Here is a 144,179-nt window from a genome sequence, read left to right on the forward strand (position 1 = left end):
TTTACCAAAATTCTATACTAATATTATAAATTAATGCGAAAGTATCTCTGTCTGTCTCGCTTTCACGCCAAAACTACCGAACCGAATGTAATAAAATTTTGTTTACAGATAGTCTAAAGCCTGAGAAAGGACATAGGTTACTTTTCTACTGGAAAAAAGCGTTGTAAGGGGGTGAAAATGCGTAAATTTGTTCAAATTAAGTTAGTTTCAAAATGCATAATAGATGGCGCCATGCGTCTCTTACATCGCGCTAACGCTTGCCCAAAAGTCTTTCTATAAGAGGTGGTATTATCTTACATTCAATTTTCGATTTTTTTATTGTTATTTTCTTTTTTACGTTATTTAATAGATCAGTACTTTATCTATGCAGTGAGCCAGTGAAGTGACTTATCCTTAAACCTATCAATGATAAATAGTTTATGGGTAAAGTTGTGTAATTGCGGGGCTAAATAAGCTTAAAAATTTGGCATAAAATATAAAGTTTAATTTAAAAAATTGAAATATTATGTACACATTGCAGCTGTTTTGATTTAAGGGGTACCAGGTTTATTTTTATAAAAGCTTTTGACACCAATTTTGTTGAAATCGCGCGCTATAAACTGAAGTCCACGCGGACGAAGTCGCGGGCAACAGCTAGTTCAATATAAACTGAAGAGCCATCGCATTTTTATGTTTGCATACTAATTTAAGTTAGATAATTTATGAACACAAATATAATATTAAATGTCCAATGACTGGTAGTTTACCTACGGTATATATAGAGCTTTTTTATTATCATTTTATTTTCTTCCACGCAGGGCTTCATAACGTTATCGATTACCTGAATAAATAACGTTATGTACCGTTATTTTCAGAGTAGTCCACGAGAAAATTTTCCAGATTTTTTACGCTTGAAACCCTATATTGACGTTTGTGATTTGACACTTGACACTTGACAGAACACCTTTGACATATAACCTCAATCCTGATGTCCTTAATTAACCATTTTCCGATTTCCAGATAGTTTTCCCTGTAAAATTTAACTATATATTAGTTTATGATTTAACACACAATATTGAAATTATTTAAAATGACGCTCCTTAATTTATATCGAATATCTAATTTGTCGAAATTGGGAAACGTGTTACAAATCAAAGTAAGTATTAATTAAATAACTTGAAATTATTTAATTAATGTCTTCACGTGATTTCTATGTTTATTTAATTACTACATTTCACGCATATAATAGAGGATCGTGAACATTTTGTAAAGTTCGCATAATACTCAGGCAATACAACACCTTTTATGATATACTTACTTACAAAACAATTGTATTACATAAAACTATTTCTTTACAGAATTTTTCCTCACACATAAAATATGCCGAACACAAGAAACTTGAGAAAATCAGAAACATTGGTATTTCTGCCCACATTGATTCCGGTAAAACCACATTGACAGAAAGAATATTATTCTACACAGGGAGAATAGATCAAATGCATGAGGTATGTTTTTATATATAAAATGTAAAACTTAAGGTATGTTTTGTATAAGGAGTCGTAAAGAAAAATCTTAAATCGTCCTTTTTATAGGTAAAAGGTAAAGACAATGTTGGAGCAGTTATGGACTCCATGGAATTGGAAAGACAGAGAGGTATCACAATACAATCAGCTGCAACTTACACTATCTGGAAAGACCACAATATAAACATCATTGATACCCCTGGACACGTAGACTTTACGGTAGAGGTGGAGAGAGCTCTGAGGGTGTTAGACGGAGCTGTTCTAGTGCTATGTGCAGTCGGTGGTGTCCAAAGTCAGACGTTAACTGTTAACCGACAAATGAAGAGATATAATGTACCATGCTTGGCATTTATTAACAAGCTGGACAGACTGTATGCTAATCCCGACAGGTAAATATATTTTCATACCTTTTTAACTTGTCTATCAGTGAATAAAAAATATAATGACCACCAAAAAATGCTCTGATACCCTAAACTTGTTTACCAAAAAAAGATACATAATACCTTGATCGTGGAAAAATCCGACACAACAGCTTATCTATTATTATTGCGGTCGCCAGTGACTGCTTGGGGGTTGAGGCATTAACACCAAAAAAAGAAAGTCTAAAATTGCAATACTACCAGCTATTTTAGTTACTTACTTTAGTTACACTTCAAATTAAAAGTAATCGTACACCAAATTTAATAAATTATCACCAAATGTAGTAAATGATTACCATATCCTTGCAAGCAAATCAATGAAAATATGTTGGTTATAATTTAACATTAAACTGCTAGTATGATGTTGGTGATCCTTTACTACTTTTGGTTTAACAATGATTTATTTGGAGTCATTTTGCATTAAGTAATAGGATAGCGAGATGTGAAATCTTTGCTTATCATTTTACATTAAAATGATGGTCTGTATTTTGGTGATCATTTACTATTTTTGTCTGTGAAATGTTACTATTTCTGGTGATCAATTAATTATATAAGCCAATAAATATGAAAGTTCTGTTAAGCTTTGTTGTAGTACACTGTCATAAGTATATATAATACTATATAAAATATATTTTTTATATTTCAGAGTTTTGAAACAATTGAGATCTAAAATGCACCATAATGCTGCATTTATTCACCTACCAATTGGTCTGGAAAAGGAATGCCAGGGTATACTGGAGCTGATTGAGGAGAGGGCTGTGTATTTTGATGGAGATTATGGTGAAATTGTCAGATATGATGAGATTCCACCAGACAGAAGGACAGAAGTTAAAGAGAGGAGACATGAGCTTATTGAGCATTTATCTAATGTTGATGATAAATTAGGTATTGTGTTTATATTTTAACCAACTTAAAAAAGGAGGTTATAAATTCATCCCCTATGTATGTAATATTTCCAAAACTGCCCAGTTTTTGTATATTATGTTAGTCTATATCAGCGTCAGAACAAATGTGCCATATTATATTGGCACATTTGTTCTGACGCTGTGTATAATATGTATGTGCGTGCGTGCGTATATATATATGTATGTCAGTGTATTGCTTATTTATTTGATTAAATATGTGTTATATTTTATTTACGACAATTGCAGGTGAATTATTCTTGGAAGAGAAAACACCAACAGTTGAGGATATCAGACAAGCAATACGTAGGACAACTCTAAAGCGTGCATTCACGCCTGTATTGCTCGGAACTGCATTAAAAAATAAAGGCGTACAGCCGTTGCTTGATGCTGTATTAGATTACTTACCGAATCCGGGAGAAGTAGAAAATGTTGCTATGCTGGATGAGAAGAAAGGGTCTGAGGGTAAAACAATAGTTTTGGACCCAGCTAGAGATGGCTCAAAACCATTTGTGGGATTGGCTTTTAAGTTGGAACTAAGCAAGTTTGGACAGCTGACATATTTAAGATGTTACCAAGGAGTACTCAAGAAAGGAGATTATATATTTAATGCCAGAACCAGTCGAAAGGTATGGTATTAAGTACATGATAATTAAATAATGAATACAACAGTATTGTATTCATTATTTAATGTCTTTTACAACGCTTTTCTCATTAAATGTCTTTATAAGTAGTTCAACTTTTTCTGAAACCATTAATACTTTATTAATAGTATTTGTTTTTGCACTGACAATGATTTTTTTCTCAATTTTTTACTGCTGTCACTAATGCTTCACCTAATTTCAGGTGAAAGTCTCCCGTTTAGTCCGTATGCACTCGAATAACATGGAGGAAGTCAATGAAGTGTATGCTGGTGACATCTTCGCTCTGTTCGGTGTGGACTGTGCCTCCGGAGACACATTTGTCAATGACAGCAAGCTGCAACTGTCCTTGGAGTCTATACACATACCAGACCCTGTAGTGTCCATGTCAATCAAACCAAAGAACAATAAGGATAGAGATAACTTCTCTAAGGCTGTGGCTAGGTGAGTTTTTGATGTTACATAATTTATATTGTTGTGTTACCATTTTAACATCTATTAAATCTCGTATACCAGCCCCAGTTATAGGCCGTTATAGGCCACGGCCTAGGGAGGGGGGAGGGGCAACATCCATAGATATCACAGCTAACATTGAATTGACATAAGCCAACCAACTAATGTAGGCCCATCAACTGCCTAGAAATAAATTTCCTCGATGGGACATGGGGCGGCGGAATTAAGGTGGCATACTCTCATAAAAAATGTAAATTCGGCACTGTCGTACACACATGAAATATCGAAAAAGGTGGCTATTATTTTCTACGTTGTCAGTAGTGTGAGTGTTGAGTTGAAACTGGCTTACCGTCCAGCTATACTGTCTGGGGCTCGAATTATCTCCATACCAATTTTTGTCAAAATCGGTTCAGCTGTTTAAGCTTGAACAGTTAATAGATAAACACACTTTCGCGTTTATTTGTCGCGTTTCTTAAAATATTATCACTATGAATAACCAAGTGTGTGTGTTTTTTTTTTTTTTTATGAAATAAGGGGGCAAATGACCAAACGGGTCACCTGATGGAAAGCAACTTCCTTCGCCCATGGTCACACGCAACATCAGAAGAGCTGCAGGTGCGTTGCCGGCCTTTTAAGGAGGAATAGGATTACAGGGTAGGGGAGGCAAGGGAGGGAAGAGGGAAGGGAAGGGTAGGGAATTGGGCCTCCAGTAAACTCACTCACTCGGCGAAACACAGCGCAAGCGCTGTTTTACGCCGGTTTTCTGTGAGCCCGTGGCATTTCTCCGGTCGAGCCGGCCCATTCGTGCCGAAGCATGGCTCTACCACGTATAACATATTAACTCTATGTCCACAGATTTACAAAAGAAGACCCGACATTCCAGTTTCGATATGACGGTGACAACAAGGAGACGATCGTGTCGGGCATGGGCGAGCTGCACCTCGAGATCTACGCGCAGCGCATGGAGAGAGAGTACAACTGCCCCGTCGAGCTGGGGAAACCTAAAGTTGCATTCAGGTGGGGATATGGCGCCTTATTTAATGAAACGTTGTATAAAGGAGCCGTATTATTACTCGACTGTTTGTAACACCCTCTAAAATTTTTCTGCATTTGTCTCTACTTTAAAACGTTATTTTAGTAATTTTACAGTAGTAGATTTTCATAAAAATTATTAATATCTTCCATAACAACTTGCAGCCCTGTGTTGCTAAACATCGTAACGTTTTAATAGTGTGGCCTTTCTACTCTGTTCTATAGGAAATGCTAAAGAGTAGAAATACTGATAGACTTTAAAAGCAAAATTACAAAATACGGTGGCCATGCGAATGTGCGTTAGTCACTGGTGCCAATAAAGTCCTTATTGTAATGAAGTTCCTTATCGCGCGTTGCGAAATAGGGCTAGACGGAAAAAATTAAGACCAATGTTGTAACGACACTTTTGCTATAGTTGTAAGCCGTGCGGAGAGCGAGAGAGAGAGAGATAGAGAGAGACAGACAGACAGAGAGACACGCGCAGTTTTTCTCTGTCTGTCTCTCTCAAAGAAAAATAGTTCCATCCGGGTGTCCCTTGACTCCTCTCAAGGTTTTTTTATAATCTCCTTTTGTAATTTCCAGGGAGACCCTAATGTCCCCGTGCGCGTTCGACTACCTTCACAAGAAGCAGTCTGGCGGCGCGGGACAGTACGCCCGCGTCTCCGGCATCATCGAGCCGCTGCCGCCACACCAGAACACCGGTATGTAGATGATGAAACTGTGGGGCCGTACCACGAAACCGTTTTTAGACTCAAACAATCGAACGATAATTTTATTTATTTATTTTTATATATTTATTTAACTTGGGCATCTTGGCCCATATTATAAATACCTTATAAACTAACATACATACAATTATACTTAAAAACTAACACTAACACTAAAACACTAAACACGTATTGTCTGCGACGTGGGGCGCGACGTGTTCGGAAGTCGTCCTCGGAACCTCCTGTAGACGACTCCAGTCGGCCAGAACTCCTCCTCCTCGAAGGTCGGTAGATGGTGCGTCGGGACTCTCACCACAAAGGAGCTAAAATTCACTTTGTGGCGGGACTCCAAGCGCTCGACCCTCAAGACGAAGTAAGTCTTGCTCCTGATGTAGTCCACGACCTGCTCGAGCGTCGTGGACCAGTGCAGCCGCGTCCTAGTTTAACAAACGTGATGTGACGCTGTTAGAGCAGGTCGCGTCGTTCTCGTTTGATTGTTTGAATCTCAAAACGGTTTCGTAGTAGGCCTACTGGAACGAACTATCATCAGCAGTATTACAGGCGACCGCCCAGGGCATCAAAAGGGAAACAAAAAGAGACGACACACTACCAGCACCCTGGAAGCCGAATAAATCTCGCCCAGGGCGCTTGTAGTGCTAAAACCGGCACTGAATATTAGCTCGATGTTTTATAAAATTCCGTTTTCCCAGTATTGGAGTTCAGCGACGAGACGGTGGGCACGAACATCCCGAAACCGTTCGTGCCGGGCGTCGAGCGCGGCTTCCTCGACAGCTGCCAGCGTGGCATGCTCTCCGGACATAAGGTATATCTTATATATAAAATTCTCGTGTCACAATGTTAGTTACCGTACTCCTCCGAAACGGCTTTACTGATTTTTACCAAATTTATATGCATGTTCCGTAGGTCTGAGAATCGGCTACTGGCTACTTTTTATATTGATAAGTGCATTTGTTCAATAAATAATAGTAAATTATTACAACTAGAGTCAGACGGCGACCATTGTTTGTGCGACGGGATAGCCGCGATGGTCGTTGCCATGTGTCACCATGGCAACGACCATAAGACTACTTATGTAGTCACTTCAATAAAATAATATGGGCGAAATACTTTATATAGCAAAACAATGTTTGCCGGGACAGCTAGTAATATTATAAATGCGAAAGTATGTCTGTCACCTCTTTACGCCCAAACCGCTGAACTAATTGGTAATAAATGTAGATACTTTGAGTCCCGGGAAAGGACATATTATGATACTTTTTATCCCGCTACGGTTCCCGCGCGATAAATGAACTCTGGCGCATCGGAGTTGGGGCCGTCGTCTAGTTAAAGGTATATACCGCGCACAACTTTTAAATCCCTCGGTGAAACTGGAGGGGACAATGGCTGGGTGAATTAAACCAATAAATTACTATAGCTACCAATAATGTGACACCGTCTGATTACAATCTACCGAAAGTATATCCCCAAAAGCGTGGAGATAATATGAAACGCATTAAATTATAAAGAAAGAAAATCCTCTGCCGCTCCAAATACCTTACCTATAACGTTTCGAGTTATTTTAATCATTCTTGCATTTCTCAATTTTTACGAACTTGTACTTGTAAAGCAAACTAAAGTAAGAAAAAGGAGACTAATTATAATATTTCATGTTTAAGGTGTCGGGCGTCCGGTTCCGGTTACAAGATGGTGCCCACCACATCGTAGACTCCAGCGAGTTGGCCTTCTTCCTGGCAGCTAAGGGCGCGGTTAAAGACGGTAATATAGCTCTATGTGCACTTACAAATAGAAATCCTAAAACGGGGATTTCTCCAAGCAAAGAAAACAATGACGACCTCTGTGGCTCAGTGGTGAGCGCGTTGGTAGCTCAAGCCGGGGGTCGCGGGTTCGAATCCCGCCGACGGAACAAAAAGTTTTTCAAAGTTCCTGGCTCATGGATGTGTATTAAATATGTGTATCATATAATAAAAATCTTAAATATAGTATAAAAAGTATTAAATATATATCCGTTGTCCGCGGTAAGTACCTGAAGGACCTGTAACACAAGTCCTTCAGGTACTTACCACGGGGCCAGACTGACGTGGTGTGAAGCGTCGATAGATATTATTATTAAAAAAAAAAAAATTAACGTCGATATTAGCCATTTAGAGATAAGTTCTAACTCTGCTCGTTAAAGAATCATGGCCAAATTTGTATAGGAGCTGGACTTGACTTTATTTTTGACTAGATGACGCCCGCAACTCCGTTGCGCCAAAATTCGTATATCGCGCGGGAACCGTGCATTTTTCCGGGATAAAAAGTATCCTATGTCCTTTCTCGGGACTCAAAGTATCTCCATGCCAAATTTCAGCAAAATCGGTTCAGCGGTTCGCGCGTGAAGAGGTAACAGACAGACAGACAGACAGACACACTTTCGCATTTATAATATTAGTATGGATATCCCATAATTAACTATAGTTAGATTTGTTTGTTCTTATGCTCTAAACATAATTCCGTTTGAGAATTATGTCTAAATAGCCACGGTTTTTACAATAATTAATAACGCTTACAATTATTTTGAGGTTAGACTTAAGAGTCCGTATACGAAATTTTGCCGATTTCGCTGATTAACAGACGTGATTCATCAGTTAAAATACAGTATTTCTATAAGTTTTAATGCACAACATGTAAGATCATTTCAATTATAATATTAATGTTGGAGCTAGATTTTTGTTTTTTTTTAAGTATTAAATAATCCAACTCAAACCCGCGACAGTTTTGTGATTTTTGCTGTAAAAGGTTTAGAATATCACCTGTTTATGGATTGTATTGACGTCTTAACGGTATGAAAAAAATACAATGTACTGTTGAGAAAGTCGTCTATACAATGTTGGAATTACTTTTTACCACTTTAATATGAAATAGTTGAGTAAAAAAATATGTAACTCGGCAAAATTTTAGAGAAAATGGGCAAAGAATTGCTGTTAATTTCGGCAACTTGGAGCTGTAATTCATAAAAATAAAACGACAGAAATAATCTATAGATAAAATTCTATCCGATTCGAGAAAAAAGAAAAAAAGGAAAAGCAAATAATTGTTTCAATTTTTCCTAGAGTATTACCCAAAAAATAGAACGAATGTGAATGATCGCCGCCTGTAGAACATAATATGAAAGACAACAACGAAACTAAAATATATAGATATTTTTTTGTGGCTATTTAAAGACACATTTCTAATGTTTTTCGATGTCTTAAAATATTAGGGAATTTTTGCTACCAATGGCATATTGGGACGCCACCGCCCACATTTTATCATCTGGTACGATTTGGCCATTGTTCTTTATCCGCAATTTCGCTTATGCATGCGTGCTAGTACGACTAGTCTATTTATAGTCTGTGTTTGTGTTCCAGTGTTCGAGGAAGGCGCATGGCAGGTTCTGGAACCCATCATGTCTGTAGAAGTGGTATGCGGGGACGAGTCTCACGGCGCGGTGGTCGGCGCGCTCAACAAACGCGGTGGCATCGTCACCGGCACAGAGGGCGCTGAGGGCTGGGCCACTATATACGCTGAAGTGCCGCTGAACAATATGTTCGGATATGCTGGAGAGTTGAGGTGGGTTATTGATGGGAGCTGAACCATATTTTGTGCCTATAGTTAATCAAGGTAAGTTCGGACACAGGGTAAGTTCGGATAATTCAAGTTAACGCAAAATTATTAAACTGCAGTTACGGTACGGTACTACAGTTTGCTGTTGCAGTGCAGTATGGCGTATATGCCCATAGCGCCAGGCAAAAAAAAACACTTGACTAATTTAGTGATAAGTTGAATTATCCGGACTTACCCCGTGTCCGAACTTACCCCGATTAGCCTTATATTCTCCAATAGAGTGGGTTCACCGGTCTCACAGAAAAACCTATAATGCATTTGGATGCTTAGGCCAGCTGTGGAAGATTTTTTAACGTTAAAGTCAAATAAGTGTAGGCATGAATGGACTAGCTTGCCCGACATTACTGAAAGGAGTGAATGCGTGCGCAAACCGAAACGAGATAGCAATTTATGTACGGTAACAAGTAACAAGATTTTAGATTGCTTACGCTTTATCTTATCATTGCACATTCATACCACGTGTAACGTTGGAGAGCTATGCTTACACGACTGAGCTGGTCTGATCTGATCATCATGTTGCAAATGATGGTTTAACGTGTTTTACCAAGTGAGTGACAGATATTACTGAAAATCTTGATGTCGCAAGAAATTCGAAATCTTACAAGTAAATGTGTATATCTTATCGTATAGAAAACAAACCTCAATTATGAACCGCCATGTCAAAAATACAGTGTGTGATGTGTACCATTATCTGATTCTCATAACTCTTTTCAGATCCATGACACAAGGTAAAGGCGAATTCAGTATGGAGTACAGCCGGTACTCGCCGTGCCTGCCCGACGTGCAGGATCAACTCATCCGGAGATACCAGGAGGAGATGGGTGTATTACCCGACCAGAAGAAGAAGAAGAACTAGCCGCCTACTGTAAAGTAATTTATTATACCATAAGTTAGCTAAATAAATGTTTATATAATTTGTTGGCGGTTTTAGTTACGGATAAAGGGAGTCAAGTATTGTGTAGTTGGATCCTTTTTGAAGTAGTATTAAAAGTAGTTTGATGTAGATAGAACTTGCAAATCCACTGCCAAAGACTTTTAAAGAGTATGATATTATGAATACAGTTTATGCCATAAAGTTAATATACCTAGCGGAATAGAGAAACAAAGGCCTGAGCAAGCGAGATATTACTACACTGCGTGATAAAAAGAGACGTGTGATATATGACAGCAGAACCAATTTTTTTATCTGTTTGACGTCCAGTCGGCACTTATCGGCATGTTGACAATTTAATCTCTTAGAAAGATGCTTGTGTAAGTGTATACGTTAACAAATTTTTACACACAGACGTAGATCAAGTTCAGTTTCATCCCAAAAATCGTAACTCCCATACTATTACCGTTTTAAATTTGGTTCCTTTTGATCTGTCATGTAACGTCTAGCCTAGTACCGCACAAGGTCACCTAGATATTGCAAATGTATTGAAATGTGTACCTAAGGTACACTTTTTTGACAAGTATTATGGAGCATAAATTAAATTTAGTAGGCAGTGTGGGAGGAGGGAGGTGCTGTACGCATGCCTATGCGTACACTCACTCATTTACTTAAAGGTGGAAGTTGTTTTCGCGGAATATTGCTAAAAATAATAACAAACTAAATTTAAACTATGGATTTCCGCAAAGTAACGCCTGATTCCATTAACTATTATGGAGCATGTTTTTGACGGAGTTACTTTTCCTTAGTTTTTATTATTTGTAGGTTTATACCTAATAATTATTATCCTCAGGTTTGTTAGTAATAGGGCATAAAGTATTAGTAAAATAATGGTGAATAAAATATGATAACATTTATAAAAATCCATTTATTCATAACACTCCACAAAGATCTCCAAAACTGATACAAATATATAACAAACACTCCCGCTAGTACACTAGTAATTGAATTGAGTCAATATAATATTAGAGACAGCGCACATCGCAGACTTAAACCGTAATAACTGAAAGTAACTAGCTTATAAATTGTTAAAACCTCTTACGGTGCACTCAGAGACATTTGATGATGATTAAACGTCAATGTAATGAAGAGTTTGACAGATAATGTATGTGGCTTATGTCAAAATCTCCATTGAGCCTGCTGTCAGAAATATCAAAGCACGCTAGCCCCGCCTACGCACCCCGCTATCCTCCAATCGTGATATTATAATGATTCCATTAATCGTGCCACCGATTGCACAATGTGCTTTGTGCTGCAGCTAATAGTAAACAATATCGCGTAACAAATGTTCCCGCATTATAGCACGAAAGTAAAGGTCGTAAGTTCCAAAAATGTTTTTGACGATTGCTTAAAAATTAAATACAATTTTTTCCTTTAGCCATTATTTTATAAAGTGTGTGATCGTAGTAGTACAAGTTATTTAATGATAGTAACTCAATAAGTGTAACAGGTATTTGTTGAAAAGCCCAGAAAGATTCATAATTTCGAAAAATATAACTATCGAGTCAAAATAAGTGAATCGTGTTTTCCGTAAGGCAAATATCAGATAATGATTAAATAATCGTCTTCCGGGATCGTAATACTTATTAGAAAACACAGCAAAATTTGGCAGCCCGCTCTTGATTATAGTTAATTAATTATTTGTCTTAGAAAAGGCAGTCCAAAGAACTATAGTTAAAGACTAAAGTTCCTTAGCATTAAAGTTAGGTAACAGTTAACACTAAAACAAACCGAAACGAAGTGTGATTTGACGATGCATCAAATGCTAAATTAATATGTCAAATGCCGTAGAGGCGCTTGCCATTTTATTTTTGTATCGCTACTATGTATAGTCGCGTTTTGTTTATGTAATTAGTGCGAGCAATGCAGCCAAAATATTACCATTATTAAAATTGTAATATTTAGTAACAAATGACGAAATTGGTGTTATGTTTTGTTGCACAAATTATCTACTAAATTTCATAGTAAACAGCTAAGCCTGCAGTGTGCGAGTCCGTTTAGACATCGATAGAAAATAATAACATTAGTTAGGTATAAAAGAACTCGATTCATAGGCTGATGGTAGATTAAAGACAAGGCTTTAAATGAACGTGGGCGGGGGCGCTGCTGGTAAAGGAGAACTTTCAATAAAATCGGCCAAGTGCGAGTCGGACTCGCGCACGAAGGGTTCCGTACCGTTATAGAGCAAAAATAGGCCAAAAATTGTGTTTTTTGAATCGGAGTTCCCTTTAAATTTTTATTTTTATTTTATTATTATTCTTAATTTATATTGAATTAGACATATAATTAAGGCCTTTGTGAAAATGTCAAGTGCCTACATGTTGCTATTATTGATATCGAGCAAAAAAGGCCAAAAAAATCACGTTTGTTGTATGGGAGGCCCCTTTAAATATTAATTTTATTTTGTTTTTAGTATTTGTTGCTATAGCGGCAACCCATATACACAATCTGTGAAAATTTCAGAACTCTAGCTGTAGCGGTTCTTGAGATACAGCCTGGAAACAGACAGACGGACAGAAAACGAGTCTAATGAATAGGGTCCCGTTTTCACCCTTTGGGTACGGAACCCTAGAAATGGCGTTTTGTATGATGGCAGCGTTCCTTTTTTCGCCACGTTCATTTAAAGCCTTGTCGAGCTCTTTTTCATATTTGGTCAGATTGTGTCAATCTCAGACGACAGATCACGTAGGTATAATATTGATTTGACATAGCTCGACCAAATGAGCTATGTCTGCCATCTACCTATAAATCAATTCCTCGATGGTACATTGATACTAGATTTTACTAATTTAGGCATTTTGGAATACGACGAGTTAAATTAACTATATACAACGAGATTGTAACTAGGATTGTCTCTGCCCAGTTTCTGAGGTTTTTGACTGAAGTTTATCTATTCAATAGCGCTTTTAATTGGTAGATACATTAACGCCTCCGTGGTCTAGTGGTTAAGAGCGTGGCTCTTGACTCGGTAACATATTATTGTTATTCTAAGTTTGGTTAGGACAATGCAGGCATGCAATCATTTTACTTGTCAGAAAATCAGGTGATCAGCACCTGATTTTCTGACAAGTAATGATCCATGCGTCGGATGGGCATGTAAAAAGTCGGTCCTGCGCCTGATCTCTCGCCAGTCGTGTCGGTCTTCCGTCCCACTGGGTTATGAGAGTGAAAGGAAGAGAGAATGCTCTTGTGTACTGCACACACACTTGAGCAATTTATAATTACTCCTGCGTAACTGGCCTGGTTTCAATGAAACCGGCCACCGTCACCGAATCCGGTGTGGGAGTTATAATTTTACTAATCAACAACACTGTAAAGCCGGCTCCACACTCGCGGCGCGAAAGCCCGCGAAGGCCGCGAACTGCGAGTGTGTAGGGTTTCACGGCTTCGTATTTGCGCTTCGCGGCTTCGTATTTGTTCGAATCGTGTTCACGGCGCGAATCGCGGCCGCAATACGCGCCGCGAGTGTAGAGCCCGCATAAAGCGTCTCCCAGACAGACGCGGCCTGCGGTGGCGGTAGCGGTGGAGGTCAGTTGGATGCTTTGGCCGCGTGGCCGCGTGTGTCTGTGTCGTTCCTAGAACTCTCAAGTCATCCAACTGACTGCAATTGCCACCGCCACCGCAGGCCGCGTCTGTCTGGGAGACGCTTTATAGATAAATTCCTGCCGAAAAACTTCAGAAATTTGACATTACTAATAATTATGGCTAGAGAGTTACACAATGAGAATACAATAATTAATTTACAAGGTTTTGAGAGTTCTACGAACCATTTCACTAAACTCGGTTGTAAACTAAGTTTAACTTAATACTGAGGTTTGATCATAGATGGCGCTATTAACAAGAGATTCTACATACTCAAGATTTAGCAAGATTTTCTTTTAGCTGTTTTTATGCTTTTAAACTAAACAAAATCATATTAAATATTATACAAGGTGTACCAAACTAAGTGATAATACTTTAGGGTTTGTATGTGCCCCCTGTATAGAGTTCACTGTGAAAGTAGCAGCGCTGTAAGAGCAATTTTGTTGAGTGATTAGTATGGGCAAGTGGCCGAGCCTTATGAATTTTCCCATACGAAAGTAAAAAAGGTTACTCTTTCAGCGCTGCTACTTTTACAGTGAATTCTGTACAGTTTTGTTACACCTTGTATATGGCTTTTTTTATTAAACATAGCCGACGGATTCTAATGTCCTAAAAGTGAAATAAATCATATTTACACTTGCAGGGATAAGATTAAAAAATATTTATTTGAATGATAATAATAGGGTCTATGTACTGAGTATATTTTTTGGGAGTGCTAAAACGACTAGGATTAGGACCAAATTACAATTATTATATTGGAATAAAGCCTTTAAAATTCTCACAATTATAGTCCTATACAAAACACAATTGACCAGAGTGGTGTTCTAAATCTATACGGATATTTATACTAAGGTTGGGATGCACCAGAGGCGTGGTTAAAGTTAAAGTTATGGTTATAGTTAAGGCAAATTTAACTTTAACTTTTACCTTAACTTTGACCGGAAAAATTGACAGATGACAGCTGGTCCAACAAGGTTATAAATGAAAGTAGGTGGGGGGGTAAAAGAGAACTGTCAAAAATGGCGTTGTATGATGACAGCGTTTGTTCCTTTTTTCGCCACGTGCATTTAAAACCTTGTCGAGCTCTATGATTATGGTTAAATATGGCGTCTTGATGGCGTCCATTTTTAACTTTAACCAAAGATTTGACATTTTGCATTGTAGTTAAAGTTATAGTTAAAGTTAGTTGGTGCAACCCAACCTAAACGTATTTAAAAATATACCACATTCAAATCGCGATATGTAAGGTACACAATATTTAAAATATACCAACGATTTTATTATATAGGTATTTTAAATAGTACTTATATATTTAAATATGACTGCTTATAAGATGTATGATCTTTTGGGCTGCTTTTTTGAGTTTTTCTTTTTCTTCTTTTCTCTTTCTTTCTCTTTCTTTACACCGAAGTCTCGGCGGAGGTGCATTTCTTCTTCTCATTTTTCACGCCGTTGCTTGTCCAGGAAGAGCGTCTTAGCAGGTCGGCCTGAAATTTACATGAGACTAAGTGCCTGTTTTACCACTTCCTGATAAAGTGCCTAATAGGCTATTCACAACTTTTTTGACAGATTCTCCATACTTTATCTGTCAATTTAATTGGTGGATAGCCTTATCAGGAAGTGGTGAAACAGGCCCTAAGAAAACACCTACTGTGCTATAGTCGTTGAATTATTCGTTCTAAAAACATCGAACGTCATAGAAAATATGGCATCATGATAAAAAAGCATCTTTCCAATTTTCCAAAGGATCAATTTATACGAGTACCTACTCGAATAAATTTAGTTTATCAATTAATTAATTAAATTTAAATGGATTTTATCTATATTTAGCTTTCTTCTTTCGTTATGCGATTAAAAGCTCTGTTAAAAAGAGAAACTACCTAAAAATCCATTTCAAAAACTTGGTTAAGATGCAGTTAAGAAAAATTCTAATTCTTAAAAAACACAAAATAATAATAAACCATTCTAATAGGGATGATAACAAGGTCAAAGATTAGCGAATTTTGTTAATAAAATAAAGAAATCACGGTGAAAAATAAGTGTTCCCAAAATTACAGCTCGATAGCTTTTTTATTTTTTTTGTTAAGCGCCTTCAAAGTTAGATAATCAATTAAATTTCTTAATAATTTTTTCTCAATTAAATTTCTTAATATTTGTATACCAATCGATAACTTATGCAATTAAAAGCAACTTTTGTTATGAAACCACTTTCATAAACGCAATATTTGATATACCTATCGAACAAAGTTGTCTCCCGATGCGTACAAACTACGAAAGAGTGACGTCAGTCTTTCGTAGCACTTTGTATGGAGCGTTTCGGGCAGGTCTATTTTATGAGATGTTTGAATTGTCATATCTTGGTGAATTTTTAAGCTATCAGAGTCATTCTTTCAGCGATGTTTCTATTTTTTAAGAGTCTTTCAATTACCAATAAGGAAAAAAAAATAGTCATCTAGCCTATTTATGTTACATACAAAAAAATTGAATTACATACCTTCTAGCGGTTTCTTGCTATGAACTAATAAAATATACATTTAATATTATACATTGTTAAAAGGTACTAGAAAATCTACAGTAATCATAAAAATACATTATATTTTACGAATTTATTGAACACGTAAAAATGGAAATCTACATACTAGCGATTGTACTAAGGTATTTTCACACATCCAAAATATATTTTAATATTAACAAACCTCCTCGCAAAAATTCTAAGCTGATAACTTAAATAATATTGCTATCTTTGTCTGATTCGTTAGAAAACTCGCGTGTCAAACAATGATGCCAAATATCTAAAAGTTATCAGTAATTATCCTCCGTTCAAATCTTTTATTAGTAAGGACAAAGTCTATAAGATTTAGCATGCTAACAATAAACCATGCAATAGGAAATGCACAGTGAGTAAGTTTATTTTATTCTACATTTTAACATCTAAAGCACACATCGAGGTATTTATTTCAATAAAATTAATTTCTAATTAAAACTATCGTTGCACGGATTTGGCTGAAATAACTTCTTATTCTCATGTTATAAAAAAATCTCACATTGTAAGCAAATTGTTATCGCAATTCATTATTATTTAAATTTATTATAAATTATTATTGCAGGGAAGGATGAAAATTGAAAAAATCCCAAAGATTTTCTAGTTTTTACAAAGTTTGTGCTATCGCCCATCAGTTGGTTAAAAATATTATAATAAGTTGAATAACTTTTACATTGCTTAAAACCTAAATAGCCTTAAGGTATCAACAATATTATTCAGTTTGCCAATGATATTTACAAAGTTCTAGCGAATTTGACTACTTAGCTCTAATTTAGGTACATAATATAAAAATTAATCTACAGGAATAAAGATGGGTATTTTAGTTGATCTCGCAAAAAAATATCAAAGTAATCTTTTTGATTTGATTCTCTTTGATTTTGTTAGGCATTTTGATTTGATAATAAAGTAATGGACTGAGATATTAAAAACCCTTACAAATAATAATCTTATAAAGGTTTAACCCTTCAATATTTCCGTAGGTAAAAACAAGGCACGGCTGCGTCTAGGTTAGCATTTTTGAAGGGCTTAAAATATTCACCCTACGGCGCGGTGCTGCTGAGTTTGTAATATTTTATGAAGCCTGTTTCTAGGGCAATCAAACTCCAATACCCATCTTCGAAAATTTGTAGACATAGAATAGTGGATTAGGTTTAGTTACAGATTTTCATGTGGTCTTTCTTACGCGATCTTAGGTTTTTTCGTTACGGAATTTCTGATTCGGTCGCCGCGCTCAAAACTAAATAGTATAACTTAAAAATAATTAGCCGTTGAGAGAAAATCGTGGTAAGAAAGACCGTGTCATGCTAGTGCGGAATCGTGCCATGCGGTGTATCGTCGGGGTAAACATTAAAACTTGGTGTCCCTGTGGCCGACCTTCAGCGAGTCCTCCTCCTCCACCTCGTCCATCGTCGACAGACGGCGCTCGATCTCGGATTGTGCGTTCTTTGATATTATTTTCTTGTGTTTTATACTGAAACAAAGGGTTCGCGTAAGGATACTTAGTACTGCTTTGGATAGATCTCGAAACTCGGAAGTATATTTTGTGCAAATCTAGGAAACTTTTGACTCAACATCACAGCTGCAATCCTTTAAGACCTTTCTTGTATCCCCATACAAGAAAGGTCTTAAAGGAAGATTAGAGGTAAGCATATTTTGATACACAAGAAAAATAAATTGCTCGTCAGAACCCTTGCTATTTCATAAGAAAGTTTTCAGGTTATTTTGAATCGTAATGTAATGAAAAGTAAAGCTTTTTCAGAAGTAAGTAGGTAATAACTTGCCGGGTACTCGGGGCGGTGGTGTGGGGACACCGCCGCCCATTGCACCGAGTCCTAGAGAGAGAGCCGTGTTGCGCAAGGTGTTCCTGCGCATCGCGGCCTCCCGTGTAGCGGGGTGGTGTCGGCTCTGTAGATGATCGCTGGCAGAGTTGCGGTAGGTTCTATCGTACCCGCAACTCTGCCTTAAGCGATGAGTGAAGCACCATGGGGTTTTAGTGGGTAGTCTACAGGAGTCCCACATACCCCGGCCGATATCCCCAATTTGCCGGGGATGCGTAAAGCATTTCCCCATATTAAAAAAAAAGGTAGGGAATAACTTACACTTTCTTTGCAGACTTTGGTTTCAAGTCCTTCACGTCAAGCTGGGTTCGCATTTTGTTGCCGTCGTTCACTTGCTTCCATATGCCGGTCTTGTTCATCTCCTCCGATATGTTGATGGACGTCAGCGGAATGTTCATGATGTTCCCGTTGATGAGGGGGATCTGAAGGTTCTCCTGGTAGGCTGGTGGATTGCTTTTGTTCATTTCCTACAAGGGCAGACCCTAAGATTTTATTGACAAACGGAACGGAAACATAGGAGCGATGATTTCCACAGATGGTATGATACATGCTCTGTTGCCTAAATGTTACAATGTATCTACAACATGTAAGAATGCTAGGAACAACGGAAAACTAGCAAAAGTTTAGTAGAATTTGAAATTAATTACAATTTTTGTACACTCATGTCGCGACTAGTCTTCTTCCTTACGGGATTAGGTACATTCGACGTATAATGGGGTACATAAGAATAATAATTGTGATACAAAAATAACTGGTTAAAGATTTCTTTATGGATTATAGAGGTACATTTGAATGATATCTACTTTCCGACTGACACATGACTCATGATAACAAAAACATGATCGCTATTTTCTAATGCAAAGGCCTAAGATTTTCGCAAGCCATCCCACCTCTGCATCACCGAGCTCACAGAGTTCGTCTTGATTTCTCTTCGTCATTTCTGGCATAACGTCGTCCAAAATTTTCAGCTCACGCCTCGTGAACATTAGATCTAAGGACTTCCTTATTCCGATCATTACGACTAACATTAGAGGGAATAGAATTGATGTACTCGAGAATGACTTTATGACCCACAGACATATGAGGCAAGCCAGCTGGATTGCCGTAAACAGATGCACTCTGCGAATCGGAACCTGCGAAAGAAATACATGTTAATCAATAAAAATAGCGCAATTATTAGATATATTAGCTATTCTGTATTAGAAATCCAAATTACCTGACGTAGAAACATGTGATCTGGTTGGTACTTCTGTGGCATAAACATGATCAAAATTCTGTCGAAGAATTGCAATCCTTTGAGTGATGCAACACCCATGTAGAGGAATACGCCAAAAAGCACAGGCATGGGAATGTGGCGCAAGACAGGAGTCAGCAAAACGGAGCATCCGATCGTTATGAATATTAAAATGTGGGTTATCCTTTGCTCTCTTACCCCCAAAAATTGGGGTTTCTCCCCAGGCGCTGCGCATTCTGATTCTACTTTCAGAGAATTGACGTGGTTGATGCTAAGTACGGTTGCAGCCACGAACCACGGCAGACCCATTATTGAACATATCTGTATCAATATGGCAAGGATAAATAGGTCGAGATGATAACCGCATCCTTTCTTCAGCTTGTTCTCTTTCCTGTTCACTATGACTGCTGTTATTTGCTGATCCATGAATATTAGAATTGTACCCAGCAGTGCAGGCAATATTGCCACCAGGGCTGACCAGAATGGGTTTCCATTGAATGGTGTGATCACCCAATTTCTACTGGGTAACGTTGGTTTGAATTCCGAGGGGACTTCTAGTTTTGGCGTCTTCACACCCACCTTGTAATCCAAGAATGACATCGATAAAATCGCAATTATGACGGAGAAGTCGCTTATTATTTGACGAACCTAAAATAATAAATCATATTTAGTCTGGTCCGAATAGTATTAGAAATAAACATCCAATTATATTTCAATTACCTTGGCTGGGAAAAACAAAGAGTTTTTGAAATCTTTGAGAATTACAGATATTATGAAAGTTCCGAGGAAGAGTATGATAGACATAAGAAATACATCTGGTACATACACTTTGGTATCACAACCTTCTCCAGATAAAGTACCATTGTAGACCTGGAAACACGAATCACTAAGTAAAACTATATTTTCTTACATAATTTTAAAGTGGTTCAAGAGTTTACCTGACAGAATTCTCTATTGACGGTCGACCAATTGAAGTGCTCGGGTACTCTGGAGTAATTGCTCGGTAAACAATAGCAGTTGTAATTGAGAACTTCATCTGGGTGTGTCTTCACAGGGTACTTTTTTCCGATAGATATCACATTTTCCACGGCCTAAAATATTAAACGAAAGGAGTTAAAATGTAGAATAATACGAAAAGGTATACGTTTAAAGTAATTTAAATTAATAAAATACCTTGTAAATAAATATAAATGCAATTAGTGTGGCGAAGTTCTCCTCTGTAAATCTTGTTATGTAGCAAACAAGAGCACTGGCGTCGATAGCCACTAGAGTTATCAAAATGATGGTAGTCCATGTGCCTATGCAAAATCTGAAGGACATGTAGTCCCATCCGATTTGCTTACAAAACTCAAAAACTATGGTTTCGAATACTAAAACAGGACCAGTTGATCCCAATATTGTCAATGGTTGGCCGGAAAAGAATCCATACCCCATTCCACAGACAAAACCAGAAACTAACGACTCCATTGCAGCCATGTTCTTTCCAGTCGCTTCGCCCAATAAGCCACCGAATGTTATGATTGGAGATAAACATGCAAAGTAGAGAAATATCCAGGACGCTATGCATTGTAAGGCCAATGCGTCTTTAAAATCGGACCAATACCATGGTGCTTTTCTTTTGAGATCGTTTATTAAGCCACCGAAAAGCCTTCCACTTCTTGCCAAGCCCGATTCTTCTCTCTGTTTTTGTTCCTCCTCTTCTTCGTCGAATTCCTCTTTCTGATTATTATCGTTTGGACGTTTACGGACATCTTGGGACGGGATTGCGGCAGGAGGTTCTATTCTTATGGCGGGATCCCACTCGCCGGGTGGCAAGACAGTCACAGCGTCGAGAAATTCATCGATTCCTGCTAAAAGATGATCTCTCTTTTTGGCTCTGTAGGCGACTTCGTGGAAAATTTCGTCGGACATAAGGGTCGCCATCGCTCGGCCGATTTCGTGAAAGCTCGAGTTACTATTTGGCGGTCCGAGTAGCACAAACATAAAACGGGTCGGTACGGGAACCTCAGTCAAATCTCCCATTATAGTTCCGGTTTTTAACCGGACAAAGGCTGATAACGTTTTTTCTATAAAATCAACTTCGCCCACGAGAATATTAGACGCTTCAGCGCCGGGTGGGATTTTTCGCATGAAATGAGTATTGCATTTGTGGTTTATGTCCCCGTTCATGGGCAAGTCTCCCGAGCTGTGATTTCGGTGCATGGATAAGCTGCTTGGGCTTTTGACCATCATGTCCTCGTGTGCTCCACCTACAAAAATCACAAGTTATAAAGTTTGCAACATAAAGTAAGTTTCACATAGATTTAAGTAGTAACAGTGACAAAAGAAGAGGAAAAAGTATAATGCAAAAAGTGTTAGATAAAAATCTGGCTGGAATAATCGGGCAAAAGAGACTTGAACTTGTATAAAACAAGGCAAGTGCTAAATGAATTTCTGAGTGATGTTCGTAGTTTCCAACGTCTACATAATGAATGTAGATGAAAATTGCATATATCCGCTATGCTGGAAACTGCATGACAATATTTTTCGCAATAACGTGGATACCTCTTATGTTTTCCACCTAACGATTGTGTATTGCAACAACTTTTTACACTATCATAAAAATATAATAAAAAAAAGATGTGTGTACTATTATCGCAGTTTATCTAAAATAAAAAATAATAAAAAATACTTGTATAATTCCTACAAATAATATAATATTATGTAACTTATTATCGACGATATATAACGAAGTAGAATGAAAACAAATATAATACTTAATCAAAAATCTAGGTAATAACATCAAAATCTGTCCGTATACATCACGAGAGTTATCTTAAGCAGAAATAATAACATTCATTAGCCGAAAAGATAAAATAGAAGAGAAAAAGTAATAATTTATAGAACAAAATATTTTAAAGGAAATATAGCAGTAAACATTCACGAAATGTTATAATGACAAGCGGTTACCCGCGCTAGCGAGGCCTAAGAATCGACCGAAATCTCCTTTTCCACTTGTCGTCCCGCCTTCGTCAACTGGAATAGCCAATCGTTCACTAAATTAAGTCAGTAAAAATATTATACACATAGATAATAATAAACAAATTACTTAAATAAGGGGTGATAAAACATTTGGGTGCTACAAACGGTTAGTCACAGGTGTTTAGCTGATAATAAAATTGTAGGTACACAATTGTTAGCTCAAAAGGTGCATCGTGTCAGTCAAAACAGCGTGAATTGTGAGCTTGCGCCATTGATATCCACGCATTGCTGACCTGGTACAGCTAGGTACGAGCCCCTGGAGTCGTGCGCTTGGAGGAGAGAGATGTGTGTCGGGGGACAGTTCCTTGGGGCGGGACGTCGAGGCCCGCCATCCTGGAAATCTAACGCAGGCGTTTTGTCCAACACATCCTATTTTATTTCACTAAATACAAGAATCGTTGGTAAAAATTAAGATCTAGAGTACTCACTTTTACATGAAGAGTGATTTTTCCCTATATCCGCCAGAGACCTTATCAAAGGGAGCCTCGACATGTTGTTGTGGTTTCTTTTCTCGTGTTGATGGCGATGCCTCCTCAGTAGAGCGTCTTTCACTCTCTCTCTTTTGTCGTATGCTAAGCAACCGTCTGTGACCATGCTGTCTAGAACGTTCTCGGCCACTTGCTCCAACGAGCTCGCGTCTAAATCTAGTATGACGGATCCGTTTAAAATGAGACTTCGGAGCTCGAAAAGCGAATGTAGAGATAGGGTTGCTACGTGTGGTTTCGACCATCTGTTGCCGCCTTCCTCGACGTCCTCCTCGAACTTGATCCACCGAGCTGTCTCCTTCCACTCCAGCTCGTCTCCGTCCTTAACCAGCTCCTCCATCTCGGAAAAGAGAGGATGTGATTCCAGGGTCGTGTCGTCTGCATCTTCGCCGAGTATAAATTGTACTCTTTGAGCCGGAGGAGTCACTGAAAACGAATAATAATAAGTTTAGCGTCAATAACACAGTGTGATAAGAAACATGAAAGAATTCAAAGTAAAGGATGAGTAACATGCCTGTAAAAATGTTAAGTCGGAAACCAATCTGAAAAATCATGCGTGGGTAAGACAACACGAGATGATTGTAAATGCGAAGAAAATATAAGACGGAAGGAGATGAGATTACGCGATTTTCTTACGTGTTTCCCCGTCTTCTGTTACGCTCAGTCTTCTCACGCGAGCCATTATTGCTGGGCCTACGAATTTCAATATAGCCAATTTTATCCTAATACGAATAAAATGAATCTGTGTGGAGTGTTCGCTCGCTCCTACGCGAATGTGTAAACAAACTGTCGAGGCGCATTGAAGAGGCTAATGAGCTCGTCATTTGGTTCATAAGCCACACTTATGTTACAAATGAATGTGATTTGTGGAATCATAGTATCAAATATATTGACTCTACTTGTAAGAATTTGCGTCTCGTAAAGAAGTGTTCCAAACCGAAAGTGATTTGCACGAAGGATCATAAAATTGAAGTTAAGGGGGCGACTAACCCTAAAGTGTCGATTTTATAATTCATATTTATACTTGAAAATGAGCCCCGAATTGTTTCATTTTCTAAAATTAGATACTACATTATATTTCCGAGAATTCGATCTGAGCAAAAACACGTATATCTTAAAATTTTCTCGATAGAAAAAATCACAAAGATGCATCTAATTTTCACGAATTTTTCATTTATTGCCATAACCGTGCATTGAACTAAGTTAATATTTTTACACATATAAAATTCTATCATTGAGAGATCGACCTAGCGGATTCTTAAAATGTTGTATATTTATCGAGTTATTGAGAAAAAACTAATTTGGCGATGAATCCGCGTCGTTCTTTTTCACCTGGCATATGAAAGACGGGCGTGAGTGTGAAGAGAGAAGGACGATGTTTGATTTTTGGGGTTAGTCGCCCTCTTAACGTTGGAGTGGCTCGATCCTAACATTGCAAGTCATGAACACCATAGTCAACGGTATGATATTATGCCCAAAAGACCCATTAATAATTAGAATGGGGTGTATGAATATGAAATCCTACCTGGCCTATCCTCCTTGTCCCCATTGCGGTGGTGGTGCTTGTGCTTCCTGTGGGAGTGTCTCCGCGCCGGCACGTGGACGCCCACGAACACCGTGTGCGCTCTGTGACCTGGATTTAATGGAAGTCAGATAACAGGAAGCATCTATATAAACACTAGATACTCCCACGCCCAGTTAGTTTATCTTTACTGTGTGAAATAGGAATAGCGGAAAAATCAGCGTGGTTAAATCAATACCTCTATATTTCAAAGCATTTTTTACAAACTTTTTAAACTTATAACCATTGAGACGAGAAACTCTGTGTTTTTATCCAGTTTTCGTGGTTATTGTGCTACTAGAAATACTCCTATCGGGTTATATCAAGCAATCATATAGAAGCTATAAAATTCAATTGAAAATTCACTGCGGGTAATAATATAAAGAGCTTGAATTTACAATTCTAGGTTTATTGGTTTACTCGCGAAAATATTTTTCATAGAAATCAAATGGAAATTGGTTCAGTATGGAAGTGTATGTATTTTTAATCTGGTATTTTTGTATTGATGAGGGCTTGTTCTTTTTATGTGGTAGAAGAAGCAAGAGCAGGCAGGACGTCCGATGGCAAGCGATAAAGTAAATAGTATTATGTTCCTCCCCTAGATAATCCCTCAACGTTAGATGAGTCACGTTGATTTTCTGGGCGTCGTGGCATGTCTTCAGTCAAGCTAGTACTATCAGAGAAGTTGATTCCTATGCAAATCAGGGACCTAAGTAGTTTGGTTGCGTTACGTCAAACCCAGCTGACAGATCACAATTAACATTCAATTGACATATTCGGCCAAATAACGTTGGTCTGTCAATTGCATAGGAATCAACTTCCTCGATGGTACATTCAAGATTAAGGGCCTGTTTCACCACTTCCTGATAAGTGCCAAATAGGCTATCCATCATTTAACTTGACAGGTAAAGTATGGAGAATCTGTAAAAAAAACTGAATAGCCTATTCGGCACTTTATCAGGAAGTTAACGGGCCCTAATTATATTGCTCCTCTCACCCTTAACACAAAGTGCAAGTGATCTTAAATATAATTTTCATTTGGCACAGATGTTCTTGCTGTAATTTGCATAGAAAACCTGATAGTTGCGATAAGACCAAATCGTCATAAAGCACGGAAGGTGCTGCGTCATGAAGATGAACTCAATAAGGGTTTGGATTTACAGGGTCACCTACAGCGGCAGTTCTTTGCGGTAACGTTTCAATTTCTTTTGGCGTATTTAAGAGGATACACCAGGGGCTAGAGAAATGAAAAAAAAGTACGTGTAATATCTATAGCTGTCTCCCTTACCTCAAGCCTATACCGCAGAAAACGATAGAGACAACTGCAGAAAATCAACGATTCGTTGTCCCCTGATTCCTTCTCCAAAACTTAACCGATTTAAGAACTTTTTTCACTAAAGATTAAAGAAAGGCTTGAGCTGTGTTCCTATGTTTTGCTTTTTTTGTATAATCTAGCCAAATCTGTTTTCTGGACGTTTAAACACAGCGGAACATCTGGCCATTTTTTAGGGGTTTTTGAACGTTCATATCTTATTTAATAATTAAATTATGAAAAAAAAGAAAACATACGGACATTGTATTAGTGGCCATAGATATTCAGGAAAAAAAATATAACTCTACTAGCATTATCCAGGGAGGAAACAGGGGACAGCGTTTGTATGGAAAAAAGGGCGGTGTGAACTCCTCTTAACTACATATATAGCCTCTTTAGAAACCTGGTAATATTTAAGCACGAATGGCGATGCTTGGCCTCGGTTCTACTAATGTAGGGCAAACTAAGCTAGTTCTGAGCGTACAACATCCTGATTATATTGTCGCAGGACACTGCCTTAGCAGACATAAGGAAGAATGCTGTAGCCTCCCCCTTTTCGGCTTTATTGCTACTGGTAGCACTAGCTAAGGGAGCAACAGGAGGCAGCTTACAAGAATTAGAAGCCGCCATTGGTTTTAAAAAGAAAGAGGTAATTTGTATAACATTTAAGGGTGAAGCCAAACGAGCGTAATTTGTGAGTTGTGAGTCGTAGAATTTCAGCTGGCAGAAATTCTGCTGCATAAGTTTCATACAAAAGTCCTGTTTGATTTACACGAGCATAATTTTGTGAGTCATGATTTGTATGAAAAGACATTTTCATACAAATCATGACTCACAGAATTTCTGCGACTCACGACTCACAAAATTACGCTCGTTTGGCTTCACCCTAAGCAAACGAGTAAAGCGTTCGACTTATTAAAAACGTTTATAAACACACTTACAAAAATTTCATGTTACTGCTTAAAGTTGATTTTGTGGTTACTACGATCTGTTTGGTCTTATCCTCAGATCTCACTAACAACTGCTTGGTAATTATAGTAACAGCAATATACCTAAGTAGCAAATTTTAATAGAAGCATTGACAAAATCGCTTTATTTTTCCCGATGAACTACATTATGTTGCTTTTTAAATATTTTTAGATAGACGTACATTTGAAACAAGTATTTCGCGATATGAAGATGAAAAACGCCAGTTTGTGTATAATGAACAAGATGTACCTACAGAAAGGAGTGCAGTTGCTAAAGATATACAGACAGCGAATGCAGAGGCTGTCCCTAACGATACCCCAGCAAGTTGATTTTAATAGGAACAAAGAAACAGCCAATTTGATTAATCGATGGGTACGTCTTGTTCTTTACATTATCTTAGAGCAAATACAACTTAGTACTTACCTATAAATACAAATACTGTTGTTTAAATATTCAGTTCTTGTAAATTATAAATATAGGTGTTCAGAACTTCAGGCTGAATACTCATATGTGTTTGCCTCTCGTCACGCTACCATAAAAAATCGGCCAAGTGCGAGTCGGACTCACGCACGAAGGGTTAATCCGTACCGATACAGAGCAAAAATAGGCTAAAAATTGTGTTTTTTGTATTACATTTTTTATTATTAAAATTTTTATTTTAATTAGACATCGGATTTTATGCACGATCAAAGTGCCGAAATATGCATGCAAGTATGCACGATAAATGGCCGAAATATGCACAAAATATGCACAATCAAAAGTCACTTATTATTAAAATTTATTATTTTTTTGAAGAGTTTTCCGGTGGTGCCGTTAAAAAAAGCTTCAATTTTTATAATTTCATCAAATCCAGGATTTTTCATTTTTTATACAGCACCAATAATAATTTTCTACCAACATTTTCCGATTGCAATCTTAATGCCCATGGAAGTTTAATAAATCGGTAACTACTTTATTCAAATTTATTTACTAATGTTGCCAACTACAAAGAAAAATTTTGTTTCTATGATCTATCGTACCATGATCGTACCTCTGTTTTGTGGCCTCAGTGTGTGTCATGATGATAGCTAGTTTGGAGACTACGAGTACGATACTACCGAAATATGCACTATCAACTAAAAATGCCAAAATATGCACTATCGCCTAAAAAGTGCCATTATATGCATTTGCATATGCAAGTATACAGATGCATATAATCCGATGTCTAATTATTATTTAATATGAAAGTACACATATAACAAAAGAATGTGTGAAAAATTCAAGTGCCTCCCTCTTGCCATTATTGATATAGAGCGAAAAAGGCCGAAAAAATCGCGTTTGTTGTATGAGAGCTTCCCTTAAATATTAATTTTATTTTGTTTTTAGTATTTGTTGTTATAGCGGCAACAGATTTACACAATCTGTGAAAATTTCAGAAGTTTAGCTATAGCGGTTCTTGAGATACAGCCTGGACCTGGAGACAGACAGAGGGACAGAATATGCAGACGGACAAACAGACGGACAGACATCGAAGTCTCAGTACCGTCCCGTCCGGTTTTTACCCTTTGGGTACGGAACCCTAAAAAAAGAAGAGTAAAAAATGTTATCGCGTATCTGTGAAATTTTTATTACAAGTTTCACATACAACATTACATTCATAAGTACATTATTTCGCATAATTCACAAAAAAGTTAACATTTTTAAGGTCGCCGAAAATACGAACGGGAAGATACCCAGCATGTTATCTGAATACGATGTGGGACCATCGGATGTAATTTTTTTAATCAGTACATTAAATTTTGTAGTAAGTACTTGTTTTAGTTTTCAACTAAAGCTTCGCCAAAAACTTTATTAAAGTGGAACTTACAATTTTCCATACTTTTTGCCATACTTAAGCAAAGCAAAAACAAAAATATGATCAGCTACGTCGGAGAAACTAAAAATCTTTATGGTCCAGATACCTACAGTACAGAACGAATATTATTAATCAAACCTTTTTACCGTCTAAACATCATTATAAACATCATTATACATATACCTATTATAGTTATTTCACGCTCATTTTCAATACACAAACGTATTGAAGCTTCGTCGGGTTTGTAACATAATCATGTCGTTTATATTTCCAGGGCCATTGGCAATATCCATTCGAGGAGACAGTGGACAGGTTCAATACGCCTCATGGGGTAAAATCTGTCGCAATGATGAAAAGGAAGGGTGTATACATGTATGCTCAAAGCTCAAATTTAGATGCCGAAGTAGGTTATCCTTATCACTTATAGATGAACTTACAGGTTAAGTTTGTAAATGAATTTGGCTTTCTACGAAATCTGGAATGGCGGAATTAGGTAAAAGTATTTGCAACATTGGTTACTTTCTCGTGGTGTATATGCGTCGCCGCGTGTAAACTTGTAAACTTTTAAAAGTGAGGTCATTTTATCTTAGAAAAAATGATACCTAAGAAAAGGCTAAAAGGTTCGTTAAAGTTACGAATTAACTGTTGCCCGATTGGAAATGATTTATAAAAAAATTGGCACCTCGTAGTTTTCTACGATCCTTTCCTCAGATCATTAGAATACCATACGTGGGTGGCGAAGTACACTTCTACATAGTGCTGCCTCGAGAACGCAACAGTATCTCCCAGCTGTTGGAGCTGGTGAAGGCTGATCCTGAAGTGTTGGACGACCTGAAGAAGACTCGGCCGACAGCTATGACTCTGATCATGCCGATGTTTGAGGTTGTAGCGAAGTTCGACTTGGTACAGTTATTTGAGGAGGTAATTGTTAACAACATCGGGAAGATTCATTTTAAATATATTTTTAAGAGCCTATACTATCTCACTGCTTTGCGAAGGCTTCCCAAGGTCTTCCATTTGTCTCGCTCTAACGCCTGCCAGCCTGACTTGTAGGCATCCAGTTCATCGCCTCGGCATCCTTTTCGAGGCCGTCCACGGCCGCATCTTCCGTCTTCTGGTACCCACTTTGCGGTGACCTTTGCCCAACGGTCAGGGTGCATGCGGCTGGTATGACCCGCCCAGTCTCACTTCGACTTTGCACCTTTCAACTTTTATAATTTACTAGATTGTTATTTATTGGCTATTGCGGATCAGCTGCAGATTTTTCGCGAGAGATAACTAAAGTAGATAGAAGACACTTTCGCATTTATCGCAAATACTTTGGATTACATTATAGACGGTGTCATTATAAGCCTGCATTTTTATGCAGAGAAAGGAATTCTTCAATTTGTTATCTCCTTCTTTTCCAACCTCCAGCGTGGTTGCTTTCGAACATGTGAGGTAATAGGTTATGTAATGCTATGTTCAAGTTACGAGGATTTTGACATTGCTGAAAAGTGAAAAACCAAGAGAGTTTTCAAGGTCTCGGTCTAATAGAAAAGTTTTTAAAATGTTTGTTGTATATAACAACATCTTGTAAATTTCAGCTGGGCATTCAACAAATATTCAGCGAGCGAACAGTCGGTCTGAGCGAGATGGTGACATCGAGCAGGTATCAGCCGACTGATCTTCGTGTGACCGGGGCCATACAGAAGGCGTATATTAACGTGACGGCAAAAGGGACTGTAGCAGGAGCTGCATCTGGTAAGTAAAAGTATCTGCCGCCAATCGCTTGTTGCATTGTTGCTGTCGCATGATATGACCCTGCCATTCTTATAGTCTTTGAGTCTTCAAAATCAGGCTTTGCTGTCTCTATTAGATGCAGTTGCAGAAAATGGTAGTCAGCATACTCGCTTTGCAAAGTTCTAGAAACCATCAGTAAAGACTTACGATCTGTATGTGCCTTAGCCAGAAATCTATTCTAGCTAAGGCACATACTGCGAGTATGTGTAAACAAAAATAATTTAAATTCCACAAAAAGAATCCAAACCCCTAAGAAGCTAAAGCTGACCCTGACCTGGCCTGACACAAAGCGGATTTCAAAACGCAGAACAAAGTTTAGTTGAATAAACTAAAGTGACACGTCGATAATACTTTCAGCTTCGCACTTTTTCTATAGCAGAGATACACCGCCAATGACAGTCAAGGTAGACCGACCGTTCCTGTATTTTATAGTGGCGGCGAAGCAGCAGTTGTTTTCTGGTATCGTCGTTGATCCCACAAGAAAATAATAGAAGTAACAAGCCATTTTAATAAAAATATACAAAATAGATTTTGTTTATGTCTTCGGAAGGACACAACTCGCAGGGGACATGACCCTTCCAAATGTAGGTTCTAAATGTAGGTTCCCTTCCAATTACAATGCATCTTTTATTTCGAAATCTAAGATATTGCCTGTTATTTACCCCCCAAAATTGTGACTTCTTCCAAATTTCGGCCTTAGATCGTTTGCTTTTATAAATACGTTGAAAATCACTAATTTTATGAACTGTTTGGTCACAGAACAATAAAGTTTTTATTGTTCTGTGTGTATGACCGTCATTTGGGGACATACTCACGCCCCCGTCCTTAAGCGACTGTGCCATCTTTTCCTGAACGATTTCACCCGTTTTTATGCCCCATTTCGTTCACATTGATCTAATAAAACAATAAATACACAGTGTTCATCCGAACAATTAAGTATTGTAAAAATCCATACTTCCTACTTCCTACTAATATTATAAAGGCGAAAGTTTGTTTGGATGTATGGATGTTTGTTACTCTTTCACGCAAAAACTACTGAACGGATTTTAATGAAACTTAACAATAATATAGGTTATACATCAGAATAACACATAGGTTACAATTTTAACCGACTTTCAAAATGGGGGTGGTGTTATGTTCGTTTTCTTATGTTCAACGATTACTCCGCCGTTTGTTAACCAATTTTCAAAATTTTTCTTTTGGTATGTAGGGTATCACCCCAATTTGGTATTATATTCACAAAAGTGGTGATCTGATGAAGGATCCATAAGTAATCGAGGGAACTCCTCAAAATTTATGGGGAAACATGTGGTGACTTCGGTTTCGTTAGAAGTATTCTAAGCATATGCTACCAACAAGTAAGATTTTGCACCGAGGTATACCTGGTATACCGTGGTTCGGAAGAAGTGGAAGTGCTGAGAGAACTCCTGATTCTTTATAGATACAAGTTTGGGAGTTTCGGCGTTGTTTTAAGAACGAAAAGCATATGCTACTATGCAAATTACATTCATCATCATCATCATCATCACTACCATAATAATATTATGCATCGTCCCATGATTATGATCCTTTTCATATTCTTTTAGATCGAGACTCGAGTTTGACAAGCGATTATTAAAAAAAATCTATACTTAATATTATAAACCTGAAGAGTATGTTTGCTTGAATGCGCTAATCTCAGGAACTACAGGTCCGATTTAAAAACTTATGTCAGTGTTAGATAGCTCATTTATCGAGTAAGGCTATAGGCTATATAATATTATCACGCTAAGACTAATACGACCGAAGAAACTCAGAAAAATGTGGGAAAAACGGGGAAAATATTAGAAAGGGTTTATCTCACGAACTACTGGAGCAATTTTTATGGCAATATTTGGCACAGATATAGAGTAAACCACGTGAAAGGAGAACTTATAGCTATTTTTATGGGAAAATGTACGGTTTCTGTAAAATTCCTAATTTACGCGGGCGAAGCCGCGCGGGACATCTAGTAATATTATAAATGCGAAAGTGTGTCTGTTTGTCCGTCTGTCTGTTTGTTACCTCTTCACGCCCAAACCGCTGACCCGATTTTACTGAAATTTGGTGTACCTTTGAGACCCCGGGAACTCTCTCTCCCCGGGACCCGGGAAAGGACATAGGCTACTTTTTATCCCGGAAAATGTAGGGTTCTCGCGCAATAAACGAGTTTTGGCGCAACGGAGTTGCGGGCGGCGTCTAGTGTATTCTACTATTCTTATTAGGTAACTTAGGTTTTTCAGGATATTGTGTTAAATCAGAGGTTATTAGCATCTTATACTGTATGCTCATCGAATAGTTTCAGTACTTTAGCATTAAAATGTCACAATGTCACAGCTCACCAACATTTATCAATCTAACAATTTGTCCGCACAAACTTTTACATGGATGAGCATGACATTTGGCATGGGGTTATTTTGGGTTCCGAGAAAGGACATACATGATAGTTCGTAGCCGACTGGGCGATAAGGAGGCCTATTATGCTATCAAATGTACAGTTTCTACACGATAATCCAAATCTGTAAAATGTGTAAAATTTTTAGTCTTACCAACTTAATTAAAAAATCTATACTAGTATCTAACCGGCGTTTACTAGCAGCTACGTGCAAACATTATCAAGAGTCCCAACTCCCAACCACGTAGTATTAAACTGAATAGTTGAGCGAGGGTCTATGTCAGTGGTACTCAACCTTTTTTTATACCACAAACACGTTTTGCTCTTGGAGTCGGGGGCCGCAACCAAAATCTTTCAACGTTAAAAAATAACGTTCTTCATTTGCTATTTAGAAGTGGAATATTTTTCACGGCTCTCAAGACGACTTTGCTCTACTTTGCCGGTGGGCGTGAATTTCAAAATGGTTTAACTTCATGCGGGCCACTGATAAAGTCTCGGCGGGCCGCAGGTTGAGTATAGCTGGTGTACGTGCTAATATCTGAGCTGTTTGCTGTTCATTACTAGCTACATAGGACATACTCTCAAAGGATTAGGATGCGTGCCTTGCTTTTAATAATCTGTTCATAGTTATCTTACCTTGGGGCTTGGAGGAGTATGAGCCGTTAGGCGTCAGAGGCAAAATATATATTTTTTTATTATAAAATTGGGGCCGTCTATAGACTGTTCGCCCATATCCTTTTTTTGTTATTTTATTATTTAGATTTTTCGCACCAAGGATAATTGAATTATAATATTTATAGTATTGGATCCGACCGTAAAATTTTGCAGGAATCGTTTTTTTTTCGATTAAATATATTTTAAAATAATGTTTAGAACGTATAGAATGGATTAATGTTGGGTTGCCTTGTCAAAAATAGCCGCAAGTACCTCTAATTAAGTTGAATGTTCATGAGATAAATGCATAATTTGCATGTATATTTTTTTTCAGTAAAATTTACATCGTTTGAAAGAAAATGACGTGAGAAAATAAGATATAAATGGTTGCCAGCTCTAAGTCGGCCGCAACCTAGGGTTGCCAGCCCGTAAACAGACATAGTTTTTCATCAAAATTGAAGCATCTATTTTTTTAATAATTTTGATACCAAATTAAAGTTTTATGCATTTTGTACATGAATGTCCATGGTTGCCAGTTGCACGATAGCCGTAAACTGGGGTTGCCATCACTTTTGTACATGACAAATGTTCAGACTTTAGGCCTACAATTATTATGCCTGGCATTATTTGAGGACGTCGAGAACTCGCAAGATTGCTGTTTTTATTTAACAAGCGTTTTTATTTTTATGTGTATTGTCCTGTCATTCCTCAATGTCATTCCTTCTTAATTCTCTTACTTTTCTATTGAATACACGCAAGTTTGTACTACGGGCTTTCATTTTGCTCAATTAGAGGTACTTGCGGCTACTTTTAACAAGGCAACCCAACATTAATCCATTCTATACGTTCTAAAGATTATTTTAAAATATATTTGATCGAAAAAAATGAAAAAACGATTCATGCAGAATTTTACGGTCGGATCTTAGGATATTATAATATTATAAATTTTAATTAATTGTAGTCCATCACGCCATGGACTTTTTTTAATTATTTTTTTATATATATGTTACGCTCAAAGACCGAAATCGCTCAATGAGCGAAAAAATGGCTCACAACGCGTTGTGGTCACAGTGAAACAGCCACGACGCGTTCTGGCAATCACAAGAAGACCATAACGCGAAGTTCGTGTCGTGGCAGATATGCTATTCGTTTTTCTTGATTTGTTCTTGATTGATTAATCGTCCATAGGTATGGAAGATTATATTTGAATTACCACGCGTACTACAAAATATTTTTTCTTTTACTAAATCACTGCATAACGTGTTTATCATTATTATTTATAAAATATCCATAGTTCCATACTATCCGTGCTAATATTATTATTGTACGTCTGGCGCAACGTAGTTGCGGGCATCAACTAGTAGTATTATATTTAAATAAAAATAAAACTAAATTTTTATAATTTATTAAGATCAGATTACCTTATATTAAAAAAAAAAACAACAACAACAAACAATAACATGTTGCGACAGACAGTAATAATATTAGCACGGATATTATGGAACTATGGATATTTTCAAATAATAATGAAAAACACGTTATGCAGTGATTTAGTAAAAGAAAAAATATTTTTTAGTACGCGTGGTAATTCAAATATAATCTTCCATACCTATGGATGATTAATCAATCAAGAACAAATCAAGAAAAACGAATAGCATATCAGCCACGACACGAACTTCGCGTTATGGTCTTTTTGTGATTGCCAGAACGCGTCGTGGCTGTTTCACTGTGACCACAACGCGTTGTGAGCCATTTTTTCGCTCATTGAGCGAAATAGAATATATTATAATATGTACATATAATAAATAAATATATATTTATTGTTTTATAAATTACATAATAATAGTTAATATTAATGTTTTGAACGGGGTGGTCCCAGTGTGGCGGCCAGTAGATCCGACATTTTTCGATTTCCTTAGATTTTATGCTGCTCCACCCTTTGCCTTTAGATGTTGTGACGTTGGCTTGGTGGAGAGGGGCCACTCAAGCTGGGTGGAGTTTCTAGGGTGTAAAGAGATATCGTTCTGTGTCGAATCTACCAGATGCCAGCCAGTGGAATCGCGAGGACCGTGTCCTTCCTAACGCTGCAATATGTGAATTCTTGGGAAGGGCGAGGCTCCGTCGGCAAAATAGTTTTGAACGGCTTGTGCACACGTGTCATAGACACGTGTAAACAACTAACAAGACATGCGTGGGAGGTAGTCTACTCTCTTACTTAGAAATTACTCTAAAACACCGAAGTTAGAATAATATTGTGGAGTCTTTAAACATACCTAATATCTATATATCTATATACTTTCCACTGTCGCTCCGCTCGCATCTCAGATATGCAGGTGCGATTCTTACTTATTATGTTTTTTTTTTCAGAATTAAAAGTCGCCTATATCCATAGCGGAAAAAAATGGCGCACAAAAAATAAAATACCTAAGTTAGATTATAGCTAGTACGCAATAAACATAGATTGATCCTTACTACTTATAACTTTCTCAATGATAATAAAATATATTATAGCTATCGATATTTTTATTACGATTTGATTTTAGGGCAATGTTAATTAGTACATAGTCAACATTGTTATTTGTAACCATATAATATTATAAACTTACATATTTTGTGGCCAGTAGGTGTAGGTACTTGAAGTATCAAGTAGGCAGGTTATTATTTTTAAATATACAATCCACTCGGACTGAATACGAAAATAGTTTAGTAAATTTAAATAAGAAGGAAAGCACTTAAGCTTTGCCGGAAATCCATTTTAAAATGCATCGCCATTCGCCGCTACGAATCGAAAACCTCTCTGGAAAACTTTTTAATAGGGCATTAGGGTAAGTATTAAGTAGCACATAAAATAGTAGAAAAACATTTTTCTTATACATATTTTTGAGCGTTAAATGTTAATGAAAAAAATGTGAATAAGTGATTACCTAATATAAGTCGTAGTTTTTCTTATTAGCTACTTTATCATTTAAAATATTGCTACTGGAATTTTGATTTCCTAAAATCAAAAATAAATGTAAAATCTTTATTTGGGAAAGTTAAAAAATACCGTTTGGACATAATATTTTCATCATATTGTTTCAGTTTCAATACTTATTTGCATCGAATCATTTGAAGGCGTTAGCTTAATTATTATGAGAAATAAAGGCTTACTAGTTAATTTGTTAGAGTTTTACTAGCATATTATAAGCTTACATTTAAATCAAAATGAACAAAACCGAGTATTTTTTCTGTAATATTTTTATATTTCTCTAATATCAACTCTACAACTCTACTATCCTTTATTTTCGAGATCTAAGATTTTATCTTGGGAATGAAACTACATGAATAGATTGAATAAAACAAGCGAAAACGTCAGATCGAATAAGATAACATTCAGTAAACACGATCAATATTACCTCGACCATTCAGTTTTACTTTGAATAACAGAAACTGAGGTTTTAACCCGACTGCGAGAAGAAGGGTTATATTTTGCAACCCTCGCAAAAGTAACCCTTTATATTTATAGGGTTCCGTACACAAAGGGTAAAAACGGGACCCTGTTACTAAGACTTCGTTGTCTATCCGTCTGTCTCTCCGTCTGTCTGTCCGTCTGTCTGTCTCAGTGTTGTTGATGGCAGTGTTGCCATCAATAATGGCAACAAGTAGGTACTTGAAATTTTCACACAATCCTTTATTATATGTGTTCTTTAATAATCCATACTAATATTATAAATGCGAAAGTATCTCTGTCTGTCTGTCTGTCTGTCTGTCTGTCTGTCTGTCTGTCTTGCTTTCACGCCAAAACTACTGAACCGATTGCAATGAAATTTTGTATACAGTTATTCTAGAGTCTGAGAAAGGACATAGGCTACATTTTGATGTGGGAAAATATCTTATTTCCATGAAAATTTCGATGAAAATGAATTCGCATTGCGCGTGGCCAGCGCTCATCCCGGGGGTCCTGGGTTCGAGTCCCGCAGGCGGAACAAAAAGTTTTCAATTTTCCTGGGTCTTGGATGTGTATTAAAATAAAATTTCAAAAATCTTAAACATATTTTATGTATAATATTATAAAAAATCCAGAAATATATCGATGGAATGAACATTTTAGTTCTAATACGATTCAACAGATGGCGTTTTATTTTTTACTTTATTGTAACATAAAACTAATCATACTTATTAGTTAGTATGTTTTTGTTTATAGTTTTTAATACGTTAGAATATTATGTTTAATCCATACTAATATTATAAATGCGAAAGTATCTCTGTCTGTCTGTCTTCTGTCTGTCTGTCTGTCTTGCTTTCACGCCAAAACTACTGAACCGATTGCAATGAAATTTTGTATACAGTTATTCTAGAGTCTGAGAAAGGACATAGGCTACATTTTGATGTGGGAAAATATCTTATTTCCATGAAATTTTCGATGAAAATGAATTCGCATTGCGCGTGGCCAGCGCTCATCCCGGGGGTCCTGGGTTCGAGTCCCGCAGGCGGAACAAAAAGTTTTCAATTTTCCTGGGTCTTGGATGTGTATTAAAATAAAATTTCAAAAATCTTAAACATATTTTATGTATAATATTATAAAAAATCCAGAAATATATCGATGGAATGAACATTTTAGTTCTAATACGATTCAACAGATGGCGTTTTATTTTTTACTTTATTGTAACATAGAACTAATCATACTTATTAGTTAGTATGTTTTTGTTTATAGTTTTTAATACGTTAGAATATTATCTATACTAATATTATAAATGCGAAAGTATCTCTGTCTGTCTGTCTGTCTGTCTCGCTTTCACGCCAAAACTACTGAACCGATAGTAATGAAATTTTGTACACAGATAGTCTAAAGCCTGATAAAGGACATAGGCTACTTTTTAACTGGAAAAAGGGGTTGTAAGGGGGTGAAAATGCGTAAATTTGGTCAAATTAACTTAGTTCCAAAAACTTAAAACAGATGGCGCCAAGAGTCCCCTAGATCGCGCTATTGCTTGCTCATCCGTATTTCTATAAGAGGTGGTACCATATTGAGCTAGATTTTTCGATTCTTTCGATTGTTATACACGTTATTAACTAATAACTCACCTACCAACTTAGACATCAAATTCAAAAACAACAGCGCCAAAACTACTGAACCGATTGTAATGAAATTTTGTACACAGATAGTTTAAAGCTTGAGAAAGGACATAGGCTACTTTTTAACTGGAAAAAGGGGTTGTAAGGGGGTGAAAATGCGTAAATTTGGTTAAATTAACTTAGTTCCAAAAAACTCAAAACAGATGGCGCCAAGAGTCCCCTAGATCGCGCTATTGCTTGCTCATGCGTATTTCTATAAGACGTGGTACCATGTTGAGGTAGGTTTCACGATTCTTTCGATTGTTATACACGTTAATATTAACTAACTAGCTGTTGCCCGCGACTTCGTCCGCGTGGTCTTTAGTTTATAGCGCGCGGTGTCAACAAAATTTGTGTCAAATTTAAAAACTTTTTAAAACCCTGGTAAGTGGTACCCCTCTTAGGGCCGCGTTACACCGGAATGGCAGCGCTGAAAGTGCTCGCCTCGCCGCTGCCATTCCGGTGTAGCGCGGCCCTTAATTAATCAAAATACCCAAAAAAGCGGCGAGGCGAACACTTTCAGCACTGCCATTCCGGTGTAGCGCGGCCCTTAATTAATCAAAATACCCAAAAACAGCTGTGCAGTGTGCACATAATCTATACTAATATTATAAATGCGAAAGTATCTTTGTCTGTCTGTCTGTCTGTCAGTCTCGCTTTCACGCCAAACGCCAAAAGTATCTCTGTCTGTCTGTCTGTCTGTCAGTCTCGCTTTCACGCTAAACGCCAAAACTACCGAACCGATGGTAATGAAATTTTGTATACAGATAGTCTAAAGCCTGAGAAAGGACATAGGCTACTTTTTTACTGGAAAAAAGGGTTGTAAGGGGGTGAAAATGCGTAAATTTGTTCAAATTAAGTTAGTTCCAACAATTCATAATAGATGGCGCCGTGCGTCTTCTACATCGCGCTGACGCTTGCTCAAAAGTCTTCCTATAAGACGTGGTATCATCTTACATTTAAGTTTCGATTTTTTTCGATTGTTATATCTATTCTACGGTATTAAATAACTCAGTACTTTATCTGTGCAGTGACGTAACCTTAAATCTATCAATGATAAATAGTTTATGGGTAAAGTTGTGTAATCGGAGGGCTAAATAAGCTTTAAAATTTGGCATAAAATATAAAGTTTAATATAAAAAAATGAAATACTTATTGTGTGCACACTGCACAGCTGTATTGATTTAAGGGGTACCAGGGTTTTTTTATAAAAGCTTTTGACACCAATTTTGTTGACATCGCGCGCTATAAAGTACTATAAACTGAAGTCCACGCGGACGAAGTCGCGGGCAACAGCTAGTTAATAATAAAATTAAAATAATATAAATATTTAAGGGGGGCTCCCATACAAAAACCACAATTTTTGGCCTATTTTTGCTCTACAACGGTACGGGACCATTCGTGCGCGAGTCCGACTCGCACTTGGCCGATCTTTTTTATTTTGCAACTTTTAGAGCCCAAACGGCTTATTATTGAATTAGATCTCGGGAGATATTATTCCGTTTTAGTCATCGATTATTATACTATTGATTGTTTTTACAGCTGTCGATTGATTTACTTTATTTTCGTGAGCGTTGTATTAATTGCTTATCTTCTTTTCCTTTTAGTAAATCAGAATGATGATGACGAACGCAACGAAAATATTTTTTCGGCGGATCATGAAAATATTTGAATATTTCGACTTCTAAACTGCAATCCTGTATTTAAATGTGATTTAAATTTTAAATTAAATTTTGTCGCTCGCAGCTAACATATCGACATATTATATCGATATCGCATGAATAAATGTTACATAATATTTGACATAGGTTAAATAATTTACCACGGCTCATTTAATTCTGATTCACGTACATACACTGCGTTATTTAATTTAATGTACAGCTGAAAGCGTATACTAATTTTTACCGACTTCCAAAAAGGAGGAGGTTATACGTTCGGCTGTATGTATCTTTTTTTTTTTGTATGTTCAACGATAACTCAGCCATTTGTGATTCGATTTTCAAAATTCTTTTTGTATTGTATAGGGTTTAACTCGAATTTGGTACCATGTTCACAAAAGTGGTGATCTGATGATGGGATCCTGGAGGAATCGAGGGGACTCCTTGAAATTTGTATGGAAACATATAGTGATTTTAATTTTTTCTGAAGCATTCGAGGTAAATGCTACCAAAAAGTAAGATTTCGCACCAGGTAATAACCAAAAATTGAAACCGACTTCCAAGGTAAAAACAATAATAATATGAACTTAAAAGTGTTAAATAACTCTTACTCTATAATAGTGCCTTTTTCTGAATTCGTCTAAATCTCAACTATTTGGAAGTCGGTTTCAATTTTTGGTTAAAAATAATATTGACGTACATTCTCATCGCTGATCGCGCGATAAAGAAATGGCACATCAAAATGTTTTCATTTAGAACCGGCCAAGTGCGTGTCGGGCCACGCGCAACCAATGAATGTACATTTGTAACGTGTTTTACACTACTAACAACATTATATCAGTTACGTTAACGAAAAGTTCCTTAAAGCCCGTCACAGACTTAGCTATAATATATATTAATATTTTTATAGCTAGGCATATTACTATACAGGGTGTAACAAAAATAAGTGATAATACTTTAGGGTGTGTACGTGTTCCTTGTAGAGAATTCACTGTGAAAGTAGCAGCGCTGAAAGACCAAAATTTTTTTCACTTTTGTATGGGGAAACTCGTGACGCTCGGGCCCTTGCCCATACAAAAGTGAAAAAAAAAATCGTCTATCAGCGCTGCTACTTTCACAGTGAACTCTCTGCGAGGAACACGTACACACCCTAAAGTATTATCACTTATTTTTGTTACACTCTGTATATTTTCTATACTAATTTTCGCGTGACCGCATACTCAGCTATAATTTATTATATATTTCTGGTTAGCTACTATAATATATATTATAGTACGGTATATTAATATATTATATTATAGCTAAGTCTGTGACGGGCTACATTTTTTAGTGGATCGACTATTACTAAATAACTTATGAAGTCTTCTTAGCCGTGTTAGTTTTCCTTTTAAAATCAGCATATTTCCTACTCCCGTGATTTTTTTGATATTTACAGAAGCAACCGCTTAGCTGGTAGAAGGGGGCGACACTGGACTCTTAACGATTTTTTTCCACTTTAAAACTTCATATTTCACAAATGGATCCCTAAATCGGAAAATGATCGTTGAACACTCATATCTAATATTTTTAAAAAACGACATCACACACGGTGGGATGTACGCGAAAAAAAATCATCCCCGCTTGATGCGTAGGGCGCTTGACCTTAAGGCGACGCCTTGTATAATTTGGCTGTAGCGATATCGATTTTTCTCAGCAATGACTAAAGCTAAGAAATTAAAGTTCATTGTCAGTATTCATCATGTCTTTGTCTTTGAATTACCCATAGCATAACACGAGTGGTCAACTTTTATAACACAGAATAGTCAATCAAAAATACCTTTGTAAAAAAGGGATTCCTATTTTGCCAACAGAGGAGAGTGATTTAAGCTTCCAAAATTTGTACATAGATTGGTTCAAGCATACACTTTAATTTGCCCATAGCTTATATGAAATGTATTTATGGTTTTTAAATTACGCGACAAAAACCATTTTGTCGCTTACGCCCTTTCCATTTTTTGCTGTTCCATCTCTTGTTTTCTATGAGAGGCCAGAAAACAAGCAATCTTAAACATATCCAACACGGTTTTTTTACTTTAACGCGGCGTCATCTTAAAAAAATTAAAGATCTTACATAAGTACCATTTTGTCGGCATCATTAATATGTGCATTCATGCCGAATTACAGCTTTGTAGGTCCTATGGTCTCTGAGCAAAACTGCGGACAGACAGACGGACGGACGGACGGACGGATGGACGAACAGATGGACAGATGGACAGATGGACAGATGGACAGATGGACAGATGGACAGACGGACAGACGGACAGACGGACAGACGGACAGACGGACAGACGGACGGACAGACCGAAACTATAAAGGAATTCCTTATTGACGGAACCCTCGTAAAGGAAAACGTAAGTAGGTATAATAAAGTAATTACGTACCTAATAAAGTCTAAACTCAGTCTTTAGCTAAGTTAGTAGTTAACAGGGACGATTAACGAACTTTGAAGCAATTAACTTTGTAAATTGAGACTACGGGTAATTTACGTTAGAGGTTAAGTTGTCACTAAACCAAGTTGTAGCACTAGGATTCCAATAAGGATTCTAGATTCTAGAATGCCAACCACATGAGTAAGCAAATACGGGGCTCTCAATGAAAATCTGTAATGCACGAACTTGACGTTATTATTCCTATTAGAGAAGACATGCTTAACTTGACATTAAAATTTAAAATTATAATTTTCCTTTTACTCATCCTCATAATTTTATTTCAACATTTATTTATTCCTCATAAGTCATAATCTAAGTAAAACGCGAAAACGTGCTTCGTTTTTTAGGCACTAGGCGTGGCGAAAGTAGCTAAAACAGTAGGCAGTAGGTTAAGTAGACGCCGCTAAAACCCCTTCTACACGTATCGCTGCCTGAGAGGCCTTTAAGACGTAGAGTAGAGCAGTACTATTATATATTCTGTGGTAGAGCCCGGTATAATATATTTGAATACTAGTTTAGTGACATAAAGCTAAGGTATATACAGATTACATTGCTATATTATTATAACGCTATACGATAATTTAAGATTTTAGTAAACATACTGTGGTCTGTGATACAAGGTCGACAATCGCGACGTAGTCGTATAATAATTCTTTTTTATAATAATTTATATAATACTAGCTGTCCCGGCAAACGTTTCTTTGCCATATAAAGTATTTCGCCCGTATTATTTTATTGAAGTGACTAAATATAAATAAGTATGTCACCATGGCAACGTCCATCGCTATCCCGTCGCACAAACAATGGTCGCCGTCAGTCTCGGGTTGTAATAATTTACTATTATTTATTCAACAAATGCACATATCAATATAAAAAGTACCCAGTATCCGATTCTCAGACCTACAGAATATGCATATAAAATTTGGCTAAAATCGGTAAAGCCGTTTCGGAAGAGTACGGTTACTAGCATTATGAGTTGTGACACGAGAATTTTATATACAGTGTGTAACAAAAACAAGTTAAACACACCCTAAAGTATTGATAATACTTTAGGGTGTGTACGTGTTCCTTGTAGAGAGTTCACTGTGAAAGTAGCAGCGCTGAAAGACGAAACATTTTTTTCACTTTTGTATGGGCAAGGGCCCGAGCGTCACGAGTTTCCCCAGCGGGCGACATGCAAAGCAACCGCAGACGACGTGTCGCAACGACACTACTGGTTTGTCGCCCGCTGCCAACCAGCACCTTCATATTATAATTAATAAAATATCAAGGTGCTGGTTGGCAGCATTGACTTGAAGTTAATGCTGCCAACCAAGAAGAGTTTGACAGATAATATAATAATGTGAGCCATAAATCAAAATCTTTATTTAATTACAGATACCTAAGTAATTAATATTCGTCTCTGAGTGAGGCATAGTCGTATGTGCCTTATTTCTTAATACAAGTTACATAAACTCTACCAGCTATACTATCAAATAATAAAACATGAGATAAGTTATTGAACAAATGAAAAACGTATTTATTTAATCAAATTGATTACAGACAACGCTTTATGGATACTTTGCCGTGTTCACTTGATGATATCGAACGATTGTGAGGAATTAGATAGATAAAGATAACTGGCATTACGACCCAATAAGCGAAAATTGACGAAGAATTTTGCACTTTCTATGGAACTATCAAGAGATGGAAAAATACACCGTATAGTAAGGGAGCCCACCTTAAATATTAATATTACATATTTTGTTTTTGGTATTTTTTGTTATAGCGGCAACAGATATATACAAAATCTATAAAATTTTCAGAAGTCTAGTTATAGCGGTTCTTGAGATACAGCCTGGCGACAGACACAGGCAGACAGACAGACGGACATACAACGAAGTCTTAGTAATAGGGTCCCGTTTTTACCCTTTGGGTACGGAACCCTAAAGACGAGACACAGAATTTCATCGCAGACACAATAGGTAGATTTTCAATTCCCAAGCGGCAGCCGGCTGCCGCTTGGGAATTGGTGGATTAATTTATTTTTCAAATTAAAATTGTAGACAGCAAATACTAAAGAAAATAAATCTATATTAAGTTGTTTAAAGACCGACCCCAACTGGTGGTCATCTGGTCGGGACTTGGAAGGTATCCTCAGTAGGTAATAACTTTTTGTCACACCGATTTTCTATGAGGCCGTACACCAAGCATAGCTCATCCGTTTAAGAAGTGAAGGTAAAAATATTAAAACAATATAATAGTGTAATAAACATATTATAAAAGATTAACAGCCTGTAAAAGTTGCATGTCCATTACATAAGAATGATAAGATACATCATAAATTAAGTCTGTTGATTTATTTGTTATTGACCAAAACTTCTAAACAACTTATATATTGACATAAATATCCTGTATTTTTGTTATATCCTGTGGGATGAATCGGTTACAGTATATTTAATCTGAGTAAACATCTACGACGGAAAATAAATATGTTTTCCTTCCTGCGCTCGCGAGCAGGAGCACTTTTCCGGAAGTTTTTTTGTTTAAAAAATTAAGTTTTGCTTTATTTTCTTTACAGATCCTGAAAACGATATTGTAAAATTTAAAAACAGTATATTTAACGTTTTTTTACTGCAAAAAAGCAGAGAATAGTGTGTCATTACCATAGCTGGGCACCGTTAATCAAATAGTTAACTTCGTTAATCGTTAATCCGCTACAAAAAAAAGTTAGCTTCGTTAAACGTTAAAGCCACTTAAAGCGTTACATTTCGAAAGAATTAACGCAAGTTAACGTTAATCGCTAATCCGTTAATTTGTGTAAAATTGCATTTTAAATCGTTGCGTTATTGAACTTATAAAACCTGATGGCTTAGGTTCTCAAAGTTAACAGGTGAGAATAGGGGTTCCCAAAGTGAGCGCCGTGAAAAGGAAAAGGCCGTGACTCGTGAGTCGATCCTCCATCATTATCCGAAACCACAAACATTATAAAATAAAATATAATATGAATTAAACAATATACAGACCACCTTTTGAGCGTAATTACGTTTAGAAAACTTTGTACCCTTTCTTGACAGACTGCACGTCTAAACCTGTTTTTCGCGCCACGCCGCGGTGCTATGCGGTTTTTTTTTTTTTTTTTTTTATTATAAAATTGGGGCCGTCTATAGACTGTTCGTCCATATCCTTTTTTTGTTATTTTATTATTTAGATTTTTCGCACCAAGGATAATTGAAATAATATTATGAATTTTAATTAATTGTGGTCCATCACGCCATGGACACTTTTTTTTTTTTTTTTTTTTTTTAATATATATATATGTGTATATGTATATTTAATAGAATAGAGTATAATATGTTATACATATAATAAATAAATATATACATTTATTGTTTTATAAATTGCATAATAATAATATTAATGTTTTGAACGGTGAGGTCCCAGTCGGTGTGGCGGCCAGTAGATCCGACATTTTCCGATTTCCTTAGATTTTATGCTGCTCCACCCTTTGCCTTTAGATGTTGTGACATTGGCTTGGTGGAGAGGGGTCACTCAAGCTGGGTGGAGTTTCTAGGTTGTTAAAAAGACATCGTTCTGTGTCGAATCTACCCGCCATGTGGCTTAGGACTTTATCGTTCCTGTCTTTTATAGCCATTTTTATATTATAATCTCTTATGTGTTCGGTTGACACCTCCGTGGCTCTTTTTATGAAGCTTGCCACAGCGTCTCCATCAGTGTCAGTGTAATAGACACAGGTGTTAGTGTGCCGGGATATGGCTACAACTGCATGAGGAACGCTGTCATGGATTGCCAGCTTTCGGGACTTGGTCTGTATGATGATCACCGAGGGACTCGTTAATCCCTGAGCTTCATGGATTGTGAGGACGCGAGAGTCCGTTCCCGATCCATAGCCTGTATTAGTGAGGGCTGCTTTCTCCTCTTGTGTGTGGACAAGATACAGGGTATTTAGATTGGTTTTAGGTATTCTCGCTCCTGAATACTTCATTAGCTTTAGGGACCGCACTATTTCCTTCGATGAATAGATGTTATTATAGACCATGCTTAAGGCGTATGCCACATCCATAGGGCTCCTGTGTGTGCAAGACAACTCCTGGGTGATGCTGGTTACCAGGTTTGGACGAGTGTAATTAAGTTTAAAGAGGTTTTCACGCTCTATAAACGGGAGTTGGTTAATATCTCCAATGAGGATAACATCGTTGGCGCCTGTTAACTGATTCGCCATGACGATTGAGCCGAAATGGTTCATGAGGGCCTCGTCAACTATCAACCTTTTGTAGGTTTCTTTTGTCCCATTTACCAGCAAAGAGGCCATGGTACGAACTTTATCTTTAACTTTGTTGCCAGTTCGTAGCGATAGCCTTTGCTTTAGATCCTCGGCTGCTTCGATTGTCGTTGTTATTATAACGTCTGTTTCCTCATTGAAGTTATTAATGATCCAAGTTGTCTTCCCACATCCAGGAACCCCATTGACCCACGAGTAGTTGATAGGTTTCGCGAATATATCCCAGTCCATGCTGGATTCGGGGTCCCCAGATAGGACTTCTGCCATTTCTAGTATCCTGTCTTCCAGCATTATTCTGGTACATTCCGCTATTACCACTATTGGATCCTCAGATTTTGTGATAAATTTGAGAGTTCCCGTGCGTTTTGTCTCATCCTCGTCCAGAACCACGAATCCGCAGTCGGCACTTAACGCCGCCATATACTGCCCTGTCATCGCCCCGGCAATTATTGTGGAGGTGACATTGTCGTATATGGCAGCTTTTGCATCCTCGAGTCTCACTTCTAACAGCTTTTGATTTTTCCGCTGATAGGCCTGCATGATCTTATTGCAGGTCAAGAGCTTTATGGTCTTATTTGCTCTTATTATCGCCTGGAACTCGAGGAAGGCATTTATTATATGATCTTCGGGGCTCTGGGCCAGTCTGAGTTTTGGCGGGAGCACTTGCCCGAGATCGGCCCTATATCTTTTGTTTTTATTTGCCGGTGTTTGTGTAGATGGTTCCCTCAAAAAAGCCTCCATTGCTAAAGCCTGCCGATTTGTTTGTGACGAAGCCTTGATCCGAGAAAGGGTGTTTTTATCCTCGATCATTCTTTCACGATGAAGTACTTTTTTGATGGAGCCCACAAACGCTTTTAATTTGGCCGTTGAGTTTAGAGACTTCTTAATTTCATTTTTATTTCTCTCTTTCTCATCCTCTTTTTTGGTCTCCCGTGATGCTTGGAGTCGTTCACTTGCGGAGGATGAGTTCGCCTTATTGCTGGGTTGGGACGTTGCTGGCTGATCATCACGATTCTTTTTGAGGAAGCTTAGGTCATCCCCTCTGTTCTCGTAGACGATTATCTCATGATGTTCTGAGGCTTTTACTATTCCATAGTAATTTGCAGCCCTGCCTTTGTCCTGTCCCAGTGACATGGCGTCTACGCTGATTATGCGTGGGGTGATACTGTGTCTTATTCCCATTGCTCCCAACTCCTTCAAAGACGAACATGCCCGTTCAAAGGCTGTTTGCGCATCCCATTCGAATACTATCATCGTTTTGGTGTCTGATTTCAGTATTCTGCATGGTTGGCCAGCGAAGGTAGTTGTTGGGAGAGCTAAATATTTGCTCATTTTCATGTTCGTCTTTGATGTACTTCCGTTTAGGATTGCTGCTAGTCCCGGTGAGATGTTGACGTGGTTGGGAGTGCTAAGACGGCTGTATGTTATACCCAATGTTTCGGTTGGATTAGACATAAAGAGAGGGATCGGCCTTAGTTTAATTTTCGGTTCCCCGTTTTGTCCGCGGGCTAGTAATTGTTGGGTTTGCTCTAGGGTCGGCTGTGTTACAATTTCGGTTGAAACTGCCCGTTGTATTTCTGTGTGTGCCTGTGATTGTGTTGGCGCATGTATTTCTCCTGGCCTGTGGGTTGATGTGAAGTGTGTCTGTGTGGACGTTGGGGTTTGTGATCGTGTGCGTTGTGTTTGATTTCGTGTGTGTTGTGTTGATGTGTTTGTTATTACTCGCCTTGGTGTATAGTTTAATTTGTTGTGGCCTGTGTATAACGTTGAGCCATTTGCTGTGGCTGCACTGGAGACAACTTTGCTAATGAATACCATCAACGGTTCTCTGGTGGCTTTTTCCTCCATGATGGTAGGGAGGGTTGCCTGACTTAGCTCCATTTCCAGTTGTATTTCTAAGTCAGACCTGTTACTACCAAACCTTGGGCATTCAATGAGCAGGTGGAATATTGTCTCGTCCTTTACGGGGTCACAAATGCAGGAGGGGCTGTCTTTAAGGTGGAAACGATACAAGTATGCTGCGAATCCTCCATGACCGGTCATGGCTTGCACGTGTGTAGGCGTTATTGTAACGTGCCTTAGTATTTCCCACGCCTTTTTAACAGTGGGGAAAAAAACTTTTGTGACTGATCCGGTTGAGGAGGATTGGTATCTTTCCTGCCACTTAACTGTTGTCCCCTCCCTTATTTTTCTCCGTATATAGGACATTGGCACTCTGTTGTAATCTGAGGCCGTGTTTATGGTAAGTGCAGCCTTTTTTGCCAGTTCATCCGCTGTTTCGTTTCCTGGAGTACCCGCGTGCGCTTTTAGCCAGAATAGCCGCACTTTTCTGCCTTCCTCTGTTATAGCTCTTAGGTCTTTCTTCATTTCGATCGCAAGTGGGTGAGTCACCAAAGGATTTCTCAGCATGTTTAGTGACGATCTGGAGTCACTCATGATGTTAATTAAGCTTTCCTTTGATGTCCTTGCCAATTGGATCGCTATGCGGTTGCTATGCGGTTAATAGTAGGCATTGAATCTACGAATAATAAAAACTAAGGAAAATTAACTCCGTCAAAAAGCACAATACTTGTCACAATACTTGTCAAAAAAGTGTACCTTAGGTACACATTTCAATACATTTGCAATATTTAGGTGACATTGAGCGGTACTAGGCTGACGTTACATGACAGATCAAAAGGAGCCAAATTTAAAACGGTAATAGTATGGGAGTTACGATTCCTTAGTTTTTATTATTCGTAGCATTGAATTAACGATTAACGGACTTCTACATATTAACGGAAGTTAACGTGTCCGTTAAAATTTTCTAAATTTAACTTAAAAGTTAATCCGTTAATCAAAATGTTAACTTCGTTAATTAACGGATTAACGAGTTAATGCCCAGCTGTGGTCATTACTCATTTACATATAAATATAAGGATTTGGTTCCATTGTATCATGTATCAAGGTAACGACTACATAGCTGTGATAGGTTTACTTTAAGTAGGTACGTAGGTAATAAATTAGGCTGGTCACGTCACTCACTCACGCAATGTAGTCACCACTCAGGATAGCATCGCAAATAATTTCAAACTTTTCATTTCCTATTTATTGATAAATAGTATAGGTTAAATTATACTGACAGACATGCTCGCAAAGTGAACAAACCCTGTATAATAAATAAAGAAATTAAAAAAAAATATATATATATACTTACTGAAAGAAATCATCTACTTACATATTAAACTTTTTACTAAGTATAATATAATCTTATATCTAGGAATCATTTTTAGAAAATGTCATTTTATTCGTGTGTTATCGAATACCGAGCTAAGCTCGGTCAAATAGCTAGTCCAACTAGTCTAGTAGGTCAAACAGCATATTTCGCACAAAACAGCATACAAGATACAATGTGTTTGTCGGATACAGTGGAATAGTCATAGTATAAGACGTGATAGAGAAATATAGGAGAAATTGTGTTATCGTTGGACATTTTTATTAGTAAAGAGTATAATAATATTATTATTATAAATAAGATATTCGGCCATTGATCTGTCGCTTGTCTTTCACTGCCTTAGCCATATAGCCATCTCGTTTCCACGGCTATGCGATAGAATATAATATCGCATGTGAGAGAGAAAGAGAAAAACACATTCTACTTATATCACTCCTCAATTACTTATAAAACCTTTTCACACTTTTCCAATTTACATGATAATTCTAAACGGGCCAAGTAGTTCCCTAACTCCTAAGTTCATATCACCGATAGGGAGCGCCCTAAGCCCCCTGACCTATTTACCATTCAATTTATGAAGAGTGGAGAACATTTTCGTTTCGTGCTTTCCATGTTTAGATGGGTTTCAACTTTCTTTGAGGAGTCTTATTTGATGATTTAGAAAAGTAAAAAAAAAGTAAAATCATTTTTCGGGGGCTTCGCATTCTTGTACTTCGCATTTCGATTCGATTCTCAGACTCGTCGATAGTACGTAAATTTAAAAAAAAACTTCTAAGCACTGGCCATTTAGCCGAAACTTTTTCGTTTTCGCTTCGTTATAGAATCGACAATGAAAATGTATGTAATTGATATAATGGCGGCTCTCGACATAGGCGAACGCGTTGGCCAACGCGTCTGCAGACGCGTTGGCCCAATGTGTAGAACGGGCGTTCGCGCGTTGGCCGTAGGTATTTAGACGTTGGCCAACGCGCGAACGCCCGTTCTACACATTGGGCCAACGCGTCTGTAGACGCGTTCGCCTATGTCGAGAGCCGCCATTAGACGAGTCGAACGTCAACGTCATATTAACGAACGCTTATGTCAATTCCATACATTTTCATCGGCGATTCTATAACGAAGGGAAAACGAAAAGATTTTGGCTCACCCCCCTGATCACTTACAGAAAAAACTATAGGTACTTAATTATTAAAGTTACAAATTATTTATGGAAGGGACTAGCATTACACAACGGTTAGGGACAAGAACCATAAATCATAATAGCCTTTGTTGACAGGATAAAGAGAAGCTAATGCGCTTTAAACAATCCCCACCATCCCATATAGCCTATAGGATGCAGTAAGCATATGCACAAACTAAATGACGCCAGCAACTCCGTTGCGCCAAAATTTGTTTATCGCGCGGAAACCCGGGACACAAAGTATCTCAATACCTACCAAATTTTAGCAAAATAGGTTCAGGTGTTGGGGTGCCAAAAAATAACAGAATTACACACTTTCGCATTTATAATATTTAATATGGATACGCACATTGATATTTTGGTTCTAACTTCTAAGATTGGTGCCTAAGAAATACTTGAAGAAATTTTAAATGGACGCTGTTAAGCATTCGTATACTAACTCACAAAAATTACGTATTGAGTTAGTTCTGTAGATTATTAAGAACAAGACTACATTCAGAATTTAGTACACAAATGGTTAACTCATCAATCCCAATTGAAAAGCTATTGTGTCTGCGATTCCCACGATCGAGGTATTACCAACGACCGACTATAGGGCTAGACGGACGAGGGTTCTGTACATACCTTCAAAGTCCTGCTCTGTATAGTCATGATGGACTGGCTTCCTGGCGGCCGGGTCAGGTGGCGCCTCGTCCTCGTCAGCTCGCCCGTCCATGCTCCACGCCCTGCAACATCGTCATCATTAGAACGTTGTTTTTTTTATAAAATAAGGGGGCAAACAGCAAACGGGTCACCTGATGTAAAATCAATCACCGTCGCCCATATGGACACTCACAACATTTGAAAAAAATCTCTTCTTGTAGATCGTATTGGTCCGAAAATTCGGTGACAGTTCTTCCTTCAGGTAATCTTTACATAAGGCTAATCAGGGCAAGTCTGGATATAGAGTAATTTCGGACACAGAGTAAGTCCGGATAAAAGGAACGTTTACAGAGTAAGTCGCCAGTTACAAGGTAAGTCCGAATACAGGGTAAGTACGGAAGTAGGGTAGATCCGGATTCAAGTTTACGCAGAATTAGTGAGTTTTCACATATGCACCGTGGTACTAGGTGAACAATCTTGTATCCAATTAAAAGGGCGACTAACCCAAAAAATCAAACATCGTCCTTCTCTCTTCACACTCACGCGCTCACGTCTTTCATTTGCCAGCTGGAAAAGGACGACGCGGATTCATCGCCAAATTCGTTTTTTCTCAATAACTCGATAAATATACAACATTCTAAAAATCCGCTTGGTCGGTTTCTCAATAATACAATTTTATACAATGTATTAAAATATTAACTTAGTTCAATGCATTATGCACGGTTATGGCAATAAATGAAAAATTTGTGAAAATTAGATGCATCTTTGTGATTTTTTTCTATAGAGAAAATTTTAAGATATCGTGTTTTTAGTAGTAGTATCTAATTTTAGAAAATGAAACAATTCGGGGCTTATTTTCAAGTATAAAAATGAATCATAAAATCGAAAATTTTGGGTTAGTCGCCCCCTTAATATTATTTATATTTAGGATATTTCAGAAGCCAGACAGAAAGGGTGGTATAATGTTATTTTGACCACATACGAGTACGTTTGAATTAGCATTTATACGACGTCTCGTCCCGAAATACTCACGGGATTAGCGCCAGGGCTGGGCAAAACTGGGGTTTGTCGGTTGCATTTGGGTTATTGGTATTACCACAAATTACTAAATACTCGTATTCATGGTAAGTAACAATAGATTATTTGTATTTAATTTTAAGCCGGCCCCTAGACGAACAATTTTATTGTCATCACGCTTCAATTTTATTGAACAGTTTATTTGACAATTACATTGAAGGCGCGCGATGTTTAATATCAACCCTAGACGGTCAGTAATATTACGCAATACGTGATATTGACAATAAAATTATTGCTCGTGTAGGGGCCGGAATTAGGGATTGCAATCCGGAAAACCGGATCCGGAAATTTGCCGGAGCCGGCGTCATTTTACGGGTACCGGATCCGGTCCTAATATACCGGATCCGGTGTTAGCGATTGGTGGCAATAGTTAATAGAATCAAGCGTTACTTTGCGGAAATCCATAGTAGCTTAAAATTTTGTTTATTAATATTTTTGGCAAAATTCCGCGAAATTAACATCAAAGTAAATGAGTGAGTGTATGGCGTGCTGCGCATGCCTATGCGTACCTACACTCTCTCATGTACTTACAAGTTGAGGTTTATTTCGTGGAATATTGCCAAAAATAATAGTATACATTTAATTTGTGGCAAACTGATATGGTTGTTGCATGAATAACTTACTTTAAATGCGTTACCCCTGGATAAGCTTTTTTTCACTTTTTTAGGGTTCTGTAGTGAACAATGAACCGTTATAGTTTCGGTATGTCTGTCCGTCTGTCTGTCTGTCCGTCGGTCTGTCCGCGGTTTTGCTCAGAGACTATTTATATAGGACCTACAAAGCTGTGAATTGACATAAATATACATATTAATGATTCCAACAAAATGGTTACATATAAAATCTTAAAAATATATATTTTTATGGTACCTCCCATACACATGAAGCGAGGATGATTTTTTTTCGCGTCCACCCCACCGTGTGGGGTGTTCGTTGAATAGGTTGTGAAAAATATTACGAGTATTCTTAGATCATTTTCCAATTTAGGGATCCATTTGTGCAATATGAAGTTTTAAAGTGGAAAAAAATCGTTAGAGTCCAGTGTCCCCCCCCCCCCCCCCCCCTTCTACCAGCTAAACGGTTGCTTCTAGAAATGTGAAAAAAATCACGGGAGTAGGAAATGTGCTGAATTTAAAAGGAAAATTATCACGGTTAAGAAGACTTCAAAGTTATTCAGTAATAGTCGATCAACTAAAAAAATGTATTCGACGAAGTATAAAGGAACTTTTCGTTCAAATTCCTTTGAACGTGACTGAGATGATGTTGTTAGTAGTGTAAAATACGTCATAAATGTATATTCATTGATAATGCAAAAAAATATCAAAAACTAGCGGTACTACGGAACCGCAGCAGAGCTGCTGCGGTTCCGTTAGAAGTTATTTGCTAAGTGACGCTTTTAAATGATGAGCAACAAATGGATGTATATTGTATATCGTTAAATATCAACTCGCCATTGACTACAGCTACGTATGGTGGTAGGGAGGTTGCAATTAACCTGCTCATTCTTCTAGGCTAGGCCGACTATGTTGCGATAATGCCCTAATGTGCTTGATACGGACATTTATAATATTATTCCATGCTCTACAGTTTTTTAAAAGTGGTTATCTCGCTTTGAAAATATTGCATTAATCAGCTACAAGTGATGCATATATGCCTTGTTTTTTTAATTAGAAAGCAAAAATAGGATGATTTTCGGTTTTTAGTTCAATTTCATCAATCGGGCCGGATCCGACCGGATCCGGCCGGATTAACGGTAATCCGGTCAAATCCGGTCCGGATTGAAAATGACGCCGGATTGCAATCCCTAGGCCGGATACATCAAAAATGATCGCAAAAACAGTTTTATCGGCAAAAATTTTGAAATCAAAAGAGTTTTGAAGTATCTAAATTCTAAACACTTCTAAAGTTGTAGTTAAGTATATTGAATATAGATTCTGTTTAGTATCCTTTGTTAAAAGAATCTTCTCGAGGCTTAAGGACCTATCGAATTTCATCGAAACTTTTCAACAATGGCTAAAGTTTTGTATATACTCGTATATATCTTAATATATATATTTCTTGTGTGCGTGTGTATGTGACTGAACTCCTCCTAAACGACTGGACCAATTTTGATGAAATTTTTTGTGTGTGTTCGTGGAGATTCGAGAATGGTTTAGATTTACAGTTTGGTCTACTGGAAAATGTTTTTTCAATTAATTTCTTATTTATAAGGAGTTGTTGATTTTGGAATGTTTTACATTAGATCCGGCGGACGGCGCTATCATCGCATTCAATATTATTCTATTTCAATTTTAGTTTGTCCTGACAGATGGTGCTACGATTAATTTGAAAAAAATTTTGTTATTCAGTTCATGTGCTGATTAAAATATTAAATAAATAACACATAGGCTACAATTTTAACCGACTTTCAAAATGGGGGAGGTGTTATGTTCGTTTTCTTATATTCAACGATTACTCCGCCGTTTGTTAACCGATTTTCAAAATTTTTCTTTTGGTATATAGGGTATCATCCCAATTTGGTATTATATTCAGAAAAGTGGTGATCTGATGAAGGATCCATAAGTAATCGAGGGAACTCCTCAAAACTTATAGGGAAACATATGGTGACTTCGGTTTCGTGAGAAGTATTCTAAGCATATGCTACCAACAAGTAAGATTTTGCACCGAGATATACCTGGTATACCGTGGTTCGGAAGGTGCTGAGAGAATTCCTGATTCTTTATAGATACAAGTTTGGGAGTTTCGGCGTTGTTTTAAGAACAGAAAGCATATGCTACTATGCAAATTACATTCTTCATCATCATCATCATCATCACTACCATATTATACCATTTCATAGTCTTTTAGATCGAGACTCGAGTTTGTCAAGCGATAATTTAAAAAAATCTATATCTACCTAATATTATAAACCTGAAGAGTATGTTTGCTTGAACGCGAGTGTTAGATAGATCATTTATCGAGTAAGACTCATCATTTATCGAGAAGGTTATATTATATTATTACTCTAAGACTAATACGACAGAAGAAACTCAGGAAAATGTGGGAAAAACGGGGGAAATATTTTTTATGGGAAAATGTAGCTACGGATTCTGTAAAATTTCTAATTTACGCGGGCGAAGCCGCGCGGGACATCTAGTATATATATATATTTAAACAAGAATTGCTCATTTAAAGATATAAGATTTATATTTTGTTTCATTATCCATTCTTAATGTTATATAAATGTGAAAGTGTGTCTGTCTGTTTGTCTCATGTCTGTCTGATTACCTCTTCACGCCCAAACCGCTGAACCGATTTCGATGAAATTTTATAAAGACATACTTTGAGTCCCGGGAAAGGACATAGGATAATTTTTATCCCCGGAAAATGTACGGTTCGCGATAAACGCGTTTTAGCGCAACGGAGTTGCGGGCGACTTCTAGTACAACAATAACTATTAATAGCAAAGATCTCGTGTTCGCTAAACCGGCTAAAACCTGGATTTTAATTAAAACTTCACGAGCTTTTCATTACCGATATTAATCCGCTTCATTTTGTTTCATTACTTTAAACTATTTTACATAACGAAAGCAACTTCAAACGCAAAATTCGTTTGTCGCGAGGGAAGCCGAGAACCGTACGTTTTCCGGGATAAAACGTATCCTACGTACCCGGGGCTCAAGGGTATCTCCATACGAAATTTGAGCAAAATCGGTTCATCAGTTTGGGGGTGAGGAGGTAGCAGACAGACAAACAGACAGGCAGACAGACACACTTTCAAATTTACAACATTAGAATTGGATAGTGAAACAAAATATAAAATAATATACAATACTATGAAAAGACGAGACCCATTTACGCCCATCCAAGTTAAGGCTAAAATAACATTATATACCTGTTAGACATGCTTAGATGATACAATTTCACAAAATGCAAGGAACGAAGGACATCTTTATCCCAGGGTAAAATTTAGCCCAGACTGGTCGTGGCCTAAGTCTTTGAAAGTCGATTAAAAAGAGGTACCTAAAATATAAACGAAAGAATGGGGTCACCTAAACTGAGGTAGGTCAAATGGTTTCTACTTTATAAGGGAACTTTCGGACCCTCCTCACTCACACATTCCCAATCAGTTCTGTCTGTGTATATAGTAGATTTAAACCAATAAAAGCCTTATAAGGACCCTGAGCCATGTAAGGCCAATCTAACGGGAAAATGCTTGTTATTCGTTTATTAACTAAATAAATTAAGAAAACAAATTATCAAGTAATGCTCTGTTTCATAAGGTATCATATTATAAATCTCTTTTTAACCTAGCTTCAATAGCCATTCAATAAACTTAAGTTTTGCTAAGCTCTTCCAAATGGCCTTGCAAGGAACACAACTCCAAACAATGCCAATGTTATACATCAGTCGCTTAACTTGAAAATAGAGTTACAATTATTTATTTATTTGCTTTTACTAAAACGACATTATAATTTCTTTCAATTAAGCAACACATTAAATGCTCAATATATTTATAATATCTAAAATAACTATAACGAACATTGCTTGAACATCATCTTTTAACTAAGAATATATAAATGGAAATTCTTTAAAAATAGTAGCAATGAGTATCACATTGTCCGCGTGGACTTCAGTTTATAGCGCGCGATGTCAACAAAATTGGTGTCAAAAGCTTTTATAAAAAAACCCTGGTACCCCTTAAATCAATACAGCTGTGCAGTATGCACACAATAAGTACTTCATTTTTTATATTAAACTTTATATTTTATGCCAAATTTTAAAGCATATTTAGCCCCCCAATTACACAACTTTATCCATAAACTATTTATCATTGATAGGTTTAGCCCCAATTTCACCAACGTCTGTTAGTGTTAACAGCTTGTTAAAATTTCCTGTCTTCTCTTTCATTCATATGAAAAACGAAACAGCTAACGTGATACTAATTCAACTTTAACAGTCGTTGGTGAAATTTGGTCTTAAGGTTACGTCAATGCCTGCACAGATAAAGTAATGAGTTATTTAATACCGTAGAATAGATATAACAATAGAAAAAAATCGATACTTAAATGTAAGATGATACCACCTCTTATAGAAAGACTTTTGAGCAAGCGTCAGTGAAGCGATATAGAAGACGCACGGCGCCATCTATTATGAATTTTTTGAACAAATTTACGACCCTTACAACCCTTTTTTCCAGTAAAAAAATAGCCTGGCCTGGCGCTGGCCACGCGCAATGCGAATTAATTTTCATCGATATTTTCATGGCAATAAGATATTTTCCCACATCAAAATGTAGCCTATGTCCTTTCTCAGACTCTAGAATAACTGTGTACAAAATTTCATTGCAATCGGTTCAGTAGTTTTGGCGTGAAAGCGGGACAGACAGACAGACAGACAGACAGACAGAGATACTTTCGCATTTATAATATTAGTACTTATAGATTGCAAATGCGTTTTATAATACAATTAATTTTTTTTTAAATCTAAAATGGCCTCCTTATGGCCCTGTTCTTTATAAGGCCATAATGTTCAATATGCATGTATAAGTTTAATAATCCTAATAAGTAAAGATGTTTTAAAAAACAACATTATTTTAATTGTTACGGTACGGATTTATAACTAAAAATAACTGTTTATATGTTAATGATGTTTAGATTTTCCTTGTAAAGTTTATGTTCCCTAGCAGGGCCAACTATCAAATCTTTGGTTGGGCCTTATAAGGAACCACCGGCCTTCCTAGGAACATTACCAATATTTTAACGTAAATCGAGGCAAAAGTAGATTTTCTTTTATTAGTACCATACATATATCCCTATACGATAATCCCCTGCAATAACATTTGAGATAATCTATAGGTTATGTAACTAAAAACTAAAGTTTTTCAGGGTGCGGAAATTACAATTGTAGCTTCGATAACCAAAGTCTACAAACAGTGAGATCTCACTGCCACAATTGCGGCGCGATCGACTCGCCGCCGCGTTTGTGGCCTTAAGTTTGATGGATCTAAGTGTGTAGTAGAAGGAAAATATCTTTACATGATGATAACTGCGACTTTTTGATAGTTGGCCTTCAAAGGAACATGGCCTTACATGGCTCAGGGTCCTTAAATAGGATTAAAATGTATTTCGTAATCCTTTGGTTCTACCTGAAATAATTCGTTTAGGGAGTTTCGAAGAGTTTGATTGGAAACAAATTGAATTTCAGGTATTTTACCTTGAAAATTGGAAAGAAACAGCTGTAATACACGAAAATAAAAAATAAAAACTTGTAGCACTCGGGGACTGCCGCGGTAAAGCTATTTCAATTTGCATAGCACTTTTTATTAACTTATGCAATTATAATTCGCATACGTCTAGTCGCTGCACACAAACACCGTGGCGATGCACGGCTACGCCGCACTGCTGTCCTAGCCGGACGGCTGGGGTGTTAGGTTTTTTCGTTACGGAATTTCTTGATTCGATCATCGCTCTCAAAGCCCGTGATAAAAGCTATGCATTACCTAATAATAGGCGAAACGGCAAAAAGCAAAGGCTACTTTTTATTCGGTCAAAATGTAAGGTTCCTTACTTTTTGCGAGTACGAAATCGCAGGCGAATATTTCCCCCGTGAATTCGTTGGTAGGTACTGTAACCGAAGTATGAATAATTTGGAATTTGTTTACACATTTCGGCACAAGCTGCTGTCCTTGTCGACTTGACTGGCATTGTTTTTTGGCAAACACGAGAATTAAAAACATTGTCATCAAAACAACATTTTTTGTTTACAAAAGGAAAATGTATTAAAATAAGTAGTACAAAATGTGAGTTGTGACGACTTAGCAAACCAACTTTTGTGTAAGTTTGTAGCCGTACTTTGATTTAATTATTGTCTTTCATTTTCCATGTAACTTCAACATTGCTTTAGCACTCGAAAAACAGGGGTTTCCCTTTAATATTAACGTATTCCCGCAGGTACAATTCATTTTACCCCCCCGTTATTTATGTTTAACAGTACTCAGAAAATCGAAAAGCCGACATTTCTATATTGATGGTGAAATTACAATGTATGGTTATGGTTCCGTACCTTGAAAGGAAAAAACAAACTTTAATACAAATGGTATTAGGGTTTGGTTATTTCTTTTCCTTATTCGTCTGTCCATCGAATCCTAAATTTGAAATTAAAATTACTTATACATAAGCCCAAGGCCCCTGAAGCTGAAAAAACCAAGTTAACGTAAAAAAGATAAGGACGTTTTATGCCCGAAAAATGCAAATTTTAACACAAAAAATAAAAATTCAAAGGGCGGGTATACCTCACGACAATTGCCTAGTTTTATAACAACTATAAAACTAGGCAATTGTCGTGTTTGTTGCCAATCCTTTCCATTTGTTGCTAACATCTATTTTTCATACCAGAAATAATGTAATACGGCAAAACATCGGTTACCGGGTCAACAAGTATATTTAAAAAAATCCCAAAGGTTTGTAAGGGTGGGTTGCACCAATTTACTTTAACTATAACTGCAACTATAACTTTGGTTAAAGTCAAATTTTTGACTTTAATGGACGCCATTTGGACGCCATATTTAACCATAACCTTGAGTTCGACAAGGCTTTGAATGAACGTGGCGAAAAAAAGAACTAACGCTGTCATCATACAAAAACGCCATTTTTGACAGTTCTCCTTTACCAGCAGCGCCCCCGCCCACGTTGAGCTAAAAACCAGTCACAACTAAGTACTCGTACTAAAGCCGTTGCTATAAGGCCTGTATCGACTCTATATTGTCACGTGACGAGGCGATATCGAGCTTTGCAGAATAAATTATAAGTTGTTTACTATATTATATATACAATATTATGTAAATAGGGTTAAGTATGGATTATACTGGCTTGACAAGAGGAGCAAAAGTATAATACGAAGGAAAGTATCAGAGAAAAGCCTTCTTTCGCCACGATAAACAAATATCGTGATCCTTATTTGTTTTCTTTCCGATGAGTCGTTTATCTTAAAAATATATTAGCTAATTGCAGACCAAGAAAGTTTCTTTCTTTAATACTTTCTTTCTACATTTACCTAATGCTTTCTTTCTATACATCAACATTAATCGTCGTGTTCAACCATAATAATCGCCAATTTCGGAATCTTCTTGGTCTTTCTCTCCTTTTGTATAGCAGAGTTTTAAGTTTTGATTAATGACTACGTTTTCGCTGATTTCACGAAATATTGAATATTTTTGGCATTCTTTACGCTTACAACTTCCTTATGATATATCCACATGCTTTTCTTCGTAATCTATCGAAGATAAAATAGCTTGGGAAATATACCTAGGCAAAAAATAATATACCTATTGATACTAGATAACTCGCCGAACTTCGTATCACTTCCCTTCTAATATAAACCTTCCCTGGACTTTCACGAATATCTCAAGAGTAAAATTAGCCAAATTGGGTCAGCCGTTCTCGTTTTAAATATAAATAGAGTAAGTACTAGATGAAATTTCATTAATTTCAATTACATGTGTTTAAACATCCTGTACAATGGGCAGGCGTGAGCCGTGATTAATTAAACATTTATCGACAAACGGCGATAAACCGCCCATGCATACTTCCCGTCCAATTACTCCTTTGTTCGCCCGCTTTGATACACCCTGTATTAAGGATTCAGCTAATAGCTCAAAGTGTAAGCCTGGTCTATTAGGGTAAATATTATGTGAGGCTAAGTAAAGCTTAGTGCTAATGAAGATATTTCTGTTATAATATGACTTTTTATGATAGAATAATGGTAGAAAAATTAATCATGTGGAATATACGCCGCGTAATTTTGGCCTAGTGTGTTTAGACACAATATACATGTACCTACCATCGTAGAAATTGCATCATAGGCAGTTGGCATACCTACGTCATATTAATTTGGTCTGAATATGTAATTCGTGATCTGTCGGCTGGGTTTGACATAAAACGACCGAATTAAATAGGTCTGCCATCTGCCTATGAATCAACTTCTTCGATAGTTTACGTGGGAGAGCCACGCTTCGGCAGGAATGGGCCGGCTCGACCGGAGAACTACCACGTTCTCACAGAAAACCGGCGCAAAACAGCGCTTCCGCTGTGATTCGCCGAGTGAGTGAGTTTACCGGAGGCCTAATCCCCTATCCCATTCTCTTCCCTTCCCTACCCTATTCCCTCTTAAAAGGCCAGCAACGCACTTGCAGCTCTTCTGATGCTGCGAGTGTCCATGGGCGACGGAAGTTGTTTTTTTTTTTATGAAATAAGGGGGCAAACGAGCAAACGGGTCACCTGATGGAAAGCAACTTCCGTCGCCCATGGACACTCGCAGCATCAGAAAGAAGAGCTGCATTTGCGTTGCCGGCCTTTTAAGAGGGAATAGGGTAATAGGGGAGGGTAGGGAAGGGAAGGGAATATGGGAGGGTAAGAAAGGGAATAGGGTAGGGGATTGGGCCTCCGGTAAACTCCCTCACTCGGCGAAACACAGCACAAGCGCTGTTTCACGCCGGTTTTCTGTGAGAACGTGGTATTTATCCGGTCGAGCCGGCCCATTCGTGCCGAAGCATGGCTCTCCCACGTATAAATCATCCATCAGGTGACCCGTTTGCTCGTTTGCCCCCTTATTTCATAAAAAAAAATAGTACCTATTAACAACTCCTCACATACCTTCACAAAATGTTGTGAAACATGAAATAGACAATAAGGAATTCATAATAATTCATTGTGAATTCCTATTTCCTTGTTAATAAAAAGTAGGCGCTCTCGCTCTGACACGGTTCGTGGATGAACGACTTTATATCGTCGTATATTCGATGTGATTCATTAATGAGATTATACCACTAGCGAAGGTAACTGGTCATTCTCATTTGCAAATTACCGGTACATCTTTAATCAATTCTGTCAAATGGTATAGAGTTATAGACTATAGATACTTGTTGACTGTTGTAGGATTTTGCGTTTAATTTCGTCTGACTAATATCCACGAAATTATAATTTTTATACTAATACTAGCTGTCCCGGCAAACGTTGTTTTGCCATATAAATAATTTTTGGTATGAAAAATAGATGTTGGCCGATTCTCAGACCTACTCAATATGCTCACAAAATTTCATGAGAATCGGTCAAGCCGTTTCGAAGGAGTACGGGAACGAACATTGTGACACGAGAATTTTATATATAAGAAAAATACATAGTACAGTCTCTACAGCAGAGGTTCCCAAGCTTATTTTGTCCACTGCCCATTATAAGTACAAATTATATTTTAGCACCCCCATTGTCTCAATTCGAAATGCATCCTGATGAAATATAAATCACCCCCCTAAGTCTCTACACAACGCCCCATTTTTTTCTGGGTCCCACACCTTGAGACCTTCAGCGCCCACAAGGGGGCGTTATCGCCCACTTTGGGAAAGGCTGCTCTAGACCATAGTGTACAGCTAGGATTATAAATGCGAAAGGATTTCTGTCTGTTACGTCGAAAAGTTTAAACCTCTAAACCGATTTTATTCGCTTTTGGCATGGAGTCACTTTGAACCCAGGACACGGGATAGCTTTTACGAAAAATGTACGGTTGCTCGACGTTAAACGAATTCCTGTGCCAACGAACTTGCAGGCAACACCACGAAAGCCTAAAATCCTTAAGTGTGATGCAAATTGAGTTGACTTGCCCTACTTTCAAACAATGCTGAACCTCTTAGCTCACTCACATAATAACGCACGAGTTATGAGAGAGATCTCATTCCTCAACATATTCTTTGTATCACATGAGACCACTTTTATGTTTTAAACATGACTGGAAATGTTTTCCCTAGTTTGTGCGATTGTTTTTATTCGTTTTTATGCCATTTTATGTGGTTGATGTTTTGCATTTTATCGCTGTTATGCTTTTGTCTTTTCTGTCCGTCTGTCTGTCTCCAAGCTGTATCTCAAGAACCGCTATAGCTAGACTTCTGAAATTTTCACAGATTGTGTATATCTGTTGCCGCTATAGCAACAAATACTGAAAACAAAATAAATTAATATTTAAGGGGGGCTCCCATACAAAAAACACAATTTTAGCCTATTTTTGCTCTGTATGATCGGTACGGATCTCTTTGTGCGCAAGTCCGACTCGCACTTGGCCGATTTTTTGCTTTTGCATTACATTCACGTGTAACTTAAATAAAATAAAATTATGCTATAGGAGTAGAGGAAAATTTCCTTTTCCGGGACTCAATTAATATTCTTACTACCTGTCAAAGATCAGTTCAGCGGCCTAAGCGTAAGTGACGTTTGTTGTCGTTTGTTGATTGTTGCCTCGTGTCTTAACACACTAGGCCGAAAAAACGCGGCCGAAGTTCCGCATGATATGTCAGCAATGTCAAACCCATACAATATAACGCGAAGTACTTTCAGCATGGTGTGTCATCGGTAATTCAGGCGTAATCATGCGGAACTTCGGCCTCGTTTTTTCGGCTAGTGTGTTTAGACCATAAAGTTAATGTACCTAGCAGAATAGAGAAACAAAGGGCTGAGCAAGCGAGATGTCACTATCAGTAACACTGCGTGGTAAAAAGAGACGTGTGATACATGACAGCAGCACTCTTTTTTTGACGTCCAGTCAGCACGTGCCGCACGTTGACAATTTAATCTCATAGAAATCATGTTCAATCATGCTTGTGTATGTGTATACGTACACATATTTTTCACACAGATGAAAACCAATTTCGGTTTCGTTTGACAGCTCGAGATTGTTGCTCTATTCCGCTAGGTATATTAACTTTATGGTTTAGACACGAGGCAACAATCAACATAATATAGCGAATTTGTCTTATTAGTATTCCAGATCAAAGAAATCTTACCATTTATAATTATAAACTCGGTCGCCTGTAGATTTTATTAATTTGCCGTGGTACGGCATGGTAATTTCGTAGGTTTTTGTAGAACCTTGCTGGTCACGGCTTTCCCTTTTCATATTGCATGTTATGACTCCATACTAATTTGCTTTCTTATGTTACTGTTTAAAAAAAGAAAAACTTGTAGCGAGCCGTGCCGTTCCACGGAAAACCTTCTGTGTTTCTTCACTCTTTTTTTTTATGAAATAAGGGGGCAAACGAGCAAACGGGTCACCTGATGGAAAGCAACTTCCGTCGCCCATGGATACTCGCAGAATCAGAAGAGCTGCAGGTGCGTTGCCGGCCTTTTAAGAGGGAATCGGGTAATAGGGGAGGGTAGGGATGGGAAGGGAAGGGAAGGGAAGGGAATAGGGGAGGGTAGGGAAGGGACAAGGATAGAGGATTGGGCCTCCGGTAAACTCACTCACTCGGCGAAACACAGCGCAAGCCCTGTTTCACGCCGGTTTTCTGTGAAAACGTGGTATTTCTCCGGTCAAGCCGGCCCATTCGTGCCGAAGCATGGCTCTACTCTTGTTTCTTCTTTCTTCCACGATGACCAGTTAATCCAATCCGCAGCATTTTCTCAGGTATTTGAGTGAACTGACATCAAATCCCTGAGAAAACGCTCGGACGAGATCACTTTTCTTCTCTCTTGATTTTCTTCTTGAAGCTTATTTTATTTCTTAAGGCGAGGATAAACCCCAATTTGTTATTCCGTGACTCCCGGTTTACCTAGTTCCAATATAATAACGAAGTGTTAAAAAATATGAGATATAAAGCACAATATTCAAAATACCTTAAACCATAAATATTTTAATAAAACGTAATACTTTGGCTGTAATTAATTTACAAACTCACCTCCGATAAAAATCTATTTCATCGAAATATAAGTATTAACTAGGATAATTATACATTTTATTTGAATAAATTGTTAGTAAATCTATATGAAAATCTCTTTAACCGAACAATTTTGTTTATTTCCAAAGATATTTAAAAAAAACATGAAAAATAGACAAGATCCGCTTTATGCAATAACAGTTTTATGCTAAGCTAAAATGAATCTTATTGCGATGCGTATACGCTTGGTCTTTGGTTGTGTGCAAGGTTATCGTTTTGGATTGAGATTAATCCCCGCCTTAAAAGTTCTCTATCATACCTACCACAGTCAAAGTATTCGAAGGAACTGACATCAAATCCCTCAGAAAACGCTAGGATGGGGTCATATTGATTTTTTCTTGATTTCCTTATTTCTTGATAGTAGGTAGGTACTCTTACATAATCCAACTCGCAGCATTTTGTCCGGAATTTGAATGAGTTGGACATCTAATCCCGGAGAAAACGCTCGAGTGGGATATAATTTTTTCCGACGCAACGACGTTTTGAAGATATAGTATTCGACAATCGACAGTTATAGCACTATACCTACTATTATACTTATACGTGGGAGAGCCATGCTTCGGCACGAATGGGCCGGCTCGACCGGATAAATACCACGTTCTCACCGGAGTTTACCGGAGGCCCAATCCCCTAACCCCTACCCTATTCCTTTCCCTACCCTCAACTTTTCCCTTCCCTTCCCTTCCCTTCCCTAGAGGCCCTATTACCCTATTCCCTCTTAAAAGGCCGGCAACGCACTTGCAGCTCTTCTGATGCTGCGAGTGTCCATGGGCGACGGAAGTTGCTTTCCATCAGGTGACCCGTTTGCTCGTTTGCCCCCTTATTTCATAGAAAAAAAAAACTATTATTGCATAGTAGTACATAGTCCAGTTTATCATATATTCTATTTTATCGTATGCAGCTATTGTTATATTATATATTATGACATGTAGGTACTAGATTCTAATAAAATTCTTACTTTTATAAAATTAAACATAATTTTCCCCTGAAAATACACGTGCTATAAATTTAAGAGAAAAATAAAATATTTTATAACTTTCAGTATTTATAGTTAGTAGAAATCTGTAGATTCAGGCTCCCTAGCCTAGAGCTGTTTTTGAAAGGGTTGCCCTTCACAGTGAATTAATGAAAAGATTGTCGAAAAGGACCTAATTTATTCTATTTTTAACTCGGTTATACCCGAACCGTAGTTACTATGGAATATTTCGGCTGAACAATTTTATTTGCAATTTGTTTCATGATTGAGACATTCAATAGAATAATTAACAAACATACCTTATGTTTCGTGTCGCGATATTTAAGTGTTAGAAGAAAGTAAGTTTTTGAGAGAAACATTTATATTATGTTGTGTCTATAAAATAGTAGGTATGTATGGCACTTACTTCAGTTTCAGCAACTTTTCGATGAAATTATCACTAGTTAGTTAAACTTCCAGCTAAAATAATGATAATGATGATGATGATCATAATGATAATAATGATAAAGTTGTTAATTATAATGAAGTAACTGTGCACGTGTCCAGGTCGCCGCCTACACGTTTATAAGAAAAATAATTTCAGCGCACCACAATATTCTGCTTCAATTTCGCCCACGCAATATAAAATAAAGGAAAATTCTTTTAGTAACGTTTAACAATAATATTATATTCCACGTGGTAATAATTGTTAAATGTCTCGTAATGTAAAGGTTCGTTAACGATTCGAAACGATTGCAAGCTGGCTTTTACCAAAACGGCGCAGAAATGGCGATGATGATTCGATATCGTCATTAATGTTATAAACAGAAAAATAAACTACTTATTTGAGTTTCTTTTAGTGTGGTGAGTCTTGTATTAGGGCCAGTTCACACCGAAAACTAGGTCACACGACGTCGCCGAGTGATACAAAAATGTTAAAGAGCATCACTTTAGTTTAAATTATGATTTCGTATTGTTTTCCTCACTTCTTCCTTATTTTCTTCGGTTTTTCAGCTTTTAATTCATACTAGCTATTTGACCGAGCTTCTCTCGGTATTCGATGAAAATGACATTTTTTAAAAATGATTCCTAGCTAGATCGATTTATCGCCCCTGAAACCCCTATATACTAAATTTCATGAAAATCGTTGGAGCCGATTCCGAGATTCCAATTATATATATACAAGAATTGCTATAAACAGCTGAATCGATGACGATGTTTTGTCAGTTGACTCTATCACACAAACAAGTGAAGTTGGGGCGGGTTACATGCGCTCAACAAAATTAATTACTTCGGTTCGGTAACTGTTAAGTGCTTGGCTATCAGGTTGCGATCAGATCAGGAGCCGACCGTTTTAATACTTCCGATTAAACCTAATAAGTCTACGAGTCTTCTATGCAAACTTCATATTTCACCGTCTTTCAGGATTTCCGTCCGCTTGAGAGCCATTCCACACGGCGCGTTGTCGTTACATACAAATAACCAAGGTGTTCACACGGCTCGTTGCGTCGTCGCAACGCACACATGACGGTCAGCAGCCCCCGAGACGTAACGGGATGGGGTGTTGACGGACTGCTTCGTAATAACGCTGCGATGACGCAGCGCCGGTGTGGCCGGCTATGCGTCAAACGGCAGCGCTGCGTCGACGCAACGCGCCGTGTGGACTGGCTTTGACTTTGTCCTATGAAGGACAAGATATACAGGGTGTACCAAAAATAAGTGATAATACTTTAGGGTGTGTACGTGTTCCTTGTAGAGAGTTCACTGTGAAAGTAGCCTAAAGTATTATCACCTTTTTTTGTTACACACTGTATACCTATGCGATCACAAATGTGAAAAGGAGCATAATATTCATTTTGAATTGCCTGTGACCGACGAATATTGTAGACAGCTGCGCAGTCGTGGTTACTGGTTATTCATAATGGCCCAACATGAAGAAGTGTCTTTAAATGCCTGTGTTACTATATTCATTCGGGTAAAACAACTGCACAGTACACACAACAGTGTTCACAATATAGAGTTCCTAAATCACCACTCTTCCCTTTGGCTTCGCCGTATCGGTTAATAGGTTTAATTTTGCAACTTTCCAAATTTCAAAGTTACTTTGAAGTCACAATGATTGATCACCTCCGCCTTTCATTGAAATAATAACTACCAATATCTGAAATATCACGTAGTTCAGAGGTTCCCAAACTCCTTTGTTTCGTGGACCGGACCCCCTAAGCGGGGGTGCTTACAATATCTATATAATCCATGAAACTTGCTATTATTTTAAGTAACAGTCATTGTGCTTTTCATCAAATAAGGATAAGGTTCGCCATCCCTGGCCTATACTTTCTTATAAGCGAAATTAAGCTTACACAAAAGTTCTTCACTGCTAACCAAATTAATTTACATGGACCCCCACCTACAATAATTGTGGATCCCCATTTTTTGTCAGGGCCAACGTAGACCCCCGTCTAGTCTCGCGTGAACCCCTGGGGGTCCACCTGGATCACTTTGGAAATCACTGAGTTGTAGTTAAATCGTGTAGGCGGATCGTATAATTATTATTCGTAAGCCGTATCACAGAAGCATGAAACGATAGAAATAATATTTTAATCTTATTACTATATTTTTAAAATTAAGGTTCTATCTCTTCGTCTTATCATGATGAAAATCTAAGAGTTTTGTGGTAAGGACTAACTTTTCCAACGTCTCGCCAATATTTGACTTGTACTTGAAGGGCGGGAGATAACGTTTAAAGGTGACTTTCCAATCTTTGCCGCAAGCGACTTCGGTCTTCGACTGACAAATAATTGGCCAAGTGCAAGTCGGACTCGCGCACGAAGGGTCCCGTACCATTATAGAGCAAAATTAGGCCAAAAATTGTGTTTTTTGTATGGGAGTAACCCTACAAAATCACACACGCGGTTGATAACGACTGCAAAATGTGGTACGTGTGAATAGTCCTATTCACACGTACCACATTTCATCATGCACCATGGTGTGGTTGTCATCGTGGTGTTGTTACGGCACGTGTGAAACAGCCGTTAGGTCAGTTACAGTTGAGGGTCGGACCATAAAGTTAATATACCTAGCGGAATAGAGAAACAAAGGCCTGAGCAAGAGAGATGTCACTATCAGTAACACTGCGTGTTAAAAAGAGACGTGTGAAACATGACAGCAGCATTCTTTTTTTGACGTCCAGTCGGCACGTGCCGCACGTTGACAATTTAATCTCACTAGCTATTTGACCGAGCTTGGCTCGGTATTCGACAAAACACGAATAAAATGACATTTTCTAGAAATGATTCTTAGCTAGATCGATTTATCGCCCCCGATAGGGGGTATCGGGGGCGATATATACTAAAAGATTCCAAGATTCCAATTATATATATATATATATATATATATATATATATATATATATATATATATATATATATATATATATATATATATATATATATATATATATATATATATATATATATATATATATATATATATATATATATATATATATATATATATATATATATATATATATATATATATATATATACTAGATGTCCCGCGCGGCTTCGCCCGCGTAAATTAGGAATTTTACGGAAACCGGATATTTTCCCATAAAAATAGCTCTTATGTCCCTACTCCCTTCACTTGGTTTACTCTATATCTGTGCCAAATATTGCCATAAAAATTGCTCCAGTAGTTCGTAATTTCTAATATTTCCCCCGTTTTTCCCACATTTTCCTGAGTTTCTTCGGTCGTATTAGTTTTAGCGTGATAATAAATAGCCTATAGTCTTATTCGATAAATTAACTATCTTACATACTCTCAGTTCAAGCAAATATACTCTCAAGCAATATTAAGTATCGATTTTTTTAAATTATCGCTTGACAAACTCGAGTCTCGATCTAAAAGACTATGCAAAGTACCAATAACAGGGTCATTATAGGCTCATAAGTCATAACCATGGGACGATGTATGGTATAAAATGGTAGTGATGATGATGATGAATGTAATTTGCGTAGTAGCATATGCTTTCCGTTCTTAAAACAACGCCGAATTTCCCAAACTTGTATCTATAAAGAATCAGGAGTTCTCTCAGCACCTTCCGAACCACGGTATACCAGGTATACCTCGCTGCAAAATCATGCTTAGAATACTTCTCACGAAACCGAAGTCACCACATGTTTCCTATAAATTTTGAGAAGTTCCCTCGATTACTTATGCATCCTTCATCAGATCACCACTTTTGTGAATATAATACCAAATTGGGATGATACCACATATACCAAAAGAAAAATTTTGAAAATCGGTTCACAAACGGCGGAGTAAATCGCATTCAATATTATTCTAAATTGAAATAGAATAATATTTAATGCGATGATAGCGCCATCCGCCGGATCTAATGTAAAACATTCCAAAATCAACAACTCCTTATAAATAAGAAATTAATTGAAAAAACATTTTCCAGTAGACCAAACTGTAAATCTAAACCATTCTCGAATCTCCACGAACACACACAAAAAATTTCATCAAAATTGGTCCAGTCGTTTAGAAGGAGTTCAGTCACATACACACGCACACAAGAAATATATATATTAAGATATATATATATATATATATATATATATATATAATAGTAATCATGTTTTTCGACCATCAACCAATTTCGGTTTCGTTTGACAGCTCGAGATTGTTCTCTATTCCGCTAGGTAACTTTATGGGTCGGACAAAAACTTTATCTGAAATCTGATCGCGAAGAGGCGCGACATAAATTTGTATGGATTTGACAAATTCGCGAGACGCGTCGCGTTGCGGTCTGAATTTGACCCTAAGGGCCTAGACGAATCGGGCGAAACACTTGATGTGAATGCAAAATGAAAGATGAAAATTAACAAAAATCTGGTATTAGATTAGCACTGTATAATATTTTAATTTCCTAATTATACTCATTCAGGCTGTTAATATTTTAATTAAGTCATCAGGGTCGGTATTTGTTATTTTTACGATGAAATTAACTTCTGTTGCGACTTTCATGATCGGCCAACGTAGCGAGTCGTAATATTTCGTCGCCAAGTCGTAAATTTTATGCCTACCAATCAAAAACGTCGGTAAAATGTAACCAAATTGAGTTATTATGGCCATGATAGAACAAAGATTGATTTCTTACGATAGCGCTTAAATTGTTTATAGAAAACCAGGCTTAATAATTGGCAGTTTCTTGAATATCTCCAACGTATTTTCTCAATAAAAACATTTTTTCGCCCTATGCACCGCTTTTCTTAGGGGAAAATTTGTGTTGACCATTTAAATGGCAAATTATTTATAGAAAAACTATAACCAATGCATTCCCAGAAACTTCATCGAAAGGTTAATTTCTGGTGTAAACCCAAATTGGTGTAAAGTGTTTAAGTATTCTACGAAAATAATAATTATATACAGAAAATAAATTAACCTTTATCCAAAAAAAAAAAAAATTATAAATTCAAATGCTTATCGCGGAGTAAAACTTTAGTTGCGAGTGGTTTATCGCCTGAACTGTTTTAGCTGCAGTTGTTGAAACTTTGTATAAACTTGTTTTAAAATCTGTACATATTTGTACGTATTTCTACCAGTTTTCAACCACAGTTCTACACGCGTAAACAACTTTTCCAAGAGAACTCTGTCTATACCTTTTTTTGGATGTATCTAATTTTGTACTGGTTTCGTACTGATTTTTCTTATTCAAAATTAATATTATTCTCACAGACTTTCATATATTAATAGAGTAACACAGACACAGACTTTCATATAATAATTATGAGAGTATGTAACACGAACATGGTGGATAACGGCCATGATTACGAAGCCGTCAGTTATCATCGATGTCGATCTTGACCACTCATATTATACGAGTATTATATTTCCGGGATAAAAAGTACCCTATTTGTTACTGGGACTTAAAGAATCTCCATACCATATTTCAGCAAAATCGTTTAGCGGTGTGGGCGTGAAAAGGTACCGATAGAGAGAACACTTTCGCATTTATAATATTATTACTACATAGCTAATAGTCTGGGAAAATTAAGGAATTCAGACCAAATAATTCCTGTAGTTTTGAAAGTAATTAGTATCTACAGTTATCCCTAAAGGTGTCCAAATGAATCTAATATATATATGTTTAAGGAATTATCTAAGAATCATAAGCATATTATTATTCGTAAGCCTGATGTTAAATCTACTTATAAAGTCCTGTAACATCTTCATCGCTCGCTACGCCTATAGTTGCCGCGAGTCGTGAGGTTATCCGGGAGTACATACTGGAGGTCACCACTGTCTGAGGAATGTGTTGAAATAATACTAAATTCTTCATCCGATAATACAAATTAAATGCAATACGATAGTGGTATAAAACAATGGATAATGTTTTGGAGAACCCATAACTACGATTTTTATAATTTGCCAGTCGATAGGGTAATAGCTTTTCTGTCAGATAAACTGAGCCAATGTGCTAAATATAGCACATTAAATTATAAATAGTTTTAAACCTACCCAATCATTATTGTGTACTAATTTAGAAGATGATATCAACTCAAGAGGTATATAAAAGGAACTTACAGAATGAGACTTATTAAACCGAATAATAAGAAGTGAATTGGGATATATTGCCCTATCGTTTATATCTCTGCAGTGGCAGTGGCCCAACGAAAATGGTTCTGAAAGTTGTTGCTTAGCAAACTGCCACTTTACTTGAACTTGTTAATGCATAGGGTACAAAAAATTAGGTGTAATAAAATATGTAGTATTTATTTTACTAAAAAAGATGAGGTTTTAATCTACGTAGGTATCGCTTACCGGATATTATAAAAACATTATATAATATGTGATTGATTAATATACTGTAGGTTCTTGGTGGAAACTTAAAGGTGAAAACTTTTTATAATAAAAGCTTCTAAACTTTATAGTTTTCAACCGGTGCTTAAACTTCCTTACTATTCACAGGACCATAAGATTTGTCCTGCATTATTATACCTCTGAGAATATTTAAATAAAAGAAAAATGATCGTAAATCGAATTACCCTTTTTATTCGTTTTCTTAAATCATATAATAACAAATAACAATTGTACTCAAACATTAAGTAACTGGATCAAAGACTACTATTAGGTAAAAGTGGTATTGATACTTCAATTTTTGGTCCATATAGCACTCGATATGTAGCTACGACGAAAGCTAATAAACTGGCAGTAAACATAGAGCCAATCAAACAATCTCTAAGGTGGAGTAATAGTTAATGCCTACTTCTATTATATTAGCTAAATTCTATAATAAGGAAATATTTTTCTCCAATCTAGACAGAATAAAATTTCGTAAATATTATAATTTATGTTATAAAAAAGAAATGTATTTATTTTAGTCAGTTACTTCAAAAGTTATCTAAGATCATAATAAGGAGTACTTAAAGAATAGGTACTTATTTGTAATATGAAAGAATATATTTTGTAATATTGAGAATTATTTATTAAGTATTTCCATTTACCAATGATAATATTATAATAATTATCACACATTTTTTGTAATTTAAAACCTTAAATAAAAATACAGAATAATTACTTAAACATTTTATATTTGTTTTACTCTAAACATCATACAACAAGTAAGCATAAATCGCTAAGAATGAAGTCGCGAAATATAATTGTGATCGAACTTCACTTAAGGTAAGTTCGATTGATCTTAAATCTATATATATAAAAGAAAGTCGTGTTAGTTACACCACTTATAACTCAAGAACGGCAGAACAGATTTGGCTGAAAATTGGTAGGGAGGTAGCTTAGAGCCAGGAGACGGACATAGGATACTTTTTATCCCGTTCGACAGCGTTCCTGTGTGACTTGACATGAAACGTCAGTCACTATAAAACGTGGTATAACAAAAAAGAATCAGACTTGGAATAACAAAACGAAAATGACAGCTATGTAATTGACGTAAAATGACAGCTATGTAATGACGTATGGATGACAATTTGATATTTGTAAGAAATCAATATTAAAACTATTTCTATTAAATAAATAATTAACAAGTGGATTGAAGGGAAAATAATTTTATGGCAAAACAACGTTTGCCGGGACAGCTAGTAATATATATTTAGTGATTTGTACATTAATTATCTACATTAAATTTCCTATAAATTACCTCTAAATATTTTTACTGTACGATCATTACCTACTTTAGGAAATACACAAGTATTAAAGGTGATAAAAATAAGAAGCTAAATCGTTTTACAAATTTTAATAAAAAGAAATTAACACATTTTTTGCATGAGTATCACTAATCAATCAAATTGTGTTTCATCTTCGTCATCTTTATCATTAACATCGATGGCGGCTCCATTAGTACAAGCTCCTAGGTAGCCGTTACAGATAGGACTACACTTAATGCCCGCTTTTCGGCAACTGCATTTTTCAGAACAATCACTTTTACATCGGCAAAAAATTGAACTTAACAACGCGTCAGGAGCAGGAGGATCCAAGTTCGTAATTGGTACTAAGTTTCCATCGACTCCTCGCTTCCAACCCCATATTTCAGGATGCAGTTGGATCCCAAGCCAAGCCTTGGTGGAATACTCTGTAAGCGTGATATTTCGTTGATCCTTTGGGAGGGAAGAAAAATCCGGTTTGGGCTTGGTACAAGATTTTAGAAAAACTGGGAATCGATTTCTGTTAATCTCAGACTGAGTAGGTACAGTATACTTCAAGAAACATTAATTTTTCTCCGGCTTCTGCTATAACATCCGAAGTTGATGTTGGGTCATAAAATATAGTTGCTATTTCCTTTAGTTAATGTTAATGGCTTTTGATAAAAAATCTTGATAATTGAAAGGGTCAGCGAAATAGCACGCTTACAGAGTATCCCATCAAGTACAGTCCCTGAGTGGCTTGGCCATGTCTAAAGGCCATTACATGACAAAAAACGATGATTTTTATTCAGGTTTTATTTCATCCAACGTACAATTTGAATTACATTAGTATCAAAGAACACTGGCATAACGGAGCTCGTTAGTGTTATGAATAATAACTCAACAAAGTTTTTATTGTGTCGTAAAGGGCTTCATAAGGCTGCCAATATAAAAACGTTATGAAATTAGTATTCCGTGGCACGAATGAGAGATTCGTGAGGAATTCCTTTCGGAATTCTCTAATCTAAATATCGAAGTCAAAGAATGAGAAACATGCGACTTAAAAAGTAACATAATATTATATACGATCGAATTGAGAAACCTCATTTTTGGAAGTTAAAAAGGTCCAATTAAATAAATTGGATTGTTCCAATTTATTTAATTGGACCTTTTTAACTTCCAAAAAGGAGGTTTCTAGAGAAACAAGGCGAAGCTAGATCGTTCTCTCCCCCAAACTCATGGAAACACTTAGGGCCAGGCCACAACAATCTACGACACCGCAGAATGCATCGTGGTAACTTCCAATGCGACAGCGCATCGCAAAGACTGCTGCATCTTATCGTATAATGCAGTATGATGAAATTTTTGAGTTGCGACATCGCATCAACCCAGTGTTGTGGCCTGGCCCTTGCACTTTGCAGCCGTTTTTGAGTAACCGAATAAATATTAATGCTCAAGATCGCCTCTTTTAAAAATAACCTAATTTGATTTTATCTTTTTATGAATAATAATTCTATTGCTTGCAGCCGATTCCGAGATTCCAATTATATATTTATATATTATAAACAAGAATTGCTCGTTTAAGATATAAGATTAAAAAGTATCAAATAGGCCAAGTTCTTGGTTTCGGAATGATAACGGACAATTTAATGAAAAGGATGGACAAAAAATAAAGGAATATCTCGAAAATAAGGTCACCGAAAGTAAAAGATATTAAGCGACTTTGGAAGTTAAGCGTTAATAATATTTTCAATGTTCTTTTGAAGATTTTCGTCTAAATTAAAATTTTCGTCTCAATTTGCTTACAGATTTTACGAAATCTGTTTGAAATGAATTGTTTATTGAAGTTCTTGTACGAAATAATAATTAGTGGAAGGAAGCACTTCTGTCTTCAAATATGCCGATATTGTTCACAAAATTGTTTCCAAGCAGACCTTTTGACCTTCAAAATAATAAAGAATACCATTTGAGTTCATTGCTAATAAAGACACGATTACAGCGTAACTCTGAAATGAAATGTTGTAACGCTTTCCTCAGTCTTATTTTCATTAGAAATATTTTCCGACAAAGTCTCTAGGAATTATAAACTGCGATGTAGGCAAAACGATTTGGTAGATTCTGTTTTGTTTATAGTAACTACACTAATTTTGTCTTTAGGGTAATCTGCAGTGAGCTAAGCAAAGAATACGGTCTACTTCCAGATCCTTCTTTTATTACAGTTTTGGATAATTTCGTGATTTGAGGTTCGACATTGACTTTCACTGTATATTATCTTTATTTTGAAAGTATCAGCAATGAAAAAAGTAAAAAAAATACTCTTTCAGCGCTAATACTTTTACAGCGAACTCTGTAAAGATATTATCACTTAATTTTGTTAAACCCTGTATACAGGTGACAAAAATCTTACAATCCTACATGTTAATTGTTAACATTTCAGTGATAATTGAAAGCACACCTACTCGTATGCTGATCGTGACTGTATCGCATTACATGTACAGTTGGCGGAAAACACATTACCACACCCCTGATTTTATGGCTTTACAAATGGTTTGTTTGAAGCTCATAATATACATCATTCAGATTTTCAGACACATTGACGACCTTTAAAGTAATTTGGCGATTAAAAAATAATTAGCAAAGAATGACTATCACCGAAACGGGAATATTATGAGAATATAAGAAAGTGCGCCATTTTTATTCTATCGTAAATAGAAAAGATGAAAAGTAGATGGGGAAAACCGGAAAAAAACAAGAAATAAAGGACAACGGAGAAAGAAAACTCATACAGCATAATGCAATATAATATAATTATTATATACTTACTACGGCAGCGCGCCGCTACTTGTCGTGCAAACTATGTACACGACGGAAAATCTTAGTTCCAAATCCACAAAATAATCATGTTTTGTACCATCGAGGAAGTTGATTCCTATGCAATTGACAGACCAACGTTATTTTTTTAAGTCGGGCTTTGGCCCACCATACATTCCCACCACTGTATCTACTGTGTCGCCAGGATCGACAGCGGCATCCAACCACGAAAACCCTTTGATATGATCTCAGGGAGCCCGAGGGACATGCTAAAGCTGTCTTGGGACCCGCAACGAAATTAATCAGAAGAAAATAGGAGGAGTAGGAAGAATTCCAGATTCCCTCCCCAATATAAAGCGGGAGACAGCACAAAGTTGCAGTGACCGAAAGTCAAAGAACTGAAGGGGAGAAGCACCACGGGAATAAACGTTAATAATAATAGTGACTACGCTAGAGCTAAATTAGTCACTAGACCAACGTTATTTGGTCGAATATGTTTGCATAGTCATGTATATATATATATATATATATATATATATATATATATATATATATATATATATATATATATATATATATATATATATATATATATATATATATATATATATATATATATATATATATAAGTTGCGAATTATGCGTAAAAAATATCCCAGGACACAAAGTATCTTTATACCCAGCTAATTGCTTTCAGCGGTTGGGCAGCAAATTGGGCTTGGGTGTGAAGAGGTAGGTGTACCAGAATCTGATTTTTGACCGCAGAATTTCAAAAAATATCCTTGATCATTGGATATATTTTTATATTTGTATTTTTCACACACAGCATAAGCCGCTATAAGGAAAAAAAAGGATCAAAATTTTTAATCCAATTACCCCGGTATTGCTATAGTCAATTTATTTTCTCACTTTTAGCCTTCAGATTCTGGTAGACCTATAATACAACACAATTTCACATTATATTTTAAAGACAGACACAATTTCGCATTTATAATATACTAGTTATATGACGCCCTCAACTTCGTTTTTTTTAATGAATTTTTTATGAATTCTTTTTTTTTAATGAAATAAGGGGGGCAAACGAGCAAACGGGTCACCTGATGGAAAGAAATTTCCGTCGCCCATGGACACTCGCAGCATTAGAAGAGCTGCAAGTGCGTTGCCGGCCTTTTAAGAGGGAATAGGATAATAGGGGAGGGTAGGAAACGGAAGGGAATAGTTGAGGGTAGGGAAGGGAATAGGGTAGGGGTCAGGGGATTGGGCCTCCGGTAAACTCACTCACTCGGCGAAACACAGCGCAAGCGCTGTTTCACGCCAGTTTTATGTGAGAACGTGGTATTTATCCGGTCGAGCCGGCCCATTCGTGCCGAAGCATGGCTCTCCCACGTATAAAGTTGTTGTGCCAAGTATGTTTATCACGCGGGAACCGTACGTTTTTGCAGGATGAAAAGTATCCTATGTCCTTTCCTGGGGCTCAAAGTATCTAAATACCAAATTTCAGCAAAATCGGTTTAGCGGCTTGGGCGTGAAGAGGCACTTACTTTATTATTTTTTTTGTATTTGTTGCTACTTGCTATAGCAGCTATAAAAAATGTAATTTATGAAAATGTCAACTATCTAGCTAGCTAGTCTCACCCTGGAGACGGACAGACAGACAGACTGCAAAGTCTTTGTAATAGGGTCCCATTTTTATTCTTTGGGTAAGGAACCCTAAAAAGGGGAAAATTTTCTATCTTTGTTATCACATTTTGCTGACGGGGACGAAGTCGCGGGCAATAGCTATACCTAGTTTATAATATAAGTATGTATGTGAAAATGTAATTCATACGACTTACGAATAACAATTATCACATTATTCACATGTCACATTATGCTAATGTGACAATGTTATTCGTAGGTCGTTATCACAAGCCAACTTCTCGCGAGAGATTCGGGTAATTTGTTTGGGCTGACACGACTGTAGATAAGTGAGACTCAGTAATTCCCTCGAAATTGTCGCTAGATTTAAATTGTCAGCTCGTTTCGCAGGTATTTTAACTGGTAATTAGGTATGTCTTACATCATTTTACGTAGGGATACATTTTGTGAATTCGAACACATACAGAATTAAAGAGTAAATTTTCTCTACGATCTTCGCTTTCTTATTTTTAAATCCACTTTTCAGATTGAAACTTCTTGAAGACAAATTTGAAAGACATGATATCGATGATAATAAATTTATTATCTGAAAGCAATATAATAATAATTATTATTACTATTATCAATTGGACTTTTACCTGTTTTCATTCTTCTTTCACTTTAAGTGACGGACTTCACTCGTATAAAGCATCTAATATCAGATTGAACTTCACTCACTTTAAACCTACAGACCTAAAGAAGCGTTCACTAATAGACGAGAAATAGGCAGCTTCAGTCGGAAATTGCTACCAATCAATAGTGAGGCACTGGTTTGTGCTCCATAGCGGGGCCTCTCGATGCCCACTATGACTACATAATATTATAAGCCTATGTCATTGTTAGCGTACAACACTTACCGCCCGCGCAGTACTCAGAGACATTTAATTATGTTATTACCTTAAATTTAATGAAGAGTTTGACAGATAATGTATTTTTAAATTAATTACATTTTAATTTTCCACTCTGAGTGCGGCAATTATTGATGATAGCTAGGTCTAATTCACAATGTGTGGATTCTACACACGATAGCTTAAAAACCAATACTTACATTCATGCTAGTATTTTTATATTATGGAAAAAGATAAGCAGCACCGACTTCGTGTTACGAAGTAAAGACGTAAAGCGTCAGGCCGCCCCGTTACGTTGTCGCAACGCAGTTTTGTGAACTCATGAGCCCTTTTTTTTATTTATTAAAATAAGGGGCAAACTAGCAAACGGGTCACCTAATGGAAAGCGTTGTCAAGTCGCCCATGGACACTCGCAACATTAGAAGAGCTGCATGTGAGATGTGTCGCCTTTTAAGTGGGAATACGCTCTCTTCTTGAAGGTTTGTAGATCGTATTGGTCCAGATATGCTGCTGGTGACAGTCCGTTCCAGAATGCCTTGGATGAGTAAGGGGATAGAGGATGACTCTTGTTGACAGGCTAATAATATAAGAACTCACCCACGAATAAAACTGTCGAGCAAAACCACATGTGAGTACTTAGCATTATGCGGTTTTGCTCGATAGTTTTACTCCAAATCGAGTAATAATTACTGTGTGAACCGGTGGTAGGCACCAGTGCAAGCACCAGTGTAGACCCGAAAAAATTTATTCTGAATAAAAGAAATTGAGTTTGAGTTTGTGTGGACCACAAAACTCACAGCTCGAAGGCTCGCATCGAGCCGCCGAATTAAATATATCGATTTAGAATAAAACTATTGAGCAATGCTGAATGTGTGGATGAAATCCCGAGCCGCGAGTTTTGCTCGACGTTATTGCTCGATCGAGCCAAACCGTATGTGAGTACTTAGCATAATATATTGTCCAGGTATATTATAGAATCCCAATGGCAACTCAGTTCGATAACGAATTATATCAGAGTGTGATACAAGGTGGAGTAACGCGCGGGGCTTCGCCACTTCTCAGGCTTCGGCGGCATTGCGCGCACGAGAAGGTCGATGTAGGCGCCTTGAATATATTTCCGTATATCATTCCGATATAAAATCTGGTGAATTTGTTTGGTGAAGGTAGAAGAAGATTGAATTGAAATTTTAAATCGCAAGATTTAATATAATTGAATTAGAGAAGTTGGTTCAGTAGTTGGGCCGCCGCCGTGGCCAGCCTAGAAAAAAATGGTGCGATGAGCTGAAAGCATACCAGCCAGGCTGGCCAGCGGTGGTGCAGGAGCGAGCACAATGGAAGACCTTGGGGGAGGCCTTTGCTTAGCGGTGGCACAGCATAGGCTAAATAAAATAGAGAAGTTGTGCTTTTATAAATGAAAAAGTTTTGGGCGAGGCATTTTGAGGCCCAATGTTTTTTTTTTAATAAAATTAGGGGACAAATGACCAAACTGGTCACCTGATAGAAATCAACTACCGTCGCCCATGGACACTCGCAATATCAGAATAATTGCAGGTCCGTTGTCGGCCTAGTAAAGTGTCCTTACCTAAACCAGTGATACTGACCCACTTTTAGAGTTGTGGCTGCTCAGGCTTGACATTTATCATCTTGACATTTGCGTATCATAGGTATGACATGCTCAATTCTACGCACCTACCTGCACCTACCCTTGACTTTTCATAAAACAAAAAAAAAAAAAAATATGAATGAGAAAAAACGTCACATTTTTCTGTAAATAAGTATTTTGTATGAAAAATTGTCTGCCAAAAGTGCAGATTACAAAATATTTAAAGATAGGACTATCTTTCAATATTCTAATCTGCATCTGGAAACTTAGTTTCCACTTTAGTTCCCAGAAAATTGCAATAAAATTATATAACTAAAATCAAAATAACATTAGACGTTTTAATACTCGTTGCTTAACTTTGCTTAACTTCACGACACTGTCGACGAATTAGTTTCAAATTATTTGTTATTAAGTAGTTACTTTACACTTCAAGTTCGGGTCCGCATAAGTAATCAAGTTACAATTAGTAATTCTAATTTATTTCAGCAGATTAATGAATATTTGAATGTCTGGGAGAGGATCACCAAAACAATTACAACTGTATAAAACAATTAACTATGTTAATTTTTTAGCCCATCGAATTTTTGATGAATGTTATGAAATAATGTGTGGTTATTAAAAGCCTTAAAACAATTGAAAACTAAAAACTCATAGAAAATTGCTTATTTACGTAAATTAAAACAAGGTTTTTGACAACAAGGACTAAATCATTTAGTTTAGTGCAACATAAATATCTGCGAAGGACAATATGAAGCTTTATTTTTTTATATTTTAAAATGTCCCTACAGGCTTACCTAAACTTTGAATCGTCAGTGGAAGCACTCCATGTGCTCCATGTGCTTCTTTTGGGGTATACCAAATCTTAATCTGAAAGATTTGATGACATAAATTCAATATTTGAAAATAACTTTTTTAACCCACCACGTGAGAAATTTGATTTCTATACCATGATAACTAGACACATATCGGAAGATACAAGCTTAATTTGACATGCTCCCTAACTATGACAAATAAACGAAAACTTTTTTTTTATGAAATAAGGGGGCAAGCGAGCAAACGGGTCACCTGATGGAAAGCAACTTCCATCGCCCATGGACACTCGCAGCATCAGAGGAGCTGCAGGTGCGTTGCCGGCCTTTTAAGAGGGAATAGGGTAATAGGGGAGGGTAGGGATAGGAATGGAAGGGAAGGGAATAGGGGAGGGTAGGGAAGGGAATAGGGGAGGGTAGGGAAGGGAATAGGGTAGGGGATTGGGCCTCCGGTAAACTCACTCACTCGGCGAAACACAGCGTAAGCTCTGTTTCACGCCGGTTTTCTGTGAGAACGTGGTATTTCTCTCATAGGCATGGCTCTCCCACGTATAAAACTCCCACTTCTTTACTCATCCTATGTATTTTCACCTATATTCAACCTACTTTGTTAATTCGAACGTAAAAATCAATAAACAAGCTTATTTCTGAGGTGCAGGATCGTTAAGAGGATACACCTAGGGCTAGAGAAATGAAAAACAAGTATTTGTAAAATCTATTGCTGTCTCTCTAACCTCAAGCCTCCCCCCGCAGAGCGCGACAGAGACAACTGCAGCTTGATCTAATAAAAGAACAGAAAATCAACGATTCGTTGTCTTTATATTATATACTGTTAATGTTTTTTTTTTACTTTTTATGGCTAGCATATAGTTATTTTTAAATTTATTATTTTAGTATAAAGTATTTCTATTTTATAATGTTGTGTAAATAAAATTATCTATGGTGCGACCAGTTTAGGCGCGACCTTCGTAGCATACTAAATGTATGCTACGAGAGTCACGCTTTATGTGGTCAGAGTATACCTATACTAATTATTGACATCACATCCATATATTTTTGATTACAAATCATTTTCCAGGTCCTATTTCACCAATTTATGAAAAAAACGAACATTTAAACAATGTTAGTTAGCCACTTCATCCCCTTAGCCCTTACGTCTTCGAGTTCATAATAATTATTGAACGCATAAGTTAATTATTCCATATATTTTTGATCGGTGATCCTATGAAGAAGTGATTAAGAAGAGAAGGCCAATTCAAAATTCGGAAGTATTTACTTCACAATATGTCCTGCCACCTATTCCTATAATAGTTCCTTCACGTTTCCTATAACCAGATTGTGTTGTTAATGTAAAACGTATGTCGTGTGGAATAGATAAGGGTTACAGCTGACTGCACACGCCCTTCACGATATTCAGTGAGTTTGTGAATTCACCTTTAGTCTAACAATATCAAGTCTGAAAATATTTGTAAATAATTTTATAAATAGATTATAGAAAACAGAAATAAAAAGTTTGATGTTCTCAAACATATTTTGTCAACGTATATCCCAACATTTGACGGAAGGAGATAACAATAAACTAATATTATCAGTTTCATATTATTAAATACAATATCAATATTATAGAATACAAAATTCAATATCGTACAAAGCCACAATGAAACAAAACTTGGCGCTATTTGTTACTATAATGTTCGCAGACAGGTCATTGTACCCGCTCCCGTAGTTTTCTGGGATTCATCTGAACGGTTTAACTTGGCAAGCGGTTTGGCAGACCCTCAGGAGTCGATGGCCTGATTATAATACTAATTCCTAATCATTCGAGTGTATCTACTTTGATTTTTCATGGTATTGATACGAAATATTCACAATTTAGTAGCCCACAATAATTCTAAGCGTTTAATTTTAAATCTTTGCTAATACTTATTATAAATATGTGCGTTTATCTCTGTCTATCGGCTACCTCTTAAAACACTTCTCAAGCCTACAATAATCGAATTACATGACATTTATAGTAGGTTTACTTTAAGGGGGCGACTAACCCAAAATTGTCGATTTTATAATTTATTTTTATACTTGAAAACAAGCCCCGAATTGTTTCATTTTCTAAACATAAATACTACATTATATTTCCAAGAACTTAATCTCAGCGAAAACACGATATCTTACAATTTTCTCAATAGAAAAAAATCATAGGAAAGGACGTAGGATAGTTATTATTAAGGAGTGTACTTATAATAATTATTAACTCCGTTGCACCGATATTTGCTTCCTTTCCCTTCCCTTGTCTTTGTATTTCCCCGGGACACAATGTATCTAAATACCAAATTTCAGCAAAATCGGTTCAGCGGTGGCAGACAGACAGACACACTTTCGCATTATAATATTAGTATGCTTAGCCTCTGAACGCGATGCACTATATTTGGGAATCGAATCAATGTGAGTGTATCGTCAATTATCGATTTTCGGTTCAGCGGCGATCAGCACTAAGCCGGAACAAAACCCGCTGACGCTACAAAGCGCACAGAAACTGAGTTGTTCACGATGACGGAACAGCTGGATATTATAGTTTTAAATGAAAAAGAATAAGGGAAATTTTGTAACAATGTATGGTACGATGAAATTGATATAACCATTGAATGTTAGTCGTGATCTGTCGGTTGGGTTCGACATAATGCGACCAAATTACATCTGCCTAATCAACTTCTCTGATAGTAGAAAACGGTTTGTCAATAATATAGATGCCTACGTAATGTTTATGTAGTATCTACTTATATTTAGTAATCAGTGGCTACATGGTTAGCTGCACGCTCTGAAAATTGTACTGCTGACAGAAATAAATTCATAGGCAAATGGCGAACATTGACATTGACTTGACTTGACATAACCTGACCAAATAAAGTGGGCCCAGCATTCGCCTTCGTCTATGAATCACATTACAATTTACAACAGTTTGCTCTTATCTTCACTGGTTATTTGAATGATGAATATATGTGTTAAAAATAATTTAATTCTAGCCTAGAGCCTCCAGTAGTGCTAGCACGGCGACCAGCGGAAATGCGAAAGTATGGACAAACTGTGGAAATAAACCTAAGGTGCCGTTCCGATCTTTTTTCGTTCCGAAAAATTCAATTAAAATGCCACTTTATGACACACTATAGTATATGTCATAATGTAGGATATTATTTGAATTTTTAGAACTATTTTTAGAACTATAGTCTGTCATAAAGTGGCTTTTTAATTGAATTATTCGGAACTAAAAAAGATCGGAACGGCACCTTAAGTTTATCTCTACAGTTTGTGACTATAGTCTGTCATAAAGTGGCATTTTAATTGAATTTTTCGGAACGAAAAAAGATCGGAACGGCACCTTAGGTTTATTTCCACAGTTTGTCCATACTTTCGCATTTCCGCTGGTCGCCGTGCTAGCACTACAGGACCCTATAGTCCCTCCTTAAACCTTATGATCCACACGTTAAATAAATAAATATAGCACACCTTCACATGAAAAAAAAAACTGACAACTAGGCCAAGAAACACCAGACCAAAATATGACCGGTACAAGTAGAGAACAAGAAACATATAATGTTGTTTTTACAAGATAATATTCAAAATATCACAATTCCCAAGATTATAATTGCATCCAGACATACTTGGAACTTTGGTAATTGATGTACATACTTCTATAAATATAAGAATGTTCTTAGTTTCAAGTTTAGTATCAGAAAATTCTGTTTCTCTTACAATTCTCAGTACCTGGATGACCGAGCTTTGCTCGGTATAGCAAACACTCATCGACTTCGTGTTACTTAATAACGCCATCTACTGGTCGTTAAAACAATTAGTTGCTAACAAAATAGTATTATTATTCGCCAATAGATGTCAGGAAGAGTCATATTTTTCAGTTTATCGATTATCGATAAAACACGAATAAAAATACATTTTCTGAAAATGATTAATAGCTAGACCGATTTATCGCCCCCGAAACCCCCTATATACTAAATTTCATGAAAATCGTTGGAGCCGATTCCGAGATTCCAATTATATATATATATATATACAAGAATTGCTCATTTAAAGATATAAGATATGACTTTTTGAAACAAAAACTTCATGAACAGTGGCAGAAAGTTACATTTCGTATAAGCCCGAGCAATTTTAACACTCTTCGTGACATAACTGACAGGGAATGCAGAGGAATACTTCATCTCTACGTACACTATACAGTCCACAAATTGAGTCATCCTTCGTTTGATGCGACTCAGAGGAAAAAGCTGGTGCTTTGGCCCCCCAGATTACGGACTAGAATAGTTATTCCATATGAGAATCAACAGAAGGGAGTGCTTTGTCTGACCAGATATAGGAACTGTATGCTATGTGAGGTCAAACCTGCGCCTTATAGAGCTGCCGTAGGCATTGAAAGGATCTAAATACAACTTTGATTTGTTCAAACACCCAATTTATTAGAGGCTAACATTAGCCCTTCAAAATATCACCAAAACTGTACCTCGCTCGATGTCAAGACCAAGTTTATAAATGTTGGGCAAAGCAGTTATAGGGGTGCTTTCAAAACGAGGACATTGTACGGTTATCGACAACTTTTCAGGGATGAAACATTATTATTATACTTATAGTGGTATGTTATGTACCATCTAAATGTGTATAAATATTAATCTATATACTTTTTCTTTCATAATTTACGAAGATTAAATTTCAAGTAAAACCCGGAGTTGAATCATAATTTACCTACAGATGACAACAGAACTTATGGAGTAGCAAGTGCATTTACACTATAACTTGTTTATCATAAATTCACTCTTTATGACTAAAAAATATAAAAATATCAAAAATAAATCTCGTTAAACCTATATACATTTTGATTTCCCAAATCACAATTTAAACTAACCTAAACACTTTACTCAACAGTAACACTTACCAAGATCAATAGGAGTTATACATCATTCATTAATTAGAAAAGTCCGTGTACATTTCAATTCACTTCATAATAACACTAGGGTCGGTGCGCACCGCGCGCAGGGTGCCTCGACTATGGGGCTGTTTGGCAGAGAACGCGCGTGCGCGAGAAGGGACGCTGTATTTTGTCTGGAGATAAACCGAGCAGGGGAAACATTCAATATCGTCTACATCTGTGGAATTGTGCTTTTTATATTAATTAAGGGTCCCGAATGTATGTAGAGTATATTTGATCAATGTCTGAGAAATGGTGTGTATTAGATGTACTGAGATATGGTTTTTTCATTTTTATTTTTGGGAATAGACAGAATTGGAGTGCTTTGTACCTTTAATAGGTTTTAATATTTGAGTTTATTAAGCACTACAAAAATATCGCAATAAGCCGTTTCTATAAGTTTATATTAATTAGGTTATAGTCACCTGGTAAAGAAACTAATAAAGAATGTATTTTTACTGTTATGTAATTAATTTAATTAACTTTATTTATTACTTGATATTTTATTACTTTCGCAATATTCACTAACAATGAACTCATAAAGCTACCCAGGGCTAAAATAATCTGTGCACTTAGACAACTTGCATTCGATAAATTGGACAGAAATGTTAGTCTAAAATGTATGGGATTCGACATCCAAAGCATCATGTATCTCAGGTATCTTAGTGACTCGTTTTGTCAAACCCAACAAACTTGTAATTTCTAACTTCGCATTAAAAATTATATCGATCCCAAGGTGTCTAAGTATCCAGGATCACCTTTTTACGACGCCATTAATATTTTCATCAAAATAAATCCTCGGGTGGGTTTCAAATTAAATAGCCTCACTGATTAGTGATTACTTAGGTCAGCTTATAAATATTAAAAATATATATTTTTAGATAAATCTCACTACGTAGCGCGTAGTATGTAAACTGTTAGGGTGAAGTTCTATAGATGGATAAAACGCAGCGATTACGACCAGATATTTATCCGCTTGTAGGCAGAATATTAAAAAAACATCATCTGGGTGTGTTATTTAAGATAACTTACAAAAATAACTACTACGTATACATTTCATATACACGTATACAATTTTGTATTGTAAATGCAATTGATTTGTTATCGGTAATATTTACTTGTTACGTTTAAAATATCTCCTATTTTGAAGAGCGCTCTTCTTAATAACGATTGCTAAAATCCGCAAAAGCAGTTTCATTGCACTGCACAAGTGTAACGCTTAGCGGGCCCCTAAACGAGCAATTTTATTGCGCAATCGTTAATATTATTATGATATTATTTCAAAATTATAAAATTATATTAAATTATATTGCGTAATATTGTTGACCGTCTATGTTTGATATTGAATATCGCGCGCCTTCAATCTAATTGTCAAATATACTGTTCAATAAAATTGAAGCGTGATATTGCACAATACAATCATTGATCGTCTAGGGTCCGGCTTAGGTACCTACGTTATTTTAATCGTATCTATGTCACAGTCAACTGGTTACAAAGCCATTCAATCAAACAGCCCCTTTGACTGAACAACGCCATTCAATCACACGTCTAGCTTTTTAATTGGACATTTAAGTCACCCAAAACCTTAGACACTACAGCTGATTCAAAATCCGCCGTTTGATTGAATTACTTGTTTGATTGAACGGCTATTTAAACCAGTTGGCTGCGACATCTACATTCTATGAATCGCAGTGATGCGCGTATTAAGTCAGTATGCACCCTAACACCTGCTTATATTTGCACCAGCAAGCCTTGTGGAGGTTATCCTCGCCCAGCGCTGCGCCGACGTGTCAAGGGCGGCGCATCAACCTTCAATGGTTTTACATTCGCCTTTTTTAATCCGTTAATCTGTTTATTATAATATTAGAGTGAAAACCATAGAATTATTATTATAAACGTGAAAGTGTGGCCGTCTGTTTGTCTACTGAATTTAATAAAAATCTGTATTTATCTATAATAATATGTTACCGCTGTACGCCTTTAACTGCTGAACCGATTTCGATGATATTCGGCATGAATTATGGCCATAGGATAATTTTTATCCCGGAAAAATGTTTGGTTGTTCCATTCAGTAGATTAAGGGTAAACTCACAAACTTCCACCTCGTATGATAACGGAAATGTTTACGTCGATAAACTTAGCACAACAAGGTCTTAAGCTTACATATTGTGGTATATAACCATCTAGGCTATGAATATTTTACGCAAAGTGACAAGAACCGGAAGTTACGCCCGGATAGTCCTCGGGGAGCCCACTTCCGGTGATGAGAGGTTATTGACATTTTTTAAATATATTAATAATTCTACTAATTTGGCGCAATTTAGTAGGCCTCAACTAGTACTTAATATAAAATATTGTGTAATATTATGTCATACATATTTAGCATTATATTATGCAAGGTGGCTTTAGAGCCTAAAGCAGAATAAACATTCACACACAATCCTCCATATACTTCGTCTAGAATCTAGATTTTCGTTTCATATCAGTTTTATTCAAATTCAAGTTCTAAATTTCCCTAGGCGTTGCGGATTGAACCAGCCAAAATTATTTATTCAAATACAATCCCCGACGTCCAAAAATATAACTTATTTATCTTTCACAAGGGTTATGGCAATGTTTTGTTTAATTAGGGTTCCCTCGTAAGGGGTGAAAATCTACAACGCGGTTGTATTATTAAGTTCCGTGTATTGAGTATTTTGTGTTGTATTCATGGGTCTGAACTTATCACGAACTAACAATATAATATTATTTTAGTGCGGCCACGTACATTATTGTTAGAAAAAAAGCTGAAAATTTAGTTTGTTTGAACATGCTAATCTTACGAACTACTGTACTGTACTTTGAAAAATATGTCGCTATTCCTATAATATCTTATTTTAAGTGTTAGATTAGAAAGGTTTATAAAATGACGTATATGCTAATAAATAGGAGCTCAAAGTTTGCACACAGTACTATAAGATAAGTAGGCAGACGGAGGACCTACGTTATTTAGTCGTGCTATCCCAACCCCAACCGATCCCGGTTAGAACAGACTTGATATATTGACCGGACCAAATAATTGAGGTCCGCCAACAGCCTATAAATCAATTGCTCAGCCAATATATCATTTAATATACTACTATATCAGGCTATGACATTATTGATAACACTGTATCACTTTATCATAATAATAATTTATTATTATGGCAATATCTATCAAGAAAACTTTGTAGAAAACATGTATTTCAAACTAAACGAGGGGTCGTATAAAGTTATCCCTTTGTGTTCAAGTGCAGGTGACCCCAACTTACTAATATTTGCCGGAAAACTTTCAACCAGTTCGCACTTCTTGTCATCGCAAACTTGTCAAGTGTTTGTAAATGTGAGTTTGTAATCTCTCTCTATAACTCACACTGAGTTATAGAGAGAGAGAATTAAAGTGATATTTATGTGGTAAACGCTAGTTTTTGCCCGTGGCTTTGTATACTACTATATATAAGAATATGGTACTACTTCAATACTAAAAATATGGTGGTCTCAGTATTGAAGTGAAGAAAGTCACGGGATTAGGGTGACCAGATGTCAGGAATTTTAGACATATGTCAGGAATGCGGCTGGAAAAGGGAAATGTCAGGAATTTTCGGCAAATAATTGAAACATTAAAATTTTATACACTAAACTTTTATTTTTAAACACAATAACAAAAATGGCACACCGCACAAGTACTTTGGAGTTTCATAAATTGTAACTTATAAATAATCGTAATTATCTGTTTATGATATAAACATAAATCAATCAACATTGACAAATTAAAAATTTAAAAAAAATCAACAAATAGCTCGTGTCAGGAATTTTGGCCGAAAATGAGGAACTTTGTCAGGACTTTAGAAATTAGTATCTGGTAACACTACTCAACACTAAAAAAGAATCTGGTATTTGGTACATATGATTTCATATCGAGGTTGACTACTAATAAATAAATGTAGGCATTTTATTTTGATATCACATCTGGAAACTGAGAAATATAAATTCAAACTTTCTGTAACGTGGACGTAAGTTTGATGTTTATGTAGCTGGTATTTCGAAAATAACTTTACAAACAAAACTTACTTTATACGTTAGTTTAATTAATTAACTTTTATTTGACATGCGTGAATGTTAGCAGTCCTAACTTATTTTGTTACATTTTTGGCGAATTTATGCCAAGATCTGGCCATCACGAGAGTCACTCGTACTAAGACACAAAATTGTTAAATTTGGTTCACTGGTTGAGCCCGATTAAATATTTTCGTAAAATACATGAACAAAGATAGTCCTGCATTACAATTTCTCTAGCAAGTTTCCAAATCTTAGTTAGGCAAAAATCAAAGTCAAAATCAAATCTTATTCGTAGGTAGGGCATAAGAAAGCTGATCGAAGATTCATCTTTTACATCAACTTACTCTTAATCATACTAAAAAACAAGCAGGGGAAGCTTTTATTGATGTGACAATGATTTTTCTCAGTCACAACAAATCCGCTGACTTTCGCCAAAAATAAAATTGATGTTGGACTGTGTCCTTAAAAAGGAATGTTATATGTAATTTACTTAATCCGCACTTGGACTTTTTGCCCGAAAATATGGGATCAGTTAGCCATAAACATGGGAACGGCTTTCATGAAGATACGGCTGAAATTTTTTCCAAGATGGGGGCCTGTTATGCTAGCAGATTACTGTTGGAGTCTTATTAGTGAATCTCCAGGATCTTAATACAAGCGTAAAGCCAGCTGCACCAAGAAATCTTCCCCTTTTATATAAAAAAATAAAAAAAACCTAATGGACGAGCTTGATTTTGCTTGAAAATCATATGTTTGAATAATTTCATTTATCTCGGAAGTGAGATGTGATCCAAAAATTTTATTTACACATTTATATTAGGCCAATAACAAGGAATTATAATTACATAGCAGGAACTCAGATAAAAAAAAAAGTTGAAAATTTGTTGAGTAGTGTAACCCTACACGGGATTGTATAAGTATATCTATTAATTCGAAACCTATAAAACAGCAGTATCTGTAATCATCAAAACCTGTATGTGCGTGACGAAGTTAAACAAATTTTAGAAGTAGAAATAATGTTATCTAAAAATCATAAAGTAACAGACATTCAATTTATTTTTATTCGAAAACTGTACAGCATTCAACACCGTTAATATACAAAAAATACTCAAACTTCAAATACATACTTCCATCGTATAAAATATTTAATACCATGAGGATGAGAATGAAAATAAACGAGAAAATATAAAATAGACAAACAACAACTTTTCATTCGATTTTCATTTCAGACAGTCCAGAGAAAATCAATTTTTACGTTATTGCTTAAGTGCCTGGACTAGTCGGGAATACCTTTCCTGACTCTCAGTCTGGGTACCGTCAGCAAAACAGTTATTGCCATAATATTAAAAAATATATTTCTTAATATTATATTATTTAAAATTTTCTTAATAAAATATTATGAAAAGTTTAAATAGTATTACTAGCTGTCCCGGCAAACATTGTTTTGCTATATAAAGTATTTCGCCCGTATTATTTTATTGAAGTGGCTAAATAAGTATGGTACCATGGCAACGTCCAATTCCATCGCAATCCCGTCGTCGCACAAACAATGGTCGCCGTCAAGCTTATACTCTATCCTTTCACTGCAGATAAATATACAGGGTGTAACTAAACTAAATGATAATACTTTAGGGTGTGTATGGTACCCTAAATCGAGTTCGCTGTGAAAGCATCAGTGATGAAAGAGTAACTTTTTTTAAATTTTGTATGGGAAAATTCAGGACGCTCGGACGCTTCCCCATTTAACTCTCCACAAGGCACATACACACCCTAAAGTATAATCACTTATTTTTGTTACACCTTGTATTTATGGCACGCATAACTATAGGTCTACGAGGATCTGATGGCAAATTTTGATGGCGAATTTTCAAAAAATATCCTTGATCATTGGAAAAAAAATTATATTTGCATGTTTCACATACAGAATAAGCCGCTATAAGGAAAAAGAAGGATCAAAATGGGTTATTCCAATTACCCATATATAATATAAGTTAATTGTTATTGTACTCCTATAGATACCAAAGGTCGCTTGGAAGAAATTGCTCAATAGCAATAAAGCCGCCTTTGCGTTCTTGTATCTTTGATGAATGTATTTTATGTTTGTACAATATCTTGAACGCAATAAAGTATATTCTATTCTATTCTATTCTACCCCGGTATTGCTAGAGTCAATTTATTTTCTCACTTTTTGCCATCAGATTCTGGTAGACCTATAGGTTATAAATTTGCTGCTTTTGTCTATCATGTGGATTGCCCCTAACTAATATATTACGTAAGATCTATATTGTTCAGAGTTTAGACATATGTTTTACCTAAACGTGTTTTGTCTCTTCCTTCTTATACAAGTGGTTTCACAAGAAATTTTAACTATAATTCTATAACTGTATACATTTATTTGTATCTAATTTTTTGTAAGGATGTAATAATAATAGGCAGTATCTCTATCTATTATACATCTATTTGAATATTTAAGTCCAACTAATTTTTTTGCAGATATCCAAATTTTTGACCGTATTTCAGTAATAAGCACTTACAACTTTTTTGCATGTCGTACTTCAATAGCATTACGCTTGCAAGTACATTATCTGTGCAGCATGTACAACGTACAGACCGTTCTAAGTTATATTTTGGAAAGGGACTCTTATGGCATTGACATAAAGTTGCTGTTAGAGGTACCATAACTCTGAACGCACATAGTCGTACAGCACAGAGTAAAAATCATACTTGCAATCCTACAAGGATAACGTTCTACAAAGCTATAGATCATCATATCAAACGCTGCCTTCTGGTAAAGTGGTACTTGAGTGACAGCAGCTTTGTAGACACAAGCACACTCACGCCTGATGCCGCGTAACATTTAAGTGCCACAATAGTCAATACCATTGTAGGTCTGTATGCATAAAGAAATAGCTACATAGTATGCTGCCATTTCGATTGCACCACTACAAGCATAATTGTGCGCGATGCACGTGACATAATATAATTCAATATATTATATTGTCTACGAGTATCTATATTCGCATGTTCGTTTACACATACACGAACATCATGAAGGTATTCTTGTAGCAGTAAAATCAAATTCAAACCTAAGGCTTCAGTCTCGAAATCAGGGGGTAGCGAGACAGGAGTGATGGGTGCGCGGGAGCGGCGCGTTCCAATGTATAGATTTATGGAATTGGCCTCGAAGGCAGTGGCGCGGCGAGCGGCGTGCGACGTACTCGACAGGTTCCCGCGCCGCCACCGCTCCCGCCCCGCTGTCCGCTGATTTCGAGACTGAAACCTAACTGTATAGCTTTGCATCTGTTCCTCTTTACCCTTTACTTATCTTTGCTATACATTGTACCATCGAGGAAATTTATTCTTAGGCAGTTGACAGACCAACGTCATTTGGTCGGATCATGTCAATTAAATGTTAATTGTGATCTGTTGGCTGGGTTTGACGTAACGCGACCGAACTACGTATAGTGCGACAAGGCTTTAAATGAACGTGGGCGAGGGCGCTGCTGGTAAAGGAAATCTGTCAAAAATGTCGTTTTTGTATGATGGCAGCGTTAGTTCCTTTTTAGCCACGTTCATTTAAACCTTTGTCGAGCTCTAAGTTCCCCAAACTGCCTAGGAATCAACTTCTCTGATAGTACAATCATCTCCGCCGCTCCTTGTACCATGAATTCAAATACAAAGCTACATAGCTGTTCATCTATTGTTAACTAATCTATGTACATTGTACATTATCTGTTCGGCATTATGCATGTGTGCAGGTGCGGGCAATGGCAGTCTCCCGTCTGCCGTCTCCCGTCTCGCCGGCGAACCCGGATTTATACATCAATTGTATTTGGCCGAGTCAATGAACCGGGGTTTTGGCGAGGTTACTTACTAAAGTCTTATTACTTACTAAAGGACTACGTTTTAAAATGTATCTAATAATATCTGTTAAAATTACAAAGTTTACAAGAAAAAGGGATACATTTTAATGTAGGCGACAAAAGGCTGTTGTTTTCAGTTTCATGTATATTTTGTCCGTCTATAAAAGCCTAAACCTTACTACATAATTTATATTTTGAAATAACTATTGAAATTTAAACGTTACTCCACTTATCCCTCTTCCTCTATCAGTGTGTAGGTATTTCTTCTTAAAAGATGAACATTTATGCGTGAATGCTTCTTGTATATTTTATTCATTAAAAATAAAAATGATTTGATGGATTTAATATAATTTAACTTAAGATTCCTCTCATGATACAATATCTGGACAAATTTATTTAAGTTGTTTGATTATTTCAATCAAAATTACAGTATTTGTAGCAATCAAAACATTGTTTACAAACTTCGTAGCACGTCGTAGCTCGTCGTAGCTCGTCGTAGCTCGTCGTAGCACCGTAGCTCGTAGCTCGTAGCACACTTGGCGCTACGCCAGGGGTCACTGACCTAAGAATCACACGCGATATCAAAACTCTAATTATACTTTTATTTTAGTTTATAGATAATTAAGATTATGATGATAAAAATAATTAACTAAATCTGGGTCAAGTCACGTTATAAAAATATTATGATATAATTAATTATTATAAGTTACAAATAGTTTACATTTCTTAACCTACTTTAGAATTATACACAACATGTTAGGAATAAGTATCACTTGTGTTACAGGCGTATATTTCCCAGAAAATTAGAATTTGAATAAATTAATATTTAGTACGTAGATGTGATTGTTATTACGATAAGGGCTTTAAATAAGGGAGCACCAATTTTACTAAACTATTGTAGTCATCTTTTATCCTTATTTCAGTTACAGCATTTTTTTGACAACACTTCAGTTATTTTGACATCGGTAAAAACATAATATATTTTAATATATAAAAATAAGTCGGGTTTTCCTTCCTGACGCTATAAATCCAGAACGCACGAACCGATTTCCACGGTTTTGCATTCGTTGGAAAGGTATCGGGCTCCGTAAGGTCTATAGAAAAACAATTCAGAAAAAACTTCAAGAAAAAAGCAGGAAAACAGGGAAAATCATTTTATGGCAAAACAACGTTTGCCGGGATAGCTAGTTTATAATAATATTATAATGTTATTAAGAGAAGGAGGTGTGGACTACAAAATACATATTATTATTATATTAACACGATATTAATGAATATGTTAAAAAATGTACCTACTGGCACAAAAATGACTGAATTCTTATGCCAGTATAGAACGAATAGAGTTTTTATTATAGAAGCATAGTTAAGATAATTTTTAAAGTAAGAAACACTTTTATTACTAACCCGTCGATCGTGGGAAAAGGAGACACAATAGAATGTCTATTGTGTCTCGTTTACCGGTGAACATATGAATTAAGGATAGAATACATCTTTTATATAAAATTCTCGTGTCACAATGTTAGGCCGCGTACTCCTATGAAACGGCTTTACTGATTTTAACCAAATTTTATATGCATATTCAGTGGGTCTGAGAATCGGCTATTGGGTACTTATTATATTAATAAGTGCATTTGTTGAATAAATAATAGTAAATTATTACAACTCGAGACTGACGGCGATCATTGTTTGTGCGACGGGATAGCGATGGACGTTGCCATGGTGACATACTTATTTAGTCACTTCGATAAAATAATATGAGCGAAATACTTTATATGGCAAAGAAACGTTTGCCGGGACAGCTAGTATTATTATAATATTAATGAATATGTAAACGAAAAAAAATGTACTGGCACAAGAATTACTGAATTTTTGTGCCAGTTTAGAATGAATAGAGTTTTTATTATAAAAGTATAGTTAAGATAATTTTTAAAGTAAGAAACACTTTTATTATTAACCCGTCGATCGTGGGAAAAGGAGACACAATATAATATCTATTGTGTCTCGTTTACCGGTGAACATATGAATTAAGATACATAATAATTAGAATACATAATAATATATATTCCAATCTAATGACAACAATGTGACACCTAATTTATAAACTCAAAAACATTTTTAAGTGAACGCGCCCTTGTCGAGTACCTAGCTAAATTGGATGTCACTCACGAAGCCCTCATTTTACACACAGGTTTATTTTATTTACACTTCTATGGATTTTCCTTGATGTTCTCAATCCTTAAATTGCAACATTTTTTATTTAGAAAACTTAAAAAAATACTTTATTATTGGTCACTCACAAAGGTTTGATTTTTTGACATTTAATTAATTTTCACTTCTGTGGACAATTTGATATCGAATCTCATTATGAATCTCATTATGAATTCTTGAGGAAATATGTTTGATTTTCAGTGTTATACGTTTTAATTGTATTTTCGTGTCAGAAAAATAACTCGTTCATTTGCCAAACAGTCAGTCCAAAGCTTCAAAGAATAATTTTGACTACGACAGTATATTATAAGTCTATGATTTTGACTTAAAATCAGAGTTTTAGTTGATGGATTGATATTATTGAGAGATTTATTGAATTAACTTTATTAAAAATCCAATTAAATTATAATATGTGTAACTGTTATCCCTTCACACCTAAGCCGCTGAATGGATTTAGATAAAATTCAGTTCGTAGATATACTTAAAATTGTAGTGTAATGAACATATTAAGTCTTTTAATGTGAACGTCGCTTTACCCCCGACCATATTAAGCGCACGTAGTCAGTATTATGCCGGTATAAGGTTCGCGCTCACTTTGTCGGCGCGTTCCGGGGCGAGTCGGGGCGCAGCGCAGCGCTAAATGCGCTATACGCTCACTGTGCCGGGGCGTGGCGTGCGTGGCGTTGACGGATTTTGAGCCGAGGCTTGCCGGGCCGCATCGCATCACATCCGCGCGCCGCTTGCTATAGCACACTGTTGCCGGGGCGCAGCGGGTCTTGCCGGGGCGCAGCGGGTCTTGTCAGGCCGTGTCGCATTGACGAAAATCCGCCGAGCAAAAATCCGCGCCGATGCGCCCCTACACAGTGTGCGATACGCGCATCCGCTTCCATACAAATTGTATGGATGCGCGGATATTTGCGATGCGCCCCGGCACGGCCCGTCTCAGTGTGCTCACTCCTATACAGTATACTCCTAAAGCTATGTTCACGTGGGCCCGACGCAGCCGCGCCGCTATTGATCCACTCATTGGGAGTTTCAGCATCAAAAATACTAATGTTTTACAATCCTTAAATACCATGATATAATATATTTACTTAACTGTAAATATTTAGGGAAACTAAGATTCATTGCTAATATGCGGTATGAAACTATCAAGGTATGTTAACAATTTTGTCCATTCTGCAAAGGCTTAAAGCGTGATGAAGGTGCTTTATACCTAAAAATGAATATTAAACGCATACTCGTATTATAGTAGTTATTACTTTACAAATAATTTAAATATTTTAAAATACAAACTATAGAGCAGGGTATATTCAGCCTTCAATTTGATGTAGAATAGAAATTGTAATGAATCCGCTTAGGGTTTCCTATTTTCCTCTCTATTTTCGGCAAAAGCCGCTTATATTTTCTATTTTCTATCTGAAAGAATATGGAAAATGTCCCACATTCTAGGATGTATCATGTCGGCCATAATTTGTCATATACAGAGTAACAATATACATAGTACAATGTTCTCAAAACTCGATACAAAGTCGTCGACAGCGAGGGGACGAAGTTGAGCAAATACGGCACGAGCAGGGGACAATGAAGTGAATACTGTAACTTTAGATCGTTCTAAATAAAGTGATATATCAAGTTGTAACTTGTAGAGTAAATGTAGTGTTCGACTGAAACTTCAGCTCGGGCTTCGGCTTCATTGGCTCAAAATAATGACCAGGTCAACTCTTCAGCTTTAATAAAGCCATGGATCAAAATATTGTTATTTTGGTCCATGGCTTAACCCATCGATCGCGGAATAACGAGACACAATAGCTTATCTATTGTTATCGCGGCCGGATGCAGCCGCTTAGGGCTTCATGAATGCTAACGAGTTCATGAGAAGCTCGGTCAAAGCTAAAAAATCACGGATGCAGCCAAAGGTTTACTTCTTACAAAACTGTAGACTAAAATCGAAAAAAAAACTTTTAATAACGGGAATATTGCCATTTCCAAAAAAAAATTTTTTTTCAACATGATTAATTGAATATACCGCGTTGTTGTGTGTAGTGAAAAACACTTGTAAAATTGTATCAACTTGTGTAAATTTTACTTAGTAGCATGATAGTTACTTAATATTACGTGTGTTTGTGTAATTCTAGATGACGCCTGCAACTCTGTTGCCACAAAATTTATTCATCTCGGGGGAACCGTACATATTTCCGGGATAAAAGTATTCTTCTTTGGGACTCAAAGTATTTCCATACCCAGCAAAATCGGTTCAGCGAGGTAACAGACAGACAGAAAAACTTTCGCATCTATGATATTATTATGATTTATGAATCTCAAGAGATAATGTATGGCTGGAAACTGTACAATTATTTCGGGTATTGATTACTTTCATTTTCGTTAGTACTTAGTCTGCCTTTTTAATGTTGGCTTAATATTATTTTAAGAACACTGGACTTGCTTAAGTTATTCTCTCTGAATTTGTTAATTTTGCCTTGTTTAGTATTCTCTTGGGTAAGCGGGGTGTTATAATTCTGTAGATATATTTCCACAATTTTAATGTAATAAATAGTCTTTAAATGCAGAAAGTTTTACGTTTTTATGTCTAGACAGGTAATTCGCTGTATAAATTAAACTTTAATCAAAAGTTTTATGATCTGTAGATCATCTGAGGTAAACTTGTAGCTAGAGAATAGCTGATGAAAATAATAAGAGCTAATCTTTGCATGACTGACTGCTGATAACGAATTATTATGTAAATAAAAGTACGTATGCACACAAATAGGTCTTTCTCCACTTGACGCATCGGCCCATTAGCTCAGTTGGTTAGAGCGTCGTGCTAATAACGCGAAGGTCGCGGGTTCGATCCCCTCATGGGCCACTTCCATTTTTATTATTTTGTTAAACAAATAACAATATATTTCTACTTCTTTCAATATCTTGCTTTCCTACATGCACAATATAGGTGTAAATTGATCAAAAACCCCAAACACCAGACTTTACTACTCTTCTTAGATGTTAAGTTAAGATGAATATGAATGACAGATAAGCTATTACTTGCATTGGTGTTTGTAAGCCTATTCTGTCTTAACTCCTACTTCTGGACATTTTTTTTTTTTATGAAATAAGGGGGCAAACGAGCAAACGGGTCACCTGATGGAAAGCAACTTCCGTCGCCCATGGACACTCGCAGCATCAGAAGAGCTGCAAGTGCGTTGCCGGCCTTTTAAAAGGGAATAGGGTAATAGGGGAGGGTAGGGAAGGGAAGGGAAGGAAAGGGAATAGTTGAGGGTAGGGAAGGGAATAGGGTAGGAGTTAGGGGATTGGGCCTCCGGTAAACTCACTCACTCGGCGAAACACAGCGCAAGCGCTGTTTCACGCCGGTTTTCTGTGAGAACGTGGTATTTATCCGGTCGAGCCGGCCCATTCGTGCCGAAGCATGGCTCTCCCACGTAATTTCCTTCTTCAAAGGGACAAAGGGCCTTCAACGACGAAGACTTGAGAATAGACGACATTTTAATTTCTTCTGCGCCACTGCTGACCAGTTTGGCCGGTGTGCCTCGTACGCCATCTTCGCCTAGGAGTCTTAGGCAAGTTACGGTTGTGTAGTGGTAGCTTTTTAACCGACTTCCAAAAAGGAGGAAGTTCTATTTTAATGAGTACTTTTGTACTTTGTTATCCTTTATTTATCGATGAAAAATTTCAAAAAAACATATGTATGGTGGCACTTGAATTTTGAGTTGTATTTTAAACCTAATGTGATAAGTTGTAAATAAAATATATTGATTACTTCCAAATGTTGTTGTAATTAAAATTATAACCGAAACTTATCTAATATCACAGTATTTATGTTGAAAGTTCTATGTTAGCTATAATTGAGTATTTATATAGAAATGGTTGAAAGTGAATAAAGATTATTCAATTTACAATAAGATTTATAACTTGAATTGACTTGATTCGTACTAGATACGGAAAAAATCCAGTTACAGTAAAAGTCTAGGGCTGTCTGTTGACCATACCGGCTTCCGGTACCACAGACACAGCAAAGTGGCTAATGTCATTTCAACATGCGAAAGGTTATTTGAACGCGGTAATCTTAAGAACTATTGGGTCTATTTTGATGTAATTTGGTGCAGATATATAGTAAACCACGGGATAATGTAAGGTTGCTGCGAAATTCCTAATTCCTTACTGTATGCATAAAATAAATCGTATTATCTCTCTGTAAGGACATACTCTACGTCATGTCTACCTCGCCATGTGACATTGTGGACAGCCCAACCTATTGCAATTAGACAATTATTTGCTTTGTACATCGCTAATGTATTTGCTCAGATACAGTTTTACCATTTTCGGAAGACCCGCCCAAGATAAGCGTATCTTGTCTGCGGACATGCACTGCATTCTCCAAGTCACCATGGTGAAGTTAAAATGTTTCAGTTTAGTTTAATTTTATTATTTTTAGTGACTGGTGCTGTGAGCAATGGGTGAGTTATTTGCCTAATAAATAATTGAGAGTGCTGTTTCGGTTAGAGCAGGGTTTTCCAAATTTATTTTGTCTACTGCCCACTTTGAAAACAAATTATGTTGTAGCCGGGGGGGCTTTGTTTCAATTTAAAATGCATCTAGATGAAATTAAGTTATAAATTACCCCCCAAGCTCTACACAACGCCCCCATTTCAGTCATATACATATAATATAATTTTATTACATAATACGTTGGTACGAATAACAGTCCTTTCGTCATTATAGCTTTTTACAATAGATCATAATTTATAATTCAGAGCTGTACAAACTGTGACCATAAAAAGCTGAACATCACACACCTGGGACAAGTTTTACGAGCTAATCTGCTTCAGCGACGAATTTCAGATGAAAGTTTCAGTAGCGACTGCATCAAATATTGTTAATATTGGGAAAGAAAAGTCCTTTCAAGCTACTTTTTATATTTCAGATAGACTGAATCAATTACTAATGCCTTAAATTGCATGATGAAAAATATCGAATAGTTTCCGTAAACTCTTTCCTTTAACTCCTAAAATCTTTTGCCCGCAGATCTCAATCAGTTTTACAAAGGACAATCCAAGCGTTATTCGAAGACAGATCTGGTTCCACTTACCCTGGGGATTGCAAAATATTTCCAGCGTCTAGCAAGCAGATGAGGATGTGCAAGCGCAACCCGGGACTCCGGAAAGTCCTAGAAGTAGCTAGTCAGCAGGCGATCACCGCTTGCGAGGAAACCTTCAAGTACGACAGATGGAACTGCTCGCTGGTTTACAACAAGAAGCCCAAGAGGAATATATTCAAGAAGATCTACAGGGAAACAGCGTTCGTCCATGCTCTGATAGCAGCGTCCATTACCCATGCAGTAGCCCGAGCCTGTTCCTCGGGAGAGCTGAGCAGATGCGCGTGTCTTTCCACTCGAACTTCTGACACATTTGAAAACGTCTCCTGGCAATGGAAGGGCGGCTGCGGCGACGACTTCAACTTCGGTAAACGATACACGAAAAACTTTCTAGAATTCAAAAGCGTTGGGAACGATCAGGTCGCCGACATCCTCAAACAAGACGTGATGGTGGGAATCAATTCTGTGGGGGAACAGCTCAAGGAGGTGTGCAAATGCCACGGGTTTTCGGGATCCTGCACGACGAAGACCTGCTGGAAACGACTCGGTCCTTTCAACTCCGCCATGGGCCTGCTAAAGAAGCAGTACCATCACGCATTGAAAAAGAAATTGGTCGTCAAGCGAGCGATAACTCCAAATATCCGAAAGAAGGTAAAAGATAGGAAGAATCTCGTCTATCTGCAGAAGACGCCGAATCTGTGTTTGAGTACTAAGTCTAGGGTTTGTAAGGACGTGCCCAACTGCGCGACGCTGTGCTGCGGGCGAGGGTACTCGGTGGGTAACAGGTCAGTGACCACCCGCTGCCGCTGCAGGATGGTGGACTGCTGCTTCGTTAAGTGCGACACCTGCCTTGAGGTCAAAGATTACTACGTTTGTAAATAAATTGACTCAAGATATTTATGTTCTTTCTATTGTGTTAAATCAGAAGAAGAAGAGAAGTTGATTCCTAGGCAGATGGGGGGACCTACGTAGTTTGGTCGCGTTAGATCAAACCCAGCCGACAGATCACAATTAACATTGAATTGACATGATACGACAAAATGACATTGGTTTGTCAACTGCCTAGAAATCAATTTCCTCGATGGTACATTGATACACCAGCTGCTGGCAGCTGCTGCAACTTTCAAATGGTACTTCGTCACTGTACAGCACAGTATCAAGTTTGATACTATGCTGTAAGATCAGTTTGATCTTGCTTATAGTTTACTATAACTGTATAATATAAACTTGTTTAAACCCTATATCTGGCGACTGCTACTGTGCTAACAAATTCAGCACTGAATATATTATTCATCTTAGATAAATGATTAAATTAATTATCTATCAGAAATATCTAATACATTAATATTGGCAAGTGGCAGAGTCAATAAAGATTAATTTTAATGAGAGGAAACAAGCAATTTAAAACATATCCAACACGGTTTTTTTACTTTATCGCGGTGTCACCTTAAGAGGATTCCACACCGCCATTTTTTCCATACAAACGCTGTCCCCTGTTTCCTCCCTGGATAATGCTAGTAGAGTTATAATTTTTTTCCTGAATATCTACGGCCACTAATACAATGTCCCTATGTTTTCTTTTTTTTCATAATTTAATTATTAAATAAGATATGAACGTTCAAAAACCCAAAAAAATGGCCAGATTTTCCACTGTGTTCAAACGTCCAGAAAACAGATTTGGATAGATTATACAAAAAAAGCAAAACATAGGAACACAGCTCAAGCCTTTTTTTAATCTTTAATGAAAAAAGTACTTAAATCGGTTAAGTTTTGGAGAAGGAATCAGGGGACAACGAATCGTTGATTTTCTGGATTTTCTGCAGTTGTCTCTATCGCGTTCTGCGGTATAGGCTTGAGGTAAGGGAGACAACTATAGATATTACACGTACTTTTTTTTCATTTCTCTAGCTGCTGTGGTATCCTCTTAAGGGTGGGTAGCACCAACTTACTTTAACTATAACTTTAACTTTATCCACGCCTCTGGTGCAACCCAACCTAAGGGTGGGTTGCACCAGATGCGTGGTTAAAGTTAAAGTTATGGTTATAGTTAAGGCTAAATTTAGCGTTAGCTTTAACCTTAATTTTGACCGGAGAAATTGACAGATGACAGCTGGTCCAAGAAGGTTATAATGATAATATGACAGCGTTAGTTCTTTTTTTCGCCACGTGCATTTAAAACCTTGTCGAGCTCTACGGTAATGGTTAAATATGGCGTCTTGATGGCGTACATTTTTAACTTTAACCAAAGATTTGACATTTTGCATTGTAGTGAAAGTTATACTTAGTTAAAGTTACAGTTATATAGTTAGTTGGTTCAACCCAACCTTAGGTTGGGTTGCACCAACTAACTATATAACTGTAACTTCTAGAGGCGTGGTTAAAGTTAAAGTTATCCTTTAGCTTTAACCATAACTTTAACCGGAGAAATTCACAGATGCCTGTTGCGTTTATTTATTTTTTTTAAGCTACAGGTAACGGGATTGAGGGTATAAAAAATTGAATTATCCGTAAAAATCGTCAGGAAAAATATAACACTGTAAAACATAGTAAATTTTCAGATATACGTATGAGAGGAGGTTGAATATGGCATCCTTGGACGCCATATTTGACTTTAACCAAAGATTTGATATTTTGCACTGTAGTTATAGTTAAAGTTAAAGTTACAGTTATAGTTAATGTTAGTTGGTGCAACCCAACCTAAGTGTGGTAAGACAAAATTCTGACGAATTTAGATGTGCCTCTTCGCAACAGAAACAATATATTTTTTAATTTAATGTAATTTTCAGTTTCCAAAATAGCCGTCTAGTAATTTTGGAAACTGAAAATTTGGAAACTACTTTTGTTCGGATTTATTTCTAATTATAATTATTATTCTAAAAACTAGTTTTTCACGCCATCTAGCGCGTAAACTTTGAACTAGTACCATATTAAGTACTGTAGGAAAACAAGATTTCATAATAGTACCTAGGGTTTTGCAAAGAGGGCGCTTCACATTTTTATTCCATTTCAACCAAATTGTTCATTTCGAGAGCATAATAATATTTTTTTTATATTTAGCAAACATTTGGTCTTTGGAGCCACGTTCCGTATTCTAAATAATTAATAATCGGCCAAGCGCGAGTTGGACTCGCACACGACGGGTTCCGTTCCATTATAGAACAACAATGGGCATTGTCCAAAAAAAATCACATGTACTTTTTATATTTTTTTTCGTTAAAATAGGGTATTTTAAGAATATAAATTAAATAATTTTGAAATTCATTGGCTAGTTTTTTCTCAATAAATTTTTAAAGTTTCGCTCTGACGTCATCATCGGCGGCCAATAATTGACCTCTGCAGTATGTTTTTCCTTTCAATCTTATTTATAATGGCTGGTTCGTCAAATGCAAGTTCTCATTATGTGAAAGCTGATACGAGAAGCTTACCAAAAGTTCGAAACGTAATGTTAGTCGAATTTATTGCTAATTTAACGCCATTGAAGGTCAAACAAAGGTTAAACATATTTGTTCAAAAATATAAGTAACCAATGGGTATTTTTTTCGTTTATATACAGAAAAACGATCACTGACCTTATTCCTCGAAATGTTTTTGTAATGAGCAAAATTAAAAAAAATGGACAATCCCCATAGCCAAAAATTGTGTTGCTTGTATGGGACCCCCTTTTACCCTCGGTTGGTCGCGTGGGGTCTTTAAAAGCCCGGAGTTTGCGAAAACAAAAAAAAAACATAATATTTAAATTAATCGTAGCAACTCCGCTCTTTAGGTAGCTTCCTAAAAAGAATAATAATTATATTTCGATATAATTGCCATTCATCTGAGCTCGTGTGCATGTATTGTGTGTTGCAGATGTGTTTATTCACGCTGGGGTCTTTAAAAATTAAAGACCCCAGGTGACCCGCGTAACTAAAATATACGATTTGATATTTTCATATAATTTTCAGACCGAAATGGATTTCTTTTGTGATTTTTATTGTATTTTAATACTAAATCAATTAAAATGCTCGTGTGTTGCTTCTTAATGTTTTATGTCGCTTATAAGAAGTTTTAGACGCACTTTTCCAGAAATGCATATTTTGCTACGTAGACCAAAATGATGACGATTATTTTTGGTGATGGTTAGAAACTAATTGCCGGTATATTTACCATGTGTTTAAAGTAGAACAGGAAAAATTATAAAATTTAGTAGGTTTTGGTACTGAAAATTTGTCAGTGTTTAACATTCAATATATTATTTCGACTTGGTTTTTTAAATTTCAATCTAAGTTGAAACGTAACGTAAATTTCCTATTTAACTGTTATTTTAGTTATCTACACGTTTTACCACAAATTTAAAATTATGTTGATTTTTTAAATGTTCCTATCCGACGGTATCCACTTGAAATTTTTTATATTTTTAAAATATGAGTTTTAGTTATAAATGCGCGTTCCGACGGTTTTGAAGCGGTAATACGCAAAATAACATCCTCACTTTTCCAGCGTCTACGATAATCCAACAACAGCATTCTGAGAGTCATTGCGGATAGATTTGACTGCCCTATCCAAGAACATTGGATATGGATAGTCAAAGGAGTAATTTAAGTTTTATGGGAAAAATTTTTACTAACATCACTAACATATTTATTGTATTTTATTATTGTCATTATCATTTTGTTACTAACACACTAACAACACTATGGGCATATTGCCTGAAATAAATGTTTCATAATAATTAATTCATTCATTCATAAATATTCAAAATATATTTTTTATTAAATCTTATTAATATTGAATTAAATAACAATAATATATAGAAAAAAGTTAAGATATATGTACATTTATGCCATTTTTATGTCATTTATTTCGGGCTTTCGAAGGACAAAGACCCCAGGTGACCAACGGCGTTATTTTAAAAGCGCGACCAACCGAGGGTTAATTATTTAGGTTATTTCAATTTTTCTGTAAATTATTAAAATATAAATACAATTGAGTATTTTATGAACATTTCAATTGCCTACCTGTTGTCATTATTGTTAAAAAGCAAAAAATAGCAAAAAATAACGTTTGTTGTAACTTGTATGCTGCCGTGGTATGACTATAATGCCGTTAACTACCAAAACCTACTTTTGAGTTATGAGTAAAAAACGCGGTAAAACTTTAAACCTATGTAACTCCTCAATGACAAAACCGATTTGAGATCGAAAAGCACCAGAACATACATAAAAGAGATACTTATTATCTATTAATATGCGATCTTCTAGAATTTATTTATGAATTAAAAAAAACCGTTTTTCGTTTTAGTTCAACATTAATGTTTCTTTCTTTCATCTATAATTTGACTTAAATGCCGTTACGTATACCTTAACGGCATTTTAGTGTTTCTATTCCTAATAAAAACGTTGTCTATTAAAACACTACAAACATTTTCTCATATGTTTAGCTAAAATGTCGTTATAGTACATAACTCTGATTTAGCTTAATATCAAGTAATACAGAACTGACTTATGTTAGTCTTTAGTGCTGTTATTGGTATTTTACCGCATTTAAGTCTAGTAAACTACAAAATGTATATGAATAACTCCACTCATTGTTCCGCTAAAACGCCGTTACACTATTTACTTTTTACGTTAACGGCGTTATAGCGACAAAAAGCGAAAAAAAATGCATTGTGATATTTAACTATACGGAGTTAAAGTATTAAATAGGGATCATATTTTGTAATAAATTAAAACCCATCCACCCACCCATTGAGCATCTTAGATAGCTCTATAGTATATCTGGGAGCATGGCAGTGCTCCAGCCAAGCTGTTTAGCAAAGGCACGGCCGTAGCATACTTTTCTCGAAGCGGTTCGCGGCTTTTTCACACCCTCTTTATCTTCGATGTTAACAAAGCTAGGGATTTAGAATTTCAGTGATTAGGAGCAAGTATTAAAACTAGCTTAACCTCCAAATTACATAACATTTCGATAATAGTTTAATAGTTACGGATGATCAAATTTACTACATTTTGTCACTCACTGTCTGACAGATCATCAAAATTCTAAGGTAGAAAGTACCTTAGAATTTTGATGACTTAGATTTGCAGACTTAGAACCTTGAAATTTGGCAACAAGGTAGGTCGTTATCCACAGTGAAAGGAAAAATTATGAAACTGGCCAAGTGCGAGTCGGACTGGCGTACATAGGGTTCCGTACCGTAAATTTGTATGGGAGCCCCCCTTAAATCACAAGTTTATGTACTTTTTATTACTTATTATTAAAGTTGAAACACAATTAAGTATTTTCTGAAATTTAAAAAAACCTTACTTTTACCATTATGGATATAGAGCAAAAAAGGGCAAAAAACGTGTTTGTTGTATGAGACCCCCTATTAATAATTTATTTTATTTTAGTTGGACTATTAGCTTTTATAGCGACAACAAAAGTACATAATTTGTAAAAAAATCAAATATCTTCTCGAGATCTAGCCTCGTGACACACGGACGGACGACAGACAGACAGCGAAGTCTAGACTCATTAGGAATAGGCTCCCGTTTTCATCCTTTGGGCAAGGAAACCTAAAAACTGAAAAGTATAATATGACTTTATTAAATAAAAGAAAAGATTTTTATGTTTGTGGCTTTGCAAGAACATTAAAAATGAGTTTCGACTTCATAATAATTATTTTACGTACAAAAGGAAAAATAGTGAACAAAGTTAACAATGAAACTATGATAATTAAATTCGATTAAATCTCAAATCAGAACTGCTAATTACGATGTACACTCCATACTCGCTCGATAGATGGTGTAGCACTCCCTTTATATCGCGGTATTGTTTGTTTGCGGAGTATAATTATTATGGTTTAAAAATATCTGGAATAGGTTGTAATACTCAATCGAAAGTAACATCGATGCACGAATAACCTCCTGAAAGTTCAAAAGTTGTTGGGCTATCGTCATAGAATTTGTACTTTGTAGAAGTACCTATAACCTGTTATTATCAATTATTAATTTTACGACCTAGAATATATACCAAGAGATAGAGAATGAGTGCTAAGCTAAGTACAGAAAAGTTTTAACGTGACCTGAAAAGAAAAGAAATGAAATCCCACCAAAACATTAAATGTAAAAAGGAGCCAAGCAAAATATTGCATAGCCATGCAATATATCTATCATAAAAAGTTTTCAGATCACATTCAAGCCAAGCCTTCAACTTATTTTGTAATTTAAATCAACATTCAGTGAATTTATTAATAGTTTTCTTTATTTTATAATTATTATAGTGGCTTGGCAATGAGCTCTAGAGAAATCATCAGCGACTGATTGGATTTATTGGGTACCATCGTCTACATTACATGTCATTACATACTAAAAAACACTTTATGCTTGCCGTTTGTGTAAGTATGAACTACCCCAAATATGAAGTTTTATATTTGTTTTTCTTGTGCTCATTGCCGAGCCACTATAATAATTATAAAATAAAGAAAAACTATTGATAAATTCACTTAATGTTGATTTAAATTACAAAATAAGTTGAAGGCTTGACTTGAATGTGATCTGAAAACTTTTTACGATAAATATATTGCATGGCTATGCAATATTTTGCTTGGCTCCTTTTTACATTTAATGTTTTGGTGGGATTATACTTACAACTAATTTGTATGGATGTTTAGCTCAGTGTACTTAATACAAATATCACATTAATTAGGTGGGTAAGAGGCACGATAACATTTCTACATAATAATATTATAATTATTGCATGCTCTTAAGACGGCCGTTTTTAAGTCGTTGTGTCTCAAATAAAAACAACACAACTAAATAAAATAAAACTTAATGAAACTACAAAATACAAATCAAGTCAAATGTTATTTTTAACATAAAATTATATTTTTAACCGACTTCAAAAAAGGAGGTTATCAATTCGACGCGTACAATGTATATGTATGTAATATTTCCAAAACTGCCCAGTTTTTGTATAATATAAAATATTATATCAATCTATGACAGCTTCTGAACAGATGTGCCAAATTTCAAAAGTGTATGTATGTATGTATGTATGTTTTTATGTTTGTGCACGCATATCTCCGGAACCACAAGTCCGATTTTAGTGATTCTTTTTTTATTCTAGTAGGTATTGTTCAACTTAGTTTATTATTATTATTAGGAATACTGCAAGTTTGTTTTTTGAGATAGGGAATTTTAATTCTTAATTACGTAAGCGCATTCGGTAAGCGCCTGCGACGCACTGAAATCTGAATACTGATTTCACCCCTGACCCCTGACCGCGGAACTAGGATCTCACCGGGCGAGATTATTTAACGGCATTATAGCGTATTATTGTGAGATAGCGACACTTAAATCTAATATTTAATTTAAAATATGTTTTATTTTACTTTATAAATGCCGTTACTGGCTCGTAGCGTTCATTGAGTAAAAATATAAATGTACTAAATGCTAAGCTATAATGCCGTTAAGACTCGTTAGTCACATTTAAGTCTAATTTTTTCACTTTACGGCATTATTGTTTAGCAAACATAAAATCCTGCATTAAAAAAGAGTTACAATAAAATAGTTAAAGTACTTTAATCACTTTACAATGTACAAAATACCGTAAAACGGCAATCTAGTGAAACAATCACAAGAAAAGAGTATAATAAAAATACAAGTTAATGAACATTAGCGGCTATATTGACTCCCAATATGACTTAACGTCATTTAAGCGTATTACATGCGCAAAAAAGGGTAATATGACGGCATTTTCATTAATATTATTTCCGAAACTATTCAACTTATCAAAAAACCGCTTATGTAGGTCGATAGAGAATTTTTTTCTTATTCATGTACAGTCAAAACCTGAAAATCGACCAAATGTCACTTAACGGCATTTTTGTTATACCACGGCAGTATGGGAGCCCACCTTAAATATTTAATTACTTAAGTAAATTTATTTTTTAATATGTATTTTTGCCATAGCGGCAACAGATATACATAAACTTTGAAAATTTCAGAAGTCTAGCTATAGCGGTTCTTGAGACACAGCCTGGAGACAGACAGACAGACAGACTGACGGACAGACAGGCGGACAGACAACGAAGTCTTAATAATAGGGTCGTTTTTACTCTTTGGGTAAGAAACATTAAAAATTAAAAAAATATTGCACTTACTTAATACGTAATATTGGCAAACTTAATTAATCGTCAGGGGCCTTAGAAACAATCTAAAATCCAAAGATTTGGGAAGAACATAGTGGCCAGTGGGGATTGGATTAGGACTGGAATCATTTGAATATTCGTGGATTTTTATTTGCCCTTTTACTCCCGACAGTCCCAGAATAATTGTAGACCTACGAATAAACTCGATCCCAGAAGGATATAATAACCCTGAATCCCGATATTTACAATAGCGCTCATTTGCGCGGTGGCTAAATTTGGAACCAATCAGGATCTAGAAATATTATGACGTTTGGTGGTCAGCGGGATGCCGACCAAACGTCACGCCACTTATGGATCTTGGTACGGTTGAAACATGAGAATAGAGTGAGACTCGTAAGCCAAACCAAATCAGTGCTCCTGGACGTACCATCGAGGAAGTTGGTTCCTAGGCAGTTGACAGACCCACGTCATTTGGTCGAATCATGTCAATTCAATGTTAATTGTACTGACCTCCATTATACAAGTACGCTGGACTTATAACCCATATATATAAGAGAACTAAATCTGACGTAACTTGCAAATGGCCGCTTAATCGCTATTGGTTGTAGAAACTAGTATTAGTTCCAAGCTATCAGCGCTAATATGGTGACTTTCAAATGTCATTTTTACGTCAAATTTTGTTCTCTTCCCCCGCATAGGGGGCGCTGATTCCGCTTCAAATAGGCACAAAAAGCAGGTGGGTATTATAAGTCCAGCGTACTTGTATAATGGAGGTCAGTGGTTAATTGTGATCTGTCGGCTGGGTTTGACGTTACGTGACCAAACTACGTAAAACCCCCATCTGCCTAGGAATCAACTTCTCTGATAGTACCTCTGATAGTCTCAGACAGTAATACAAATTGATTTATATGCACATGACGGATTTCCCTGATAGTACATCAGCGGTGCTCAATCCGAACATTTTAATCTCAACTTAATTTATAAATTACCAATTTTAATAACGACAATTTGGCGAATGTATGTCGCGTCGATATCCATTACGCCGCATTCCCGCACCGGTCGATATGCGCGAGGTATCTCGATAATATCTCGACGCGAAATATTATACGCGTGGAAAACATCAACACGAATACAGATGTTTCGCGAAGGCGCTTCAACATCATAATATATTAATTATGAATTTGGGCTGATGGGCTTATAAATTCCGTGAGTCAGCATCGAAAGTATTCAGGGTTAAGAACAGGTTAGCTAAAATGCTTTTGATAATCTCATCGTTGTAATAAACGAAAGGATCTTGGGTTAGCCAAACTACTTTTATTCAGGAGAGGTTTAGTAGAGACACGAAAAGCTACCAGTTGAAGGCTTTTGAGACCAGCTGTAACATGACTAGGTATAATAGAAGAAGGTTTAATGGCAGAAGAAGTGACCTTGACCTATCAGTGACTGCTCGTAAAAAAAAAAGTAGAAGTTTGCCTAAGCATTGAAAAATACAAAGACAATGTTATGGGCCTGTTTCACCACTTTCTGATAAAGTGGCGAATAGGCTATTCACAACTTTTTTGACAGATTCTCCATACTTCATCTGTCAAGTTAAGTGGTGGATAGCCTATTCGCCACTTATCAGGAATTGATGAAACAGGCCCTAAAACAAATCGTTTTTAATTTCAGCACAATTCTCGCCTAGCTGTAGATACTTATACAATGCAGAAGTATTTATCCTTTGGAATTACCCCACATATTCAACACATTCACTTTTATTCATCCATCGAGAACTACCTTTTATTCATCAAAAATCGAAGCCTGCATTAAACCACACTCCCAAATAAACCTCACCCACTGAGTCAATCTAATGTGAAATCCCAAGGCTGCATTACCCCGCGCCTAATGAACCATAATTAATACAACTACAGGCGCTACATTATCATTATGACGCCTATAATTGACTCCTAAACCATTATCTTTGACCACAAACTGGCGGTTTGTTTTCTATACCGATACATAATTACGATGGCGATCGAAAAAAGTGAAAAAACGCCGGGAGATTTATTTATTTATTGAACTCGCTTCGATCTCTACCATTGGTTCTCGGCTTTTAATGTTACGAACTCACACACCCACCTTTAGGTAATTCCTATTTCAAATTGTATTACATCTACCATGTATAAGTATAAATATATTTTTGTAAATAGCTTTTATCAAATAAAAAGACTACAAGAAGAATACAAGAAGTCAAGAATTACTTACTTTTACTCACCTATTTGGTAAAAGCGTTGAAATGTTTTTAATTCTTTAGTTTTGTTTGTATTGTTTACCAAAAAAGTTTCTTTCTTTCTTAATTGTGTATATCTAATGAAGTATTAATTTAAAAAGTTTATTAGCGAGAATATGGAACATTAGAAATAGCACCAGTGCATTACCAAGTTATGACCAGCGGGGCTAAAATGGTCGCTTTGGAGAGTCATATTATGAATTTCTAGTATTAATATATAGTCTATATTATGAATATAATTCATATCTAGTAATTCGTACTAATTTGACATTCGTAAGTTTGACAGTTTTGACAATTCATTTTCTGAATCGATTGAGAGGAATTGCTAAATGTTTTGCCATTTTAGCCCCGCTGTTTATTATTCAAATATTAATTGAAATATCAGAAAAAGTTGCTAAATAAACAACATCCTCATTTGGCAAATCATAATTCATACTCAAAATGCGTTTAATTTTATCATTCGAGTATAAAATGAGTTCGCTTCGAAAACCCGTGGTAGCTGTAATAAAAACTGAGACATTACCAATAAAAGTGATGTTAGGTGGATGAATTACATACTATTAAGGCGCATTAAATAAAAAACCTTTATGGCTTAATGCTACGTTGTTGGTTGTTCATTTACTGCGATTTAAACAGTTTGTATGAGTTTGCTTTTGATTAAAATGTTAATTAAACTTGTTAATTTGCTTACAGGGGTTTCGAATTTAGCGATATGAATATACTAGATGTCCCGCGCGGCTTCGCCCGCGTAAATTAGGAATTTTACGGAAACCGTACATTTTCCTATAAAAATAGCTCTTATGTCCCTACTCCCTTTACTCGGTCTACTCTATATCTGTGCCAAATATTGCCATAAAAATTGCTCCAGTAGTTCGTAATTTCTAATATTTCCCACGTTTTTCCCACATTTTTTTTTACGTGGGAGAGCCATGCTTCGGCACGAATGGGCCGGCTCGACCGGATAAATACCACGTTCTCACAGAAAACCGGCGTGAAACAGCGCTTGCGCTGTGTTTCGCCGAGTGAGTGAGTTTACCGGAGGCCCAATCCCATAACCCCTACCCTATTCCCTTCCCTACCCTCAACTATTCCCTTCCCTTCCCATCCCTACCCTCCCCTATTACCCTATTCCCTCTTAAAAGGCCGGCAACGCACTTGCAGCTCTTCTGATGCTGCGAGTGTCCATGGGCGACGGAAGTTGCTTTCCATCAGGTGACCCGTTTGCTCGTTTGCCCCCTTATTTCATAAAAAAAGAAAACCTGAGTTTCTTCGGTCGCATTAGTCTTAGCGTGATAATATATAGCCTATAGTCTTACTCGATAAATTAGCTATCTAACACTGAAATAAGTTTTTAAATCGGACCAGTAGTTCCTGAGATAAGTGCGTTCAAGCAAACATACTCTTCAGGTTTATAATATTAAGTATAGATTTTTTTCAATTAACGCTTGACAAACTCGAGTCTCGATCTAAAAGACTATGAAAAGTACCAATGACAGGGTCATTATAGGCTCATAAGTCATAACCATGAGACGATGTATGGTATATTAATATGGTAGTGATGATGATGATGAATGTAGTTTGCATTTTTTTTAACGGGCTTTGGCCCACCACACATTCCCACCACTGTATCTCCTGTGTCGCCAGGATCGACAGCGGTATCCAACCACGAAAACCCTTTGATATGATCTCAGGGAGCCCGAGGGACATGCTAAAGCTGTCTTGGGACCCGCAACGAAATTAATCAGAAGAAAATAGGAGGAGTAGGAAGAATTCCAGATTCCCTCCCCAATATAAAGCGGGAGACAGCACAAAGTTGCAGTGACCGAAAGTCAAAGAACTGAAGGGGAGAAGCACCACGGGAATAAACGTTAATAATAATAGTGACTACTACGCTAGATCACCGTAGTATGCGACACCAGATGTGCAGAGTAGGTTGTTTAGCATTGTAGTTCTTTCGTCCTGCCAGAGACTGCACTCCCAGAGAACATGATGAGCTGTTTGTTCAAACATGTTGCCTTCGGTCGAGCACTCGCACATGGGTGATGCTACCAGATTAAATCCGTAGAGTTTGGCCTTAAAATTTCCATGACCGGTCAGGAATTGAGAAACGCAGTGATCAATATCCATCCAATGTTTGGATAGTCGTTCACGAATATTAGGGAAAACTTATAAAGATGTCGCCCTTTGGTGGAACAGTCTCAACGCGTCTGCCATTCGGAGATTAGGCTTTGCAAAGAGTTTTCTCAAGGTTCAAACAATTTTGCTATTTTATTTCTATCGCGAGCGCTTAAAAAGAACGGGTTGTCAATGTTTTTGTTATGATAGTACATTGTCGCACGACGCTGAATCTCAAGGTCAACGGGTAAAACTCCGGCTAACACGGGCAAGGCTTCGGTGCTTGTGCACACCCTCGATTTTTTAGTTTTAATAGCACCATCGGCCACTAGGCATGGTCGAAGGCCCCGGAAATATCTAATGAAATGGCGACCACGTATTTAGTTTCCGACAAATTAACTATTTTTCTTACTTCTAACGCCGCGTCAACAGTCGATTTCCCGGCGGTGAAACCGAACTGATGGCTATGGAATTTAGGGCCACCGGGTATGTAATTTGCATAGTAGCATATGCTTTCCGTTCTTAAAACAACGCCGAAACTCCCAACTTGTATCTATAAAGAATCAGGAATTCTCTCAGAACCTTCCAAACCACGGTATACCAGGTATACCTCGGTGCAAAATCTTACTTGTTGGTAGCATATGCTTAGAATACTTCTCACGAAACCGAAGTCACCACATGTTTCCATATAAATTTTGAGGAGTTCCCTCGATTACTTATGCATCCTTCATCAGATCACCACTTTTGCACATATAATACCAAATTGGGATAATACCCTATATATCAAAAGAAAAATTTTGAAAATCGGTTAACAAACGGCGGAGTAATCGTTGAACATAAGAAAACAAACATAACACCTCCCACATTTTGAAAGTCGGTTAAAATTGTAGCCTATGTGTTATTCTGATGTATAAGCTATATTATTGTAAAGTTTCATTAAAATCCGTTCAGTAGTTTTTTGCGTGAAAGAGTAACAAACATCCATACATCCATACATCCAAACAAACTTTCGCCTTTATAATATTAAGTTACTAGTAGGATATTAAGTTACTGTATCTTTTACGGCCATTCCCAATATTTGATCTATCTCTGGTTTAGTCAATGAATAGCAAAACTAAGTGAAGATAATGAGATAAATCCATACTAATATTACCTCTTCACGCTCAAACCGCTGAGCCGATTTTGTTGAAATTTGATATGGAGACTGAGAATTTACGTGGTAGAGCCATGCTTTAGCACGAATGTGCCGGCTCTACCAGAGAAGTACCACGGGCTCTCAGAAAAACGGCGTCAAACAGCGCTTGCGCTGTATTTCGCCGAGTGAGTGAGTTTACCGAAGGCCCTACTCTATTCCTTTCCCTATCCTTCCCTATTCCCTTTCTTACCTTTCCCTATTCCCTCTTAAAAGGCCGGCAACGCACCTGCAGCTCTTTTGATGTTGCGAGTGTCCATGGGCGACGGAATTTGCTTTCCATCAGGTGACCCGAATGCTCGTTTGCCTCCTTATGACATAAAAAAAGAAATAAAATTGTATAGTTGCATAAATGAAATATATTATTATGATATATTATATTAATTAACGCCTATTTACACTCATTAACTAAGTGTTAAAATATTCCAGCTCAGAATAATTCAAGGATGAAACCGCTTGCATCCAGATTCCAGAGCATACAAATAAAAAGACTAAAGAATCCCGTATAGTTTTGTAAGCGTATAAAAATCGATGGCACTCAAGTAGAAACGAGTATTTTCAATAAACATTATCGATATAAATATCGAGCGGAAATCAAACGTCGGAATCGATTAAGAATGTGAGCTTAGTCGATGGAGTTGTCGATATGAAGACGTTAAACACTTTTTGTTTTTGTTCGGGAGGCTTAATTAATTATAATAATGCGATATTATGCAGATCGCATCTCACGCGTCGCTGGATATTAGTATCGATGTTTTTTGTTCCCATCACTAATATGGAAGACAGATTCTTGCTTCCTCATTTGTTTTTGTTTTTTATTTCATTTAAGTGAATCACTTATATTAAGGATTTGTTTGCGTCGAAATAATTAATTATTATTATACTAAGATGTGTTCTTGAGTATTTTTGGTTTTAACCTATGATATTATATTATAAAAAAAGAACATCATTGGTTTTAAACGAATCTAAAACTATTGATTTTGTAAGTGTAATACTTTTCTTAATCCAGGGGCATAACAAGACAAAACTTACTTGGGTGGCAAATCCGTAAGCATTTTGTTGGTCTCAACAATACTGTCTGTTTCGCGATAACTCGGGTTATTTGTAACTAATATTGTGTACAGAACAGGCGGTACAAAAGGAAAGATTATCTCAGAACTGATCTCCGAAGATTACCAGTTTATAGACAACTGAAAACACAATAGATAAGCTTCAAAAGTATTTATTTAATTATATTATAATTGGGTACGTAGCGTGCTTAAAAGTGAGGAAATATTTGATGCCATTTCTAGTTTCTTCCTTTATGAATTAAATGTTATATTTCTTACTTAGTCAGAGCTGAGAATACTTACAATAATATTAAAAATTTGTTAACATCTAAGATTAAATGAAGCATATATACATTTTCGAAAGTAGCAATTACACTTATATTAAGGTTGTAGAGTCTGAGTCTGAGTTTAGGCTCTGGATTAATATTTCGGCTAAGTATACTCATATTATTCCTAATATAAAGTACCGCGTTCCTTTCTTCTGCCCTTTAAATTAGATTAATTAATCAATAATTTAGTAAGTGATCCGAAACTAAATAATGCAGTTAATAAAATATCATTCATCATAAGATTTCAATATGTCCATATCGACTTAACCACTCTGCGCCTTCCACGAACCTCGCTAATATGATATTAAGTGGTAATTATTGATTTACAAAAAGGCCCACCCGTCGCTCTCACATTATATTCATTACAGTAGTAGCAGTACTTGAAAGGGCGCGTACTTAAAGATATCTAATTGTTATCCTACAAAGGATTAAAGGATCGTGTGCCCAAAGCTTTAGATAAAAGCCGGATTTGTTTGGCACGTCCTAATGTTTTTGAAAAACTTTAAAAGTCAACGAGTCGGAAAATTGTCGTTCTCAGAACGCAAGGGTTGGTTTTTATAAAATTATATCTAATTGTTGTGAGGAATTAACGATTTAGACTCCTGTAAAGCTACTGCTTAGCTGTCATAAAAGGTACCTGCTATGTTTTTCTAAATGATGATACTTATAGTATTACGGTTAAGCCACTCTCACTAAATCTAAGAAGTAATTGCTTATTGCAGATTTAAACTTATCTGAATTTAAATTAGTACTTAAGCTGTTTAGCTTAGGTACTAATGTCAATTTAGATAAGTAGTAGAGTAAGAGAGCTACTAAATGGTTTGTAACGCCTCCGTCGTCCAGTGGTTAGAGCGTGGCTCTTGACTCGGAGGTCATGGGTTCGATTCTCGCGTTGGAAACATGACGTTATTTCCAAGTTTGGTTTGGACAATGCAGGCTGATCACCTGATTGTCTGACAAGTGAGATGATCCATGCGTCGGATGGGCATGTAAAAAGTCGGCCTTGCGCCTGATCTCTCGCCAGTCGTGTCGGTCTTCAGTCCCACTGGGTTATGAGAGTAAAGGAATAGAGAGTGCTTTTGTGTACAGCACACACACTTGGGCACTATAAAATTACTCAAATCAAATTAAGCAAAGTTGTTTTTTTTTCTCAGAGAAGATTTGCGTAGTATGTTTTGTAGTATTGTTTTAACACAAAAAAGGTCATTCCTTTCAAGACATCTTGATTTTCAAATCTGTTGCTACGTGACTTGAGTCGCCTTTATAATATAGAGAGCGTTGAGCACAATAAATGTAGAGTGTGGAATATTTAAATATCTCAAAATAATCTCAAAACTAGAATGTTCCACGGATAAGACTGGCCACTTACCTGCCTTTAATGTGGAGATAATCTGTACACAATAGTGTCAGCAGGGCGACAGTACAGTTACGCCATTCGAGGTCTGTGGTGCGTGCTGTGGAGCTGCCTAATACTCGAGCAGCTTGGCCAAGCTTTGGTTGGCGGGTTTTAGAGAAATTTGGTAAATAATGCAAAATATGGAGCGCGACAATAAGTTGCTCGTTACGTCGTTGTTGCGCTGAAATCATGTGGTACATTTCTCTCGGGATAAAACTATAGTTTATCTTCTTATATTCTCGTGTCACAATATTAGTTACCTTACTCCTCCGAAATAGCTTTCTGCTTTAGTGATTGTTATCAAATTTCATATATTTTCAGTAGGTCTGAGAATCGGCTACTGGCTACTTTTTATATTGATAATTGATAAGTGCATTTGTTGCATAAATAATAGTAAATTATTATAACTCAAGACTGACAGCGAGCATTGTTTGTACGACGGGATAGCGATGGCCGTTGCCATAATGCCTAATGCCTATACTTATTTAGTCACTTCAATAAAATAATATGGGCGATCTATATACATCTATATAATTATATAAAACTCAAAGGTTCAAAAAGGACTGACATGGTGATCTATCAACGCACAGCCCAAACCACTGGACGGATCGGGCTGAAATTTTGCATGCAGGTAGATGTTATAACGTAGGCATCCGCTAAGAAAGGATTTTGATAAATTCAAACCCCAAGGGGTTAAAATAGGGGATGGAAGTTTGTATATAATAATACTTCTTAACGCGAGCGAAGCCGCGGGCAAAAGCTCGTAATATATAAAACTCAAAGGTGACTGACTGACATAGTGATCTATCAACGCACAGCATAAACCACTGGACCGATCGGGCTGAAATTTGGCATGCAGGTAGATGATATGACGTAGGCATCCGCTAAGAAAGGATTTTGATCAATTCTACCTCCAAGGGGTTAAAATAGGGGATGAAAGTTTGTATATAATAATACTTCTACGTTCTATACGTGGGAGAGCCATGCTTCGGTACGAATGGGCCGGCTCGACCGGAGAAATACCACGTTCTCACAGAAAACCGGCGTGAAACAGCGCTTGCACTGTGTTTCGCCGAGTGAGTGAGTTTACCGGAGGCCCAATCCCCTACCCTATTCCCTTCCCTACCCTCCCCTATTCCTTTCCCTACCCTCCCCTATTCCCTTCCCTTCTCTACCCTCCCGTATTCCCTTCCCTTTCCTTCCTTACCCTCCCCTATTACCCTGTTCCCTCTTAAAAGGCCGGCAACGCACTTGCGTTTATATACTTATTATCTATTATTATAATTTGGATGGTCTACCACATAATAATATTTTACAATAATTGTACTTATTTTTAATCCTTGTCTTCGTAATAAACGTTGGCAACATGGCAACAGTTCCGATCTTAATCGGATCAAATAAATCCGTGTTACCATTTCACTGACATGAGTATGCAAGGCTGGCCGTAGTCTACCAGTACATACAAATTAATGGCATGCATTAATTAAAAATATGTCACAATATTTCAACAGTGATCAAAGTTTCATCCAATGTCTGATTCATTGATTGAATTAAGAAGCGAGTGTGAGGACCGTAGAGAATTAGGAATGCTGCGCCCGCGCCGCGCCGCACCGGTCAGAACTCATAATCTCTTCATTACAAGGATTCAAATGGATGTTGTGTTGAATTCCTAGTCAAATTAAGCAAAGCTAATACGCTTATACTTTAAAATTTATTGATTGGCTGGTGGACTTACGTAATTTGTTCTTGTTGTGTTAAATTGTGTTGTGTAGCCGTAAATGTTATCAAAAACATAGATGCAAAATGGGAGTCGAGCTCAAACATGGATACAAACATGTGATTATCAGTTCTGACTTGGCTAATTCTTTCTGTTTACCGTGTGGCTCTTATTGAAATGTTTATTATAATATGATGCATTTCATTAATTAGATATCATCAACATATTGGATTCCTGTTATAACAGGAATCCAATATGTTATAGCACTCTCACTCACAATCCAATATGTAACACGCACAGTGCTATAGCACTGTGCGTACTTAAACATTTATTTTATTTAACTTGGTGAACTATAAATTCAACCTACATCTGCTTACAACGAAACAAAGAAATAAAATGTAATTAACTTTTTTCAACACTTCCAATTCGGTCTCGTTAGTAATGTAAGATGTAATGTATAATGTAACAAGCTACCGACCGGCACCCCGGAGTGGCGATTTCTGCTTACTGATAAGTGATAACTGTGCGACTTTCGATGTTCAATTCGAACTCGTTAATAGCTTAATTCAGTGTTTCCCAATTAGTGGTACGCGTACCCCCAGGGGTACGTGAAGTTGCATCAAGGGGTACGTGCGGCTATCAGTAAAAACAAGAACAATTTCCAAAATATTATTTTATTACGATTGACATCGTAAAAGCACGGAACACCGAGCACTATGACCGACCGTGCGCTATCCGCCTTACCCCGCCGCCCGCGCCTCTCGTATATTGCGTCATTCGGCCGCCCCCGCCACCCGTTCCCGCTTCCCGGCTCTTGAGTCCCGCCAGTTCGGCTTTTGTCGTGAGCCGTGTGACAGTGTCTTGTTTTGATTGTAAATTAAGTTACAGCGTCGCGTTACCTCATCCTAATAAACTTTGGAAAAAGGTAAAATAATATTTTAAAACTACTTTTAAACTTAAACTTTCATTATAAATTGCGATAGAACGTATTGTACTGATGTTTACTTAGTTTGTTTTTCTCATAATTTAAAAACTTCAAATAATAATAGTATAAAGTACATGAGTTGCTTCAGTTTAACACTTGTTCACGGTTACTGTTTTGTAAGCTTTGTAATTTAAAAATATGTAAGCCGGCTTATTAAGTCCAGTTGTATTTCAGATGGAAAAGTGGCTGATAAGTCGCCAAAAGGCTGCCGAGGTGTCAGGCAATACTGAACAGCCACCTGATAATGATGTATCAGCCTCTACCAGTGCTCCGACACAAGAAAAAAGAAAACTAGATAACAAGGAATCGTCTCACAAAAAAAGGAAATATGATGATAGTTATATTCAGTTTGGTTTTACAAGCTCTGGAGACCCTGATTCTCCGATGCCACAATGTGTCGTTTGTGCAGAAACGCTGTCAAATCATTCGCTCAAGCCGTCTTTACTACGTCGACATTTAGAAACTAAACATGCTAATTTGAAAGACCATTCTGTATCCTTCTTTCAACATAAATTTAAAGATCTCAAACAAAGACAAAAATCTATTGCGGCGCTCTCCCAAAACACGAATGACAACGCTCTGCAAGCCTCTTTTAGAGTGAGTTATTTAATAGCTAAGCAAGCGAAACCTCACACTATTGGGGAGAACCTTATATTGCCTGCAGCAAAAGAGATAGTGAAATGTATGTTTGGAGAAAAAATGGCACGAGAACTTGATGTTATTCCTATGTCAAATAACACTGTCTCTCGTCGTATTGCAAACATGTCAGAGAATCTGAAAACCCATCAAATTAAACGGATTTTAGAAAGCGATTACTTTGCCGTACAACTTGATGAATCCACAGACATAACAAACTTGGCTCAACTTTTAACGTACGTTCGTTATGTTCATTCCAAAAAGTTTAATGAAGAATTCCTGTTTTGTCGTACCCTTTCGATTCGCACCACCGGGGAGGACATATTTCATATGGTCGACAGCTTTGTAAAAGAAAACCAATTGGATTGGTCAAAATGTGTAGGGATATGTACTGATGGTGCCAGAGCAATGACTGGTCGTTTTTCAGGACTTGTAAAGCGGATACAAGATATAGCCCCAGAAGCAAAATGGACGCATTGTGGAATTCATCGAGAGGCACTAGCTTGTAAAAAAATTCCAGCCAGCTTAGATATTACGCTCAAAAATGCTGTAAAAATTGTTAATTTAATCAAGGCCCGTGCCACAAACTCTAGAATTTTTGCAGCTATTTGCAAAGAGCTGGGCAGTGAACACGAGACCCTGTTGTTACATACTGAAGTGCGTTGGCTGTCCAGAGGAAGAGTTGTTTCGAGAATATTTGAGTTAAGACATGAAATTGAATTATTTTTGGTCGAGCAGGGACACGATGAGTATAAACAGATGCTGACTGACTCTTTGTGGGTGCAAAAATTGGCTTACTTGTCAGATATCTTCACAAAATTAAATGACTTGAATTTAGGACTGCAAGGCCGTGATACAACCATATTTACTATGCAGGAGAAAGTTGAGTCCACTATAAAAAAACTATCCCTCTGGACATCTTTGATTGACAAGTGTAAATATGACCAGTTTCCGAATCTTAAACTTTTTTTGGATACAACTTCTTCGACAGTAAATGAAGATTTAAAATCGGACATAAAATGCCACTTGCAAAATCTGTCGGCGGCTTTACGCAGTTACTTCCCAGAAATATCGCCACAATGGAACTGGGTAAACAATCCTTTCGTGAACCATTCCGTCGACCACCTACCCATCTCTGATCAAGAGGAATTAATAGACATCTCATGCAACAGCAGACTCAAGAGTTGTTTTGCAGAGCAATCACTGGGTGACTTTTGGGCTAATTTAAAAGATATTTATCATATCAGCGAATCAGCAATAAAATATTTACTGCCATTTTGCACAACCTACCTTTGCGAAAGTGGATTTTAGGCTATGACGAACTTAAAAACTAAACATCGTCACAGACTTCAACTTGAAGACGATTTGAGACTGAAGCTGACTGAAGGACAACCAGATTTTCAAGAGCTGTGCAAAGAAAAACGTGCACATTTGTCACATTAGCGTCTTCGTCATCGCCAATACATCACGTTTTATTGATTTTCACTATTGTACTGTAATTTGAAATGAAAAAATTAACACGTTCAGACCGGGACCTCATGAACTGATGTGGTATCCAAACGGGCCAAATCTTCACATGGCCACCGGTGGTACATCACCGCCCCATAAACCAAAAGACCTGCCGGGCGGGGTGCGCCACCGGTGGCCACGGCCAACGATTATGCATTCTCTCTCTTTCTAACGATCTAATAATCCTATAATAGGTCAATTATTGTTTTGTCTCATCACTCATCACGCGTGGATGTATCAGATCAGATGGCTTAGTATTATATCAGCCTTAGAAAAACCCTAAAGTGGTACCGCACACGTATCATCGAGATTGTTTGTGGCACAATGTAAGTAAATGCTTAGGTTATTCACCAGAAAATTTGAGAAGGAAAGAAAGTACTTATTTTAGAATTCCGGGTACAAATTATAAAAGAGATGATTAGCAAGTCTAGCAATGATAATCAATCCGATGACGCCGAAGAGGAAGGTGAGCCGATTGTTCAACGGAAGCCAAAACATAAGTAAGCGAAAACCGAAGGAATGCTTCGAAATACCCGAAAGAGATACAGGCCCTTGTCATGACCGTATTACAACAACCGAATCTGCGGCTATGGCTAGAAAAAAAATCAAAACGCGTGAATACTTTTTGCTCTGCATGCGACAACAAACCAATGTGTTTGGATTGTTTCAACACGATTCATTAAAAATAATTTTCGTTCTGTACCATCAATCTATACTCGTACTATCTATATCTATACTAATATTATAATTCTGCAGAGTTTGTTTGTTTGAACGCGCTAATCTCAGGAAGTACTGGTCCGATTTGAAAAATTCTTTCAGTGTTAGATAGCCCATTTATCGAGGAAGGCTATAGGCTATATTTTATCACGCTAATACTAATAGGATCGAATAAATAGAGGAAAGTGTGGAAAAAACGGGAGGAAATTGTTTAAAAGGGCTTATTTGAACGCGCTAATCTCAGAAACTACTGGTCCGATTTAAAAAATTCTTTCAGTGTTAGATAGCCTATTTATCGATAAAGGCTATAGGCTATATTTTATTGCGCTAAGACTAATAAAGGAGAAGAAATAGATAAAAGTGTGGAAAAAACGGGAGAAATTATTTGAAATGGCTTATTTGAACGCGCTAATCTCAAGAACTACTGGTCCGATTTGAAAAATTCTTTCAGTGTTAGATAGCCCATTTATTGAGAAAGGCTATAGACTATATTTTATCACGCTAAGACTAATGAGAGCGAAGAAATAGAGAAAAATGTGGAAAAAATTGAGGAAATTATTTGAAAGGGCTTATTTGAACCCGCTAATCTCAGGAACTACTGGTCCGTTTTGAAAAATTCTTTCATTGTTAGATAGCCCATTTATCGAGAAAGGTTATAAACTATATTTTATTACGGTAAGTCTAATGAGAGCGAAGAAAAAGAGAAAAATGTGGAAAAAGTTGGGGAAATTATTTGAAAGGGCTTAATTGAATGCGCTAATCTCAGGAACTACTGGTCCGGTATGAAAAATTCTTTCATTGTTAGATAGTCCATTTATCGAGAAAGGCTATAGGCTATATTTTATCACGCTCAGACTAAAAGCAGCGAAGAAATAGAGGAAAATGTGAAAAAAAACAGGGCAAATTATTCTCATGAACTACTGGAGATTTTTTTTCTGTTATTTGGCACAGCTAAGAAGTAGACCACGTGAAGGATCATAGGCTATTTTTTGTGGACTAATTTGTCTGTGAAATATCTAATACGCGGGCGAAGCTGCGCGGAACGTTATATTTCGCGTGGTCACGACATCACGCGTAAACGGCTGGACCCATTTTGCTGAAATTTGTTATTTAAAAGATACTTTGAGTCCCAAAAATAACATAGGATACATTTTGTCCCGGAAAAATAACTGTTTACTGCACAATATACTTTTATGATTTGCGCGTAAACGTTTTTTCAATGTGATCCAGCAGAAATAATTTGCATTTCGTACCATTTATCGTGATTTTGTCATATTTTGTTCCTAATAAATAGGTACAATTTTTCAATCCTGTTTTTTTTGACTTCCCGAAATGATATCAATCTCCTGAGCTACACTATGAAACTTTGTCGATGTTACAGGGCGGGAACGGTCATTACTATACTCTCTTTCAAGGCGGCACGAATTTCTTAGTACATTAAAAGTCAGGTGTGATGTGGCCACCGGTGGTACACCCCGCCCTGTCAGCGAGTACTCCGTGCTCCACCGGTGGTACACCCCGGTCTGAACGTGTTAAATGTTATTTAAACTGACTTATTTTTTTATTTATCACTAGCTGTGCCCCGATTTTCAAATTTTCATCAAAATTGGTCCAGGCGTTTGAGCATGAAAAAGTAACGAACATACACACATTCACAAACTTTCGCATTTATAATATTAGTGTGATTGCTACAATAAGTTATAAGGGGTACGCAGGTTTGAGATCTTTTTTGAAGTGGTACGTAGCAAAAAATAATTGGGAACCACTGGCTTAATTGGATGGTAAGCAAGATATTATACAATAGCCATATTAAGTAACATATTAAATGAAAATTAGGAAAAATTAACTGTCTTTGCTTGGCAGAATGATAAACATAGTGATTAGTAGGCCTTAACTGTGTTTGCTTGGCAGAATGATGAGGATGACATTGTGAAAAGCGCCATTTCTATCTTACACTTATTCAACTACCGTTTTAGTATTCAGTCGTAGTAAGCCAGTTATAACTAGTTTACTATTATTCTTTGTTGGGACACTCGCAGCATCAGAAGAGCTGCAGGTGCGTTGCCGGCCTTTAAGAGGGAATAGGGTAATAGGGGAGGGTAGGGATGGGAAGGGAAGGGAATAGAGGAGGGTAGGGAAGGGAATAGGGGATTGGGCCTCCGGTAAACTCACTCACTCGGCGAAACACAGCGCAAGCGCTGTTTCACGTCGGTTTTCTGTGAGAACGTGGTATTTCTCCGGTCGAGCCGGCCCATTCGTGCCGAAGCATGGCTCTCCCACGTATAAATTATAATTATAATATTCCTGTTGGATATTGTTATTACAATATCCAACAGGAAAACTACTTTTTCTACTAATAAAAATAAAAAAAATAAAATAAAACGTTTTTATTTCGGTCCATATAGTGCTAGTTAACATTTTACTTAAAAACGATGTTAGTTATACAATACGAAGTTACAGTATATTATGGGACAAACAAAATATCACGTTTAATATTATAACTATTATACGAGATATCAGTGTCCTTAACAAAGTGGATGCTGGTCCAGTTCCGCATCATAGTGCTGTTGACGTCCAGTATCTCCGCTACTGTCCGCAGGAGGCTGCAGTTAGTGCTGTCCCGAACCCATGGGATGCCACACATTTCCTTATGATAGCTGAGAAGCTATCAACTTCGGCTAAAGCTAGCATCCCCGAAGCACTACAATTTCAGGGCAGCCCCAGCAGCGCCCTGAAGGCATTATTATACTAATATTGCTCAATGAATGTTAATCAATATTTTCCAATCGTTTATTGAAAAATCTTCTAACCTTTATAGCAATTAATACTAGGCTATATTCTGCATATAAATAGCGTTTTACTGTTACATTGGTCACTGTTCTTTTGTTTTGGCATGTCTTATCGAGAGCCTTATTATGGTGCACAGTATTCTGCGTACTGTCACCCGCTATCGCTAGATCTGCGCACTAGATGTGTTAATTAGTGCTCTCTCACACCGCCGACTGCCGAGCCGCTCAAGAAACGGTAATAAATAAAATGTATGCAGCGCAGAGGCGCTGATCTACATGGGTCCTTTAGGAGGTTGCAAAATAAGTGAGGTTTTTGAAGACAAATTTATTAAATGACTTGGTGTATAACTTTGACGTTATTGCAATTACGGTAAACTGAGGTAAACTTGATGTGATAATGTCATTGTAGCTTTAGCTTTACCAATAAAATATGGAAAGTGGAGTCTTGATATATGCTGACACGCAAAATGGGAGAAATCAAAATTGTTGAAAGGGATAGACGTTGACTCTACGTCGCTTGTTATTTATTGGCTGATTAACTTTGATATCGTAGTGGACACTAGCATTACTGAATAGTTCAATTCAGCATTCAGTATGATATTATTAACTTTGATACAATGGTGTTATAGTGCTTAAACGAAGTGAAGCTAGCGCCTGCTATTGTATAATAATTTCAAATAATCTCTTATGGTGCCAAAACCGAAAGCACGACATTGCGCCAGCGACGTCTCTATCTATATTTTTGAGTAATTTTTTTCCAAATTTACTAAGCTGCAAAAGTCTCCTGTAAATCAGACTCATAACAATGAACTCGCGTGCAAAATGAAATACCGAATGCGCTTGCGATGGCAATCAGAGATGTGTTCCGGTACTATCGTGATGTGTACCGGCCTGCCTGCTGCCCGCTGCCCGCTGCCCGCTGCCTGCCGAGCTGACCGTGCTATCTGATCACTCGTATTAACAGGTGTGAATATTATAATTGATCAAAATTTATCAAACTTTAAAACAACTACAAAGTATCTTTGGTTTTTATTAAGACTTTACTTTGATATCATTGCCGTCGTATAGCGTAACACAGCGCTATATTGTGTACGTTTTGTTTGTAAAAGATGTTGAAAATTGATTGGCTGATTCTGGTTGCGTCAGTGATGCGATATTATTTTAGTACGAGCATAATAATATCGGATTTGTTTTCGCATAAAAACTACTGTATTTTGTAACATACTATAGCTTCGCGTATTAAAATAATTCAAAGTAAGATTGCAAACCAACAATATTTGGTCGGGTTATTTCATGTCAGCTGGTAGATCACGATTAACATTGACTTGATGTAACCTGACCAAGAAACGTAATTTGACTTTCGCTGATGGCACAGTTTGAAGACACCAATATTAAAATTCTTAATACACCTCTATAATGTTTACATATTCGATCTCGGAACAAATATCTCAAGTATTCTGATACTGATCAGATGGAATATTTTTAATTTAAGTTGACAGTCTTATCAGTCAGCTCGAGATAAACATAAGATGAAAATGGCAAATTCCCTGCACATTCTGGAGGATATCTGATGGAACGGACCATGATAACTCAAAAGGAAAGAAGGAAAGAATTACGAAATCAGTGCGAGTATTTTATTTAATTGGTTGTTATATTGTAAATTGCGTAGCTTGTATATTGATAAATCTTTAAGCTGTAGTTTAGGTAACTTTCAACCCCAACAACATCGATATACAGATGGAATCAGAGATATTTATAGATTACGAGCTTTTGCCGGCGGTTTCGCTCGCGTTAAGAAGTATTATTACTTATATACAAACTTTCATCCCCTATTTGAACCCCTTGGGGCTGGAATTTATCAAAATCCTTTCTTAGTGGATGCCTACGTCATAACATCTACCTGCATGCCAAATTTCAGCCCGATCCGTCCAGTTGTTTGGGCTGTGCGTTGATAGATCACTGTGTCAATCAGTCAGTCACCTTTGAGTTTTATATATATAGATAGACATACTTATTTTAATTTAATGAACTTTTGACATAAGCTTTATACATTTTCTGTCATACTCTATATTTAAAATTATGTAATCTTCTCTATTGCGGCCGTATCGTAGTCTCTCTTGTTGACGATGAAGTATGAACTGATGATGAAATAATGATGAACTCTTTTGTGATTGTCTTCTACAAAACTAGCTGTCTATTCGATTTAAGCTGCGTGTTCACTGCTTCCGAATATGGCTGGAAGGAACATCAGCTGTCGTTGCCTTGTATCGTGAATCGTGATCATCATCGAAAAAGTCAGCATTTTGTAAAAACGCGCTTAGGGTCAATTTATACTAGCGCAGAGTCGAAGCGAAGCGAAGCGAATTTCTAAAAGCTGAACACAGAAAATTCAACCTTAACTCCAGAGCGTAACGCATACATTACTTCGACGCACTTTGACTCTGCGCTAGTATAAATTGACCCTTACATGCATGCACGCGCAGCTTTGTATAACCGAAAAATAGTAAAGTTTTACACGTCGTAAATAAATATTGTCGGTAAGCCCCAAAGTTGGAATTGTTTTTATAATTGGCCGTATAATTTCTCTTTTATTTTGGTTCCGGCGCCGTCTCTGTTTCCTGAATGTAGAGTTGTAAAATCCTTATCTTAAGGACTCCTAGACATTTCATTCATGGCAAGGCGTCAATGACTATCGACTGTGGTATAAAAATTAACGGTATTTTATGCAGAGCTAAAATTGATCGAAACGTTTTTTATTTAGTTATAATTAAGTAACTATTTTTATTAATAACATTATAAACACGGCTTATGGAATCGATAGCCTTAATCTTTAGACGTAACAAGTAAGACATTATACATAGTTTAACAAAAATTAGAGACAATATTTTAGGGTGTGTAATGACTAATGTGTAATGATGATATTTTTTTTTTTTTATAAAATAAGGGGGCAAACGAGCAAACGGGTCACCTGATGGAAAGCAACTTCCGTCGCCCATGGACACTCGCAGCTTCAGAAGAGCTGCAGGTGCGTTGCCGGCCTTTTAAAGGGGGAATAGGGTAATAGGGGAAGGTAGGGATGGGAAGGGAAGGGAATAGGGGAGGGTAGGGAAGGGAATAGGGTAGGGCATTGGGCCTCCGGTAAACTCACTCACTCGGCGAAACACAGCGCAAGCGCTGTTTCACGCCGGTTTATTATGATTCTTACTTGGAGTTTACTGTGAAAGTAGCAGCGAAGAAAGAGTTACACTATAGAGTCAGTTCGGTACTAATTTCTACACGTTATATTGGGAATTTTCGGAATAATATCAAATCTATATTTTTAATCCTTCATAATTTTAATAGCTTACAATACATTCAACACAAGGCAATCAAGTATGGACAGTAGGTGGCAGCAGCAAGTCCCAACGTGTTATAACTTTGGGTCGGAGTGGTTAATTGTTATACCTGGGAAACCAGTCCAAAGCCATCATAAATAAAATTCCTTAAAACTACTCACACTATATAAATGTAAATATTTTGGGCGTATTTTCGTAGCATCATATGAAAGTACCTAAAAACGAACATTTTTCAAGACATTCTTGTCGAGGATGCATTTCTCATAGGAGTCAAAAATAACTCTTTCAGTACAATTATTTTCTGAGTGAACTCCATATAAAGGACACCCTAAAGTATTATCACATTGTTTTGCTACATCCTGTGTAATATACTTATTACTTACCTATGTCAGAATGATTAGCCAATGATTAGCCAATAATTTATCGTATATCAAAATATTGAACAGCAAGACAAAATGTAGCGGGACACGTATATTCTATAACTTATGTAATTCCGAACTCGAAATGTGACCACTTAAAAACAATTTCAAAAAAGAATGAATGAGCAAACCGCCTTTAATGAACACTCATTGAGTCGAGTCATAAAAACGAAAAAACTCCCACTACCTGTGTTCTGGCCACCATGAAAGCGCGAAATTTCAAAATCTGAGATATTAATTTATTTACGTCAAGACAAGAATGGACACACAAATAAATATATAACTGACGCCCCGGGCCCGCCCCCTCCGCCGGCGCTAGCGCACACAAAGGATTCAAAGGGAAAAACAAAATAATGTTACGTTTTGTGTAGCACAAGTGACGGGAGTAAGCGATATTTCCACGACAAAATAAATCATAATTCTATCGATTTGTATTTTGATTTTTCTCACTGTTGAATAAAATAAGGAGTATATTAGTAACAGTGTATGGTAATTTTAATATTATATAGATTGGTAAATTTGGTAAATAAACCACAATGACGTATTGGAGCCAAAACTTTATTATTACTTATCGTACAAATACAAGTTACAACGTTGCGAACGTAACAACCTAAATACAAAAAGATAATAATTTTTTTGAAGTATTCAAAGCTAATATTTAAAATTTTCAGTAGACATAATACTTATTGTTACGTAATTGAGTTGAAAGACGATTATTATAGCTAATCCTAATTAATCCGACTTACTACGCTTAGCTTAATCTTCGGATACTTAAAAGCATAGATATTAGTATTATCCGTGTGCAACAAAGATTATGTCGAAGGATTAAGTTAATTCAAAAATTCAGTAGCAATCTACTAAAAATAAAACAAACTATAAACTGATAAAACAATATACTTTTTACAAAAATTTAAGAAGAAATAATTAAAGATACATTTAAAGAATGATTTTGGATTTTTTGTAGATTGTATAAATTATAATATTAATATACAGTATGACTGGTGAGACGTGACCGATACTTAAGAAGAGTATTCGGTACTCGATTCTCATTATAATTATGTAATAAAATAAGGTACTTAATTTTTGACCCAATTTCCCTTTAAACAAAATTAATCATGTGGCCGGCGCGGGCGCGGCGGGCGGCGGCATGCGCCCCGCGCCGCGAGCTACCCCTCCCACGCGCGGTGTCCATGCTTTGGGTAAATATTTATTTAACTATAATATGCTACATTAATTACTCAGTGATCAATTTGATATATTTTTTTTTTCAACTAATATTATAGCCAAATAATATCACGTCCTCGAGTATTGAACATGTCTCACCAGTCATACTGTATACTTATAAATTATAATATATTGCATAGATAAAATGCAGATAAGTGTTTTCTATTTCAATGTCTTGCTTGTTAGTATTGTAAATAATTAAAATAGCATCAAACAAACTATTGCTCGCTTCCTCCTGTACCTTGTGGCACATACAGGAAAGCTGCGTCGGGCTCCTTTTGAGAAAATGTGGATGCGCCCGGTGTGAGATTTTTTACGCGTTACGTGGGAGGTTTGGGTGTAATTGCCGAAATTCCTAATTTTTGACAATCGACGGCCATTGGACAGGATATTGCTATTATCATCGACCGAGCCGAGCCTTAAGTGTCTTAGACGTGTGAGAATTTTAGTGAAATATGTAATTTAGGACGTTCTTGACACGAAAAATGGATTTTATGGTTTTTTTGATGGAGCGTTTTTTGGGCTGTTGTTGAAATGGCGCTTGAGATTAGAATGTATGTGTACAGTCTGCAGCAATTTATGTCCATGTGTCTAGTAGTTACTAGTTAGTCATTTAATTAAAAAATAAATCGTGTTCATGATGCTTGTGTTCACAATGAAAAATGTAATGTAACACATTCCAAGATCAAAATGTTACGTAACATAAAAAATCTGTTTGTTCATCATTATTAGTCAAATGAATCAGATTAGAGTTATTAATATTAGCTTAATCACTATTATAGAATTTATTACGAGCAATCAAAAAACGCCAATCAAATCATAGACACCTGAGTTTTTTGTTCGTGCCCTCCCTCTCTGGAAGCTGCGCTAGAGAGGGACGGATGGAGGGACATTATCAACGTGTGCGAGCGGCAGTGAATGAAGACACAATTACATAAATTATGTACAGGAATTCGAAGGAATAATGTCAGAATGCAACGCCCCGCGTCATGTTTTTCAGTTAAACTGACAATAATCTGACTTGTTTATTATGTTGGTTGGAACGGGTAACTGTAAAGTAATTTTGGAATGTAAATAAATATTATTATGTACTCAAAGTCGGACAGGTTTATAAAAATTTGCAATTTATATAGCGCCTAAAGCTAAACGCTCCGACGCTAGAACGACCTCATCGAATGAAATAGTTAAGTACTCTTAGAATTCATATTATGCATATTTTATTAATCAGTTGATACATGTTCAATATCAGAGATAATATATTACTGTGTACATGTTCATAATTTAGTTGAAAACGTGCTCAATATTCTTCTAATCACTTTTGTAAAAGACTTCGCGTTTTAAGACAATAAATCCGCTCTCGAAGCCAAGCTTATAACTTACATTGTTACTAAATAACACATTATATAGACCTAAATATTTGAGGGAAAGACGGCAAAATATAAATAGTAGTCGACAAAAGCGAACCACGCCCCATCATTAATAAGAACACCCAGCATCCCACCCTGAAAAAAGTGGTGGTTTTGTCGCCTAATTTGTTAAAATTATTCTTTTGCTTTTAATTTTTCGACAGTGACTAAGTTATTTTGCCGCTACCCAAAAGATTAATTAATAATCATGTATTATTATGAATAGGCGACCAGAGCAGACAGGAGCCTTTTGTCGTTTTTTTTTTTTTTTTTTTTAAAGAAGGCAGGTCACTGTAGCCCTGACGTCACTGCGACCCATGAGGATCTATTGTGACTCCTTCGCACTAGAGTACCATCCCCAACCCTATACTGCTCATAAATTGAACGATATGGTTGGGGTTGGTGCCACGAATTTCCTCTGTGGACGAGTATTCGTGGCGACCAAGGTGCCTGTTCCTGCTCTGTAGTAGAGCAGGGCAGTCGAGGAGAAGGTGAATAGGTGTTTCATCCTCCTCCTCACAGAATCTGCAAGTCATTATGCTACAAATACCCATTCTGTTTAGGTGTTTGTTGAGCTTGCAGTGCCCAGTTAGGCTTCTGGTAAGGATTTTTAATTGGTTCCTACCCAAGGTGAGCACTAATTCTGATTGTTTCTTGTTGAAGTCAGGAATTAGTGCCTTGGAGTGTTCAAGGCCAGGGGTCTCAGCCCATTGCTTCCTGCATAGTCTGTGACCCCATTCCTTGAGCACTTGCTTTGTGGTACTGGGAGTTATACCACAGAATGGTTCTGGACCATATATGAGACTCTCGGCCCCAAGCCTAGCCAGCTCGTCAGCGGTTTCATTGCCGGGGACGTTGCTGTGGCCCGGGACCCATACTAGGCGGATGTTGTTGTTCCTTCCCAGCATGTTTAACGTCTCAATGCATTCCAGAACTAATTTGGACGAGACTTCTGCGGCAGTCAGTGCTTTAAGTGCAGCTTGACTATCGGAGAAGATAAAAACGTTTTTATTAACTAGGGCCATCTCCAGGCTTTCTAGTGAACAACCGAGGATAGCGAAGACTTCAGCCTGAAACACGGTCGCAAGCTCCCCCAAACAGGCGTATTTGCCTTTTGGTGGCCTGCCTCCGTAGATTCCGGCTCCCGCACGGTTGTCTTTCCTTGATCCATCCGTGAACCAAACTATGTCGCTAGGGCGGACGTCGATTGGATTTTTCCTTTCCCAGTCCTCCCTGGAAGGTATAAAAACCTGGTACTGCTTCGAAAAGCTATACACCTTGATCATGGCATCTGATGGCATGGCCATGATAGGTGATTCACTGAGAGACTGTTCCAGCTGTCGAAATGGGGTGGAGACCCAATTCGTCCCACCCGCCGTCCTGGCCCTGAGAGCCACCTTTTTGGCCTCCATCTGAACAAGCAGAGGAAGCGGAGTTAAGTTGATCAGGGCCTCGAGGGAAGCGGTGGGTGTTGACGAGAGTGCACCCGTGATTATTAGACATGCCAGTCTCTGTACGCTGTTTAGTCTTTTGTGACAGTTTACTTGTTCAGCCTTTTTATGCCACACTGCGCAGCCATATGTGGTAATCGGTCTCACTACGGCTGTATATAGCCATAGCATTGCCTTCGGCCGAATACCCCATTTAGAGCTGACAAGCTTCCAACAGGAACCCAGAGCACATCTAGCCTTTTTCGTAATATACTCGATGTGCTTATTCCAAGTGAGTCCTTTGTCTAGGATTACTCCTAGATATTTGACATCACCCGCAAACTTAATAGTTTTCCCAAAGAGTGTTGGGGGTCTTAGTCCCTCCAACTTCCTCTTTTTGGTGAAAGGTATCAAGACCGTCTTATCAGCATTTACTGTTAGTTTGACCCTTTGGCACCAATTCTCGACGACTCTTAGTGCTGACTGCATCAACCCAGCGACCACCGATGCGCATTTTCCCACCACCATAATCGCCAGGTCGTCAGCGTACCCTTGAGCGTAGTAACCTATGAGGTTCAGTTCCCTTAGTAGCTCATCCACTACCAGGGACCATTCCAGGGGTGACAGCACACCTCCTTGTGGGCAACCTTGTGTCAGCCTGATTTTGAGTGTCAGGTCCATAATAGTCGATGAGGCTACCCTATTGTCGAGCGTGGCTTTGATCCATTTCCTAGTTGTTGGATCTATATTCTTTGAAGCCAGGCCATTTGTGATAGAGCCGGTTGAAGTGTTGTCGAATGCGCCTTCAATATCGAGAAAGACACATAACGCAATCTCTTTATCTTCAATTGCTCTATCAATCCGATCTACCAAGTCCATTAGGGCCGTCTCGGTAGATTTGCCTTTTTGGTAGGCATGTTGTCTTTCATGCAGCGGCATTTTAGTGAGATAGGTGTCCCTTATGTGTAGGTTGACCACCTTCTCCATTGTTTTAAGCATGAAAGAAGTGAGGCTAATTGGTCTGTATGACTTTGGTAGAGCTTTGTCTCTGTCCCCACTTTTGGGTATGTAGGACACCCTTACCTTTGTCCATGCCAATGGGATGTAGCCCCACGCAAAACTTGCTCTGAATATTTTCAGTAGCATAGGAAGGATAATGTCCTTGCCCTGCTGTAGGAGGGCCGGAAATATATTATCCTCGCCGCCGGTCTTGTAAGGCTTGAAACTGTCAATTGCCCAAGTGACTCGGTCAGGCTTAAAGATCACGGAAGCTCTTCTCCAATCGTCAACTGATGGTCTCGTTTTAATAATCGTATGAGAGAAGGCTTCGTGATTTTCGAGATGGATACTGTTGGGGAAGTGAACGTCGGCTAGTAATCTTAGCGTTTCTTCCGCCGTTTTAGTGTAAGTACCATCTGGCCTTTTCAGAGTGCTGGGATGAGAGCTAGGGGCCTTAGATATGACTTTATATAGTCTGGAGGTTTGCGAGGTGTTATTCACTTCCTCACAGAACCTTGCCCAAGAGCGTCTTTTGGCCTTCCTTAGCTCCCTATTAAACGTCGTCAGGGCGGTTCTGTATGCGTCCCAGTTCCCGTCTCTTTTGGCTCTGTTAAACAGAGCTCGAGTCTCTTTCCTGAGTTGCGCCAGAGTACCATTCCACCAAGGTACATTACGTTTATTTGACGTTTTCTTAACAGGACAGCTTCTGAGGTAAGCATCATTCAAGCTATGCTCCAGCTCTCCCACCGTTAGTTCCAGTTGTTCTACGGTCTTGACAGCTTTGTTGACTGCTGCGAGGTTTAACTGCAATTCCTCTCTGAATACACTCCAGTTTGTGGCCTTAGGATTCCTATAAGTTACCTCTTTCCCAGGCATACTGTCATGTATATCAAACCTAATGTAACAGTGATCGGACAGTGAGTTATCGTCCGATACATGCCAGTTACAGGCGCGATGTCGTATAGGGCCTGTACATACTGTTATGTCAAGGACCTCCTGTCTCAGTGGGTTGATAAACGTTGGTTTAGTACCCTGATTCAAAGTGTGGAGGTTATTAGTAAGTAAGAAGTCAAATAGTTTCTCACCTCTGAAGTTTACGTCGGTGCTGCCCCAACTTGTATGATGTGAGTTGCAATCACTTCCCAGGATAAGTTGGATGCGCTGATTCTCGACGTAGTCTATTATCGGTGATAGCTGCGTAGTGGGGTCTTGAGTGTCTCCAGGTAGATAGGCGGAGCAAACCATCAGTTTGCCTGCAGTCCCTCCGGGCTCCTCAATATACGCAGCTACAGTGTCATCTGTACACAGGCAAGAGACACACAAAAATTTCATCCTCTTGCTGAAGAGGATGCAGGATCTGGGCCTCTGGCCATGCTGAAAATAAAGTACGTTACCTGCCAGTCCAAGGCCCATCACCGTGTTCCCGTTGACCCACGGTTCTTGGATTAAAGCAATGTCGAGCGCCTCCCGGATGAACTTCTGACAGAGTACATCTGTGGCAGCCTTCGCGTGTCGTAAGTTGACTTGTATTACTTTAATCATTTTTTTTTTTTTTTTTTTTTTTTTTTTTTGTGTAGTGTTACTGTGAAGTGTAGCTGTAGAGTGTTAAAGTGAGTATATGTGGATGGATGTGTGTGTGTTTAGTCTGTGTGGTGCAGGTTAGGTAGTCGGAGCAGGGGGTTTCGCGCCACTTTGCGACTTGAGTGCTCCTGCGCTAATGAGGGCAGCTGTGCTGGCTTCCTCACAGCGCAGGCGCCCCCAGAGCCACCACGTCCGCGTCCGCGTCCACCACGGGACTGTCCAGGCCTACCCCTACTCACAGTTGCCACTTTCAAGGGAACTTGAGGTCTGGGATTGGTCTGAGCAGCCGGGCGTCCGCCTCCCCTGCTGGTGTGCACGTGCAAGTTTTGTGCTTGCACGTGTAGGGTGTTGGGCTGAGCAGTAACAGTGGCAGATGATGTGCCGCTGCTGCTAGCTTGGGGCGGCGCCGTGCCTCTATAGCCTATAGGCTTAATAAGAGGTGCTGGCCGCCATCCTTTATGTGAGGTGTGGGGCTGGGAAGTTGAGCCCAGCAGAGGTGTTGCCGTCACTTCGTCAGACCCTACAGGGTTTGACAGGAGTGCCGGTTTTGGTCCCTTCAAGCGAAGCTGAACCCGGTTAAACCCGAAGTAGAGCTGAAAATCCCGCTCGGAAAGTAGCTTGACCGCAGATTCGTCGAAGGAAAAGGTAAAAGTTTGACCCTTTCCATCGGCTTTCCTGCTGACCACTTTCCAAAGCCGGATTCCCATACCTCCATTCTGCGAGGTCAGTCGCTTGATGATTCCTACCTCGTCCACCTCTAGGTCAGGAACCCACGCCGTAGCGTAACGGGGCTTAGGCAGCTCCGCCTCGTCAACGACGCGGAGGGCTGCTCCATCCCAGGGATGGATCATGTCTATCAGCCGCGCCAGCCACTGCTTGGAGGCAGCGTCGACGCAGGTGAAGACAAGTCCACCCGATCTGTGGACGCATCCTATTAGCTTAGGTCCCTCTCCCTCCGGTTGATCGTCGATGACTCGAAGAATGCATTTCTTCAACCCCTCGGCGTTCTCCTGTGAGAGAGGTCCCCCAGCATCGAGGATGCCCACACGAATGGCACTCGCCGCCTCACTGAAACTCGGCTTGGGCGCCTGAGCACTGGTGTGCTTGGCTGCCTTCGTCGGTCTTTCCTGTGAGTTGGCGGTGTCAGAGAGCTGCCGTTTGGAGCTCGAACGCTTCTCCAACTCCTCGGCATACTCAGGAAACTCACTGAGTGGTTTCTGACAAAGGGTCTTCGCCTCTTCGAGGCTCTTACCCCTCGCCATCCACCACTCAATGCGTCTCTTGGCTGCCCCACTGAGTTGTCTTCTTCTTCTCTTAGGGGCGTTAGCGGTAGCGCCAGCCCCAACTTCAGAAGAAGAAGGTGCAGAAGCGCTAGATGGTAGAGGGTCGGAAGGGGTACCAGACACAGAAGTGTCCTCTGCCCCGACAGACCCAGACAGTAGGTGGTCCTCGGCTACGCCGATTTCCATCGCCTCCGTGGAGCATAAAGCTTCCAGTTCGGCCACAAGACTTTCCTGGTCCTTTTCAATTTCCATTAAAATCCCACGAGTAGCTAGGGAAATAAAAGGTCCACCCCCACAGAGCCCCGCATGCAAGGGTAAGGCTATTTACTCCTCGAGGTCGCCTGGTATCGAGGGCCCTCCGTTCGCGGCTGACTTCCCCCAGCCATGCATCCTTCGGCACGGGTCGGATAACACCGATTGGATTGGGTTTTTGTTGTCGAGTTGAGTTCTGGTCTGGGTTGGGGTTCCAATGCTGTGAGCACTAGAACCCCAAACCAGACCAGACCTCAACCCAACCCAGACCGACTGATCCCAAATCTAACAGCAACTTGTCGCAACCGTTCGGGGGTAAAGACGCACTCGTCCGCACGTCGAGACCTGGCTGTTTGCACAGCCAAGCCCCGACAGGCCGAGCCGAGTTCGCTCCCTCCCCCAAACGGCGGCAACGCCGCAGTCAGATCCGGGGTCAGCCGGTCCGCCGGTCGATCGGCCGCCCGCTTGCCACATCCGCAGATGTTTCAAGCGAACGTTGCCCAGGGACACCGTCACGATTACTTCACCAGAACCCAGAGAACCGTCGACATACAGATTTAATCCGTTAGTCGGCGGCACCGAAAGACTGGAGAAGTAAACGTGCACACTTGGAGGTAACCGGAAATCGCCCCCAAAAGCCTTTTGTCGTACTTGTATGCTTGACGTAGAGCTCTTTTAAAGTGGTCGTTTTTGGTCTACCTGGTTGGTAATGTTGAGTTATTTGTTAAGAACTTTTTTGACGATATGTCTAAGTTAATTGCTTGAAATATCTTGGGAGGTTACCGGTGATACGAGTTTTATTGATATTTCCGTATGTTCTACTATAAATTCAGAATTATATTCATTTAAAATGAGCAGACAGCACTGCAGTCATGTAAGAGGAGAGAAAATTGGGAGATTTATAGCTTCTTCTAAGCCCTTATATTTGGAGATAAGAGTACTTTTAGCCTCCACTTTAGAATTTTTAAACTCGTAGATTTTTTTTCTTCGTAGAAAACTCGTAGAACATCGTCATATTTAACTTATCTTCACAAATGTGTGTGAGCTCTCTGGTCTCTGGATTAAAATTTAAAAAAAAAAAACGATTCTGAAAATTATTTTACTGATTTAGCTTTGTAGTTTGTGAGTATCATGATTCATGGGTTTTAGACATAGAAATATCTAACCCATGGAGCTGCGGAAAACCCTAGTGGTTAATTATTTAAGTTCGAGTGGAAGTTTTGAAGTCGGTTACGGGTGACTGCGAGTCTGCTCATGCCTGTGTCGGATAAACCGCCATCATTGTCTCGGAAGCGTTGTCAATAGAACAATAACTCTATAAATTAACGATATTCGCAACACCAGAAACCCTTTAGTTAAAACAAAGGGTGTGTAAAAAATTGCACTTTTTGTGCAAGATAATAAAGGTGGTTAAGCCAAAACTGGCTATTGTTTAAACGCCGGCTATTTGTTTAAACTAAATAAACCATTGACGGCTATCTGTTATCCGGCCGGCTAACAATGTTTGCCAGAAAAACATTTTAGCGATGTGAGAAATGCAGGTGTTGCCGGTCTACTGTCGAATTCTAAGTAAATTTTATAACTTGGTAGAATTTTTACTACCTCGGTTGAGTGGTGCCAGTAGATACCCTGTCTGCTAGCACATTAACAACAAACTTCTGATCGTGATACTTGTTGCTAACAACAAATGAAAGTTACCCCGTGACCATACAGTTCATATACCTAGCGGAATAGAGCAACAATCTCGAGCTGTCAAACGAAACCGAAATTGGTTTCATCTGTGCGTAAAAATATGTGTACGTATACACACGCATGATTGAACATGATTTCTATGAGATTAAATTGTCAACGTGTGGCACGTGCCGACTGGACGTCAAAAAAAGAGTGCTGCTGTCATTGAGTATCACACGTCTCTTTTTACCACGCAGTGTTACTGATAGTAAAGATCTCTCTTGCTCAGGCCTTGGTTTCTCTATTCCGCTAGGTATATTAACTTTACGCCCGTGATACAATGAATCTAATAATATTATTAGTTTTAACACTCCTAGCACTGTTCTGAACAATTTAGCGATTTAGCAATTTAGCGTGAGTGCAACCCAGTGAGAAATTCCTAGTTTCAGGTATCAAAAGGTTTTCGATGGTGACTAATGTCGATACTGGCTAACAGAATTTGCAGAAGTATGTTCTTAAGTTTACTTAAATAAGGTGGCAAATGAGCTAACGGTTCACCTGATGGAAAGCAACTACCGTCGCCCATAGACACTCGCAACATAGTGACGGATTAAGACTACTTGATGCCCTAAGCAATCCTGTAACCCCCCCCCCCAATGCCTGTTTACCCCCCCCCCCCCCCCATATCCGTATGTAAACTTAGAATTGGTCTTTAAACTTTTACCACCTAAAACAGGTTACAAGTGTTTTGGAAACGTAAGACGTGATGCCCTAAGGACGAATGTTTTTTGTCCTTCTTCTGGGGCACCCTCAGTTGATCAGACGTGAGAGTGAGACGTGATGCCCTAAGGACGGATGTTTTTTGTCTTTCTTCTGGTGCGTAGACGTGATGCCCTAGGCAATTGCTTAATTTGATTAAGGGTTAATCCGTCACTGGCAACATCAGAAGAGATGCAGGTGTGTTGCCAGCCTTTGAAAAGGGAATACGCTCTCTTCTTGAAGGTTTGCAGGTCGCATAGGTCCGGAATAATGCTAACTGACTTTTCTTTTCTATAGCCATATAAGGTAAAGAACTCACATTAATGCTAATTTAAAGGAAATCAAATTTTAATGGAATTCATAGGGCCAAGCCCCAATTAACACACGTGCTATGACATATTTATATCAGGCTGCGTAGGCGCCTTTTGACATTAATTAAAAAAAGGCTCGTGACATTTTGGTGTAACTTTGAAACCGCAAATTAATAAGGAAGGGACGACCAGTAGTGGGTAAATTATGTGGCGATTATAATCTCGACGTAAAATATTAAAAACCTTTCTACAGATTTGAATTTGTTATGCAAATCTTGAATAATTAGGGACCACACGTTAGAGTGACTCACGCTACTGATGTTGAAGGCTTTATTAAGCATTTAAGTTCTACTCTGATCAATCGATAATTCGATACCCCTTTAGTCGATTTGGATATATTATAATGACAGTGATTAGATGCTATAAGTTTATTGGAAGATTATAAGGAGGCATACAGTGTCTGTACCATCTTTACACTCAAGCCAGTGAAAATATTTTGACAACATTTGGTATCTTATGACGTATGGACGACCTCAGTGGCTCAGTTGGTGGGCTCAAGCCGGGGGTCGCGGGTTCGAATCCCGCCGACAAAACAAAAAGTTTTCAAAGTTCCTGGGTCGTGGATGTGTATTAAAGATGTGTATAATGTAATAAGAATCTTAAATATATTTCCGTTGTCTGGTACCCGTAACACAAGTCCTTCAGATACTTAGCACGGGGCCAGACTGACGTGGTATGAAGCGTCCATAGATATTATTTATTTATTATTTATTTACTCTTTCGCTAACGAATTCGGGC

At 37.3% G+C, this 144,179-nt stretch overlaps 5 protein-coding genes and 1 non-coding gene across 11 annotated transcripts; 4 read left to right on the forward strand and 2 right to left on the reverse strand.

The window, feature by feature from the left end:
- Positions 1 to 972: 972 nt before the first annotated feature.
- LOC121726845 (elongation factor G, mitochondrial) lies at positions 973 to 10,278 on the forward strand. Its single transcript, XM_042114450.1, has 12 exons — positions 973 to 1,135; positions 1,338 to 1,484; positions 1,572 to 1,891; positions 2,568 to 2,806; positions 3,073 to 3,452; positions 3,670 to 3,908; positions 4,773 to 4,934; positions 5,532 to 5,650; positions 6,367 to 6,479; positions 7,333 to 7,432; positions 9,064 to 9,265; positions 10,034 to 10,278. The coding sequence occupies exons 1-12, from the start codon at positions 1,070 to 1,072 to the stop codon at positions 10,173 to 10,175; spliced, it is 2,229 nt and encodes a 742-aa protein (XP_041970384.1). The 5' UTR covers positions 973 to 1,069; the 3' UTR covers positions 10,176 to 10,278.
- Positions 10,279 to 15,211: 4,933 nt separating this feature from the next.
- Positions 15,212 to 18,706, reverse strand: LOC121739964. The gene is made up of 3 exons (XM_042132625.1): positions 18,474 to 18,706; positions 17,749 to 17,845; positions 15,212 to 15,319 (listed from the first exon to the last, which is right to left on the reverse strand). The coding sequence occupies exons 1-3, from the start codon at positions 18,674 to 18,676 to the stop codon at positions 15,233 to 15,235; spliced, it is 387 nt and encodes a 128-aa protein (XP_041988559.1). The 5' UTR covers positions 18,677 to 18,706; the 3' UTR covers positions 15,212 to 15,232.
- Positions 18,707 to 19,013: 307 nt separating this feature from the next.
- LOC121739930 (sodium bicarbonate cotransporter 3) lies at positions 19,014 to 63,775 on the reverse strand. Of its 4 annotated transcripts, XM_042132555.1 has the most exons (12): positions 63,759 to 63,775; positions 51,995 to 52,095; positions 24,478 to 24,585; positions 23,589 to 23,645; positions 22,896 to 23,378; positions 22,701 to 22,808; positions 22,396 to 22,461; positions 20,620 to 21,695; positions 20,385 to 20,537; positions 20,167 to 20,316; positions 19,429 to 20,094; positions 19,014 to 19,345 (listed from the first exon to the last, which is right to left on the reverse strand). In XM_042132555.1, coding segments are annotated over exons 1-12 (3,258 nt in total). In that variant the 5' UTR covers positions 63,761 to 63,775; the 3' UTR covers positions 19,014 to 19,057. The 4 variants fall into 4 exon arrangements, with proteins under 4 accessions (XP_041988489.1, XP_041988515.1, XP_041988498.1 ...); XM_042132581.1 differs by lacking the exon at positions 23,589 to 23,645; XM_042132564.1 differs by lacking the exon at positions 22,396 to 22,461.
- Positions 24,829 to 30,935, forward strand: LOC121739952 (antichymotrypsin-2-like). 3 transcript variants are annotated; one of them, XM_042132602.1, is made up of 9 exons: positions 24,829 to 24,986; positions 25,561 to 25,703; positions 26,334 to 26,474; positions 26,966 to 27,166; positions 28,479 to 28,577; positions 28,903 to 29,031; positions 29,340 to 29,549; positions 30,215 to 30,371; positions 30,768 to 30,935. In XM_042132602.1, exons 1-9 carry the CDS (start codon positions 24,962 to 24,964, stop codon positions 30,896 to 30,898), a joined length of 1,236 nt encoding a protein of 411 aa, XP_041988536.1. In that variant the 5' UTR covers positions 24,829 to 24,961; the 3' UTR covers positions 30,899 to 30,935. The 3 variants fall into 3 exon arrangements, with proteins under 3 accessions (XP_041988536.1, XP_041988545.1, XP_041988527.1); XM_042132611.1 differs by having other exon boundaries at positions 24,838 to 24,986; positions 30,787 to 30,935; XM_042132593.1 differs by having other exon boundaries at positions 24,840 to 24,986; positions 30,215 to 30,366; positions 30,763 to 30,935.
- A 36,806-nt stretch (positions 63,776 to 100,581) lies between the features above and the next one.
- Positions 100,582 to 100,655, forward strand: Trnai-aau. The gene has a single exon. It is a non-coding gene; the product is annotated as a tRNA-Ile (tRNA).
- A 1,559-nt stretch (positions 100,656 to 102,214) lies between these two features.
- LOC121728638 (protein Wnt-4) lies at positions 102,215 to 103,781 on the forward strand. Its single transcript, XM_042116863.1, has 2 exons — positions 102,215 to 102,261; positions 102,830 to 103,781. Exon 2 carries the CDS (start codon positions 102,933 to 102,935, stop codon positions 103,779 to 103,781), a length of 849 nt encoding a protein of 282 aa, XP_041972797.1. The 5' UTR covers positions 102,215 to 102,261; positions 102,830 to 102,932.
- The last annotated feature ends 40,398 nt before the right edge of the window (positions 103,782 to 144,179 follow it).

The sequence above is a fragment of the Aricia agestis genome, chromosome 1, assembly GCF_905147365.1.
Source record: "Aricia agestis chromosome 1, ilAriAges1.1, whole genome shotgun sequence".
In the NCBI taxonomy this organism is placed as follows: Eukaryota; Metazoa; Arthropoda; class Insecta; order Lepidoptera; family Lycaenidae; genus Aricia; species Aricia agestis.

Coding starts and splice junctions, on each gene's coding strand:
- LOC121728638 (XM_042116863.1), top strand. CDS start 102,933: ATGAGGATGTGCAAGCGCAACCCGGGACTCCGGAAAGTCCTAGAAGTA.
- LOC121726845 (XM_042114450.1), top strand. CDS start 1,070: ATGACGCTCCTTAATTTATATCGAATATCTAATTTGTCGAAATTGGGA. Junction 1,136..1,337: donor GAAACGTGTTACAAATCAAA/GTAAGTATTAAT, acceptor ATTTCTTTACAG/AATTTTTCCTCACACATAAA. Junction 3,453..3,669: donor ATGCCAGAACCAGTCGAAAG/GTATGGTATTAA, acceptor ACCTAATTTCAG/GTGAAAGTCTCCCGTTTAGT.
- LOC121739952 (XM_042132602.1), top strand. CDS start 24,962: ATGGAAATTGGTTCAGTATGGAAGT. Junction 28,578..28,902: donor TCAGTACATTAAATTTTGTA/GTAAGTACTTGT, acceptor TTATATTTCCAG/GGCCATTGGCAATATCCATT. Junction 29,032..29,339: donor GCTCAAATTTAGATGCCGAA/GTAGGTTATCCT, acceptor TCCTTTCCTCAG/ATCATTAGAATACCATACGT.
- LOC121739930 (XM_042132555.1), bottom strand. Junction 22,809..22,895: donor AAATCACTCTTCATGTAAAA/GTGAGTACTCTA, acceptor CGCCTGCGTTAG/ATTTCCAGGATGGCGGGCCT. Junction 22,462..22,700: donor CTCGTACCTAGCTGTACCAG/GTCAGCAATGCG, acceptor TGGCTATTCCAG/TTGACGAAGGCGGGACGACA.
- LOC121739964 (XM_042132625.1), bottom strand. CDS start 18,676: ATGAACAAAAGCAATCCACCAGCCTACCAGGAGAACCTTCAGATCCCC. Junction 17,846..18,473: donor CCAAAGTCTGCAAAGAAAGT/GTAAGTTATTCC, acceptor CCTTTGTTTCAG/TATAAAACACAAGAAAATAA. Junction 15,320..17,748: donor AGGAGGAGGACTCGCTGAAG/GTCGGCCACAGG, acceptor TGTAAATTTCAG/GCCGACCTGCTAAGACGCTC.